The sequence below is a fragment of the Apus apus genome, chromosome 18, assembly GCF_020740795.1.
Source record: "Apus apus isolate bApuApu2 chromosome 18, bApuApu2.pri.cur, whole genome shotgun sequence".
Classification (NCBI taxonomy): domain Eukaryota; kingdom Metazoa; phylum Chordata; class Aves; order Apodiformes; family Apodidae; genus Apus; species Apus apus.
This window is the reverse complement of record NC_067299.1, coordinates 4973245-5117423: the sequence shown is the minus strand read 5'-3', so window position 1 is coordinate 5117423 and position 144179 is coordinate 4973245. Positions and strand designations below refer to the sequence as shown.

At 39.1% G+C, this 144179-nt stretch overlaps 4 protein-coding genes across 7 annotated transcripts in view; 2 read left to right on the top strand and 2 right to left on the bottom strand.

Annotated features, from left to right (window-relative positions):
- The first annotated feature begins 645 nt into the window (after nucleotides 1–645).
- On the top strand, nucleotides 646–18516 carry CA4 (carbonic anhydrase 4). Its single transcript, XM_051636054.1, has 8 exons — nucleotides 646–1127; nucleotides 11096–11149; nucleotides 11879–12049; nucleotides 14029–14186; nucleotides 14908–15000; nucleotides 15272–15335; nucleotides 15533–15696; nucleotides 16766–18516. Exons 1-8 carry the CDS (start codon nucleotides 1070–1072, stop codon nucleotides 16952–16954), a joined length of 951 nt encoding a protein of 316 aa, XP_051492014.1. The 5' UTR covers nucleotides 646–1069; the 3' UTR covers nucleotides 16955–18516.
- Nucleotides 18517–35385: 16869 nt separating this feature from the next.
- USP32 (ubiquitin specific peptidase 32) lies at nucleotides 35386–106552 on the bottom strand. 4 transcript variants are annotated; one of them, XM_051635403.1, is made up of 34 exons: nucleotides 106413–106552; nucleotides 85556–85683; nucleotides 79316–79421; nucleotides 78608–78726; nucleotides 75157–75316; nucleotides 67215–67346; nucleotides 66056–66163; nucleotides 65194–65309; nucleotides 64748–64810; nucleotides 63588–63671; nucleotides 60976–61037; nucleotides 60762–60864; nucleotides 59239–59431; nucleotides 57905–58080; nucleotides 57090–57230; nucleotides 54790–54949; nucleotides 52425–52579; nucleotides 50775–50856; nucleotides 49365–49439; nucleotides 48495–48633; nucleotides 48110–48215; nucleotides 47284–47457; nucleotides 46638–46812; nucleotides 45906–46057; nucleotides 45064–45175; nucleotides 44300–44511; nucleotides 43183–43367; nucleotides 42519–42605; nucleotides 41310–41430; nucleotides 40436–40627; nucleotides 39556–39847; nucleotides 38766–39199; nucleotides 38318–38410; nucleotides 35386–37764 (listed from the first exon to the last, which is right to left on the bottom strand). In XM_051635403.1, exons 1-34 carry the CDS (start codon nucleotides 106468–106470, stop codon nucleotides 37591–37593), a joined length of 4869 nt encoding a protein of 1622 aa, XP_051491363.1. In that variant the 5' UTR covers nucleotides 106471–106552; the 3' UTR covers nucleotides 35386–37590. The 4 variants fall into 4 exon arrangements, with proteins under 4 accessions (XP_051491363.1, XP_051491364.1, XP_051491367.1 ...); XM_051635404.1 differs by having other exon boundaries at nucleotides 54832–54949; XM_051635407.1 differs by having other exon boundaries at nucleotides 59386–59431.
- A 16042-nt stretch (nucleotides 106553–122594) lies between these two features.
- On the top strand, nucleotides 122595–128302 carry CHCT1 (CHD1 helical C-terminal domain containing 1). Its single transcript, XM_051636091.1, has 5 exons — nucleotides 122595–122645; nucleotides 123426–123548; nucleotides 124558–124733; nucleotides 125230–125329; nucleotides 128150–128302. Exons 1-5 carry the CDS (start codon nucleotides 122595–122597, stop codon nucleotides 128300–128302), a joined length of 603 nt encoding a protein of 200 aa, XP_051492051.1.
- Nucleotides 128303–133119: 4817 nt separating this feature from the next.
- The window catches only part of APPBP2 (amyloid beta precursor protein binding protein 2), a 24762-nt gene continuing 13702 nt past the window's right edge, over nucleotides 133120–144179 (bottom strand). Inside the window, exons 5-13 of the mRNA XM_051635402.1 lie at nucleotides 143317–143485; nucleotides 142515–142604; nucleotides 141951–142018; nucleotides 141760–141865; nucleotides 141286–141410; nucleotides 141017–141102; nucleotides 140417–140607; nucleotides 139832–139997; nucleotides 133120–139021 (exon numbers count right to left, since the gene is read on the bottom strand). Coding sequence (XP_051491362.1) covers nucleotides 138768–139021; nucleotides 139832–139997; nucleotides 140417–140607; nucleotides 141017–141102; nucleotides 141286–141410; nucleotides 141760–141865; nucleotides 141951–142018; nucleotides 142515–142604; nucleotides 143317–143485 — 1255 coding nt within the window. The 3' untranslated portion in view covers nucleotides 133120–138767. The remainder of the gene's footprint in view (nucleotides 139022–139831; nucleotides 139998–140416; nucleotides 140608–141016; nucleotides 141103–141285; nucleotides 141411–141759; nucleotides 141866–141950; nucleotides 142019–142514; nucleotides 142605–143316; nucleotides 143486–144179) is intronic.

The window sequence follows — 144179 nt, the reverse complement described above, 5'->3', positions numbered from 1 at the left end:
TCAGTGCAGCCAGCACTGCTGCTTCCCTCTGTCCACCCCTTCATGAAGGAGCACTGGGTCAAGGATCCTGCTTTTCTGCTTGCACCCAACCCAGCATTTGTGCTGCACTCCCTTGGACAGAGAGGTGTTTGGGGAAGGGGGAGAAGAAGTTGCACTCCCTTTTTTGTTTTCCTCAGTTGTATCAAAGTGCAGCCCCAAATGAAAAGATGAAAATGTGTCTATAATAGGGACTATGGAGCAAGAAGTATTAGTGCTGCTTTTCTGTACACACCTTTGTTTGTTGAACACAGAGCCTGAACTGCCACCGATTCAGACACATGAAACTAAAACATTCAAATAGGAACACAAAGGGGACACGAAAATAAAAATATCTGTATACATTATACTATAGTATCAGAAGTAGGAAAGTTAAGAAAAACAGTTTAAAAAAGGACAAAAAAAAAGACAAAAGAAAAAAAAAAAAGAGGTGCTCTCAGTTAATTAACTAAGTGCAAAAGCATAAATCAGAAAGGTGCTGGTGTGCCACCTAATAAACATTTCCTGTTACTGCACTCAGATGTCCCATTTTCCAGACTCACAAATCTGCTCCGATCCTGAGTAGCTGTTTGGAGGGTGGCAGGGTAGGGAGGACAGGGATCTGAGGAAGTTTGTTTCATTGAGGTTTTTTCAAACAAATCACTAACCTTAACAGGCAGTAATTGAATGTCTTTTGGTCTGTCAGGAAAAAAAAAAAAGCTACCGGTAAATAAGAATGTAGCATTTTAAGTAATAGGTTACTAAATGGGCATAGGTTGTAAAGTGTCAGTTATTCTCTACAGGCTACTTGCATAGTGCTAGAAAGCCTTACTCCTTTTGCCATTCATTTTGGAGAAATTAATAAACTCAGGCAAATCAGAAGTAGGGTAAATCTGGAGAAATTACAAAGGGGAGGAGTTCACCTTCCTGGCTATGGCTTTCAGGTCTGTCCAGGACTACTTACTCCAGTATAAAACTGGGAGCAGAAATATGATCACATACTAAGAAGTCTAATCAATTCTGGTTTCAACACTGAGCCTATTTAAAATAGATAATGGAATTGCTGTTCCTTGTTCTGTTCTCTCTGCACATTCTCAAGACAGAGGCACTAGGTAAGTCCTTGTCTGCTCTTTCTAACCCCATATACCAAGGTTACTTTATTTATTATTTGCTCTGAGTATCAGTAAAAACAGTACAGACTCTCTAATTCTGCTATATGACAAATGAAGAATGTTCTATTTATTTCTCTGCCTTTTATTATTTGTGGCAAAATATCAAGTATAGACTTTTCTCATGAATGAATGAGTAGGGTTTGTTGTTGGTTTTTTCCACCTTTCGAGATTCTGGTTGCCTTCCTGCTCCAAGAAAAATCAATGAGGTTTGACTTGATCTCTATAGTTAATTAGATTTTTTTAAAAATAAAAAAAATATTTATTTACCTGTAAACTTCTTTAAACTTCAAATAGCTTGTTTTAGTTTTCTACTCATATTGCATTGCTGTTTATGATATAAGCTGAAATCCTTATGGTTGCCTCCTGAGAGAGAAAGAACAATGTGTCTCTGCTGCTTGAGCCCAGCAGATCCATCTATTTTTGCACTCTGTACATAAGTACACTATGCACTTAGGATGACTAGATTAAACAGTGATCTATAATTAGTATTGAAAAATGCAGAAGGTCTTTTCATGCTTCTATTAGATCAGCAATGCTATAACATCGAATAAATTACCTTTCCTATGTAAATATCAGTGCACAGCCTCAAAATTAAAGATAAACACTGCAGTTCTTAACACTAATGAAGGGTCTATTGTTTGCACAAAAATAGACTAGACTGCATTAAGGGGAAAAAAAAGAGATACAATATTATCAGAGGTATCAGAGGGAGGCACTGCACCAAGAGCCTGTTAAAGGGACACAGTTTTAAAGCAGATCAAGACTTTGTTGCCAGGCTTAAAGTAACAGAGGTCTGAGGCGCTCAGAAAGTGCCTTCAGGAGCACATCCTGAGGGACATGGGGGAATTTCCTGCATTTTATTTCTTTATTCTTAATTATTTCTCCATATCCTTGACTCAGTAGCTTGCCTTTTCCAGATTCTTACCTCACAGTTTAAATACCTTCCCTATTTTAGTCCATGTTTTCTAGGTATTCTGTCTCCAGAGCTTCCCACATGCGGTACAGGTGAACAGAAACACAAAGAACCTTTGCTCTTCCAAAGTCTACAGCTCATATTTGCTTGATATTTATTACTGACTGATTAACACTTTGCTAAACTTACTGGTCCATGAAGGGATTTATTACAGCATCTTGAAAGACTATTTAAAAAACTCTAATGGGCTTTATTAGATTAGCCTTAATAATTAGTGCTTTAGCAGATGGGAATAAGATAGGGAATGCATATAATAATTTTTGTTGGTTTTTTTTCCCAGCCATGATTATTTCCTTCTTCCCTGAGCATAGAGGCTTACTAATGCACAAGAAACCTGATCTGCCCCCTTACCTTCTTTTCCAAACCTTTTCCTGAGGGGGAAGCTTCACATTATACTAAGTAAAAGTCTTAACATTTCAAGAAACCTCAACTTTTGAGAACCAGACTAAATTATTTTTTGTTATACCTGGAAGGTATCTTTTCTTCTTATCACTGTTCAGAACTAGCTTGAGTGATATTCACTTATCAGCTCATTGAACATGCCTCATACCTCCACCTGGGCAGTTTTTCTGATCTGGGCAGCCTAATAATTCACCACACTTAGATAGTCAATACAGCTGATTGCTAATCTCTCAAATTGCTTTCAGCCTTGACCTACCTTATTATCACAGCACCTAGTTTTGAATTTTTTTTCTAATAGTCTTTACAGGGCTTTCTAAAGAAGCAAGCTTCATTACCCCCATTCCACAAAAGGGAAACTGAGGCACACTGTTGCAGCCACCTGCTCAGAGATCAAACAGCACCAGGAACAGAAACCATCCCTCTTCAGTCCCTGTCCAGCACCTCCACCACTGACTCAGCTGGGTTCTCAGCATATTCCATGAATAGCTGTGCTGGTGCACTTCAGATGGCTTGCTTGATTCCTTAGGGAGATCAATAACCCTCTGCTACTGCTATTAGACAAGCATATGAGAAGCAAGATGTCTGCAATATTCCAACAGGAATATTCTGAACCTTTTGAGAGAGAGGTTATATTAATGGTAGATTCAGCCTAGTGCCAACCAGAGAACAACAGCTTTAGAGGACAGTAATATACATCCATCTACAGTCTTTGTAATGAGGTTACAGCAAGCTCTGTGTGTTACTGGAAAATAATTTTCATTAAGAGGAATGGAATGAACCCCAGCAAGTTTTAACCTTTTTCTTTATCACAGACCAGGACTCAGCCATGTGAAGGCATTCCCCCACAGTCCATGCTCTAGTGCTCCAAAAGATTGATGCATGATAGAACATGATTCCTCTAATTGTCTATATTTCTACTTACATACTTTTAACTTTCACAAACATAACATTTACATAACCATGCTGGCACTGACGTTGTCAGCACTAACTCTCAGTCTGATATTTCCTCAGTCTATTCAAATACACCTGATATCTCTATTAGCATAAAAAGAGATGCTTTAACTTCTTCCTGCTCCACCTCTTAACGTTATAGACTGCACACATACTTGTATTTCAAACCTGCTACTGTTTCAGCACAGATGATAAAGCTAGAAAATTCTATGCTGCCTGAAGCCTGCTTGAGCAGTTTATGTAGCTATACAGAGAGGGGAGAGCACAGGGCACTATCAGTGGGCATCTTTTGCTCACAGTGCACACTCAGCAACCTGATGAATTTGAGCTCTAGTTTCTTCTTGCACACAGTGATTCTGACAATGATGGTATACATTGATACATAAGGATGATGGCAGGATGACTCAGATAAGCTTTTAAATCTATTTTGGCAGCTGGAACGATTACAAAGAAGAAAGAGAAGGAAGCCCTAAGCAATGTATCCTGAAAAAAGACCATAACTTGAGATCAAATGTCTCTTTGTACTGCGATAGTTGAGGTAACTACTTTGAGATAGTGTCAGTGATAGCTTGTCAGTTATATTTAATCATGTGCTGAATTAGGTTGGGTGGAGAGAGGGAAATTCAGGTATGCCATATTTCCTAAGATACCTATGGATAATTGCCTAAAGCAGCTACGGCTTATTGCTTTTTCTATGTATTCTAGGTCTTCTATTGCAGTTATTACTCTTCTTTCTTAGACAAATGAAAATGCAACTTTTCATCCCCCAGTGTATGACTGATAGGCTGTGAGGGTCTCAAACAGAAAGATTTTTTCCTAGGCTGATACGTTCAAGGGCATCACAGCTCCGAGTTCAGAAATCCTCATTCACTAGTTTGCAGCCTGTTTCTGGTGAGCTGCAAAGAGTGGGCAATTTTCCATGTATATAGTGGACCCAATCACATTATTGATGCTTCATTTAAGGATCAGCCTGGCCCGCTGAGTACACTACGTTGTCATCAATTTGTATTAACTCACTGTTTAGCTGACCTCATGCAGAACTGCAGTGTACTGCATCACCTTGTCCTTCTCCAGCATTCAAGCCAGGGTGCTTTTCTGCTGCTCAGCTCAGGGGGAAGGACAGGAGCGTGGTAGAGGGCCATGCATAAGAGCTATACATAGGTGACAAGTGACATTACTTCAGCTTTAGAATTACTCTCCTTTCTCCTTTAGCAAAAGGTATCAGCATAAGAATTGGCATATTCCTTATATGCTGTAAGTTGTGCACTGCAACACTTCAGAAAACTGGAGCCATGGCTTCTCCTAGCCCTTATATTTAGATTTTGAAGACTGGAAGCAGAAAGGTGGTTTCAGATACAGGTGCTGCTGTGAAGCACCTTGCTCTCAGCTGTCCAAATAACCAGCACAATCCTTCAGGTCTTCAAGCCGTGCTGCAAGGTCCAGTTTCTCAGCTGAGCTTCTGTCTCCATGCAAATAGGCTTTTTTTCCCCTCTGTCGGGCATTGTAGGAGATGCAGAATGTATCTAATGGCCTGTTATTTAGATTTTTAGTCACATTTCTAGCCATAGGATCAGTCATCTTAAGCCCAGCACAAAAGACTACAAAAGAACAGTATAGCCACAAAGTAATTTGTTTGAATTACATTTTAACAATACTCAAAAGAGGATTTCTGAATTTTATTTTACACTGCCTCTGTGGTAAACAAAGCAAAGCAAAATAGCCCACAGAAGCAAATCACCTTAGCCCTGGATACTAATTTTTTTGTTAAAGGGCAACTTCCTTCTTTGATACAGCAAGTTTATAAGGACACATATATATGACAGAGGCTACAGCAGTATCACAGGTCACAACTAAAAACATTTTCCTCACTCTCTGCCACAAAGGAAGTAGTTTGCAAGTGTTTATAGGGCATATCTAGAATTCTCCAATCTCTTCAGATTTTTCCTTTAGTTTATATGTATTACAAAGACCTCATTGAGCATGTGGTTTATATAGACATGTGCTAGCTACAAACATTGTGCTCAAATCAGGTGTGGTTACTTGTAATGCTTCACTACTACAATAAAGTTTATTTTCAAGATTAACTCCCCATAATATCTTGGAATATACATACATATAAATGTATATCATTATAAAAAATTAAAATGCATAGATAATAGTGAACAGAAGAGACATGAATGACCACAAACATTTGTTTTTACATGGTTAGAGATACACATATTAACAAGTAAACATTTGGAACTGATTTTGCCTGTCAAAGTAGTTGATAAGGACTTTTCTGAGGATGTGTAATACTTAAGAATGTATAAACAGACTTACGTATATCTGCTCAGTTTGTGTTCAGCAATCTCATTAATTAGAAAGACAGACTCAGGTTCCACTTGCTTTGGAGTTGCTTTGTCTTTTGTACTAAAAATAATAAGTTTCACAAAGCAAACTAAAAATAGCATGAGCCCAACATAAACCAAAACTAAAAATACACCACATGCAAAACTTTTGCTTTTGCCATTTTCACAGAAAAGGGCAGCCTTCACTGTGTTGCAAACTGCGGGTTACAATAGATTTTAGGGAAGGATTTGAAACTGCTGGACAATAAGAGCAGGAAAGGGAACAGTGACATCCAGGGCAGCCTGGGCTTTCTGAAAAGCAGCAGTGCTGTGGGAGCACTATCAGCTGTGTGTGTCTCAGAAAACAAGGATTTGTCAGCCAGGACATGGCTGAAAGAGGGTGAGGAGATCTAAAGGGACAAACAAAGGAGTCAGTCAGTGAAAGAGGGAGAGGAGATTCTAACTGAAAAGCAACAGAGGATATTCTGTCTCAGTACTTCAGGCTGTTTGATAGTGGCATGGAGGTAATTCACACTTCACAAAATTAAATATAGTCAATAAAAATAGCTAACTCTCAACATATAAAACTAATAGATTTCCAACCACTTTACCCAGCAGGACAAAACCTGTTTTAGTAACCCTTTTGTGCAGATGGACAAACTGACAGGGCAATTTCCAGCTAGCCTGAGCACCACCTGTCTCAGGGCACTGAGTCAGAGGAGACAGAGGCTTCTGAGCAGCTGCCCAGCAGGTCCAAGTAGGGCAGTAACCAAGGAACAAGTAGAACAAAGTAGATTTAGGAACTTTTATGGAATTCAGGCAATCTGACCATGTTCCAAAGAGCTTAAGGGTCTTTTCCTAGATCACACAATACCACATTGGCAAACCGTGAACACCCTGGCTTCCAGCCAGAAGCACTGTCCTCTGTCCAGCTGCACAAGTGAACAGAAGAGGGAGTTCTCAACTGAAGGAATTTTTTGCCTCAAGTTTCCAAGCTAGGCTTGATAGCTAAAACAATTGAAAACATTTACAATAAAATGAAAACAATACATAATTGTATTGTTTTCCAGCTATTCTGGTGCCAAGAAACAGCTTTGCTCAGGAAACCAGTTGTAAATTTGACAAGGAAGAAACAGAGATAAGTAGGACTGCTTACTTGCCAAGAGAGACTCCCTAAAGTTAACTGTCTTGAACTTTGTGAAGGAAGAGGAGGCCTTCAGCCCAGTTCAGTTGTATTCTAAATTAAAACCCAGTAAAGTCAGGGTGACACCTATGATATGGAGCATTGCCTCTTAAATCAAGCATTCATAATACAAGAGCCAGATACAGTTAATTATACAGGAATTCTAAATCTAGGAGTACCTGTACACTGGATGTGCATGTATACTGAATTATATCAGTTCTGATGGTGTTAACAACAAATGCTAATTAGGCAAACAGATTTTGGGAATCCTGGCTGGTGTCTAACACTATCCTGAGCAAGTGTGGACGCTCATGTGTAAGCTCATGGCTTAACTCACATGTACCAGCAAGGTATGGGAGTAAGCTACAAAACCCTCCAGGGCAGCTCATTGCACAGCAAAGGTTTCAACACCTCAACTACAAAAACAAATAAACCCACCTCCCAGACACCTGCATTTTCCTGGACAATAAACTGAGCTGAGGTTCGATGGAAAGAGTAATCAGGTGAGAGGGCTGCAGGACAGGGTCTGGTACGTACTGAGTCCCTGTAAGAAAGGGGGTTCAGAGAAAGAGAGACTAAAGGTTTTGAAGTGGAAATGATGGAAAGGGCACATTGTCAAGAGATTGGACAAAGGATGGATGAAGCAGGAACAGGAATTAGAGATTATGAAGGAACTATTTGAATGCTGTAAACACCGGGGAGGGAGAAGAATTGTTTAGGGTGGTTCAGTGATATTTCTAGGAGTGATGGGACACAGATAAGCAAGTGGAAAATGTAAGCTATTAAACAGGAAACATTTCCTGACGGTGAAGGCTAATAGACTGTGCAAAAGTCTCCTAAGGGAAGTGGCAGGAGCTGCTCAGACAATTAAAACTAGGCTACACGACATACCTTAGGGCACAATCATGCCAGAGACCACAGACAACTGACTGGATGTGACAAGTATCTTTCCTTCTCACTTCAGAAATAAAACCATAAAGCCAAGGGGAAAAAAGGACCATTGTAAATGCAAAGTCCTTTTATGCAGGGATTAATCACATCTGACTCAAATAAAATCCAAATGCAAATTTTGTGACGCAGGATATGGCAGTTTGGTTCCTCCTGAGCAGTATCTACACAAAAGATTCTATTCTCTAATGTTACATTAAAACCAAGTAAAAAAAACCCTTATTCACAATAAACATTAATTCATTGTTTGCTCAGACATTCTGCAATATTTAATTAACTAGGTGTAAGATTTAAGAGCTTTAAAGACCTTTTTCTTTGGAATTGCTGAATCTATATCCTGTTGTACTTCACAGATGCCATCCAACTTTCTAAGCCAAAACTGTGATAAATACTTGATATAAAAACACTAATTCTTTGTTAGTTTGAAGACATTAGGAATTCTGCAGAAAGCTTGCAAAAATTAAACACTAATTATTCAGTGTTCATTGCATTAAAACAAAAAAAGGGAAGAATACTGGGTGCTGGGTGTAAAGTGGCAGTAGCCACCTCAGGGATAGATTTTTTTTCATGCATTTTTTCACTTTTTTTCACTTTTCCTGTGCTCATGCATGAATCTACTAAGATGTGACTGAAACACACAAGCTTATTTGAGACAACCTGACAAACACCTGTCCGCTGGTAAAAAGTCAGTGGTTGCTTTGAGTAGGGCTGGACTCAGACTCAGCAGTGAAAGGCTCCATAGCCCACTCCCGTTTCACTCCTCTGACACAGAGATGCTGTATCAGCACCACTGACAATATGATTTGATTATATTTACCTTCCCTCAGTGTTTCCTGTGGGTGTCCCTGATTTTCCTGGTTTTACCGTCACGGTCTAAAAGGTCCACAGCCTTGCACCCAATGAACAATGAACCTGCTGCACTGACTCCTAATTGTGAATCATATTGACCATAAAATTTGATTTGCATTACAGTAATGCTTTGATGTCTAAGTTATGATCACATTCCCATTGTGCAAGGCACTATACAAACGCAGAACAGGAGAACTTGTTCCAAGAATTTACTGTAAACAGAACCTAATACCTCACTGACCTTGATTTCTCAGCTGACAACTTTCCTCTCTGGTTTAACTCATGCCCCAAAGAGTTTGAGACCAAATCTTTGCAGGCAACTATCCTTTCAAGCTACATAGATACTCCCATCTTTAAACATAATAGGTTATTCCTATTATGTAGCATTTTTTCTCCTGAAGGCTCTTGCACATAGAACTTGCAAAGATTGCTCCCAGTCACAGGGTGCTGGTGCAGCAGTTAAAGCAAATCCTGACCACTGGACTACAGCAGCTGCCAAAATATGCTTGCAGTCATTCATCCATGCAAACATTAACACATCTGAAACATAACCAAGCATTGTGAAATTGGCTTACCTGGTATTTGCGATGCATTTATTGATTGAAGTATTGATCAAGGCACTTGGTGACATTCTGTGCTTGGAACTTCTGGTTCTGTTTCCCAGTGGAGAGGAGAAATTGCTCAGCGCTGCTGGAGGGCTGGTGCCTTGTGTACACAGGCCTGAAAAAATGCAACAATCAGTTTTAGAAATGGCAGGTCCTAAAGCCAAGGTTTTTATATGTTTAGAAGTGTGTAAAAATATAAAACCTTCTTTAAACCAATTTTTGATAATAACAAATCAGATGTACAAACTCCTACAGCTCTTGCCGCACAAATGTAGCCATATTGTTTATTTTTCATCTCACTATTACTAAGCATTTGCTAAACTAGAAAGGGAGTCAACATTATTTATAGTTTTCAGCAGAAATTTAACTTCTGAGAGAGATTAACACTGTAATTTTTACAAGATTATATTAATTGCTGCAAGCTCACCCAAATCTCCTCTGTTACAGCTAGCCACATTTTATACCAAGGTTCTATTTATAACTTCTAAATACTTAATAGTTGGATGGTATGGCTAGGTTACTGATACGAAGATAAAGGTGTTAAAAGCAATTATGAACCGTTCAGCAGATGTGTTATAAAAGGGTAAAAATTATGGTAATTAGCAATCTAATGACAGGATTCCTCCATAATAATTCCTTAAAAATAGGTTAGCCATTTATTAAGATGTCTATAATTTATTGTTTGCCTAATCATAGGGAAACAGAAACTATTAATCATTATCATAAGAGGCTTTAATTGTTATTGATTAAATACCCAATGAGTTAACTCCTGTTAAAGGTATAAACTGCCATTGAAGCATGCTGCAATAAACAAAACAGTCCTTACTTCTCTGACTAGATCAACACACACTTAAAGTAAAAAAGAATAAAAAAAATAAATTCCTCTGAATGTCATATTTCTTCTGGCAATGAAAAAGTAAGATTAAGGTGTTTTACTGAAAAATTCTGCAACCATCTGTGTGGGATCACAACTGGGTTAGAATTAGGATTCTTCATGTCTTTGGAAATGAGATCCTTCATTTCTAAAAATTCCTTACTGCACCAAGTATTCTTTTAAACAGTTCCTGGAAAACGGTGAGATAAGTTATCTTGCATAAGTGAATTTTCAAGTATATGAAAAGATGTAAAGTACAGAACTGATAAAAGGAAATTTGTTTTAGCACTACGTATATTCAGATGTGGAACTTCTGTCTCAAGAAGTTGCTGAAGCTAAGGTTTCCAAACCAAATTATTTAGAACTGCAGCCCATCCAGAGTGCTAGTATTTCCTGCTAGCACAGTTTTTTGGAGGGAACATTAACAGGTGCAAACTGTTCATTAAAGACCAGGAGGAGATCTAGAGAGACAGAGTTGCCTACTGCAGGATTTTTATGCTCTCTTTGGAATGATTTGATATTAGAACCCAGCTAGACTTGCTGGATGGTGTGCTCCATACTGCCAAGAAATATTTAGCAACTTCTTTACAGTTGAAGCACTGACTTCTTACCAGCAACTATTATTTAAGAAATTAAAACATCTTTAATAAAATTGGGCAAACAAAACCAGTAAGTTGTCAAAACTGTGTGCCCAGTTATGACAATCTGAGGATCTCAAGTTGTGAATCCATTTCCCAGCTGCTTTTTGGGGGGAACAATTTGTAAATCATCTGATTTTTTTGGATTTTTTTTTCAGTTGGAGGCCACTGGTGCTATCAGTCACAGAAGTATGAACATCCACACTGTGAAGGTACTGCTAAACAGTTTATTTTTCCAGTCACATTAGTGTTTGGACTGATCTGTTTTGCAAATGAAGTCTAGATAGAAATAGTGCAAAAATTCCCACAGCTTAGCATTTAATGGAGCACAGTCATGTTATATGTAAGTGCTAACCAGGATACCTAAAGATTTTGAATATATCAGGATCTGTGTAAACTATGCATTTTGTTTCAACCAAGGATAATGATGCAAGTATCTTTTAAGTGTGCTCCAGAGGTAATCAGCCCAGCAAGCTGGATACAGGAAGCTATTTAAATTCTTGAGGACAGTTATAAAAAATTCTAATGTTCTACCTATAACCCTAACTTTTATTTCACCAGCAACATCCACCCCAGCTGCCAGTACACCGCTGTGTACTTCCCAGCCCTCCCTGGAACTGACTGTGCTGGGAACAGCATTTCACTCCCCCCATTTGTTGTAGTTTCCAAGTTTCTACAGTTTAGCCAATATTTTAGTCATTTACATAGGTATATTTTCCAATTAATCTTAACAGAACATTGTTGACACATGTTCATATTTTTAAAAATACAAAAACTGAGATGCTAAGGAAGTTCTTGTATTAAATTTCAACATCCAAAGACCCTTTCTTCAAAGATGTCTCCATTTTCCCAAGCAAGAATATATTGACTGGTGGGTGGTTTGGCTTTATCAAGGACTTGCAGACAACAGAAAAAAAAATATTTTCTTAATCCTAAAATAGATCCTCGACACTGGTATCTAACAGAAGCCTCTTGCCAAGGAAACAAACAGTCACCTATCAATATTGTCACCAAAAATGCCATTTACGACAAGAGCCTTAAGCCACTGAGTTTTGAAGGGTACGATGTGAAGGGGTCTTCAAAATGGAACATAGAAAATAATGGACATACAGGCAAGTACTGTCAAATTATTACTCTTGTCATGGAGCTTGTGCCTTCACTTGGAACCATCCATTCACTTCTTCCATGGCCTGGGCAAGGTATTAGATATCACTACTCATACTTAAAAGCACGGAAACAAATATAAGATAGCACCCTTATTTTTCAGAAGTCAAACATTCAGAACACCTTCTGAGCCAAGACTTTCTGGGAACTTTGAGGGAATTATATAGTTTTTGCATTCTGGAGACTGTCCTTGAGTATCTCAGCAGAGATTGGTTCTGTGCATGTGCCAAATCAGAGCTCAAGAGCTCTAGGGAACCTCTGAGTCAAACAACAGGACTGGGAGGTGGGTGAGCACAGGGGCTTGGGGCAGCAGTTTTGGCAGAGGTACCTAATTTCTTCTGAATGCTCCTACTCCCTTCACTTCTGGGCTTGCCCTTTCTGATCCTTGCCTCTGCACAAAGAAGAATTCTGCTGAAGAACTATAATCCGGGAAATTATTTTAACTTTAAAAATAAATATATGTTGCTCTTTTAAAAAAAATATATAGCTGTTCTTAAAATCTTAGAGGGATTATTTTAACTGCCAAATACCTAAAACGGCAAGTTGCACGAGACAAATATTTTCCTAAGTTAAAATGGAAAGGTAGGAAGGCAGACAGTTGGGTAGATTTTCACAGCCAGAGATTATAGTTCACAGCATCAGCATTGGGACAGATGACAAGAAAAAGATGCTTTGACTTTTCACTAGTATATGGGTTAGTGACTCTCCCATTACAGGATGATATTCAAGAATCTCCACATTGCAGTCACTGTTCATAGAAATATCTTTTACACAAAAAGTAATATTCCTAAGGATTGGTCAGAACTCTCATCTTTCCCAGCCACACAAAAGGATTAGTTTTTTGATCTGGGTATTTAAAATGTCTTCCTTCTGAGGGCAACCAACTCCTGTGCTACAATGTCTGGAACAATTGAATTGTTATTGCTTAAATTACAGCTGCAATTTGAAGCTCTATGTGAGATTAGACTACCATTATGTTTGATGATGTGCAGATAGCAAAGGTCAGTATCTCAAAGGTCCACAATCTAGATAAATGAAACCAACAAAGATATGCTGCTCATCCATTTACAGAGAAAAAAGCAAAGTAAGTGACTCATGCAAGCTTCCAGAATCCAGAACAGAAACGAAATCTCTGGGGCTTCAATCCAGGTCAAAACAATCTTTCATATGAAAAGAGAAATATTGTGCTTAATGTAGAGGTCTTAATAAGTAAACTTTATAAATATATCCTAAATGTCCCAAGCACAGGCAGTGATGGTGATTTATAGCTAGAAAAATACCTCCCATGAAAATTTTGGTTTGCTGTTAACAACAGATCAAGCATCCTGTTAAATAGATAAAACTACTAGAATGCTTGGGTTTAAGTTGCAACACTACTCTAAATTAAAACAGAGTATCTTTAAATCCTGCCTAAAAAAATGTTACAGGGCAGACAATAGGAGATAAAAATTATGCTTAAGAAAACAGTGAACAAGTTTACTTTTAAGAATACTTTCCCTTTACAAAGATAATCAAGTATAATAAAATATATGTTATTTATTATTATTTGTTCAGCTGAAGTAATGGGTGGCTCAGCTCTCCAGCAAATGAGGCTCTACACAAGTCTTTCAAGTTCTCAGAGCAATTCCTAGGCAGAACTGGGAAGAGAATTCCAAGTTTTGTGCCACAGAGGGATGCCCAAATACTGTTGCATATCACTGCAAAGTGAGCTACAGCATTTCTCCCTTTCACCTCAAATTAATCTCAGCTAGTATCTTGTGGGAGTTCAGCTTCTGCAGAGTTGAACTTCTGGACCCGTTGGTACGAAAAACCAAGCCAGAACTTTTAAGATAATGTGAACCTCAAGCACACACATCTCTCTACTCTCACGTACTATTAATGTATGATCTGATTTTTTTTTTTTAAACAACTTATTTGTTTTTCCTAGTTAAAGTTACATTGAGCACATTCCCTAAAATTGGAGGTGGAGGTCTGGGAAGAAAATACAAGGCAATAGAATTTCACTTGCACTGGGGAACCGAAGGTGTGTCGCAGTACCTTCCCGGGTCAGAGCACAGCATAGATGGAGAAAAACAAGCCATGGAGGTGGGTGAGACTACTTGTGGATCATGGCTTTTACTTAAGAACTCTGGCTTTTTAATGTATTGTTGCACAAAAACTATTGGCTTGCTCTCATATGAAACCCTGACAGTAGAAAAAAAAAGAAGCAAGGACACTTTGCTCACTAACTGGAACATGCAGGAAAACACACTAGTTTTGCATTGCAAAGGCACAGGACAGATAATAAATCTGGAGTTATCTAGACTTTTGGCAAGAGAAACATTTCAAAGCCTACACAGTCTGATTACACTCTCACGCTACTTATTCGTATTATGTATTCATTTCTGCGCCTGCAACCATTAATCAACCTATGCAACCAGAAAAAAAAATACTCTCTTCAAGGCAAGACAAATCATCAGTGCTGAAACACACAGAGCCATGAAGGGAAACCCCTTCCCTTACAAACCATGACGTAAAAATCTGCCTGCCCTACCACACAGACTGAAAATGGAGGGCTGCAGCAGTCAACAGAGTGCTTCACGTTCCGGGGAGATGTTTGAAATGATACTTGGTTTTGATTAATAAGTTTTCAAATTGTAGCCATGTATTGCATAGTTCCTGCCCCAGGTCAAGGGCCTCCTGCTGTCTGTCCCCACCCTGAGAGCCCCACTGCAGAGTCAGTGCAGAGCAGCTGCCAGGCTGCACTTACTGCAACAAACTGTCCAGGAAAATGAACAAATAATTGGCCTTGACTATTGTGTTACAGCTTCACATCGTGCACATAAGAGAAGATGTTTCAGATGTAACAGAAGCAAAGAAAAATGCAGATGGTGTAGCTGTGTTAGCATTCTTTATAAAGGTAGGTAGCCAAATTTTTAATTGTCCATCTCAAATCTACCCACAATTTGGCTGAGTGATTGACTCTGTTAATGTTACAGCAGTCTAAGACCTAAGTCTCCCTATCCCCTGCAGGCTATTCAGCTCCTCCATTTAGTTCCTTTATCTTTTTCTATATTCTTCTTGGTGTTTTCTTTTAGCCTTGGGAGCCTTTTTTGGTTTGTTCACAATTAATTAAAAAAACCTAGTTGTTGAGAAGTGCATTATTTGGAATAAAAATATTTCCATTTCAGGTTAAAGAAGAAAATAAAAATTTTGCAACTCTAATAAATGAATTAGAGAATATTAAATACAAAGGTAAGACATTTGTATTGGTCAATCCTTAACATGTATTTATTTTGGACACATAGACTATCAAGCAGTTCATGGTCCAATCCTGTTCTAATTGTAGTAGGGATTGATACTTGAAATTCAAAGTAAAAGGATAAAAATGAGTTTTTCAAGCACTCAGAGCCACACTTGTAACAAGTGATATTTCCATGTGGTTTTTCTAGGGCAAACAGCACAGATGGAGGCTTTGCCACTGAGTTCTCTGCTCCCACCTGAGGAAGAGCTGGGGAGGTACTATCGGTATGAGGGCTCCCTCACCACTCCTGACTGCCATGAGGGTGTTATCTGGACAGTATTTGAGAGGCCAATTGAACTCAGCATTGTTCAGGTGAGTCGCAGAGGGATACCCTGGAAGGTCTGCTTACAGTTATTTTGTCCCTCTGCCTGCTCACTCCCACAGTTTAACACAGATTTGTCAGCTTCTCCACTGCTGTGTTCCTATGACACACACACACGCTCTTGGCATTAGCCTAAACATAGTCCCTGGTGCCAGTTTTTCAACCCTATTAAATCACCTCTCAGAAAAAGGCAGGAAAGGGGAAGGAAGGGGAAATGACGATGTGAAAAGAAAGCCAAAAGATCCCACAGGTAAACACCTAGCTCAGCACTTCGTCAGCAGCACTTCCACTGCTGTCATCTGCTCACCCCCAAATTTCACTGCTTTTCTCCTGTTATCATGTCACAACACCAGAAGAAATTCCTTCAAAACAAAAACTTTTGAGTTCACCAGCATTACCTTTAAACAACCCATTTTTGTCCTGTAGAGAGGAACAGGACGCTGAATAATGACTGCCTCAAAAATACAGCTTGTTCAACTGACAGAGTACCTTATTTAAAAATTGAGATGTTCTGGAATGGTCTCTCAGCAATATTACCAGCCAGCACAGCCTGGCCCAGAGCCAGCGTCTGCATTTTAATTCTCTACCTGCAGTTTACTCATCACCACTTCAGTCACAGGGAAATGCTCAGCCACACACAAGTGCACAGCACAGTGCACGAGGGTGGGGGGCATCTGCTTGCTCTGGGTCAGCTTCTTGCAGAGGCAAGTTCAAAACTTGGAGCAAAGAAATAAATCCTAGTCCTCTTACTTTGTGTCACACTGACATGATGGACAAAGACAGGACTGTGTGCGTCAAGAGGACTGGTGTAACCAGGTCCTTCAGCTGGACAAAGCATTTTGGCTCATGCAGAAAGGAAGTCCTCATGATTTCCAAGGCACAAGAAATCATCTGTTGGTGACCTCTGGCAGAAGCCTCCATCACATTATTTCCTGCAAGGCTTAATTCATCCATACAGTTCAAAACAATGCCACAGATGCAGGCACTCCACACATATAATGTGATTTCCAAGGTCCCATAGAAAAAGGATTTAACAATTTTTTTCTTTGATGTCTACAGATTTCTCAGTTTTCAACAGTCCACTTTGAAGGGAAGAACTCAACCTCCATGGCTGAAAATTTCCGGCCTGCTCAGTTTCTGAATGAACGAAAGGTGTACTGGTCCAGTGCCAGCATCCTCCTGCCTCCTGCTAAAGTTTTAATGTTGGTCCTGATGCTTACGTACATCCTGAGTTCTCTTTTCCAGTGAATGCTTCTCACCTCATTCAAGGCTCTGGGCCTTTCGAAGGTTTTGTGTTGTTGCTGTTGTTGGCTCTTTGTATCAAGTAGTCTCTCTAACTACCAACTCACGAATCATATCTCAATAGAGAATTTAACCTTGTCCTCCTCCAAATACTAACCAAGGACTTCTGTTGCTGCTCTTATATAAAATGAAACCCATTGCACTAAATCACAAGAATTCAAAGGAACTGTAAGATAAAGCTATGAAGATTCAGATTTTTAAAAAAAACAAAAAGCAACACTTAAAACATTAGGATGGATTATCTGCAAGCCTGTAGTTTTAACACTGGAAGGACAATCTAGAAGCTATACAGAGGACAATCAAGATCAATCTGTTCTTAAGTGCCTATAAAGGGTTTTGTTTGGAGCATGTTTACATTCAACAGTGCAAATCAGGAAGACAGTAACCGGTGAAGTAGTTCTTATCATCCCAACATTGTCCTACATGAAGGTACAGCACAGAGCAAAGAAAAAATGCTCACACACAACTGAGTAACATCTGGGTCATCCTATCTAGTTGAGGATATGTGACAAATTTCATCTCTACTAACACAATTTTCCCTTCTTCTTCCTTCAGAATATCTAAAGTTAAATTTTAGATAAGGATACTGGATTTGTTTCATCTCATCTACTGATTCTGGATTTCAGGTTTCTCTATTAAGCTATTTATTCATCCTAGTATGGAATCCTACTCTGGGATGCCCATGGCTGATATGATGTGCTAGAACAAAAAAGGGAAGCTCAACCACATGTACCAGTTGCACATCTGTGGAAATTCCCTCTCTTTGGAGGGCTGCATTTGAAGCATGAGACTTTGATGATCCTTTACAGTTTTCATTTACCTAATAAAATGGGACAGCTCAAGAAATGGCTCTTTCCAGTATCACATTTTAGAAGTTTTAAAATGTCACTTTGAACATTTCCTTTTTTTGGTGTGTATAACATATCTGCAATATTCACATAGGGTTAAGATTCATAGTTTTTCCAAGAAGATGGTGATTTAAACCGTTTTCTTCAGATCTCACCCAATTATTTATCAAAAAGCTCAATATATTGGGAAATGGGATTTCCTTATTCCAGTTCTCCCTCTGAAGACAGACACAATAGTTTTCTTCAGCTATTGCCATATAATATGTTACAGCTTCTTTTAGAATTGTAGACTTTGGCCACGCCAAAATAGCATTTCATATTAGTAGACTTGTATTTTTTTCTTTAGGGCAATGTTTGCAGAGATGACTTTATGCTACAGCTATAAGGCCATTTTCAGGAAAATAATGGCAGTGGGACTAACCACAGCTCTCCAAAGGAGAAAAAGCAGGGTGAAAAGTTATTTTCATATTTAACAATCAATAATATAAGCTTAAAAACAAACAAAACCACAAAAAACCCAAAAAAACCCCAACACATAAGAAGGCTAATTCACCTTTTTAAGTTTAGAGGAATGATTAAGACTTGAACTGTATTTTTAGATAACTGAAAACCTTTTGAGAAGGAAACATAAATGAAAGATTAAAGTTGAACAGAGACCTATATTTTCATTGCCTTGAGTTTTTATTACTTTCGTCCTTGCTGAAGGGGAATCCAGACAACACTCATTCAGAAAAGGAATGTGACTTTTCTCCCCCTATTTTCTTCATAATGTTTAGGGTTGGGTTTGCTTTTTTTTTTTTTTTTTTTTGGGGTGGGGGGACAACAAGGGGGGGTGTGTGTGTGGAAGGGAGGGAGTTGCAGTACATTGGGATGTTTCTGATGTCAATAGCCCTCTGGAGGTTTTACTTCACTCACATGGGTCATCAGGGTATTATCTGCACACAGCAAAATTGCTTTGAGTACAGCATCTTGCTCAGCAGAGCTGGTGCACACACCCAGCTAGAGGACAGGCAGATTTCTTACCATGAAGGAAAGGGTTCCATGGATTTACCCAATATTCTGTACTAGTTAGTTAACCAGAATAAACAGTTGCCTGCTGACCCATATGTTAGCTGTGTCCATTATATCCCTCAACATTTCACAAGTTGAGAATGCATCCAGAAATCAGTAGGAAATATGCTTTGTTTTCAGGTTGGTTTAAAAGATGTAATAAATTGAAGTAGTCTGCAAGGCTGGTGTTTCAAGATTCACATGCAACATAGTAAACAGCACAACCACATACAAAAGTCCTGTAGGCCTGAGAGCTCCAGTTAACTCTGTGAATACTCCTCAGGGTGTCTCCACTGACCACAATGCCTTTTGCATTAAAATAGCCCCCTGCATCTGCTGGGAGTATGAGTACGAACCCACCATCCCTCTCCATTCACATCATTTACTAAATTCATAGGCAGGTCTCTTAAGGGTGATTGGAACAAACCACCAAGGATCTGGGTCTGCTGTCATTTATTGCTAGTGATTCACAGGGGCAAATTTTCACTAGGTTGTGCCTCAGTTTAACTTGTGGATAGAGAGGAGCACTCACATGAGTTACAATGAGGGAGGATCTTATTTATTGTGAAATGTATTAAAACATACCTAAGAGGAAGAAACAAAAAATCTGCAAAAAAAAAAAAAAAAGGTTGGTCCTTTGTGCAGCCTCTTCTGCACAAACCTCACAAGAAAAAAAATTGAATAGACAAGTATGACCATTTTTACTGAGCAAACCTCAATTGTATGCCTCTGAGGAAAAAGGAAATGTTACAATCTGCATCTCTGTCAGTGATCTAGTTCAGTTTGTTCTTTGTTAGCTGGTACCTCTTTGCAACCAGACATATTTTGTGCTGGCGCAGGATGTGGCAATTAAAGGATTAGTATTAACTCAGTAAATAAATACAAATTGTCTGTGAAAACTATTCAATGAAAAAAACAGCAAAAGACAGGAAGGCTTGAAGTGGGACATTTGGTTTTCTTTTGTGAGGACAGTTATGGAAAAGTAATTTGCTGTTCCACAGGTAGCTTCAGGAACTGATTTTCAAGAATTTTGTCTATAGTACATTTGGTAGGAAACTTCTTACATTGCAAAGACACTACGAAACAGCAGTAACTCCTGATGAACAAGTAGCCAAATTGTGACAATACAGGAAAGGGTGGGGGAAGGAACACAGGTATTTAGAAAGCCACAGAAAGAAGAGCATTTTCCCACACACAGAAAAGTTAACACAGAACTTCGTTAATACATTTCACATATGCTAGAGCCAGAGTTGAAGACCACTTAGCATCTCTGACTGAAAACTGGAGTACAACAGAAAATGAAACAACGTTGGAAACTAGAATTCACTAGAGGTGTAGGTTCTAGGTTTAAAACAAGAAGACCAGCAGGGCCTTTGCCAGTCTGAATCAACTCAGACATAGACTAACATTTGGGTTGTAGAAAACCAGACATATCAACTGATCCCAAAACATTCTGGGAGATTATCAAAGTCTGGATGTAGCTTTGCTTGTGAAAACTCTGGAAGCTGCTAGCACTTTGTTTTCGGGTTCGCCTGTAATGGCTGTCATGGTAGAGGCCACTCACCTTAAGGCTGAATAGCAACCAAAGACTCACCAGACTTCAGAAGGTCCTTTCTAAAGTTATACATTGTGGGATTACATTGTGTTGCATAATGTATCCAAAAAGCAGTCCTTCTCCAATTTTGGACCAGACCTCAATTTAAGGGCAAGTCTTCTGAGGTCGGAGAGGTGAAGGAGCAGATCTGCTGTATGAGCTCAGGCCCAGCTTCACTCCTATCGCAATCATCTGACAGTCAGCAGGGCATGGGGGGTGACAGGAGGGGCAGGCACAAAAAACAATCCCAAATACAATATGTTTTCAGCAAAACACTTTCTCAGGAAGCAGAAAGAGACAAGGAAACATAGCCATTACTCACAAGAAATATATTTACATTATCCACAAAGAATTTCAAGAAACTTGCCAGCTCCATTGTATGGCCAGCTCCTCCTGCTGACAAACATGAGCTCAAAATACACTTCTCTACCTTACAGAAATAATTTTCAACATTTTTCCGTGACTGCTTCAAGAAAAGAACGTAGCTTTTTGCTTTTTCCTTTCCTCCCTTGTGCATCCAGAAGTGGATTTCCCAGGGAAGACAGCATTTGCTGGCACAGCCAGCAGCCTTCCTGTTAAAGAGTTGTCATGTAGCAAATCCACATAAAATAACCTTCCATCCATCTGGAGTCAAAAAAGGACAGAGAAGCCTACCTACCCTCCCAGTCTGATTTTGAAATGTAATAAATGTCTTAGTACTGGGTGTAACGTCAACAACCTCTGATTTCAGACATGGGGAGGCCGTTGCCAACTGCTGCACATGGTACAGGACATAACACTCCACAACAAAAACTATTACACTTGGAGATGAGAGGCTCTTTTCAATAGTGTTAAAAGCAGATGTGGTCATTTTCTTTCAAAAAGCTCTACAAATGATTTAGAGAGATTTCAATGACCGAGAAAAAGTGTCATGGTAACTCTTGTGAAGGCAGAAGCAACTTCTGAAAACATTTAAAGATAGGAGAAAATTATGTATTTTTTAAAGTAAATGCAGGCTTTACAAGTAAATTAATGTGGAAAAGCCACTAAAACTCTAGCTGAGATGCACTGAAAGAAGCACATGAAGAAACCAAGACTGGCAGCCTCCAGCCATGGTGCCCAGCCTGACAGGCTGCTCCCCACAGACAGGGGAGGATGTGGCTGATAATCCTGTGGGATTCTTTCACAAGAAGCCCCTAAACTCCACCTCACTCATACAACGCGTCTCTTTCTTGCTGCACACAGAAACCTGACAATAGCGTCTGTTTAAAACACAAGGAGATGCAGCCACAAGGAAGAAGCCGAGGCACCCGGGATGCCCATAGCCCAGGGCGGCGCTCAGCCTGGCAAGACTTTCTGCACCTTGTTTTTCTCACTGTGGGAAAAAAAAGAGGAAAAGGGGGAGAGAAGAGACAAAAGAGAAAAAGACCCTCTCGGCACGGCAAGGGCAGGGGTTGGGCACCCACAGCCGCCATTTCCCGCCAGGCTGAGCGGAGCCCACGGAGGCCCGAGGCCGCCCGGCTGGGAGAACAGGCTCCCGCTGCCTTCCCCGCTGCATCCCACCCCTGCAGCCCGGGCTGGCGGAGCGCTGGAGACACGGCAGCCACCACTGCACCTCTAGGAAAAACACCCTGCGGCCACCGATGCCGAGACCGGCGCCCATCGCAAGTCTCAAAGGGTTTGGGAGCAGAGCGGGAGCCGCGGAGCTGGGTCAGCAGGGCCGCAGGGACCTCCTCAGCCAGGCCCGGTAAAGCCGGGGCAGTTTGTCACCTTTGATGCCCTCCAAAATCTTTCCAAACACAGACACAACTCATTCAAGCCAACTGCCGAGACCGGGAGCATGTCATTTTCATTATGAAGTTTAAACATATTTCCTAAAAATAACCCCCGGTTTGGGGCTTTTTGTATCAGAAATAAATCCATATACACCCATAAAACTTGATTATAATTAGTCACACAAGTAAAATTATGAGTGTCATTAACTACAGCAATTAATTGAAATGCCTTTGGGATGTTATTTCTCTTCTTGCAGTTAAATAAAATTTGCATTAAAAATTAAAATATAAAAAGTATAAATATTGTAATCAATTTGGGTGATTTTACTTTTTTTTAACCTATTAATAACATCTAAAATTATTTAGACATCTAATACACAAACATGCTTCTGGCTTTAAAAAATCCAAACAACTAACAATATTTAATAACAATGGGATTTGTTTTCTCATAATTCATCTTGCCCTGGCTATACTTCCTATGCCCTTTCTTTCTGTCATACGAAGAGAACCTTTAAAAAATATATTAGTTTCCATTGACTGAAATTACCTTCATAATGCCAACACCCATTCACTTCCCACAGTACTAATACTGTTTGTTGTTCCCAGCACGTAGGAAAAGATCTTGATGGATTAGTTTCCAGATGTGTGGTTATGAAGAATTTATGAGAGAGAAAGAAAGGCAGAAGTTTTACATTTTGCTGATTGTGCTGATATTGAGATAAAGCCCTAAATAAATCATAGTTATTTTCTATCAAGAATGCTGTATCTTTGAACACCGAGAATCATTTGAGTTTTTTGTACACGAAACTCTCAGCTATACACAAAATGCTTTCCTACATGCAGTAAAACATAATGTTTTATGTCCTGGAACCCAACAGTGCTGAATTTACAAATAATCCCAGGAGAAAAAAAGTAAGCTCCCTAAGGTAAAGGAAAGCAGGAGAAAGACACAAACACCAAGGTGCTGAAATTTTTCTCAACCCCTTTAGCTGAAATTCACTGCAACAGATATCTGCTCAGCTTTCTGTGCAGCACTTCAATCCAAACACACCAGTACAGGGAGGATTCACCATTGATTTCTATGATCTCAGAGGATTTCAGTGCTCCAAATCATTGATGCAGCTGAAACATTTTAGGAACTGGTTGTTGGGACAGACCCAGTCCAAGGATTGTCCCTGCACACAGAGCTCAGATGAAATCTACAGAGCAGGTTGTAAGTAGAAAAAATTGCCAAAGCTCCATTAATTTCAATGGTCTTACAACAGTGTCTCTTCTCCAGCACTGCAGAGAGGACCCCAGTGTCACTCATGTGAAAAACCTGAACTGGGTTTCTATTGTCCTGACTGTTAAGATTGCAGAGCCAGAGCATAAACGGGAAGCTTGGATTTATGATCCCACAGATATGAATAAACATGGTATGGAACACGATTGATTGATTTTAAAAACAAACAGCTTGTAAAGCTCATAAAACAGAAACATTCAGATTACATGGAAATGCATTTTAAAAGTCAGTGCAATTTCTACTGCAACCATAGGAATGTTTTGAGACTGTGACAGAGAAGAGTTTGCAGGACATCAGGCAATGCACAGCTTTGATTTACAGATACCTCACATGAAGCTTATTAAAAGAATAATCACATGGCTGTTTCTGAGCAAGTACCAGCTGCCTCAGTAATAGGTTCAGCCTCAAGAAAGATATGTCAGTTTGGTGAAAGAAACCTGGTGCCTTGTTTTGGTATCAGGAGGCAACCCACACAGGGAGTTTATAAAAGGGCTGCCCAACAGAAGCCTCTCTGACAGTTAAAGTTCATTTACAAATGAAAAAGAGCACACATAGTAAGTCAACCAAGATGGAATTAACTCTTCCAGTAGCTCATTTCTCCCCTAAGACATGTATGACTAAGTCTTAACTTCTCCAGAAGACACAGCTGCCTGGAACTTTCCACTTTCTAGCTAATCAGACTAAATAGAGGCTTAAAAAAAAAAAAAAAAAAAAAAAGTCTGAGATAAGGGTAACAAAGCCCCAGCACATGAGAAAGTAAAAGCTTACTTTACAAAAGTTATTTTGCAATAGTTGCCCCCAGCAGAGCCTATAGAATCAGCAGTGTAACTCGCTTCTGCACTTAGAACATCAGGAAGACCAGCACAACAATAAAATCTGCTGGTCGCATGGGCAGTGGTAATAAAAAGTTCAGTATCAGTGCCTGCTTCCCTGTAACTTACTGCCAAGTTCCTGTCAAGAAAGCTTAAATGGAATGATTAACACATCCTGCACCCTCATTATAGAGCATTCAATTATCCCAGGATATTCCATGGCAAACAGATTATTTTCTATACAACACTGTACCAACCTCTCTGCACTGCAGCTCTGTAAAAGCCTGGCCAGTCTGCTTTTCTGTACCTGATTCTGGGGTTTTGTTTGTTTTTCTTGTCTTCAGACTCACTTGGAAGGGAATTTAAGTAAAGGCAGTGCTAGAATACAAATGTATTATTTTTTTGGTAAACTCATCTGTAACAATTTCCATTAGGAATTATTTTAAGTCAGTATTAAAGTTTCACTGGGGCAGGAGGCAGGCAAATCACTCACAGCTAGTGAGGATTATTATTGAGATGGGAGTTAGAACTTTACACCATTAGCAGTAACAGGTGCTGGGCTCCCAAAGGTGGGTTCCTAACACCTCTATCAGCAATTAGCAGAAAACCAAGGAATTAAGGCAGCTTGGTAAATTACACCAAATGGCTCTGCTTTCCCCAGACCTCTTTTCTGGAAAGCTTCTCTCTGCTGTTCATGTTTCCAGAGTCAGGCATCAAAACCACTGTAATCCAAATCAATCTGGAACCCTAGTTGTTAAAGCTAGATGTTTTTTATAAAGAAAAGTGATTTATGGTGTGAATCTGTAACCCAGGCAAGCCCATCTATGTAAAGGCCAAAGGTCCAAAGCTGATAGACTGAAGTGCACAGCCAGGGAATAACCTGCCACATGAGGGTTTCTGCAGGAGGTAACTGCAAAGACCAGACAAAAATACTGATATTATGAAATAAAAATGAAATTAGGGCCCTAACAAAAAGTCTCATATAGGGTACAGCACAGCACCCAGAAGTTTACACAGCCACATGCTCACAAATGGTACGAAGTCCTGCAAAGCAGAGAGCAGCGCTTCAGTCACCCTGCTAGAAATGGCATTGGGTGCTGTGACAAGTTAAAGGATCAAATACCTTTCTCAGACTGACCTTATAACATTTATGAGAGTGCTGTGGCTTTGAGGAAAAATCACAAGTTAATAAAAAAAGTTAAACTGTGAGAAGAGATAGCACCAACCATTTCAAGAATCCCAGCAGAAATAAAGGCTGTGGGAACACAAGAAAACTGGCTCGCTCTTCATCTCTTCACCCTGAGCCAGGGTGTACAGCTGTGGACGTGGAAAAACTACAAACAGTACAAGTGACCTGCCCATAAGCACACTCAGTTTTTGGTATTCCAATATTTGGGGGATCTAAGTAGCAAAATTACTGGAAAATACTTGGTACAGCTTGCACGGAATTGTCACCATAGGTCAGCTAGGGTGGGTATACATTAAAAGTAATTGTGGTAAAGGCAACTGCAACAAGGTTGAAGGCCTCTGTAAATTGTGCAGGTTGTTCTCTAGCTGACAGACCAGAGCAGCCAACCAAAATAAATCTGGCCTCTCTCTGCAAGTGTTCTTCCTCAAATACCTTCCTTTGGAGTAATCTTTTTATTTTAAGCAAAATACATAAACAAAAACAAAAAATGTCAGTGTTACACTGTTGTATACATGAATCCAAAATACCTATTATAATCATCACCAAAATAAATTATTGTACCTGTTTGAAATGGTGGGAAACTTCAGTTTTCCTTTCATTCAGATGGAGAACATTTATAGTAACACATTCCTCTGGCAAACTTTACATTTCCATGGATTCAGATAAAATCGATCACATACTTTTTTCATTCCAAGGCTACGTACATTAAATTTAGTGCTGTGGGGAACAGAAAAAAGTCTGATGAGACTCTTAAAATGATCATTTTTATGCAAGAGAAATGAACAATGCCATTTCAAATGGCTCTTGCAAGAACCCCTTAAAACAACAGCTTTTCACAGGCAAAATAGCAGGTATTTGTCCAAATAATCTGTTTTCAGTAGCCTCTTTCTGTAGACCAGTCACTGTGCAGCATTTTTCCATTAAGCAGTTTACAGCTGAGTTATAGGACAGAGAACTCAGCTAAGAAAACACTCCCTTGTCCCCCTTTTTCCTCCCCCCCTTTTTTTTTTTAGCCACAGAGCAAAGAAAAGGAAGTTTTGTTTAACAGCCTGGAGTGATCTGAAAAATCAGAGCTCAGGTTGCGGACATGTCAGCTTTTCCATCGCCGATCCTGTTTCTTTCAGCTATTCTGCATTTATTTTTAAAAGGTCATTAAGCAAGATAGAAAAGGTGAAGTGCAACGTTACAGATTTATAACCTGCCTGAGCACTCCTTAGACAAAGGGTCAATGCTGCCTTGAACACTAAAGTAGGCGTCTGCTTTCTACCCTGAAACATCAAAGCCCAGCAGACAAAGGAAGCAAGACCAAACCCAGCTAAGAGTGAAATATACTAGGAGGGGATATTCACATCTGTGCTCAAGCCCCTACCTTCCTTTAATCAACTCTTAATATTATTTATTTGAACTCTACCCTTCTTCACACTTGTCTTCTGCTCTACTAGCCTGCCTGCCACTCACATGAAAGAGAAGGCAACTTTAAAATACAGCTAGCATTTTTGTCCCAGTTAAATACATTAAATGACTGTCCAAACTTCTTAGCCCTGCAGATTTTGTGCTAAAAATTAATAATTCTTCAGGTCACTCTTAATTCTTACTACTTTAAACTGCTGCTAGTTTGCCTGATGTCTGATTTAGCAGTCAAATCACTGGATTATGTTAAATGCAAAATTAAATGGCTTCTTTAATTAAGTCAGTATTTGAAAATATCATATACACTGAAGGCAATCATATTCTAGCTTATATTTTACTCATAATCATCTAAAGAAATATAATTAGAGGGAAAGGTAAGAAGTTTAAACACCCAGTGTAACATTTTTGTTCCAGTCTCATGGTCAAACTGGTCCCTCTGATATGCTGCCAACACTTTATCAAAAAGCTTCCACTAAAATTCTCTTTGTTACAAGTTAAATACTGGGACTGCCTATGCTCAAAGAGACTGTGGGCCCAAAGATTTATTCCCTTGCGTGTGTCTTTTAAACAGGAACATTTTTATAATCAAAACTGAAGATAAAAAGGCAAGGCCACATGGCCAGCAAACATCCACAATTCACTTAACTCTTGAGCAAGGCCATAAACATGAGCCTGTGCTAAGGGTCACTATGCATCATTTGGGTCTTCCTGTGTGGAATCCTTTCCTGCCCCTTGAAGAAGCAGGATGATGTGAGTGGTTTTGATTGAAAGGTCTCCAAAGGGTTTTTGTTCCATATCAAAAGGAAAACATCATCTAACAAAAAGTAATCAAACTTTCTGTTCTGTTTGCTGGTGGATCACAAAAGAAAACCTCTAGCATCTAGATCAGCATTGAGTTGTGATTTAAACTGCTGTATGAATATCTGAGCTTAAAACTTCAGCCAATTCTACCCTTTTGATTCTGGAAATCAGCTCAAATCCTAGGAGAGTTCATGCTAGAAGGGCCCTCAGAGGTCTCTGGTCCTGTGTCCTGCTCAGAGGAGGGTTGGTGTGCAGTCCAACCAGGCAGAGAGGGTTTTATCCACCTGGTTTTGGGAAACCTCCAGGGACAGAAATTCACAGCTGCTGTGCCAGCCCATCTCACTGCCACACTGTCCTCATGGGGAACAAGTTCTCATTGTATCAGTTCAGAACTGCTCTCACTTAAATTTACATCTGCCATCTCCATCCTCCTGTCTTGCACCACCAAAGAGGCTGGTGGCATCTTCACAATTACCTCCTTGTCCTTCTTGACCTGGAAGGGGCTGGGGGAAGCACTCTCTGTACCCTAGATGTGGCCTGACAAGTGCTGAGCAGGGGGGATAATCACTTCCCTCAATCTATTGGCTCAACTCCTGCTAACAATGCTCTGGGTGCTCTTAACTTTCCTTCCTGGCAGGACACTCCACTGGCTCCTGCCGAGCTCGCTGTCCTCATCTGTAGTTTACTCTGAGGCTGCATCGCATCAGCGTATGTTCAACCCATCCCCATTGCTGAGCTCTTCCTCCCCCACCTTGGACAAGCCTTCACACTAATCCTGTGTACTTTGTTCTCCCCACTGGATGCTCCCATGTAGCACTGGCACCGCGTGCGGGACACCGGGAACAATTCTCAGAATGTCAATGGAAGGGTTGGGAGGAGGGATCTGTCTAACAATGTAAGAGCCAGGTCTCTGTAATTACATTGTTCCTTGCATTGTCTAATTACTCTAAACATTGTAATACAAACATCATTTGTGAGTCTTTCTTAATTTGTCACTGGGGGTGTTGGATCCTGTTTCTGGCTCTGAAGCAGCAGCTTTCCTTTGTTGTTACCCAGTTCTTAACTAACAGGCACTCTTCAGTTTTCCTGCAGTTTCTCATTGGGAGGCTAAGGTTTATTTATAATAAATACCTATATTTTCTCCATCAAAACGCTGTATTAAGTGAAGGGACAAACTTCAACCTTCAAACCATCTCAGCCGTTACATGCTAAACATAAAGAAGGTTTAGATGAATACTGTGCTTTCATATCATATCTCAGCAAACTTTAAATAAGATTACCTGGGTACCCAGAGCTACTAAAATCTCTGGCTGAACTTTTCATAGACTGAGTTAATCCTGTTTCCTCAAACTATTTCTTTGAGTCCAAAAATAGCCAGCACATAATCCACCACCTTTCCAATTTGTTTGTCAGTTTAGTTAGTTTCTTCTGCCTTAGTTTGACCAAAGAACCCTCAAACAGATGGTGGAAAGATAGTGTCAGTTGCCAGATAATTTGAGGAAATCAAAAGCTACAGAAGAATCAGTAAGAAGATACATATTTGACTGAAAGATCTGACAGTCTAGATAAGATGACCTCGCTGTCACAGAATACTGACAAATTAAAGTAAAAAGGAGGTATTTCAGAATAGAAAATAACTTAAACAAAAATAATTAAGTGTTATTTTGTTAAAACCAACTGCATCTGCAAGTATTAGGGCATGCCCAAACTCAGTGAAAAAACAGTGATTTGAATAGAAGGCAGGACTGGATCAAAACTCTAACTTCCTTCCAACCTGATATATTTTAGGAATCTACAGTTCTATGCAGAATGAAACAACAAACTATTATTTGATTTCTATTAAGTCTGTGTTACACTCTGTGCAAAGGCAGATGTTACAAAATCCCTTCTGTTTGAATAAAAAGGGAAATGTACCTGGTTCTTCCTTGAGAGAACATGAAATCTGCCTTGGTAAGGCCCCCAGGAGCTCCCTGTGCTTCCCACTTTTTGGAAAAAGGAGAAGCACGTTATCTTAGCATGTTAAAACAGATTACTAAAAAAACACTGAGAGCAGTTTGGAAATACTATTTCCAAAATCCAGAAAGCACAGTCATACACAAGAGCTGTATGAGCTAACTGATTTGTACTTTACACCCAATAAAAATCTAATGCTAAGAAAAACTTCAGTGGCATTTAAGATAAATCATATTGCTTCACTGAGTACAAGGAGTCCTGTATTTTCAGAGCTCAGACAAACACTTTAACAAAGGCTGTGAAGCATCTGCTGGTATATTTATTTATTTTTGCAGGAGATAGAACTACATGAACTCTGATAAACAAAAGCAGCATGCGACCCACCTAGGGACATCTGTTTGCTCTGCAGTCCTGGTTTTTAAATCATGTGCAAAGTTAGAAGGCGAGGATCAGTAAGTCAGGTAACAGGGGCAGGAGATGCAGCTGCCTTGGCTCTGCTTTTACACATTTACATTGACCAGAGACACCAATGGCTGAAACCAGCCAGGAATGGCTTTGATGGGAGCCTACATGGTGGTAATGAGGCTGGAAATAGGCAGTAGGATAGCAGCTTCACCTCTGTCCAAATGAAGTATTAAGAGATCTGTCTGCAAGGATTCTAAATAAAAATGAAAGTTATTTTACCTCATTCCATTTTCTATGCTAACAATTATCAGAGGGCCTGCTGGACGGGCATAACAAATTGATGTTATTTTTGTACTTACTTATCCTTCTTTAGTCTTAAAATGAGTATCCATGCATTCTTTTGTTGTTTCTATGCTTCTTACAGGTTTGAATGAACACAGGAAGGCAGCTTGGGTTGGTTTTAGCCCCGATGCCTGTTTTGGGGGCATCCCCACCACACAAGAAATAAATGCTCCCAGCATAAAGCACAACAGTTAACTGTAATTTAGCAAATTAGTGGATATTTTCCTTGTGATTTTCAGTCTTGAAGTAACTTTTAAGACATCTAAATAAAAGACTAAACTTGATTTTCCAGTATCTTTCAACTGTGCCTTTAGATGAGCAATTAATTGAGTATACAACACGTTCTAGAGATATCCTGATGTCCTGCTCAGTTGCTTACCCAGAAAAAATGACTAAAATTGCAACAAGCAGGAAAAATTAAAGTCTGTTTCAATGATAAACATTATTTAATCCCCAAGTAACAAGCAACCTGAGTTTGTCTATATGAAAAAAATAGCCAGGATGTAACCCCTCTGTTTCAGATTTTGTGAGCAACCACCAATGAGAGCAGCATTTCTAGAATCTACACATTCTGTAGCATCTCAGAAAATTTAGATTTACATTAATTCCAGGAGCATCCTTAGTATAATTTCTAGTTTGTGGCTGGTTTTGCTAAAGGGACCTTATAAAACGTTGCTTTTAATTTTCACAAACAGGAAATCTTTTACACGTGAACAAGGAAGTTGGAGGCTTGTCCCAAACAAAAGGCACAATCTTCCAAGCTTCTGTCAGGTTTTTATTTTCCTGAATCGATAAATCAGCAAGCATGGATGACTGCATTTTACTAACTTCTTGCTTCAGATTACTGGACCTAAGGGAAAAACTGTAACAAAAGCTGCAATTAATTCATTCTCTGATTCTCTGAGCCTTGGGCCAGCCCATGAGCTTTCTCAGGAGACTTTAATGGCCTCGATCTACAGATAATGGATAAAACTATGATTTAAAGAAAAGCAGTGAGTGGCACCATCTCTGTGCTGACCACAGGGAGTGCAGGGAACAGGAGGATACACTCCAGCCATAGCCAGCAACTCCAGAACAGATGCAAACAAAAGGATGACGAAGAAAAATACTTTTGGAGTTGGGCTTTTAAGATTTAAGGGGAATTGACAGTGGTCAACTTCTGGTAGCAAGGCAGTTGCAGGAGCTGGTGCATCTGTGCTTCCCCTCATGCTGGGGGAAATAAAGAGCATTTTGCATCAGAATGCAATTTCCCTGCTGTGCCTTTCCCCCTCCCTCCAAGGAGAAAGACCAAAACCCATGTTTGATGGACTCAAAGTTTAAAGGAAGGCTACCTAACTACCTTCAAGTGTAGGCCAGGTATTTTTAGCACTTCAGACACACATACAGGAACGTGGGAGAAATGCAGCACTGCTCATCTCACTCATCCAGCACTGCTCATCTCACAATTGCTCCTATCTGACAAAATGGCTCTGCTAATTTCAGAGAATCCTCATCTGAGACTTGTACAGTTTTGATCTGGGAAGTAAAAGGCATTCAACAGCAGAAAATGGCTGCAGTTTGTTTACAGGGATATGATCCCTTCATCTATTTAATGGCCCTTGGTAGTTCTGAATCAATAGAAGCTTTACTACTGTAAACAGGAAGTATGAACATCTTTGGTAATTAGAATTTTTAATTTTTTTCAGTTGCACTTTCAGTACCTAAAATTGTTAAAAGAAGAAATTAATGATAGGAACAACTACAGGTCATACTCCTTGATTTAAATTAAAATTTTAATCTTGAAAACGCACAAATTACTCAACACTGTGGAGTTCTCATGCTTGGGAAGAACAACCACTGTGAGTGTCTTGAAAATTTATTACTAGGCAGTAAAGATGACTGCACTGAGCAAGAGTCATCATTTAATGATGCACAAATGCTCCAATGGCAGCTGATTATTATAGCAAGAGATTGCTTCATTTCCAGAGCCACTAGCTTCTCTGGCATCATCCTTAGTGATAGTGGTGCGTGCTAATCCCTGGTTAAATATCCATTTAGTATCTTCAAGGGCCATAAAATAGGAACAATAGTTCATTTCCAGCTAAACATCACCACACTGTTTTTGGAAACATTCAAAAAACAAACAACCCTAAGTGATATGTGGCTCCTGATAGACCAGCTTACTGTGGACTTTGGTTCAGTTGCCAACTCAACCAGATTTACTTCCTTTTTGGAAAAAAGCATGATACTAATTGCAGTAAGTCTCTCATAGTCAGTGTCTGCTCAGAGGAAATGTCTCAACACTATATACAATCAAGAAGAAAATACGTGAGCAAACACTCATAGATGTGGAAGTGGCAGCAGGAACAGATCAGTACACTGAGACTGTACATCAAGTACCTCAGGTTCTTGTTCCAAAGGCACTGCTTCTGAGACCAAAACCTTCATGTACATGAAGAATCATTTCACTTACTGTTGAAACTGATTGTTTCCTAAGAATAGGTGTCATTAACAGCAGTACTGAACAAGGAATTCAGCTGAGAAAACATGAAACTTACCTTTTGTAAACAATAGAAGAGTTTCAGATGGAAATACAATTCAGGTGCAACTAGTCTTCTTACCAGGGCCACTGGTGTACACTGTTTCCTTTCTTGTCAGAAATTCCATGAACCAACAACTGGATTCACTTTCTGAAGTTTTGTTTTACTTCAAAGTTGCAATCCATTTGCATCTGCCCATATCCAAGCAACAGCACCATCAATTTTAATCTCTTACTTCTGTATGTTTCTCTCAGAATTTTAACTCTTCAGTGACATCTTTCACTTGGTCATCTTAGAAATCTTTCACCTTTGACTTTCCATTTTGATAGCATAAAGTCTTGCATTAACTACAACCAAGCAGTAGGATACATATAAAATGCCCTGGCACACATCAGTATCAACAAACGCGCATCCTCTAGAAGAAACGTAATATTCAACTTTGAGTAAAAGGCCCAAATATTTTCTCAAGTATTATCTTTCTTCCTTTCCAAATCTCAGTTTTAATGTGTGGCACATGCAGGGAGTGCTTCCTCTGGCAGCAACATACCAAATGTGCCACATCCCCAGCAGAATTTACCTTGCTAAACTTGGTTTCTATCCTGTGCAAAATTTTCCCAAGGACTTTTTTTGGTTAGCATTTACCTCACACTTCATGAATCCAAATAACTGCATCTTCCTAAAAAGCCATTCTTAGTCTCTGTTTTCATAACATTCCATCTTATTTCTGCAGGTAGTACCAGAAAGTGGGATTCAGGATGGCTTCAGGTTTTTCTCCCTGCTTAATGAAATGCCTTGGAAAAGAAAGGAATCTAGTGGTACATTTGACATGACTTGTAAAAAAACCAATAAAATGTAACTGAACACATCACCCTCTGGATTGACCACAGCCACAGTACAGGAACATAATACGTGAACCCAGGCATACTTTCAGCACTTAGAATGGAGCTGATGACCTCTTTTTTTCCAGCCCAAGTTAAGTGGTGATTTTACAGACTTAACAGGTTGCAAAACAACATGAGAGGAAATGATGACTGCCCGTGCTACAGCGCGTGACTCTTCCTTTAGCTACAGGAAAGAATTTCCTTTGCTGGCAACTGTGGCAGTTTCATTCTCCAGCTCTGCACACTGCTATCTGGAGATGACCAAGCAGCTGCACTAAAGCAGCAGACACATTATTCCTTGGCCTGTTGTTACAAGCTATATTTTTTTTTGTTAACTTGCATCTTTTTCTTTTGCTTCTGTGTCTTTTGTATGAATCCTACGTTGAGGGTGTGGATTTTATCTCACAAAACCCTGATATTCTGCTTGACCTAAAATGCCTATTGATCAATTATACAAGGACAATTACATGCTTACAAGCAGAACTATTGAAGTGTCATTTACTTCAGATTTTATTCTAATATGAAAAATTTTAACTTCAGAAACTTCTACCCTGGTGAAGCAAACCCCTGTGCTAATAAGGACTATGCAGAAGATGCCCACTGCAGATCCACTTTGTTGCATTTTCTGATTTTAACAGGTTAAAAGTAAGGTGTTTTTTTTTCATGAGAGCACATTATGAAATGTGAATTTGGGTTCCTGGGGCAGAGTGAAAGAGGGAGGCAGCACTGTAGCTGAATGGCTGCCAGCACCCCTGCACAGCCCCAGCTCCAGCTAAAAGCATAAATTCACACACCACCAAAACACTGTCTCATAACTTCCTACCAACCCTCCCATGATGGAAACCACTCCATGATTTTCTTATAATCCCATTCTTTCTGGAACATTTTGAAGCAAAACCTTTTTTAATCTACTTTTCTGCTAAGCTCAAAAGGACCCTCATTTACCACAGCATGAGAACATGGAATAAAATTATTACAGCTCAAATTTTAATTGTCCAAGTACACACTAAAAAATTAAGCAATTCAATATTTCAAAAGACTTTTTTTTTCTTACGTTAATAACCTGCAGAAGGATTCTCAAGGGCAGGTAAGCAGAAATCCCATGTGCAGCCACTGCGCTTCTAAGTCATCACTGATCTCACTTCAGATCTATCAAAATTATACCACAGAAAAATGTGAGAAATGCTGAATTAATGTGGTTCAGTGCACTAGTTCTTCAGACTTACTTGTAAGAAGGAAAGGTCTCACTCTCACGTATACAGGCACACACTTTAAATAAGGTAAAATGGACTAATTCTAAAAAAAAGAACAGAACGTCCAAAAAAGAAAAACTAAAATAACTAAAAAATAAAACTTAAGTGAGCTGAAATATTTTGGTACTTCAGTCTAAGTGCTCTGCTGGACAAGCTGCAAGGAATTGCCGTCTGATTTCTCACACATTCCAATCTTACGGGTTGACAAATCCATTTAAGCTTAATGAAAACAGTACAGAAACTTAAAGCAGGAAAATAGCTATTAAAAATTATCTGACAAGAAATGACACTTGATCTGCATCCACAGTATTTAATTTGTTTGAATAATATAGTTACAGATAAACAGGTTCACTCCATATACAATTACCGATACCTTTTTTAATACAGCTCATATTCCAGTACATCAACACTATTTTATTTACAAGGTATTTATGTACATTAACATCTTTCTAAAGTCAGTGCATTGTCAATAAGTTTTATACAATAATTTACAATGTGAATGTAGTTAATAGTTAACTTAATAAATTTACTACTAATTCATGAATTTATTTAATTTAAAAAAATTAATTACAACCAACGTAACAAACACAGAAGATCAAATAACATTAGTAGATTGTGCTACCTGCTTAAATAAAACATTTTAAAGTAAATCAGTTGAAAATCTTTCACTTTTCATGGAGTTTGCGTAGGGAGGGAGGAGTAGACAAATGGGAATTGAAAATGCTTCTAACCTAGAAATTCACAAGCCATGTTTGCTTTTCTTCAGTCTCAATGTTTAGACCAATTTAAAGATAAAAGACCATATAGGATAGGAAGCAACACTTCACAAGTAAGACAATACTTATTTTGGAACCAAGCTGCTGTCCTCAAGAGGCACGACCTCCAACAAAGGCAGGGAGGGTTTTGCCTGAGTAAAGACAGCAAGATCAGCTGATGCATTTTCTTAAATGGATCAGATGTTATTGGAAATTATAAAGTTACTAGTATGTTTGGCATTAAAATTAATCCAAACAGTTATTTCGGAGATCAAGGGTCTAAGTATCAATTTTGTTAGTGAAGATACAAAATCTAAAGAATTTGGAAGGTGACATATGACAAAATTAGCAAGTGCCTTAGACTCAGCTGAAGAACGAAAGGCCAAAAGAATGAAACTTTTACCTTCATTCAGATATGCAAACAATTTAACACTGAAAATGTTTATAAAGAAATGCCTGCTCAAAAAATAACAATCTTCTTTTCCAGTCTCTGCTAAGACTCAGTCATGCTCTCCTTCATGCAATAAGCCCACTGACTTGAAAGACATGTTGCAAGGGCAAGGAAAGCAATTCTGGTTTAATTGCAAGTGTACATATAACCTCTTGCAAAAAAGATAATTTTAAAAGGCAACCAAATTTTGAAATAAAGAAACTCCATTAAATCATGAAACCAACAAAAAAACCCCAATCCATCCATGAATGCTATAACAGCTACCTGACAGCACAGCTTCCTATTTGTTTGAAATACACAGTGGATAATTCACAGCCACTCACTCCAGAGTCCTTACAACAACAAAAACAAAGTATGCTTTTGAATTTAATCATACGAAATTTTAAAAGTGCAAATTTAAAAGCAACATCAGTCATGAAACATAAGCTCAAGCACCTTTCCTTCCAAAAGCTGGGAACATTTTGTGCAATGTGCACAGTTTAAGACACCATGCGTGTAATCACAACTACTCTCTTCAACCTGAAGTTTCTTCTTGAGGCATCTCAAAAGTTTGAGACCACGCTCTCCAGGCAGAAAAGCCATTCCTGAAACACGTTGATCCGCACAGCCAACACGTGGAGAAAACACAATTATAATAAACCATTCAAGTGTAGAAAATAATCTCTTCTCAAATTATGATTTGGTTGTGCTCCCAACATACAGAAAGAAAGCAACTGACACACACTAGTGGTGGCAAAACTGGAAACGTCTTTTACTTGATCTTCATTCTTTAAATTTGTGCACTTTTCATTCTCTTGCTTTCCCTGTTTTGCCAATAAAATGCAATAAAACTGCAGGAAAAAGGAGGTAGCAATATCATGTTGTCTGAAGACAACACTACAATTTTTTTTTTCCCCCATTATCTTAAACCTAAAGAGAGCCTTAGGGGTTTGTTGGAACAGTTGGTAAACTCAACACAACTTTTTTAGCTCTTATTTGGACTACTGAATTTAGCTCTTATTTGGTCCTGGTTGGCTTTTCTTAAACCATTTTGTTTAAAGGCCAATGGCAGTCTCAGCCTGATGTCTAACATCAGAAACGTTTAGAGCATGTAGTGAGATAACAGAACAAAACAATACTATCTTTATATTAACTGCTATTTAATTAGGGTTTTCTTTTTGTGCTTTCAGATCACAGGGTACAATAACTACACTTAGGTTATCTGTTTCAGTAACATTTTTGCCAAATGTAAGTTTCAGGATGTTACCCCTCATTCTCAAACCAGTCCCCAGGAGATCACCTGCTTACTGTAAAACACAGTACTTCTTATAATCTGACTCAAAATCTTCATCCATGCTGCTCGTGTCTGCCATCTTTTTGCCATCTATCTTTGGCAGAAATTGTGCATAGTCCACCCCCTGCTGCTCGTAGAAAAGAATGTAGGCAGAGTCAGTGTCGATTTCATCGGGATGCAATTCCTGCAAAATTCCAAAATGGAACAATTGTGTAAGAATTGTGTTCCTGTTCACTGAACTTCAAATACACAGTCACCCTAGAAACAGTACTTTAAACTGGCTGTTTACAACAAGCATCACACTTTCTGTCTCTCTTATTACAGCTATCAGGCTCCATTGCTTACTTGAAAATATGACAGATTTTATAGTCATGAACACAAATACCTAGAGATGTCAGAACTTGATTATTCAGTAATGGAATACAAAACTGCTAGCATCATGAAAAAAATATTCCTAGACTTCTATTTTTAGTAAGTTTTCCATCCTTGTACAATATAAGCATCTTTCTTTAACCACGGTAGCACAGATGTTAACTTGAAAAAGCCCTCATGTACAATTTCAATTAACAATTTTAGTATTTATCCAATGCAATTTTGAGATATTCATAATTTCAAGTAACAGTCTTATGTGGGGGGAGAAGACAGGTCATTCTCCACACAGTTCTCACCAAACGTCAATTTCTTTGGCACTAGGTAACCACAAGGAAAATTAATTACTACAAAAATAGATTATTTACCTTACAGCTACTGTCATTGTAGCAGTACCACTTGTTGTTCGGGTTTTTGGCGTAAGTGACATAATGACCCCCTCCCATAATTCCTGAATGGCACTGAGGAAAATGAAAAAGGAAATAAATTCTGGATCAAAAGATCAGAACTCAGAATTCACAGAATAGATGGTTCACAAATTGATGAGCTTTAAGTGAGTGACAATGGCTTGTGACAATCTCTGCATCTGGAGCTGACTAAGCCTACATACTCAGGCAGAAAAAGCATCATGCACAGACAGATACACCTTTCAGTTGTACTCAGTTTATGGCAAATTTATTTTCCTGCCCGTTATTCTACATTGTTAACCTTCTCAACATAACCTTACTTTTTGTAATGAAAATAACAGAGGAACTGCATTTCATCAAAACAATGCCACGTAAACTTAATTTACTTGTATAAAAAAAGTCAACTTACCGAAATTGCATATAGATTGTAAATAGGGTTAACACATACTTCTTCTCTTTGGTCATCTGTAATATCATCCTCACTGTGGTTATCAATCTGGCCGTTGATACTGCCATTACTATATGCATTCTGCTCACAGATGTATCCGTTGGCTAAGGTCGTCTCGTTGTCCTGAGCACTATACAGTTCACTCTGGCTACCACCCAAAATCTGCCCTCGAGTGAGAGTATCACCTTGATCAGAAGTAAATCTCTGTTCCTGGTCAGTACCATTCTCTTTACTCGCATCCAAATTTTCTTTGCTACTTGACAGTTTGTTTTTACCCAGCTGTGGTAGTCGCAGACGCCCTTTACCCCTTCCTAAAGTCCTTGGGCTATTATTTGGGCTACTGTTTTTGCTTGAAGGACAGCTGGCTCCACTCTTCCTCCCCAAAGATGGAGATGCTAAAACAGAAAACAAGTGGACTAGTAAGATAAGTAAACATACAGTCTAGATTTTATCTTTGTGCACTCACATACCATACACCTACAAACTGCAATTTTACTCTTTTATGCAGGAGCATATTCCTCACTCAATACAGCCACCTACACAAGCTGACAGTGCCAGTATCTGTTGTCACTGACTAACAATTTTCTTTTTTATGGCAAAGCTTCACCAACCATTCCAGGACAACAGAAATAAGCATTGTAGTCCAGTAAGTGAAGTGCTTTGGCTAAAGAGACATGAAAATTTTGTTCCTAATGTAAATTATTTCCCCCAATATCAGCACTGACTGCAATTTTTCCTCATTATTACCTACCTTTGATATTATTCAAGACAGTATTGTTGAGGGAGGATGGACTTCTGTTCAGTGTTTCTCCTTCTCCTGGTGTGTATGTGTTCTGCAGATCTGTTTTCCTAGACTCCCCTTGGGGAGTCCGTGGCTCAGGAAGGCTGTCAACCTGGAGTGATAGCTGCTTTCTTTGAAAATGACAGGGATCCCTTTGTACCAAAAAGGCACTTGGGTCAAAGTTTTCTCTGGGAAATTTAACAATTTTCTGAGACTTTATCCATCTGCCATTTACAAATTGAAATCTTTTCAGGTGAATGATCTAAAGAGAAACACGTCAGAGAAAGTTAAAAGAAGACAATGACATCACAGTGAATAATTTAATTGTTTAAAAATACCTTTTCCTGCAACATGAACAATTTGTCTTATGCTAATTTTAAACAGTAATAATGCTGTAATGTGACAATTTGCATTTTGGGATCAAGCTGGTAAAATGTGGAACTAATATTTTCATGGGGAAATGATGGAAAAGGTCGCTTCCATTCAGTGGTCAGCACTGTGTGTTTTGAATGACCTGCTGAATTTAAGAAGTGACAAATGCAAGTGATTGTACAACGAGACAAAAGATCATGTTACCAGAAAAACTGCCTAAGTGTGAATTCTGTGTCAGAACAGATGACACTGAATGCAAAACACCACCACTAAAGAGATGATACAAAAGGATTTGAGGCTTCTTTTATTTGCCTGCACTACAGAAATGCATGAAGCAAATCAAGTCAATGCCCCTCCTGAGACTGTGAGCAAAAGCAAATAAACTCATTCAGAACAAGGAGACATACCTAGCAATTGAAATTAGTGAGCAATGTACTTGGGTTTTGTTGCTGTAGAGGAAAATTACACAAATTCATACCAAAATAGGGGGAAGTCTCCAAAGATCCAGTTTTTTGGTGGCCAAACAGTGTGTCTTGCATTTGGAACAGTAGTACATCTCATCCTCCCCCAGCTCTTCCTCACTGGTGAAGGCTCTAAGACAACTATCCAGATTGATGGGCTCTGCTTGAGCTCGTCGGCTTTGTTCAACACTTTCATGTTCTTCTACAATCTAAAGTGAGATAAAACTGTATTTGACTTGGAAACCTATACAAATCGCTCAGAGAAAGGCTCTAGTCACAGTATTATACAAATAATTTCACATAATTATTCAGGATTAAAGATAAAATCTAGATAAACTAAGTTTTACCAGAAATTAAATTTCAGTTATGAAGAGGCTTACATAGAAATAATGCACTGTCCTTATTCCTGAGTTCTCCTTACAAAATTATCCATAAAGCACATGTTTACAGATTCAACTCAAGTCTGAACAGCTATTCTAGATTAAATCAGCTATATATAGGCTTACTTTTAAATATGCTTTGTTGACTCAATGAGGAAATAGTTTTACTCACACGCATAACTTTTCATAGTACTGGTGTGCTTAGGAAATGTATCAGATTAACGTATTTTGTAACATATTGTGGAGGCTAGATCAAAAGAAACTCAAAACAGACACAAAATGCACTGTTGTGGTTACTTAAAAGCTTCCCTTCCACATCATGGTGACATAAGAGGTCTCACATTAAGACATCGATTTATCCAGAAGGTACTATTCAATGATTACTGCCTTCAGTTTAACAGAAAACAGACAAAAGTGGCACCAGTTGCAAAAAACCCCACCAAAACCTGGTGAAACAGGTTGTGTTTCAGAGCTATTAACAAAGAGCAAGGGATTTGCACTGAAATTTTACCCGTTCCTGCGAGGTCTGGTAGCGCAGGTGCAGCGCGGTGGGATCCCAGTCCACAGCAATGTACGCGTTCCCAACACAAGCTCTGTCTTCTGAGCACTCAATTTTACAGCCCCGGCAAAATCTAAATCCAAATGTTAGAGGTGATAAGTAAACTGCCCAATAACCAAGCTTCACATTCAGAAAAAACATCACAAAAAACTTATTTCCTGTGAGAGTGACAGAGCACTGGAACAGGCTGCCCAGAGAGGTTGTGGAGTCTCCTTCTCTGGAGACATTCAGAACCCGCCTGGACACGTTCCTGTGTGATGTGCTCTGGGTGACCCTGCTCTGGCAGGGGGGTTGGACTGGATGATTTTTCAAGGTCCCTTCCAACCCCCACCATTCTATGATTCCTTCACACTCCAGTTCTGCTCCCTATTTTGTAACACATGCACTCCCAAAGATTCAGGCCTCATCTTCAGTGTAAAAGAGATATAATTTTATAGAACAATGATCAGTGTCAGTTTGCTATTTTACTAAAAACTTCAATAGAAGCAGCTTTAATTGAAGCAGCTGGGTGAGATCAACTATCTACCTGTGTATAATGCTGACCAAGTCTACCTACAACACCAGAAAGCTACAATGGTTTGTTTCTCCACAAGTACTTTACAACATGATGGCTACTATACTTTATCTAGAGACTTTTTTCTAAAATGAGTATTTGGTCTGAATACCTTCCAGCAAGAGTCTGAAACTTTCCTTAGCATGTCTTTGTTTCGGGAAAACCCCAAGCATGCTTCTAGGGTCATTTTCTTACTGTCTATTTGAGTCTTTGCTCTTCAAATGGCACATGGGCTAGCCAGGGTAAATGATTCACATCTAAAATTTGGGTTTGTTTCAAACTCCCACAAATCATCCAAATATCTACATATGTGCTGCATATATACACACATGCACACAGGATACTGTAAAGGGTTAAGAGGTTTTTGATACTGTCATGTCTGTTTCCTAATTTAATGTTTTTGTGTCAGCAGAGCTTGCAGCTCTGCAAGTCATAAAAGCTATTCTACAGTGAAAGTCTGCCACCTGAGGGTTTTTGGTTAAATTAGATGCCAGGTTCTTATTGTTTGATGTTACCTCTGAAGTCTGAAATGCACCAAGAACACATTACCATAAATTACATTTCTGCTGGAGTGATTCCATTCCTTAAATCTAAAAAGGATAATTTACCTGTACCATGGACACCAAGCACAAGAATTCCCATCCTTCTGAACTACCCGTAGGGTGAATGGATACTGATATCCCATGCTATCATCACTGAAACAAAAGAGAACAACATGAAACATGAGCACTCATTCAGACTTCACTATGTTTGCTATGTTTACTCAAAAAAAACTTCAAAAAAAAAATCCCCCTCAAAATTACAATTTTGATTAGATTAAGCTATTAAACAAGATCTATCTTTACATCATCTAAATTTGTCAGATATGAGTTATTAATCCCTGGATGAAAACAAATTAACCCATTTGTGTAAAGCCAATCCCTAAATGCAGCTAGAAGATATACCACATTTAGGTGTATTAAAAAGGATTAAGTGTTATTTTTATTTAGTCATTATTAAATTGCAGGACTCTCAAATGATTTCTTCCAAAAGTAATTGACTAAATGAAATCTGCAGGCAGAGAGCATTTGGGGTAAAAGCACACACAATTGTTCCTAACATTGCTGACATTTGAAGCTTAATTTTACATGAAAAGGCATATGTTCATCCAACAGAGGCATGATGAGAAGTCACAACTGATAAAGATGAAGAATGATTGTATTTTTCAATCTTCTCAGCAAGTCTGTGCCACTGTATTATCTAATTAAAGCCCAAGACAGATGTCAAACTCACCAGTCCTGAGCATGGTTACTGGCTTCCTGAGGGGGAAGAGGGCTGGCAAGCCTGGAAACCTGGATCCACACTGCATCATACAGGTCTTTTTTCCGTGTGTGAACTGTGCAAGGAACAATGAGTGGCATTCCAAAGAGACTGGGACGATTCTTCTGAGATGAAAGAAAATATAATTCTGTCCGCATCTGCATATGTGAAATAAAAGAATGACTCAGGTGTGAACACACATCAAATCATGTTACCATAATTACTGGGGTGCTGACCTTGTTACTTATTTCAGGCTTTGGCATATAAAATAGACCATCCATTCTATCAAAAGTATTCAATTTCAGACTTCTTTTCCAACATTAAATACTGTAAATTTTGATCACTGACTTGAAATTGCCTGAAAACTTTTTGCATTTTATGATACTATGGCTATGTTAGTAGTCCACATTTTCTTTTGAGAATCCAGCTCAATAGTTAGCTGCCACTCATTGAGAGAATAAAGCAAAAAAGCCTCATACAAACATGCAGGAAGGAAGGAAGTTTAATGGCCTCCTGGCCCACGTCTCAAAACACTGACAGACTCTAAGGTCTGGACACAGCACACACAGAACATGTGGTTATTTCAGGTGTTCAGTCACCCAGCTTTGATATTTAAGAGTTTAACTTAACTACAGAAGCTTTTACAAAGAGTAGCTCACACTAACAGAACGACCCAGGAATGTACTATGTATCTTCACTCTGTTTCTGTGTAAGAAATAAGGCTTTTCCACATAACGGGAAAGAAAAGCATTTCTACTAGCTCTTTAATTACAGTTTTTTTCTGCTCAAAGATCTGGAACATTTAATCAGGGTGTTAGTGAATGCCCAGCTATGCATCTCAGCATTAAAGAACTGGGAAGCATGCCCACACTAAGGAAAGAAAAATACACCAGCATTAGACACGACAATTTAAATTTACAAGAGCTGTGTTCCTGTAGAACTTGGCACTCCCTTATGAGGGAAATGTAACCATGCCCCCTCTTCTTCAGGAATAAGGATAAATTTATCACACGACATTCAAAAATCCTCTCTGACTTTCTCTCTAAGTGTCTTATGTGAACAATTAGTAACAACTGCAAAACCTACTAACCATTTTTCTGTGGACTGCAATTATATACCCTGTGCAGGGGCTGTCGGAAAGCAAGGGCACGTGACCGTTGGGAGTGCAGTTGGCAAGGTTACGTTCTGTTCCACATGGCACTACAGTATTTGGCATCCCATTTGGAATTAGGGTTGGTTTAGGAAGGTTCCCATTCATCATTATGTTGGGTGTTCCATTAGCTGATGGCCCAGTTGAGACACCTGTAGAGAGACAAAGATGTTCTCAATTATCTCCAGTAACCACAACTGATCACAAGATTTTTATCCTTTTCATTCTGTTCAATAAATTTAATGAAATATCTCCTGCTCTTCTTAAGACCAACATCTTACCTTTTATTTCCCTCAACTTTGCAAAATCAGACCATGCAAGAGCAAAGAGTAACAGAGGTGTTTACAACCGATATATGAAGCCACAAAAACTAAAACTAAAACCAAACACCATGATTCCAATTTTTTCTGTGTTCTGCTTTAGAGCCAATCCAAAAGTAATAAAATATTTTGCTGGTTTCTTGCCTCTTTAGTCATCTTCAGACTGCTATTCTACACATGATCTTAAAAAGGATTATGGGCCATGTCAATAGATACTGAGACAGCTCACAGCTTCCTTGTGGATCAGAACTTGAACTTACTGTCTTTTCTTTAATCCTCACTGTTTACTTGTTACTAAGATGTACCATTTTCTCCTGAATTTCTCCAGGATCTAAGCACTGTGCATTTAAAACTATCAAGAAAATAAATGTGTTTTTCTTTTACCTGTCTGCACAGGACTTGATACTGATGTAGGAGATCCTGGAATTGGTATTTCAAATGCACACAAAAACCCACTGACTGATAACCGGACCTTCTGGTTGTCTTGAGGAAAGTTCTTAAGTAAAAAAGAGAGAATTAGTCAGACAAATACTTCTATCTATGACTCAAACTTGTTCTGTTCTCTTGAAAACAGTTTATCTATCAGCTCATCTCTCCCCTCCCATATGCTCTCTTATAACTTTCTAGAGGGTAAAAAAGGGAGCCAACAAGCTCCCCTTTGCAGAGCTCTGTGGCCAGACCAAACAGATTCATTAAATAGTTCTCTGAACAAACAACACCAGTTTCAAGCCGTTTTAATCCTATTCAATGACAGCAAAAAAAAATTGTACATCTATACACACATATATACACCCTGTACAGAACTAAGTTAGGCATCACTTATGCTTCCAACCTTCTGATAGTTTTTAAAACTCATCAGTGCACTCTGCCTTGAGATTTATTACCTCAAGATAATTTTATCCTTTCTTTTCCCTAAAAATATCATTAGTAATCAATTCAATTAAACTTCAAGCTTCTACATCACTATTAATTTTGTTTACAAGTGGTTTATTTTCATTTAGTTTACTTTGATTTAAAATCTATTAAAAGCAAGCCAAGTTATGGTTTAAGAATGAAAGAAAAGTTCATCTAGAGGTATAACTAAGCTGACTTTGTAATCACACATGTAGTTAAATTATTACACAGTTCCTGTAAGCAAAGCTTAATGTCAAAAAGAATGAAGTATGATGTATACAAACAGCAAACACAAAGTATGTTGCAGTAATGATTATTTTTTTTCTTCTTACCTTTATATTGGAGCTATGCACTTCTGCAAGTAGAATCTGTTCTGGTTTTAGCCCACAGAGTTCACTCAACTGTTTTTTCAAACCTGTATACTTTTCATCCATGTTCAATCTCAGACCATATCGAACAGGTGTAGTACCATCTAATTTAATTACTTTAAAAGGGAAAAGAAACACTCTGGTCAGCAAACCAGGAAAGTTTTAATGAGAATAATACATTATAGCTACTCACTTATTATAAAGCATTTATTTCCCCATTTTAAGACATGATTATTTTTTTCTTTTCATCTTTTCTTTTGCCTCTTTCCCAACAATTCATCAGCATTTCACATGTTAGGAAGGTTGTGGAAGCCCCTGCCCTGGAGGTGTTTAAGGCCATGTTGGATGAGGCTTGTGCAGTCTGGTCTAGTGGGAGGTGTCCCTACTCATAGCAGGGAGGTTGGAACCTGATGATCTTTAAGGTCCCTTCCAACCTTAAACATTCTATGATTCTATGTTTCTGCATTAAGTCCTTTAGTCAAGACTGAAAATGGGTCGCCCATGCTCCATTTTTAAAGGTTTTATTTTAGTTTAACTGTATTCCAGTTTAAATTATTGTACTCATATTAAAATGGTTATATTATTTTTAATCATAAGTGCTAACATGAAATTTGGACATTTTGCAGCTGTTCTACAGATACAATTTTTATTTTAGCAAGGACAAGCTTATATAGGGAGTTAAACACTACTGCTCACCTGTAATTTCTAGGTGCATGTAGCTATCCATTGGCAAAGGCAAGGATAAAAAATTAAAAGGGTCAAATCTAACACTTATATGTCCACAAGTTTTACATTTTACTTGTGACTTCAGCTGCCCATGAAATAAATCTACAACAATGGATCTGTTTCTTCTCAGATGGTTTTCCCAGGCCTAAAACAAAGTACAAAAACACAATACCAAGTTAGAAAGTGAAGACTACTTGCTTGAACTGCAGGAAGAAAGATACACTGGAAAACCTCCCAAGATTCATTGGCCTATTAAAGTAGAATTATTTCCATCTAAGTTACCAATTTCTATTAAATAGGAAGTATTTGGTATCATTTAAATTATTCTGAAACAATCCTCAAGTATCTTGAAAAACTTTGGTGCGTGCTATTTGAGGAGTCATTCAAAATGATTGTGAAGTATCATCTTTACAACTTTATTATAATACTTAGAATTAATTTTCACTTCACAGGTGAAACTGACTCCTTAAATCAGAGACCTAAAGTTGCAAAGGACAACACAGTCCTGAAAGAGTATTGCCACAGACAGATTCATGAACAACTTAGCAGCTTAGCACTGTTGAAAAAAACATCCCAGCAAACAAATAAACCCCAAACCAAAAACTTTAATCCATACCTCTGCTGCTACTTCCCAGTCTGGTCGACCATCACTGTCTTTCAATTCAACATATGGCTTATCATGAACTCTGTTCAAATCCTCATGAAGACCATCCAGAAGAAAAGCCAGCAGCTCCTGTGAGTCTTGCTGTTGAAAGCCATTAAACCTTGGAGCATATTTTGCTATTGTCCACTATAAAAAAAGCCATAAGGTTATTTAACATCATGTAACAGAAGTCGTAACAATAAATCAAAATTTTCTAGACAAGACAAGCTGTCAAGGAGCATATATTAAATTGCTAAGAGTTGAATGTAAGCCCCTCAGCTTTCAGAATAGAAGAGCATTTACAGGCAAATTCATAATCTTTATTCCCAACAAGAGCCATAACAGCCACATCTTATACCACAACCTCTGATTCGTATCAGGTAACTCCTCTGACCTTTCAGCCACTGAACCATGATTATATTCCACAGAAAGCTGCTCAAGCCCAGAGCAACATGACAGATGCACCCTGGCCTCCTCCAGATGCACATCCTGCCTCTGCACAGCCCCTTCCTGAACACCTTCCCCACAGTCCTTACAGGAAGAAAGCAAATTCTGTCACCAGTTCAGAGTGACATACATGATGATGGACTGTCCAGGATGTGGTCATTGGCTTCACAGCCAACTTCTAACATGTCAAATGTATGTCCAGGTTTCCCTCCCGTTGTCTATGAGAGATACTGATTTGAGTCCCAGAACCACTACGATACAGGTAACATCAGGAAAAAATGCATTAAAAGATTCCTGCTATTCAAAGAGATGATTGCTTTCTGCCTTGAAATAACACACATCAGAGGCTCACCCGCAGCTTTAACGGTGCTATGTTCTTCTGAGTTCCACTCCACAGCTCCTGAACCAAATCCCCATAGCACTTGGCCATGTGTCCTTTCATTCCTATTGGATTTGTCCTAGAAATCATAAGGTAATGAATACCACACTATTTTAAACAAAGTTCAAACATGAGGATAAACAAGGAAGTGCAAAGCCTTCTTGCTGAGCTGTTTGAACTCTCTCAGAAACTAGAGGTTATATTCCATGCATCTAACCTAGTATCTGCTGCACAGCTGATGGCTGACAACCCTGAACTTCAAAGGATTTACTCATGCTGTCAACTTCTGAAAGCTGAAACTCATTTTAAAGAAATGTTACAGCATCTAAAATGCCAGTGGTCTCAAATAGAAAATTACCTGTTAAGTTCATAAAGATGTCTTCCTGAGATGAAATACCGTGTTAGAGGTTGTGTATTACTGACACACTGGATACTGGAGTTCATGAAGCATGTGTTACCCAGATTGCTTAATCCAGTAGCACCCTTTTCAGTAGGAACTGAGAAAAAGAAATCATAATTATACCAGTTGTACACATGTGAAAAATTCAGAATAGCATATCAGTAAGGTTAAGAATGTGACCTTTTCACAGTAACCAATTCAATTCAACCCACTCTCAATTACGAGATTACAGCCAGCACAGATGCAACAGAGGACCAGCCTGTTCCAAATAGCTGCTCTGTTTACTCTACTTAACAGATATTAAGGTTTTTTGTTGGATCTGAATCACCACTGACATCAGTAAAATCCATACAAACTACTTTCAGGTGAATAATTACAGCCCAGGAAGGTTGTTGCTGCCCCCTTCCTGGAAGTGTTGAAGGGCAGGCTGGATGGGGCTCTGGGCAACCTGATCTAGTGGAAGGTGTCCCTGCCCATGCAGGGGGGTTAGATCTGGATGATCTTAAAGGTCTTTCCAACCCAAACCATTCTATGATGCTATTTAAATCTCTGGATTAATTTGTTGAAATAATAACTATTCCTTATCTTAAAAAAAAAAAATAATCCAAAATATAAACACAAAACTGAGAACTTGCTATGTACCATTTGCTGCTGCTGCATCTGAACATCTACAAATTTATTTTTCTAAGTTAATAAAACAGAAAGAACAAGCAAAGCAGGCATAAAAGACCTCTTCTAATGTTAAGAGCACTTATATTGTTTCGACATAATATAGCCCCTTGGATTTTTCTTCTCATCATAATTCAATTACTGTGCTGAAGCACTTACCTTTGTGTCTGTCTATTTTACTGCTGTTTGCTATAAAAGACATCTCTTCTGGCCAGCTCATGTCTTTGTTTCGAACTAGAAAGAGATATGGGAGGAGGATTTTTAAAAAGTGTATTACTTACTCCAGAGAGCTTACATAGCTGAAGAGTTTTAATTAACATTTTCCAATATCTGAGATTAGAAATTTGCTTATTTTTAGTTATTATTTTTGTTCGATTTCAATGTTTCCAGTCATTATTGGAAATCATTCCAATACTGGCATCACTCCAACCATGCCAGTAAGATCTTCAGAAAGGAGCCTTGATATTTCTTTCCTGTTGGATAACAATTTTTTTCAGCACTTATTTTAATACTTAATAAGGATCCCCCAGATTTCAACAAATCTGTTCACTTCATGAGTGATCACTCATTTTATTTTTTTTTTCTATGAACCAAGTGTATTTCAAAGGGGGAAAAATTACGTGTTGTTGAAGATAAAGTGAGCTCCATTTCACCTGAGACAGCAAGGTGCTGCCCCTTTCTCTACATATAAATTCCCATTTCTTCTCCTGTGTCTGGTGATTAAGGCAGACACACAATGAACTGCATCAGCCACTCTGCCAATTTCAAATTGATTAAGTATGAGCTGAGCCAAGAGTAAGAAGGACAAGTCCACCTAGCACAGCAATCTGAGCTGTAATATCAAGCTACACTGAGTGAAACTCATACAGAAACAACACAAGACCCAGATTTCTATCTATCCATGGTGATGTAAGGACAACAGATTAAGTATGCACACTTCTCTCGTTAAAAAAGAAGCCAAAAAGGTCAAAACTAGTTGAAAACTCAGCTGATTTGTGCACTCTGATACCTTCAAACAAGGTATTTGTGACTGATAGGACTGCTTAGTGTAGCAGTGCATTGCAGAAGGATGAGATACAAGGACAAGCTGAAAACAGAAAGGCTGAGGTTGTGATGCCTTTTCACTATGATGAGTGCCAGTCAACTTCAAATGTGTCAGGTTCTTTCCAGTAATTAAAATCTTGGAAATGAATCTGACATGGACTGAAACATGCAGTTTTCTTCACCTGTTGCTCTGTAAGAATGTGTTCATGCAAATAACATAACCTGAACTCTTGTAAAACTAGTGTAAGTAAAGTCAGATCACAAAAAGACCTCAGATGTGCCCCACTGCTTTTGTTACATCTCTGGTATTTTAGTTATCGCTGTTGGGGCAGTGGATTATTTGAAGCTTTAGTATTTCTTTCAATACATACTTATATACAGACATCTATTCACACAATCTTTCTTCTTAAAACATTTAAAAAAAAAAAATTGGGCAATTATAGAAATGGGCTCTACACACACATATATATACTCATATAAAAATTTGTTTCTAGTCTGTAAACTAATTATAGTCCCTTTTTATACCTTCTATTACCAAATGCTGCTCATCTTGGATTTTAAGATACTCCAGTCTGTGATCTTCATCATCCAGCAAAGTAAGATAGTTCTGCAGGAGAAAAAATACTTCATATAGTTATTACTTCTAGATTTAAAATTCCCTGAGGATATTTTAAATTAAATTAAAACAGTACTAACAATTTCTTCACAAAAATTAGCATGCCAGTTTCCTACCTATGTTAATTAAGTACAGTAGTTCACTGATCTCCAGAAGAATTTGTTCCATTTTTATTCAATCGACCTAGACAGGCTGGAGACTTGGGCAGGGAAAAACCTGATGAAGTTCACAAGGGCAAGTATAGAGTTTTGCATTTGGGGAAGAAAAATGCCATGTACCAGTACAGGTTGGGGGCTGACCTGCTGGAGAGCAGTGTAGGAGAAAGGGACCTGGGTGGGAGTTCTAGTAGACAGGAGGATGACCATGAGCCAGCAGTATGCCCTTGTGGCTAAGAAGACCAATGGCATCCTGGTGTGCATTAGAAAGGGTGTGGTTAGTAGATCAAGAGAGGTTCTCCTCCCCCTCTATTCTGCATTGGTGAGGCCGCATCTGGAGTATTGTGTCCAGTTCTGGGCCCCTCAGTTCAAGAAGGACAGGCAACTGCTGGAAAGAGTCCAGCGCAGAGCCACAAAGATTATTAAGGGAGTGGAACATCTCCCTTATGAGGAAAGGCTGAGGGAGCTGGGTCTCTTTAGTTTGGAGAAAAGGAGACTGAGGGGTGACCTCATCAATGTTTACAAATACGTAAAGGGTGAGTGTCAAGAAGATGGAGTTAAGCTTTTTTCAGTGATGACCAGTGATAGGACAAGGAGTAATGGATACAAATTGGAGCATAGGAGGTTTAAGGTGAGTATCAGAAAAAAGTTTTTACTGTGAGAGTGACAGAGCACTGGAACAGGCTGCCCAGAGAGGTTGTGGAGTCTCCTTTGCTGGAGACATTCAAAACCTGCCTGGACGCCTTCCTGTGTGATGTGCTCTGGGTGACCCTGCTCTGGCAGGGGGGTTGGGCTGGATGATCTTTCGAGGTCCCTTCCAACCCCTAGGATTCTAGAATTTTTTCATTTTATGTGGTGTTTCTTTAGAATGAGAGAATTACATGCACTTAATGATTTGGAGGAATACATTCCGCTTGCTCATTGTGATTTGTTTACATACACATTTGAAAAAGATGCTGGATGCCTCCTGGCTTCTGTGCCAACACAGGCCTACAGCACCATGTGTGTCAATGAAAGAATATAGTTTTATTTCCATTTAAAACAGTTTCTACAATACTTTGTATCGAGCCTTTTAATAGGTCAGTCAATCACCAATTTTAAAATAAATCACAGGGTAATTAGATGTTTATCAGTCAGACTAGTAGGATAACAAAAGATAAGTCTTCTGGGTCATTAATACTACAGTATAAATTGCACTGCTTGGAGTGCAAAAAAACTCTAGAAACAAAGGGAAAGAGTTTTCCAACCAGGCAGTTAAACTTCAAAGGGAACTGAGGTCCACTATACTTGATCTTTTATTCTTGTGCATGTGGATTCAATAGTTTCTAGAACTGCATAAGGTACACAATATCTAATAGCTGTTGAAAGGCAGGGAGAGAGAGAGAGGAGAGAGACTGACATTACCTCACTGTTGTACAGCCAGAGGCGCATATCCTCTTCTTTTATACGCAGCCTCTGGGAGAGATACTCATGAATCTCTTTAATTGTTTGCATCCGACTGAAGCAGCCAGTGTAGGCCAGCACTCTTTTTAAAGGAGCATTTGGTGAAGGTACATTCCCTGGATTCATAATCACAAGAAAAGGTCCAAAGATCATGCATAAAACACAGGCCAACTGAAATCAGATCGATAACAACTTGCACACTATACACACTGTAAGTAGTTTTTGTGAAAAAGAAGAGCACAGTTCTACTCCTTTGGTTTAGGGATAAAGTAATGAGTTAGACTGAAAGCTTGTTCTTACTAACCCTTTGGGACAACAAATTTGTATCACAAAGCAGATAAATTTACATCCCTTCTTACCAAAAAACCTATTACAAAACTGCTCCCCTCAGATTCTCATAGGAAATAAATATTTTAAAAGAAGTTTTAAAAGACTGGACTACTCTTTTTCTTCTTCAAGACAGAGTATGAGACAATGGTAATTTTCAAAATAAAGGATTTCAGAATTCCATTTTCCTTTTGTGAGAATACTGTAAGTAAAAAATAAGGTAAAAAAAATCAGTCTGATTATTCTTGGAAGTAGCATGACTTTGATTCAGCTCTTATATGGAGATGAATATTGATCTGTGAGGGTGAAATCAGTCCGGCAGTTTCAGAATAAAAGTATTCTTGAGAACTAAATTCCTCAAAACTTATTCTGTGAACATGTCTATGATTTTCACCTGAATTTCTCAACAATCTCATGCTTCCAACACAAATTAATTCCATCAGTTGAGATTGTTGCTCTTTTCTATAATATGAGCTCATCCTTAAATAAAACATTTGCACAAGAGATTAGATGAACTTTACATGCTTTAATTTTTAAGCTTCTTTCATTTAAACTTAGGAAGTTTCTGTAACATATTCATGGCAAGCTTTTATTTTAGAGCCAAATCCTACTGGGCAGCTGCCTTACTTAAGTAACCAGAGAAGGGACATTGTTCTACTTTCACTGTCAAAAGTTTAATATAAAATAAGTAGTACCAAATGAAAAGATGCAATATTACATGCAACTTAACAAGAGAGTAAAACAATATTGGTGGTCATCTTGTAAGTCAGCAAAGCATCAGTTTTGCTTCACTACACCAAGCAAAGTATTTTTTGCATTTTCTGAGATTAGGAATCAGAGGATTAGTTGTAAGATTACAGCAAGAAAGCATATTTAAACACTCAAAAAGATTAATAACTGATTGGACAAATAAATTAGTGCAGAGCAAAATCATTTCAAATCAAGATCAAATTTGGCACATCAAAAGATTCTCTTTATTTGAATTTGGGTATTTTTGGATGTCCAAACAAAGCATTTTTCTGTTTTATAGGTCAAGTTAGGAAAAATGAATTTGGGTAGCAGGCAGTTTCTGTAGCGGAACTTGATCAAGCAGGCAGCCACATGAAGTTTGAGATTCTGTCAAAGCAGTGACAAACTGAGCATCTGCATGAGATTTTTAAACAAAGGCTAACACTAGTAAGGCTAAAGGATTTTGCTTTCAGTGGTCAGGCAAGTCCATTTCTGGCCATATTTTGCTGTGGATGCATATGTAGGCCTGTGTGTATCCAAACACGTGCGTGTGAACATCAGCTATTTCTTCAAACCTTGTGGAGGGCAGGTACACAGCCATGGGTACAGCCTGGCAACTGAAAACAAATCCTGAAACCCTCTTCAGCTGAGATGTGAAGATGCCATCTAAAAATTATTGTCCATTACTTGTACAATCTTTTGGTGAGCATTACCACCATAATTATGGCAGCTATAGCTTAGTTGGATGTTTACACTTTCTACTGATTTGTCTTTCTGAACTGTATTAAATAGTCTTCATTAATTCAAACACTTTCTTAAGAGTATTATATAATTTGAGGCATTAAAGCCTCTCTGTCCAAGTAACTGAGAATCAGCTGGCTGAACAATGATTTAATTTATTATACCTCTGTACTCTCAGATACACACCCACCCCCAAGGCACAGATGCATTATCCTATGGCTACAAAATTACCTACCAACAGGATTAATCAGATCTATCCTTCTTAGCCATTTAGTTGACGCAGTGCTCATTTCTCACTTTCAACTTGCCAGTCTATTTGCAGTAACTATGTCACTTAACCCACTTCACTGCAAATGCCTCTTCCTTCAAGAGAAGATGGGAGGAAAGCCTTGAAATCTTTACCAAATGCTGATTGTGCCTTGCAGTTGATTAGCTGGTGCAGAAGCACAGTGGCAGCAAGATTCTACAGCTGCAGGTCTCGCTTTCTTAGAAACTGCACACTGGTGTTCTTGCTGCATTCTTAAGTTACCTCTAGGTAAATGCTGAGGAAACATTCTCAGGCTCATCATACCCATATTCACCCAGATGTTGGACTGCTGCGTGCGGGTGGCCGGCTGCTGCCTCAGGAAGAGCAAGTAGCGAGGAAATAACTCTAGCTCAGGCACATTTGTTTTGCTGTTTTTGATCACCTAGCAAAGACATTTAAAACACATTTTAGAGAGTGCTGTTCCAAATGTGTAGGAAAATCCCAACAGGAATAGGAAATAATGATTAAAGCAGATGGTTAAAAAAAAACCAAACAACAAACCAACAAACTATGTTTTACTAGTAGGTGAGAAATCCTCCAAACTTCTCATGAGATCCTAGGCAAATATCCACAGGAATAACAATTTACTGATTTCTAAGCACTTTTTGAAGCTTATTAGTTGCAGATTGTCAAAAGCAAACAGCTTATTTAGCAGAGCCTATTTAGCTTCATGTACAACATCATGGAAAGAACATTTTTATAATTCCTGATAAGGATGCCATTTTCTGGAGAGACTAGCACAGAGCCACAAAGATGATTAGTGGAGTAGAACATCTCCTTTAGGAGGCAGGGCTGAGGGAGCTGGGTCTCCTTGGCTTGGAGAAGACTGAGGGGCAACTTCATTAATGTTTACAAGTACGTAAAGGGCTGGTGTCAGGAGGACAGAGCCCAGGTCTTCTCAGTGATGTCCAGTGATCGGACATGGGGCAATGGGTGCAAGCTGGAGCACAGCAGGTTCCACATAAACATGAGGAAAACCTTTTTCACTGTGAGGGTGACAGAGCACTGGAACAGGTTGCCCAGAGAGGCTGTGGAATCTTCTTCTCTGGAGACATTCCAAATGAGCCTGGACACGTTCCTGTGTGATGTGCTCTGCATGATCCTGCTCTGGCAGGGGGGTTGGACTGGGTGATATTTGGAGGTCCCTTCCAACCCCCACCATTCTGTGATGCTGTGATTCTGTAATAGTCCCTCCTGGGGGTGGGAGACTGGGACTGTAGGTGCCTGTATACATGGTTGCAATCAAATGGCTATCAAGAACTGAAGTGTTCTGATAACTGAAGTGTCAAAATATCCCTCAGTTATGGATTGAAAAGCCACCATTTGTACATATATTTTTTTGCAGATAGGATACCCAAACTAAAATTCTCTCATTCTGAATAGAAATCCCTTTCCTAATGACCCTATAGCAAAAATCTCAAGCACAATAGTTTCTGTAGAAAGAGATGTGGCCTTTTCTGGATCATGAAAGGTGTTTGTTTCCATGGAGAACGTGTGGGAGGAGGGTAACAGAAGCCAGTGATTTTTCACTGTAAAGTAATTGCCAGTACTAGGCTAACAGACCAAATCCTCAAAAACCATACAGCTAATTCTCTCCCATTTGTGACACTGAATATGTGTAACAACAACCACCTAATCTCTATTACTACTATCAAAAAATCCCATCACTTCCTTTTATTTAAAGTGCAGCTCCTGTAAGACCAGACACAGAATAAAAAAAAAACACCACACTACATGGACTAAATATATTCAACAGAAATAGAAGAAAGTTTCAAATGAACAGACAACATTACTTCAATTTTTCTTGCTTCTAACATCAGTCTACTTTTTTATAAATTCAGTATTAACAATTCAAGGCTGGCCAGCTTTAGTTCCAAATTATTATGACCTATTAATCATATTGCAATACTACACACAGAGAAACAGATAGCTCAATAAATTGTGAGTAAATTACATTATTCAACAATGTCTATTGGTATGTAATTACTGCATCTCTTTCAGAAATACTGTTGCCATTTTAACTGCAACAACAACAACAAAATCTCATTCTGATAACACACCTTCCACCCACTTCACAAAATTTTAAGAGAGGAGAAATGCATTTTCAAGACTTCAGGTGTCCCAGTTTTAATTTTATTGGTTTTGCAGACTTGTTGAAAATTCATCTTAGCTTTTCAAGTTGAGTGTTTTGATGCCAAGTCTTTAAACCCCAAGTTTACCTTTGTCTGCTTTAGCAATCATGATCAGTTGACCAGCACTTTTCCCCTGTTGCAGCATCTCCAAAGGTTTGTGCTGCAAACCTCCAGATAAATATCTACAACTTTCTATCCATGTCTATTTCTGAGACTGCTTTTTCCCAGCTTGCTCTTCAAGACTTTTTATTTAGACTACTTATTTTGGATGAAGTGAGAGATGAACACAAAAGATTACCTTGTGCATCTGGCAGAAACTCGAACACTTTAGGTTGCTTATATTATTTTGGTAGTTATGGCAAATAAACAGTGTCTATAATCACAACTTACCGGCCTGGGCAAGGACAGATTTGCTCCATACCAATGGTAAAGTGCTCTCCAAACTGGTTCTGGTACCATTACATAGTCCTTTCCTTCAATCAGTTGTGGAGATCGCTTCAATCGTCCCCCCTCCATTGTTAATGATGCAGCCTTCAAACAAAAAGGGGTTTTGTCAAATCTCAAAAACTAGCACATAGCTACAACGATTTTAGTTCAAGAACACAGAACACTGTTCAATTATTAAAAAACATTTTAAGTAGCAAGTAGCAACAGCTCTTCGCACTGCAAGCTGGTATTTAAACGTAACAATAAGTAGGGGTCAAGTTTCATTTCATTCTCTAAAAGGCCGCCCAGCGTAAAATTCATGTTTCTCTCTTTTGTCACCTGTTCCAACAACCTCGACACTGCACAGAGGAATCCAACCTGAACTCATCACTGACAGTGCTGCTCTGAATGTTACGTTTTGTTTGTATTTTGTTTTAATGCAACAGCAATAAACTCTTATATTTAGATTGAACGCACTGAAGCATTTAATTGTTAAAATATTTTACATTTAATGCTGAAAGTTGTGTTTTCATAAATGCCTTTTTCATCTGTAAGTTTTGTTTAAGAATATTTTGAATGTTGCTCTTCTTACAAAACACTCAATAGTAGTCTCAGAAGCAGAACACAATTTTTTCCTCTTAAAATATGAGCAAGAAACCCAAACTTTGTTATATGACAAAGCACTGTTAATTTTGAACTCCGCCACTAGCTGAAAAAAACAACACAAAAAGCTGTGATAAAAGTAGGCAAAAAGATACTTTCTCTATAGATGCATTTACCTTCACTGGTTCTTGTGTTACTAGGGGTTGGTTATCAATAGCTCCTGGTTTCTGAGGATTAAGTTGTAGCAAAGTATTCCCATTGCTTCCAAGGAAACACTGGTTATTATTGTCTGATGTATTATGCTGCCTAGCAAAACCTACATCAGTCCCTGGTGTGCCAGGGTAAAGAGAATCTGTAACAGAATACAAGAAAAAAAGAGTAAGTCTCTCTATTTCAGTTCATGAGTCCATGCCATAAATACAGCAGCTAAACTGTTGTATCCTTTCTGGGTTTTTGTCTTTAAAAAAGCTGTTGAAGTTTCTGTCCTTCATACCCCAGTAAAACATGCAACTCTTCCAAACTACAGAGTGACAAATATAGTAGAACTCCAAGAAAAGGTAAGAAGTGGATACATGCAATCTAAATACCAAAGCAGATAATTCCACAAATACTGGTTTGAAAACAGCCTAACTAGGTTTGTGTCAGAAAATTTGTTTGACATCTGCTTGTTACCCGGAAGTCTGAATATCAAACTCTTGAAAATCCTACCTTAAAAAAAATGAATAAATATGCAATAATGCCTTATTTTTTCCTCTTGAATCAGCACGTTTTTATTCTTATAGAACATCCTTTTGTCATGCAGAACACTAAATTTAAATTCCATGTTAGAAAGAATCTTTAATCTAAAACTTGTCTCCCTTCCTGTCCTTCCTCTATTCTCCAGTCCCCACCCCAAAAATGATTACAGGAATTTATCTATTTAAATTGAAGTTACAGTTTTAATATACAGACTTTAAAATACCAGATGCAACATTCACCTGGCTTATAATGGAACAGACAATCTCAAATTCTCACAAGAACTGGCTGAAAATCATCACTAAAATATCTTCTTTCACAAAGATGGCTCCTGGAATCTGCACGAACTCACCTAAATCACATGCCATGTAGAAGTCTAAGTTACTTGTTCCTAATTTATTTTTTTTTCTACTTCTTTCCTCTTTGTAATAACTGAGGTCATCTCATTGCAAGACATAGTACAACTAGGTGTGAGATAGAAACAATTGATGTGAAGGGAAGGAGAAATCCACCCAAAGAATAAATGATAGGACAAAAAATCTTCATGGAAACAATGCTGGAAATATAAAAGATGAACTGCTGTTTAAGAAAGACTGCTTCTTGTCTATCCACCACAGACTCAAAAAATCCTAGTTATTCACCAACATCCACACGTTGGCCACTTTTGCAATCTAAACTGTGTTATCTTTTTGCCTGGAGGAATCCATGCAGCACCTAGTTTTCTCAAAACCTGCTCTACAATTAAACCTCCAAGGAAATAAGATGTTATGCTTACTGCTGCTAGTAGTCTCTGAGGCTTCTGATGCAGTAGAAATATTATCTGAAAACTTTTCTTCTGTTGCACTGAAGTCATTAAGACCTCCCATTTTGTCTTCTCCCTGTTCTGAAGTATTGGCTGCAGCAGCTATGAGTGAATTCTTACCTCCACTCAAGACAGATGAAGGCTCTATCACAACAGGGTTTGCATCCTAAAGTTGGTAGGCAAGTAGAAAAGTTAATTTTAAGCCAACATTGAAGACATTTACCATCAGCCAAAACAATCACCAACATTCACAGTTGTGTGACTATTTCTGGGTATCACAATGAACTTTAGAGAAAAAACCCCAAAACTTTCTAGATTCTATTGATGAAAAATCTGTAGAAGCAATCAGACAAAATTGTTAAACCAAATTAATAAACTGCACAATATAAAAATTGTAAAATAAGAGAATTATTTTCTCTGGATACATGGTTCATGGCCTTTTTGTTTTATATTGCCTCATAATTATCACATGACTAAACACAGTATCGTGACCGTTAAAAAAACTGTGCAGAAAAGCTAAAAGTATAAAAATAAGACAAAAATGTAAGCTGGAATTACAGTAATTATTTGCAGGGCTTCAGAGAAATGTTGAATGTTCTCTTTGGTCAGGAGGCAAACTGAGTGACTAATGGCTTTGTGCTGTTCTGCAAAGGATGAGGTATGAAATCATGTGCACATTTGAGTACTAGTACTATGACAAGGATCAAATTACCCAGTATTACAGGCCTGTAAGTGTCCAATTCATTGTGCACAAAGAATAATTGTAATTACGTAATTAGTTAATGCATACACTGCAGTTTTTTGAATATTTTTAGTTATTAGTATTTATAAAACAACTCAAATATTTCTGATTACTTATCACTATATAAAACTTTTGATAAATGGCTTCACTTATGTAACCTGCAAAGAACACTTCTCTCCACCTCAATTAAATGTTACTAAATTTAATTTTATTAAATATGCTTTCTTTTGTCAAATTCACAGTGATGCTTTAACTTGAATCTTTTAGTTGAAGAGTATTAAAGAGCACTCTAATTATAAGGTTTTAGTAGGCCTCCTTTGATCACCATCAGGTACTAGACTACTTTTCATCATTGCCTATAAATCAAATTATACCAATTTCCTCCTTTATTTATCCGGAAAACGCACAGTGTCTTTTTGTGGCTCAGGCAAAGTCAAAACCAAAACAGGCAGGTTTATTATCAAATAGATCGAAAGAGGATTATTGTAAGAGTATGTTTTTATTAAAAAAAATTTTGGACACACAGCAATGATGAAACAAAGTACAGAAGGAGGTGACAGTTCAATGAGATGAGAGTGAAAAGCTCACCATGTGACAATGATTCAGCAAAATTATTTTCCACTAAGAGACAAGTGATGCTTAATTTCAAGCATTATTTCTTATAAGGAGCCATTTGCTCCACACTCTTTTTTCATCAACACCTTCACAAATAAAAAGAAATCAGTGATTCAATATGGATTATTATTATACTTACATATTTGACATATTCTTTCCACTGGTGCCACCATGGCATTGCAATAAGAAACCAATTGTGTCCTGGCTGAAGGCCATACCTGCTCTCTCTTTCTAACCAGCCTCTGCACATAAAGAATGAAGTAGTAGTTGAAACAGGGAAATTACAGTCCTTCTTTTGAAGTTATCAAAAGGTGATTTTGAAACCCATTTAAGATTCTGAGAAAAACACTCACCTAATAATCTGTCCTTCCTCTTCTGGAGTGGCAGGTCGCAGCCCCAAAACTATATGACACACCTGTAAAAATAAAGTAATTCTTATTAACAACTAGACCACTATGAAACAAGCACTGGATAAAAGAAATAAATTAACTCTAATGGAACTTTTCCAAAAAATCTAAATTATGTAGCAAGATCACCTACAACTGAACAAATCACTAAAAAAGGAGTGGTTTTGAGCTACGAGATTTAGTATCTGTTCCCTCTCTTTAGACAAAAACACCAAGAATGTCAAATGCCCCAAGACAAATTAAGGTGAACAGAAAATGAATCTCCACTCTTCATATCTGAAGCACAAGCTATGAAAGATCACAGTAACTGATATAAATTAGATATGTAAAAACTTAAGGTGTCTGTATGTACTGGTGAGAGGGAACGAGGAACTGGGACAATGTGAACTCTAGAAGAGCATAAGATAAAGGTTACAAGAGATAAACCAGAAAGGGTAAAAATGGGAAGAAGTGATAATAAGTGGTAATATAAGAAATGGAAAGGAAAATGAACACATGGAGATTTGAGGGAGAAGCTTAAAGCAGTCCAACCAACCAGTCACCACCAAAAATGCTCTCAAAATTGTAGAATATTCTCTGAATGTCTGATGACTGCTCAGTTTGGGTGGTGTTTACTCAGAGTACAAGTCAGCAGTCCCAGGGGGTTAAAATTTTACTCCTCTCTTCCTAGTAAAGCCATCTTGGCCTGGGCTGCAGGGAGCCATGAGTGGAGGGGAACAGACTCTGCAGGAGCCTTTGTTTCCCACTGCAGGGAGGAGATCAGCTGTTTCTTCTCCCAGACTGTTTTCAAATTGGTTGCTCCTCATAACATGATTTATATTTTTTTCCCTTATGTCTCTTTGGAGGCTATCAATTTGCATCTCAGCTGGAGATTTCTAATGACTGATGAGATACCTTATTTAAATATATATTACAGTGTGAGAGATCATTTCACATTCTCAATTAAACAAAGGCCATTAGCTGCTGGGAAGCAACAGATTTTCCAGCACACACAACACAGTTGGCTCTGCTGTTCCTTTTTCAAACTCATGTAAGGCTATGCCAGCCTGTGATCCTTCATAAAAACTAACCTCACTGCAAACAAACCAATTTGTTGACAAGCTTTCCAAGACTACTTTTCTTTCCTGTCTGTACATGAGACACTCAAGCTCACGACAGTCCAAATGAGAGCTCAGACAAATCAATGGCAGACTGTCCTGAGTGAGCCTGCAGCATGAGATGAAGGTGCCTCATATCACAAAGTTATCAAAGGAAATAACAATAAAAATCTAAAACTAAAATGTAGCAAGTCTGCCAGGAAAATACAGAATGCTGTAAACGAGACATCCTCCAATGAACAATGTGTAACAACTGTGATGTATAATCATCAATACAAATGTATTAAACGTTCATTCATTATACATCAAGATTGCATAGATATTTTTTAACCAATATTGTGATGCTAGACAGCCCAAAAATAAAGACAGCCTTTCTTGAGAAGGTTGCAATGTAAGTGAAACCTGATACAATTACAGACAAAAAGAATTTGCAGAACTTTGATTTTATTCTTTTCTGCTGTCGTGTAGCTGATGGCTTCAGAATACTCCCAGTTGCCCCAAACTTCTTGGAAAGGTATTACTTCAAAATACAACTTATGATGTACTCTAGGGTCATAAACAGGAGAGTCAGCAGTATGCTGTTCAGGTAGCTTCTCACAACAATTCTTTAAAAAAAAACCCAAACTACACAGCTTCTTTCTGATGGAATATTTTTCTGCTACAACCTGACCCTGTAACTGAGGAAGCTGCACTTTAGATGAGAATGGAGCCCACTGGTTCTTCCTGGCAGAACTGACACTGGAGGTGAATATTAAATTAGGACAAATCTTCAAGGCTTCATCAGGATTACTGTTATTTAAACTCAAAATATCAACCTCTAGGGAAAACAGGTACAGGACAAACTGCAGTGAACAAAAATACTCTAAGGGGGTTAATTTTCTGCACCAAGTGAGCCAGCAGTAAGATGTGATTGTTTGAAGTATTTCCTAAAACCCAGTTCAAGCTCAATTAAAAACAAATTCTGTACATCTAATCCTCAGCTTCTGCAACACAGTCGTGATATATTACAGCTTTCAAGGGCTGCTTCATTAAGAAAGCAACGAAAGGTTCCTTAGACAGCCTTAACAGAAAATGTAAAGGAAAAGTGGTTGTACAGAGTTGGCAGTATCTTTTCCCATTTCCTGTGTCACTTTCTTGGCAAAGATTTGCAAGAATACAGACTTTTTCTAATGGAAAATGTAACTGCTGATACACTTGATATTTCTTTCCACTTTATAAACAGTACACTACACTCACTGTAATAAATTATGCTTTAGGTATCTTCATGCACTGAAAAGAACAATAATCTAATAGAGAATCATTCCATCAAGGTAACGCACAGGTGCAAGAACACAACGCTTACTGCAACAGACAAAACTGTAAACACAGGGGCACAAATGCTGGTGCTGCACTCCATGGCCATACAAAAGGCTCATCAGTTAATTACCATAACTTTCAAGTCTAAATTTCCTGTAAACATACCTGAAAGAGTAGATTTAAAAATTCGTTGGCGAGTGCACTCTTCACACTCCATATCTGGTAATCCTCCAGAGTGAGGTGTCCAAGCTTAGTTAAAGGGAAGAGAAGAAAAAGGGAAGGAAAAGCCATTAAACCATTAGCCAGTTCCTATTTAAACACTCATTTAAATTCCTTGTGCAAAGGAGACTGCTATACACTTGCTTATGAACTACCCTTTTTAAAAAAGCAAACAATCAAAACCTCAAAGGACCTTCAGCTCACTGAAGCCATATTTTCTACTGCTTTGGTAATGAAAGAATTATAATAAAATATTTGCCCACCACTTTGTTGGAGTACAAGCAGGCAAAACAACTATTCAAACAAGTAACTAAACATTTCTAGGCATTTTTTATACTTTTTCTTGAATTAGTTTCAAGACACTCTTCCTAATTAGTGAAACAAAGGATGAAATAATGGAAACAACTTCCCGTATATTGTTTGCAGATGATAGTGCTCATCTCAAAAAGCAGGAACACAATTAAAGATTTACACCCAAGCTCACTAGAAAGCACAATGTAAACTACTAAGTTTTTTTGCTGCTTGCCATGACAGATGCCTCCACAGTTTTACAGGCACTTAAGAGCTAGTGAAATAATATTATGGCATATAGCTCACTGGTTGTATATATTATTGCAAACAAAGTAGTTTGATAATGATAACACATAAGTTACTACTGAACTAATACAACTCTGTTCCAGAATGGAAGGATGTGTCTTTACAAAGCAGAAAATAGAGGATACATTAATCCACTACCCTTTTTTTCATACAATCATTTTTAATATGAAAAAAACAGCTTATGCAGAAAAAAAATCAAGCATCAGATTTAAAACTGGTATTGATTATGCATAGCAAAGCCTTGCAAACAGTATATACATCTAATTAATTTCATCTGGTTATGTATTTTTGGTTCAGTTTCATCTATAAAAATGGCTTATACAATTAAAATATGTTATTTCTCTCATAGAGCAATGTGGAAAATTTTAATAGAAATGGACATTTCTTGAAATATTCTTTTCTTGACACATCTATGCTTAAGGTTTTACTAAATTTCTTAAGAATTTCTTTAGAATGAACTGAAGATACTAGGGTATAAAAATGACAAGGAAAGAACAGCAAATTCCTACCTTTGTTGTATCATGTATATTCAAAATATCTTCTACAATTTCAGACAAATCCATGTCCAATTCCTTAACAACAACAAAACAAAAAATGAGAAAACAGAGTTAAATTCTCACAGCACTCTGGTGGAGCTGCATGCATTCAGAATAAAAATATCACTAAGAAATACTGCTGATTCCCATCTGAGTGCTTCCAGACAGTTGAACTTTTGTACCTAAGGTTTATTTATATGAAATAGCATATATTGTACTTAAATGAGTCTGCTTGGGTAAGTGGCAGATCAAAGTCATGCAAGGTAAGTTACATCCAGTTGTCAATACTCGGCTAAGGTGGTTCAAGTAGGCCTGTATTTCACTGAAACCATGTTCAAACAACACTCACATTCCTACTTTTGAAGGATGACTTTAAGAAACAGAAGTACATTAATTACAAATCCAAATATAAAACTCACAGGTAATTTATCAGTACGGTTGTCTTTCCAGACCTCTAAAAGTGCAACCACCATCTCCTTAAGCTCAATGCGAGACAAGACACCATCCCGGTCAATGTCAAAAACCTTGAAGCAAACTGAGAAAAAAAGAAATTATTTTTCTGTTAGAACTACTCAACAATTTTTCTTTTTTCTTGTTTTTTTTCCCCTTGCAGAATCACAAGAACATGATTTAGTGCTGACAGCTTTGATCAGGCAGGATGCATGTGTGGTAGTGAGGAAAGGGAGCAGCTGTGTTTAATAAATTGAAATCCAGATTCCTGCAATTCTGTGCTGTGTTTTCTGATGTGACATAGCAGGGAACATATGTGCATCCAAAAATTTCCAGTGAATGATAGCTATTACGTTGCAGCAATATGGCTGTGGAAAAGTATGGAACAAAGGTATTTCAAAGCACAAGTACCTTGCAAGGAACCAGCTGAAACTGGACAGTAAGTAAGCCAGAATATGCTATTTACCACAAAATAATCCAACAGGAAATCTGTCTTATAATTGAACTTTCTGTGTTGAGATACATCACAATGCAGAACACTGCAAAATAATTTTTGGAATATATATTTTTCCTCCAAAGAGGTTGATAATTTATATGAAGCTATGGATAACTTATAAAATACACAGAAATAGGTTTAAACATCCTTTATCGATGGAAGCCTTGACAGTTAAAACTTCTTTAAGCTTTTAACCTCTAAAGTCTGTCATCTTTCACAGATGCAGACCTGTTCAGTGGAAAAAAAATAATTCTAAAAAGGTGGAAACAACTAAACTTCATCGCTCAAACTGAAAGACTTATCTGAAATTGGTAGTTATCATTTTGCATACTTACACTTCTGTCTTTCTGCCAAGGGTCCCCTGCAACATGCTGAGAGACCACAGGAAATTTCTTTAAAATCTATGTGATTGTCTCTGTTTTCATCAAAAGCATTAAACAAACCTGCAAACCACAAAAGGATCTCCTGTTACAGCATCTGGCTGAAACACCTGACCATCATACTGAGCATTCACATGAAGGGTTAATGCTTAACATTTTCAAGGAGATGTACAAACACTTATAATTAATTCTTGCCAAGTGTAATAAAGTTAATTAAGCACTACTAAGACCATTTCAAAGGTGAATTAATTCACTCATGCATGGCTAGGCAAAGCCAGTGGTGGGGAGGGAATCAAGAATTCTGAACAGTAGCCTCATTCTCACGCCTTCCTTGTAATGACTGATTTATCTAAAGCAGTGTGGTCAGAACAAGCATTTTCACAAAAGCTGAGGGACCAAAACAGTAAAGGTACTCAGATGCCAAATGCTTTGTCTTCTCCAAAGCTCCTGATAGAAACTCCTATCAAAATCACTGCATAGCACTGCAAATTTGGCCCTGAGTCACGAATTTTAATTACTGGCCTTCAAATTATTTAAGAACTCTATTCATTCAGCACATAAAACTTTTATTTTTAACCCTTTTTTCAGTATCAATGATTCAGTTGCGCTATTCACAGTAGACACATAAAAAGAGCAGAAAGCATTCAAGTTTCCCCATAGCAGCTGTGTAAATTTCTATCACTAAATAGATAAAATGCACAACTTGTCAGTTTAAAAATGGTCTTCTATTTTATCTCATCCAGGGACAGTATATGACAGTGTATTTTGTCATAACAGAATCCTAAGGGTCTCAATGAAAACAACTAAGCAGCTACAGGGCAAATTATCATATATAAAGTTTGATGTATTTCCTGACAACTAATGAAAATGCAACACAAAGAAGCATCACTTCATTCATCATTCCAGATCTCCCAAAAATGAGAAAACATGCCTGAGAAATCTCTAAATTTCAAACATTTATAACTCACTGGAATGAACTTCTGTAATTTAAGCTTAAAATACATTTTAAAATAGGTCCACTTGTAAAGTCATACAATCTGTATGCTGGTAGACCATCAGGTACTGGAGAGCACAGCAACACCACTTGCTCACACGTTTGATCACAGTTCCATACCTTCACTCAAAGATGGATGAATAGGAGGGGAAACTAAGGGGGCAAATGTTTCTAGATCAAAACGTCCAGTTCTTGATTGAGCTTTTAGCAGCCAGTATCGTTTTTCGAGATCAATGATGTCTGATTCTTCCACTGTATAACAAACAAAAAGAAAGTAATTTTTTGGTAATATCTAGATCCTGTTAGAACTCAACACCAAATAAAAATACAGCATTATTTTGTCACAAAGAGAAATAATGTTTTTGGTTTTTTTTGTCTACAGAGTCATCTTACTAATTCATCACTTAGTTCCACTTCAATAACACATCACAAGTGTTTAGAAATACAGAAATGAACTTGCCCACTAAGGGCTTCAGCAGTCTTAATTTTCACATACTTCTTCTCACTGAAACAAACAGACAGATTGCACGTGCAATATCTTATTTTCCAAAGGCATCCAGTATTTAAATCCTCTAAAAGAATGTGAAATAGCATTTAAAAAAAATAAAATCCCAGAACTTTTATGGGGAAAAAAAAAATCAGTACTTGGTTGTTCTTGAAAAATTCTTATTTGAGATTTTTAGCCTTCTAAGGCTAAATTTCAGTGTGATATTTCAACCCTGTGTCTCAGCATCAATTTTTTCCAAATATAGTTTGTTTCACTTTATAATACATACTACTGATGCACTTAGAAACCCAGTAAACTTTGGGGAGTGATTATACAAAACCAGAAGACACTTTATATGGAGGAACTTTCAAGCTAATTTAAAAAAGGGGAAAAAACCCAAAGCCAACAAAGAATAAAACAAGGTCCTAGGCAAAGGTGAATAAAAATAGCCAGAGGAAGGACTTATGTCTTCTTTCCAGACGTTATATATTATATTACGTTTTATCCTTGAAATTAAATAGATAAGTATAAATATATTAAATTTCTGCTCAACAGTATTTTTAACCTTTTTACATATGCAAGTGTGTCACAACACTGCTTTAGGTCAGTGCAAATTAATTGGTTCTCAAATAGCTATGTAATGACAAAGCTGTCTATATTAAGAACCACTACGTGTGATCCCATTCCCAGATGGTTCTGAGTCTTTAAATCCATGCCAGCTTTCTAATAGGTTTAACTTGAGCTATTTGGCCTGGTTTAGTCTACAGAAACAATAATAATCCTGTAAGGCTCAAAGAACAGAGGAGATCCAAAAAAAGTTATATGTCAAATTGAAATTTTATTGATTTCTTATCCTACTTCTGTCGTTAGGAGTAGTACTTTAATAAGAATAGTAATTTAGGCAACACACAACAAGCATGAACTAATTGTATAGGCACATCATATAATGCATCAAAATCTACACAAAACCTTAATCCTCAGGAGCAGAAAGTTTGGAAAAAATTTAACAAAAGATTAACATCTGAAGTAGAGTTGGAGTACTGGAAGAGGTTTCCATCTTCCTGTAAATTCTAACTAGAAAAGTAACACCACTGTAAACATGTCCTCCTTTCCCTCTGACAGTACAATCACCAGACAGACCACAGACTGCATACAGAACATCCACAGCAAAGCTGCAGCTCTGGGGTCTTGCTAAGCACACCTAACTCCAGGCTGTGCAGAGGAAGTTTTCCCTCCCCCTTAAGCCCAGGCACCTGCTGCAGGATCCTCACTGGCATCACTATCAGTGACTGTGCATTTACATTGTAGGCAAGATAACTAATCCAGAAGAAAAACTGACTTATTTCCCTCTTCCACTCCCCCTCCTTCCTAGATGGATCCGTTCCCTTACCTGTCATACCATCTCCTGGCCCTTAGCTGTGTTGTGATCATAGAATCATTTGGGTTGGAAAGGACTTTTAAAGGTCAGCTAGTCCAAAACCCCCTAAAATGAGCAGGAGCACCTTCAACTAGATGAGGTTCCCAAAGCCCTGTCCAGCCTGACTTGGAGTATTTCCCAGAATGGGGCATCTACCACCTCTCTGGGCAACCCGTGCCAGTGTTTCATTACCTTCAGAATACAGAATTCCTTCTTTTCATCTAGCCTGGATCTACCTTCTTTTAGGTTTAAAACCATCATATCTCGTTCTTTTGCTACAGGCCCTTCTAAAAAGTCTGTCCCCAACATAAAAGGAAGCAATAAGCTAAACAAACAAAGGAGTGCCATTCTACTAGAAAGCAAGAAAAAGAAACAGTTATCTAGTGGAAGATCAGCATATAGAAATGCTAGAGGTGCTCAGGACTGCCTCAGATGTAAGAAACCTCATGATCCTAAGCAGAACAGTCAAGTGATGCAGAACTGTATCCGGTGTGTTCCAAGAAACACAGGGAAGTCTTGATGAGTTAACAACACACCTGCCCCACAACAGTCAGCATGTCAAGAGATGGGAGAAAATCCACCAAATAAAGTACACTTTCCCTCAATCTTGTTGCCTCTACAGGTATCAGGGAGCTACAGTGCCGTTAAGAAAGAAGTCACAAGATATGACATTAGGACTAGAGTACCTAAATCCTGTAGGAAATACAAGAAAAAGCACATAATGGAGTGTCAAGAACAGAAATAAACAAAACGTAAAATAACTATTGAAACGTAAAAGCCACTTCATTGAGACTGAACCCTAAGTACATGAAGATAATCATGGTACTATTACACGACCTAAACAACTGCACATAAAGAGCAAGTTTGTCCTGTCATTTAGAAGAATGGCACGTACACATTATGCTTCTCATTAGCAAATACAGAAGCATTATGCTATCTCTCTTGAGCATAAGCATGTAAACCACTGTTTCCTTTTAATCTGCCTTTGTGACTAAGAATAACAACAAACGTGCCAGTTGCGCTTCATTCCTGAAATGATGCAACACTAAAAATATGCAAAACACGTAAGGAAGCTGACATTGTCTTTACTGAAGAGTAACTGCAGAAACCTGCTTGCACTGGCAGATGCATTACTTACCTTCCGTAACTAAGAACCAAAAGATGTGTTTTCTGGGAAAATAAAACATTCTCAAACATCTGTAGCAGAAGCTAGTTGTAAGCCATTTTTTAAAGTGCACTTCCGGATAGTTTCTGAAGTGCTAACTTTATGGCTTTATTATCAAAAAGCATCTTATCTGCATTTCTGTCAAGCAGCAGTTGAAATTACACAGTCATTTAGAAGACAAAGAATTTGCAAATAATAATCTTAAAAGAATAGCTGGTATTACCATAAGGGCTACTTTGATATTATATTCAGGATAGGTCAATCCAGTGTATTGACTTGGGCAGAAGGGACAAACATTTTAGAAGGCAAAGGTGACAAAGTTGTAAATAAAATTATTTGTACTGATTGGACTTGAGTTGAATACAAGTAAAAACGTGACAAAAGATTTTTCCATTCGTAGTAATAATGAATTGTAACCCACTGCAATAGTTTCACTTACTAAAAATACAGAAAGTTTTATTGGATTACATCACATGTGAAAGTTTAACTCAGCAGCCGAAAAGCCAGCTGTTACATAATTTGATTTCTCCAGAGCCATTTTTTGCACATAATCTTGTAAATCAGTCTCAGCATAAGTAGCACACTACCTATTTCCTCCATAAATATAAATCCAAAGAAATATTTTGCAATTTATGATCTATACATCTAATCATATTTGCTACTGAAGTTTAAATTAAGCATGATAAAAGCAAGTGGCACTTATTAGCCAAACATACTAATGTGTATGAAGAAAATGCCACATTCTGAAGAGGATTTGTATAGTTTTTACCTTCTTAAAGTACAAAATATTTTTCCAATTCCCTTTTCAAATCACGTTAGGAAGTGTGAACTGGGCTTTCATTGAGTAGTTAAAATTTAAACAGTTTATTATTATTTTAGAAAATATATATTGTATATACACAATATAGTCCAAAACATCAGAGAAGACTGGCTTTCAGGACCAAGTATGCATTTTTGTCAATTAAATACATGATACAATTATTTGAGGTCACATGGAGACATTATGAACCTGTGAAATTTTACCATACACTACAAGTTCTCTACCATATGCTATTTTATGTCTCACTTGTCCATTAAAAATACAAAAAACTTTCAGATCCGTAAAATTATTAACAGTGTTTCTTTTTCTGTTCTCTAAGAATTAGCTAGGTATAATCAGAAGAATGGTAACATCAAGTACACCTCAAGCTACAGTCTTCATATTGTACAGGAAGAATAGGGAAACATTTTCAGCAAAAATATGCATCTGAGAAACCATGAATCTACTAAAAAATACTTAATTTAAAACCAGCTGCCACACTGTGATAGACAGTCAGGCTGCACGACAGGGATAAACACTAAAAAAGCACCCTTCATTTTAATGCCACTTCCATGAAATATATGCCCTTCTTAAATATTACAGAGGATGCAAGCCATGAACAATCTCCTGTACTAGACAAAAATTTAAAACTTAGTTTTCATTTCAAGCACTATTTCTTAAAATTCATTATGTGACCAGAATTAACTATTTCAATACATTTTAAAATTTACCCACCTATTGGTACAATCCTCTCTGGTTCACAGCAGCAGAAGCATACCATATTCCCAACATTTTACCTGAAACTTGGTTTGTTTTACTGTTTACCATTATATCCTCCAGGCAAAACCCAGTTGCAGAGAGAGCTCTTCATCGCATAAAGGCTGAGTCAGAACCAGAGACTGAAGGATTGAGCACCCAACAGTATTTCTGACCAAACACCCTTGTTTGATGCTTTTCAATTAACACACAGAAGACTCTGGGACACAGGAAGGTGCTTTGCAAGCCATAAAATAGCCTGGGAACTAAGAGGATAACAAAGTGGCAAGATGCAGATTAAGTGACACTGCGGCTTTTTCTTACTGGCCTAGGCTGCTGTAATACTGTCATCTCCTTTTTTTTTTTTCCTAATTGAAAAATGGACACACAGAGCAGTGAATATTGTAACTTGAACCAAGATCCTTGTGTGTGTCAGACACAACTATCTAGCAGAATACAGATAAGGAGTGCCTTAAGATGGGAGCTCATACACAAGAGTTATTAAGAATACAGTCCCTCTCAAAGCACAAGTGTTCACACACTTGGAAGAAAATAGCACAAGATGAAATATGCTCTTAAAGGCACCTTTAATAAACGCCAAGTCTTCAGAATTGTCTTCTAGTGGCCTTCCATCCATCATTAAGAGGTGGTGTTTCAAGAGAGGGTACCAAAACTGAAGTGGCAAACTACAGAGCATGTATTTAACATCCAGACAGCCTTTTAATGTGATCAGAGTTCATTTTACTCAAGAGCTCGTTTTCCCTTTACAGATTCCCAGCTTCATCTTACCATAAAGCCCTACAGGTTTATAAACACATCTCTGACAGAAGAGGTTACTTCCACAGCATTCAGTTTCAATTTTATACTGTTTCAAAAACTCGCTCTTCCATTTCACCCATGCTGTCTGGCTATTCAGGGTTTATCTCATTTATTACATTAAATTAGTGATAACTGTATGTTCTAAAATATAATTATTACACTGATTACACACTGTCTTCCTGCATCTCAGTACATAAGAGCTGCCAGAAAAAGCAGGAACATTTTGATTATTTTTCCTGATGACAGAAGAGTCTCTTCAAAGGAGAATCAGGATGCTACTTAATAGGAACTCGGTGACACAAGAACTGGGTAACAGAGAAGCACAAATTACATGGCCTATCATTTGAAACCACTAACCCCTCTGATAAATTTTCCCCATGGGAAGGGATTGAAAACCTGAATATATAAGCCCATCATCATGTGACACTGAGATATATCAAAATGACAATCATAAAAAAGGCAGCCACCTTTGCAGCAGAATAAATATTTACAGCCAAACGAAGGAAGCCAGTGAGGTCTCACCTGGAGTCAGCATGACAGCAAGATAGTGGTGGTGGGAGAGGAGACTCGGCCATGTGTCTCATCTCCCCACTTGTCTGTCTGCTGCACTAAGACACAGAAAGCTGTACTCCACAGGTAGGATGGAGGAAGTTCCACTGATGCTCACAGGAGTGCAAACCAGCCAGGGAAGGCAACAAAATTACATCCTCTAGTGGCCAAGAATTGTTGTATTATTGAATTACTGGATTTGGACTTAAGAGTACCAGAGAAGATTAGGAGTTTAAGTCATAGTTATTAAGGATGTAAAATGATGTAGGGGAACATTCCCCTACAAAAAATATTAGTGGTAGTAGTAGTCCTGACAGGATTTAGCTTTGATTTACATGGTCCATTAGAGTGCAATTCAATATGATGCTTTGGGTTTTTTTAAACAAAAGGTATAAAATCATACTATGAAACTGACTGAGAAAATCCAAACTACTGCTAGTTCATCATTGCTCAGATATCCCTGAAACTGGTTTTTGGGAACAAAGGTGTAAGAGAAACTTCAGTTATTTTGATAGCTTTCAAATGAAATCATTCATATTTATGATTTAAATTAGATGGAAAAAAAATATTAAAAGCAGTGTGTGCAACTTCCTGGAACTTTTAAAATTTCTTTTTTAATTATGTGTTGAGACAAATAATTAAAGTCATCTGCATACCAAAGTAAATGTTATTTACAAATGAAAAAATAGAATTCCTTTGTTTCCCTGCTAGCTTGGCTCATTAAGCAAATTTAAATGGAGTCACTGATGCTTTGCAATAAAATGTTCGCTGTCTGTTAATGTTAATAACTGGCACTATTTTCATCCCTGCCATTTTTCATGTCCCTGACGTATTATTCAGGATGTTTAATGGGAAGCATGCTGTGAGGGGAGGCTTGGTAGGAGGGCCTGAAGCTTGAGCCAGGAGAGGGCGTGCTGCGACCCAGTCCCACAGCCAGGTGCGAAATCCCTAATTGCACAGCAAGTTTCACAAATTAGTTCTCATTTTACAGTAGAAGAAATTTTAAACCCCTTCACTCTCTCACTGTATTGTGCTAAACATCATTTCAGTTACTTGTTCATCCAAAAGACAAGCACTATTTTAGGTCAAAGTACTAAAAACAAGCCCTGGTTTAGAGAAAAGGAACTGTCAGAACAGGTTACTGCTGTGCACATTCAGCTGTTTTAAGAATACTTCTGTAACAAATTTCTTATTATTTAGATTGACCTGATTAAGCTGCAATTACTCAACTTAAACAAAACAGCAAGGCCCCAAGTATTTACACTTACTGCAATTACTTCCAAGTGCTCAAGAATAAAATCTACAAGAGTATATAAAACAACCAGATTGCTCAAATCACTGACATCTCAACAGCAAACACTCTTCTCCTAGTCGTACCAAAGTCCTTTACATGCTTTATTGCAACCTATGCTTACATTATAGTTGCACATGAATTTATTAGCCTTTTGTTTTTACATTTAATTTAAAAACCAGCTGCTCCTTATATATTACCATAGAGATAAGGAAGCATTTGTTCTTTGGAGATTATTCCTAAATGCAAATCCTTTGGAGGCTTCTCTTTAGTTCCTTTAGTTCTCTGACTATATCACATACCAGCAATATTACATATTTTACTGCAGAAAGTGAATTCAAAGGTAATTCTGAAATGAGCATTACTTTCAGAACTGTCTCAATAATTTTACAATCCACTATATATGAAAGACCAAATATAAAACCAGTATTCACATCAAGTCACTTCAGATAAATATATTTGTCAAAGATAAAGTATTTTCCTCCTTATTTTTTCACTTCCTTGGTAGCAAAATTCTACTGTAAGAAGTGGTGTACTCAGTATTTTTATCTCTTAAAAATAATGACCCGCTGTGTCCTTGTACATAACAATGTTTTACATGTCACAGCACAAAAAGCAGAGAAGAAATCAGCACAGAGAAGAAACTTATCTCACTGAACAAAACTGCATGTATCTCAGAAGAGTGAGATTTAATTAAAACTACGACAAGGCAACAGTTTGTCTGTGAACTCTGTAACAGTTTTAAAAAATGTGTGTGATAACAAGCACCCTTTACTTACAGTGTGTGACTCCAGCCAGGGTCTGATAGAAGGTAGGGGTATCACTGTCATCAGTCAGTGTCACGTACACCCCTCCAGAGAGCAGCCAACGGGAAAACGTGAAAGCATCTTTGTTGTGCAAGAGCCAAACCCTGAACTTCTCATAGTTTACCTTTTCACCCTGTAAGGAAAATAAGAAAATGTGAGCTGTTTTCCTCTGCTTTCTCCTCTGCCAGTAAACAGGAACCATCCAGCTGTAGGGAGAAGAACTCAACAAACACCTATAAAAATAAGTATTAAAATATTTTAATTTTTTTCTACGGAGCATTGCCTGTTTTTCCATTTCATTCTGAAATACAGCACGGGGAGGGAAATTAGACTCCTTTGCTCTCCCTGCATTTCAGCCGCCTACTCAATGTGGCCTTTGGAAAGTCATTTACTCTGAACTTCAGGTTGAAGAGTCTGGGAGAAAATGGTTACTTACAGATCAAAATAAGAGGTTCTTTTCATGAATTTAAATTTATTATGATAGATATAAGCCCTTATGTGCCAAATAGCAGGTGCTATAAAATCATAAACATTCTGTTGTATCTTCACAAGTACATAAACACTTAACACAGAAAAAAATAGATTTGTAAATAACTAATAGTATGACTAATCATTAGTGATTTTTTGCCTCTACTGACCAAAACCCACTTTGGACCACAAATGTAAACATGACATTCACAGTATCTCCCAGCTCAGTCTCTTTTGCTGGATGTCTCATGGTACTGACTGGTCAGGAATATATAAAAACTACAGATTCACAAAGGTTAAATGCTGAAGAGGCTGTTTAAGTCATTTAGATGAATAGTTTCCAAGATGTGGCCATGAAACCATAGGAGTCAGCAGACTAATTTCTACAGGACCTACCTACCTAACTAAAATAAAAGCAACCCTATTATGAGTAGACAAACTCATTATATGGAGAACCTAATCTCCATAGGAAATCAACAGGGGTCTGTAAAGTGAAAGGGGTTTCAAGTCATTGACTACTTAAACTTCCCTAATATCACAGATCATTACATTTCACTGAATTACACCTCTACAGATTTCAACGATTTGCATTTGGCCATGGACCATGTGCAACTGCCAACTGCAGAAACTGAAAACGCACTGCTTCCTTTGCCAGGTTGCTCAAATGGTTAATCACCATCACTGCTAAAACATTTGCTTCATACTCCAATTGTAATAGATTATTTCAGGTCCAAGATGCTCGTTCTTTTTATGTCTCCTCTTCCTAGACTAGTGTGTTACATTTTTTTCAACAAACACATGCAGAAATACCCCAATATTTAACAGCTACTATCATAGACTTCCACAAGGTTATAATTCAATGAAGTCAAGACGTTACATTGCTGTTTCATCACCAGTTTAATCTGTATATATCCACACTACTGACTGACAGCATGGTCCTAACCCTCCTCTTGCCAACCCTGTTTCTGATCCTTCATCCCTTCTCTTTTGTCACCACAATCACATTAGTGCAGTCATGTGGCAAACAGATCTAGCTGAAAAATAACCTACAGGATTAGGAGCTGCAGAAAAAGGGATTACTTCTCAGCAAGATCAGTTTCCCAATCCAGTTCATCAAGGCATCATATAAATGCTTGAGCCAGCACAAAGGTAGAAGAATGAATGAAAGTCAGGAAAAGGGTAACTCAACAACATGGACTTTGCAGGATTTAATCCATTATGGAACCACTTGACCACCTGCTTAAGCAAAAAAACTCTACTGGCATAATAACAGAGAAGAAAAAAGCAACCCACAAGTTTTTATTTTTCCTTCTCTAGTGGTTTGGACCAGAGACAAAATCATTTTCCTACCACCACTTCCACTCTACTTTCCCTCTACTTTTTGCACTGCTTTCTGTAAAGGTAGCAAGAGCTGTGTCATGTTTCACTAAGACTTGGCACTGCTGCTGTTATTTAGAGGAAAGACAAAGAAGAGAGACAGGAAAAGTTTGGACAGGGGGAAAAAAAGCGTTTGAAGCAAGTACTGTTTACAGCTGAGCCATGACGGAACTTGAGCAACTAGAGCAATACAGGTATCATTGAATTTGTTTCCTGTATTTCAGAAACAAGAGTGAAGAAAGCTCAGATATATTTTAAAGCCTGTATTTCTAGATGAGTACATCCAGTAATTCTGAAGAACAGAAGTACCTATAAGCATGATCCCTGAAAGCACAAACTCACCCACCATATGGCAGGAAGGCAGGCCCACAGCAGGAACATAAAACTTTCCCACTCTCCAGCAATGACTCGGTATGATTAACAGGCCAGTAAATCCTGCTGAGTGGGTTATTACACTATTTTCATTTTAAAAGAAAAATCAATATACAGCATTTTCTTGAACAGAAAAACGGTTTGAAGGCAGATTGATACTCCTTTTTCTGCAAGTCTTCAGAAAGTATTTCTGGATTTCTTAGACAGTGTGCAATTAACTTTTAGGGTATTAATTCATCAGACCATATTGATAGGCAATTACAAGTAGGAAATACTGAAGTGTGTCAGCTCCAGAAACTGGACTGCAGTATCCATATGATTTACAATTCTAGCCAAGAATGAAGAATGTAACCATTGCCTACAAAGCCAACATGATACCCCACCAGATTAAATGAGTCTGCCTCAGGCAATGCCCACCAGCAAAGTAATCTTCAATACAGTGCAACAAAATTCAAGGTAATTAAGTCATCTGATATCTACAAATTAAACTTCTAGTCAGTTTTCCAGTGGAATGTATAATGATAACTAGATTTTGCCAGTTGTAGTCTCTGATAACAAATGAAGCAACCAAAGCACAAAACCCTGACAATTCCTCAGGATCACTAGTGGCAAAGCAGTTATCTGTGAATATTTATAAGTAACCACAGCCCATTTTAGATGAGAACTTCCACAAGCATCATAAAAGTTCCATCTCTGCAACAACCTAAAGAATAAATAGATGTTGCAGCTCTTGACTGGCACAGTGAGACAGAAGTAGTACTATAAAACTATTATTTTTAAACAACCACTGTTGGCAGGCATTTTTAAATTCAGGATGCACATTTTCTTTCCCCTCTCAGATCTGCATTACAGATTTTTCCCCAATTGTAATAAAATGTCCATACTAATGAATAAATTTCCACTACCAATATTAGTATTTACATTTACTTGATAACACAATTACCCTTGGGAAATGTTATTGTTCAAACTAGCACAGTATGTAAAGAAGCATAGAGAATGCCTAAATTTTTCTGCCAAGCTGCTATCCACATCAATACTAACTACATGTAATGTTGCAACATAAAAAGCTATGAGCTTTTACCCAATTTAAACAAGGTCAATTTGTTGCCATACATGCATGACCATGTATATATCAGAGAAAAACAAACTACCCAATGAAATGTTCAGATATTTGTAAATGCAATAGAATAAAACCTGTATGAAGTACCTCAGAGAAACATTTCTTGAGTGACTCTGGGACTTTCCCATCAACCACATAGAGCATCTTCTCCATCTCTTCACGGACAACATAACTCCCAGATTCGTTAGAAAAGAGACTGAAAATGTCTGAGGAAGTAAAGATATGTTTAAGTAATTGTGGTAGATACATTTTTCAGAGATTAAGTTTATAAATGGCTGAGAATGCCAAAGGCTATGAAACAACTAAAGGACTGAAAACTAAGCTGATTCAATTTCAACATAGCTCATCAAGGTTTAGGTCAAGAAATTTCTCCCTTTTGTTTTACCACTGTCCATTAATCAGAAGGAAAATAAATACTAGCAGGTCAGATTAACAATGAAGACAAAACAACAGAAGTCAGTAGGGAGATGCTTTCATTTGTTTTGAAAAATACCAATGCTGTCCTCCTTTCTCTTCCCACATACAGTGATCAACAGTCTTTCTGTAGGATCCTAACATTTACATTAATTATGATTAATCAAACATTTCATATTGGTGAGTATAGAAAACAAAAATGCACCGAATTTCAAAATATACAGCTAAAAACGTCTACAACATACTGGTTCTATTGGCAAATGTATGCCCTGGTTACAAAAATAGGGACTTAATACATCCCAACTTCTGTTTGCATTACAAGTGTATTTAACACTCACTATCCAACACCCTGTTGTTACTGTTATAATTTATATGACTTACATTTTGCTTTCTCTTCCTCTTTGCCTCTTGTAAGTAGAACTAATCCAACTATCAAGTTATTGAAGTGCAGCCCTTTGGATATTCCTCCAAATGAACAGTAGATAACCTACAAGAATAAAACAGAGAAGTTAAGAATAAGAGGGAGAACAGAGATGTCAGAACTAGAAGCAACAACTTACACTGAGGCTCCTTATGTGGCTTTTAGGCTTGTCACCTCACATTCAGCTAAACACACCTCTAATATTAATTCTGTGACACTTTTGTAGCTCTGCTGGTACCTATAAATTGGCCTCTCCAGGGTCTTTAATTTAGTGAAACACAGGTACTTGTCATGAACAGCAGTGCAAAAAAAAGACTCCAATGAAAACAGCTTCTTGCCTGCTCACTGATGCTACTTCTCCAGACTCTTTTATCAAGGTAATGAAGATGAAATCTCCTCCAGATTAAGCTTTGATAGTCTCAAAGCCATCAAGAGGTTGTTGAAGCATCAACTGTTTCACTGTTCCAGTCACAGGAGATGCACTTTCAGTAACACATCAAAACCCATTGCTTCAAAAAGACGTGACACACAAAAAATTCCTTCCATCAACTGTACCTTAACTATCTTAACACCACAATCATTGCTAGAATTACTGTTCCAGTTTAGTGCCCCACTCTAACAACAGTATTTAAATCTTCCTTCCAATAGAAAGCACTAGAAATCAAGAATTCTATTCCAAAGTTACTCAAGAGATCCACAGAGCAGCCAGCAGGGACAGTGTGCAGTCAACAGAAGGGCTGAAGCATTTACCTTTCACATGAAAAGTCTGTACACTGCAGTTTAACTTACCCAACAACATCTTACCAGTGATTCAACACTGACATATGAGATATGAAGGAAGTCAGGCATTTTAGGACAATCAGCAGCTATTTTTAGGAAACAGGACTTACCAACTCAATTATATAGCAATCTATTACTTCACCTTGCCTCCAATGCTACAGAGCAAAAATGGAAATAGGTGTGCTGCACTGCTCTTCAAACACAGACTCCTCCTGTAACCCCAAATCTACTCCTACAAGCATTAGGTATTAGAATTTAAAGCAGTCAGAACGTACACATTACTCTTATATAGAATAATTATTTCAGTGTCTATGCCTTTTAATTTGATTTTGTTATAGGTATCACACTGAGCATCTAACCATAAAGTATTAAGTCTAGCTGATGGGGAACTGTTACTGGAAAAGACTAGAACAAAGTGATTTGTCACTGATCATGGTTTGGATAGCAGACTTATCTGCTGAACTTCTTTTTTAAATACAACTTTTCTGATTGAAAGATAAAGGAACAAAGATCAGCTTCTATTAAGAAAAGTGTTGTGCACATTTTTAATAGTATTTTATTTGCTTTCATCTGAATTATGTTCTAAAGAAACAATATTCTAACCAGGATTTACACATACAATTATGTTCTGCTTCTTCATTTTTCTTCAGTAAAACCTGGAGTATATTTTTAATATAAGAATTTAGCTAAATAGCAATAGCAAACTTCAGAGGTCAGCAGAGCTTCAGAATTACTGTAGACAGGCTCACTATTTTGTGCATTACTCACAAAGAATGAATCATTATTAAGCCATGAGAGGAAACCCACAGATCTTAAGTGCAACACATGTATCCCTTCCTCCTGCCTTTGGTTTGTTTTTAAACATATGAACTCCAACCAGATACAATTCTAAATAGCTACAGTAACATGAACATTTGATCTCCTAAGCTCTGTTTTTTTTTTCCCTTTGAAACTACAAATTGCATAATTAATTTTAGCCTTTCCTGCAAGCCTCCCAAGGAGGCCAGGACACCTTGGGGCCCACAGAAAAAAACCCCACCAATCTACAGACTGAAGACACTTTTAAATATTTTTTAAACTCCCACCATAACCATCAGGAAACATTTACACTCACACTTGATTAGAAAACAACAGTGAGACGTGGTGTGTGCAATTGGAGTGACACTTGTCTTCTAGACTGTCAGCAGTTCTGGCAAAAACACATGTCACTAGCAATATCTTAAGTGGGTGACATCCTGTGAATCTACTCAACAAGTTTTAAACACATCTAAACAATCTACTTTTAAACCCTCGTAAAATGAATTCATTACAGGAGTCCACGAATTCCCACATTAATTAGGACTTCAGTTTTGAAGTATAAGTGTCATTACAGCACAAAATCTACCACTGTATGAGGACCTACCACAAGGAGCAGAATTAGGATCATAAACCTACTGGATGGAACCAGTGAACACTCTAGGATGATAAATTTATCCTCAAAAAAACACAGGATAATTCTAAACCAGATTAAAAAAATAAAATAAAAACTACATCTAATTATGATTTTGCCTCTTTCCAGACACACACTGTCCACAGGGAGTTATTTTTTAAGTACTTTCCATCTTCTGCCTCTCTCAACACTGCATTTTCATCATAGGTTTAAACCAGCGCTTGCCTTTCCCTTGATGCCTCTGGCTCATTCCTACCCACACTCCACTTCCAAACTCTTGTGCCAAAACAAGCATTCATGCAGCAGTTCTGTGAACAAAATCAGGGAACAAAGTTGAGTTTGAATTAACTTTCTCTTTTTTCTCACCAGGGTTCACTAATCCAGTTCAAAGTGGGTCACCTCAGGGTGAGAATAAACAGCCAGGATTAACCTGCCTGTGAAACTGGTACAAAATAGCCACATAAATGACATGTCAAATATTCTATATGGTACCATAACCACAGAGAACATCCTGTGTAACCAAGTGCAGTCTGTTATCAGTTGTGCCCTTCAAAGGAGTCAGGCAAGACAACATTACAGTGAAGTGGAATAAGGAGAAAACCAGTTCTCAACAAGCTGCACAACACAAGTGCCATGGCTCCCAAAATACTACAAAAAAAAAAGTGCCACCATCTCTACTGACACAGGTCTATGCCAGGAAATTGTTTACCAAAGACCTAAAAACCATCAACACTTATTACTCCAACTGTAAACTAAGAAATCAGTAAAGTACTTAAAGAATTTGTGCCTTCTGCACTGACAAAGAAAAATGTAAAAACAATTATTGCTAAAAGATTTCTTTACCTTAAAACAAATCACTAACACTGGAAACAGACATCAGAGAAACTAAAATCTTCCCATGTTATTACAAAAAAAAAGCTTTTGAGGTCATCTGCTGACCACTAATTCTTATTAATAAAAGCAAATTTAGCTTCCTTAGTAGTTTAATCACTTACAATAATGTTTCATAATAAATGACTTGTAAATCACAAAGTGACAATAAACTGACACTTCTCAGAGACACTTCTGAGTAAAGATACAATCAAACTATCTGACAGCAGTTAGAGAAAACCTCTCTAAATAGGTGCAATAAGATCACTGTGAGGCTTTGTGCCAGTAGTTTTTCCTATTAAAAAAAAGGGGAGAAGAAAGTAGCTGAAAATTCCCAAAGAATATATTATATGCCTACTAGCTGCTCCATCTGCAGTGGCTGGCATGTGTTTCCTTTCAGTCCCTCAAGGATAATGGTGTGGAGCTCAAAAATGAGCTTCAGAAACATCTAATGACAAAGCTCAGACAGATCTGTGTTTCCTCAGCTACCTCAGCCTAAATGAGTTGGGATTCTACAAAAGGAGCACAAGTTTAAGTGGAACAAGAAAGCAGTTATTGGAACCAAAAGGCCTCTTCTTATCTCTTCTTTCCTTCCAGTAAGAGCAGTCACAACACTGCAGCCAGAATTCTCAAGCAAAGGGAAGGGTGGAAGAGGAGGGTTGAATACCAGAATCATTTGAATGAGTCACTGCTCTTACTATCTCAGGTGTGGTTTCCACCTTAAGGAAAAATTAAGCCAGGACTGGGAGTGACCAAACAAAACCAGCCATGGGCCTGTCAAGAGCACTGGATAGATCTGGCTATACCACATAGTACTGTGGTCACAAAAAGAAGAAAATGACACACCTAGGAAAGACTGGCTACAACAGACTTACTGCTCCAACTGCCCTTTATGCTTTGTGTACAACATGTGGAAAACCTCCCACTGTTGCCTTTCCAGCAACTGGGCACAGACTTAGCAGAGTTAATTTGCAGAACGTATCCTAAACGACCTCTAAAGAGTTATCAGGCAAGAAAGTAGTAAAAAATCCTGTATTTTTTTTCACCTATCACAGTTACTACCACCAGACTCCCTGAAGACGCTTTGCTCGATATAGTCCTGTGTGTTACCTTCAGTAAATCCTCTCCTTGTCCTCTCATCAAGCTATCACTTTTCATTGATATGCACCTTTGACTATTAAAAGATGACTGAAGGCAAGTAATGTAACTGAGGCTGATAATACAGCAGGGTCTAATTCTACAGAAAACATCAGGTAGAACTCACAGTTTCATGCCACTCTAAGATGCAGCACTTCCCAAATACATTAAATACCCCCGGGGTGCTCAGATCATCCTCTTTTATTACTAAAGTTCAATCCATTTACAAATGTTTGAATGGCTAGATTATTAAAATTGAATTTGTGCTTTATGTGGACACAATGATTGTATAAGCTTCATGGGCAATGTCATGGCAGAGATCTGAATTCCACATTTTTTACTTGTAATCATTCTGATTTCACAAGATGCCTTCAAGGCTACACTGCCTATGTAAGCAATTTGCCTTTATATTACATTTGAATCAAGAATTTTTAAAAATATGCAGTTAGCTCTGATGAACACTATAGTTTAAGTCTTAATATAACCATTTTTTAAATCAAAATAAACCCACGAAAAAGCACAAAACAGAATTCTTACACATCACAATAACAGGATTTCCAAAACAAAAAAATGCATATATTAATTTAAAAAATGAGAAATCACTGGTTTTCTTTCCCAAATTTTAATAAAATATTGTATTTTCTTTACATTTTATTCTCCATCATTCAAATTTAACCTTTCTGTGCTTTTTAAGACTTTTTAAGAACAGCTATTTTGTAAATTTTCTCAAATACAGCTGTCTCCTCTCTTCAACCATCTGCAATTTCTAACTTAATCCTTAACACTGGCATAAAAGGAATAAAAAAAAGTACAAGTTAACTCTTAATGTAAAATTCTCAGCACTCTGTATTGTTTCAAACGATTCACATATAGTGTAGGACACATTTTTTGTTTAATCTTATGGGCTACTAACAGCCAAAGCATCCAGACAACATACAGAGAAATTAATACTGAGAACATGCTTTAAGTTGTGGGCAAGTCATACACTTTCTTTTAATTTGGCACTGATAACTACATTGCACTTTTCCCTGTTAAGTGCTGAATACCCACACAAAAGTCAAACTGTTAACTATCAGACCAAAGCAAGTATTATCATCCTCTTTGTCAACACTTAGGAAAAACAGAAACAGAAACAAGAATGTAGAAAAGATTAAGCTTAGGAAAAAAAAAAGAAAAAAGAAAAACTCTGCCAGAGTGTTAAACCTTTTGCAATGCACACTTCACTACTCACATTATCTAAATAAAACTGGAAGACTTCTACGCTGCCTGGGAAGGTCAGTTACACTGCAGATACCAGAAATAGAAGCTGTGATTAGAAATGACATGGTGTAAGTTATAATCTGAAGGTTCCAGCTAATCTTTTTCTTCCCTACCAACAATATTTTAATTTCTCTCCCAAGTCAGGGACAACACCATGAAAGAAAATAATTTTTTCAACATGCACATGTGCAGGACTCTATTACTATTTTTTACATATATATATGTGTGTGTATATATATATACACACAGAATATTTATATCCATGCAGTGCATTTTTATTCTGGCTATTTTTCAGTTAATTTAAAAAGTTATTTTTAAGAACTTGTAAAGTTAATCGGCACTTTAGGCAACAAAGTAAAGGCCTATGGAACAACAGCAAGTGTATCTCTAGAGTAAAAAAACACCTGTTACAACAGCTACACACAGTGTTAAAACTTCCCAACATTTTACTTCCCCAGATCTACACCAGGTTTATTTCCAAGTTATTTACCACCTATTAGCTGGGTTCAAATCAGTAGCTCAGTCAAACACACATCAGTGACAACCCATGATCCAAGCTGGGAACAGGCCTCAGATACAGAACGTACATTGTGATATTGTATGAAAAACAAATAAATTAAATTACCTTGTGTATCTGTTTAGGTGTGTTTGTGTGTGCACACCTATAGGTGTACAGTATCAACCACATGTGCCTTCCCAGAAAAACAGCAAGTTCATAGATTACCTCAGCAACTTTTGGAGGGACTCCATCACCCAGAACTTCCCTGATGAAGCACTGTTGAGTCATGTAATAGGAGAGTCCACAAGTTCTCTTGAAAGCATCTTTCAGTCGCTTTAGCTCTATGTCTGTAACTGTTAAGTGAAAAGAGAGGAGAAAAGAAAATACTTGGTCAATAAAGATGTCATAGAAATGCAATAGTTAAGGACTCTTAAAATCCTATACACCTCACATCTACCTTTACAATAAAAAGACAGGAAGAAATTAAATGTATGATTTCCCCTAAATAGCGGGAAAATGTAACTACTAGAAAATAAGATCTAATAATCTAATCTTTCCCAAAAACTGTGCAAAGCAGGCCTAAAGTCAACATCAATGATTATAACAGTTCACTGCCTGAGTTTTCTGACTACAGTAGTGTACTATAATTTGTTCTAAATTAAGCACCATTACAGTCACACAACAGGAAAACAAGCAAACTTTATGATCAATTTTACATTGCACGTAGGCCAGATAAATTATCTGTAAGCAATAGCCATTAACAGCAGCTGCAGCAGCAAGCTTCAAACAGTTTCACCTGGCTATCAGTCTCCTCTTCTTTAAAAAAAAAAAAAAAAATTACAACTTACATGCTCATAATACAGTAAAGCATTAATTTAACAGGAATACTACAGTTAAACTTTGGACTAGATGGAATTCTTCACCTAAGATTTTGTTGCACAGTCAGAATCTGATTGCCAGCTAAAACCTGTTCAAACTTGCTCCCAATTTGTAACCATGAGAAGTTTTACAACATCCCATTTATATTTGCACATGAGCTTCCTGAAAAGCAGTCCCTGCTTTCAGATTTTACAAGCATAAAGCAACTTTCTAACAAAAGTGTTGAAGAAGCAAAGTATCTCACTGAACAAGCCAAATCCATTGTCAAAAATGAAGTTGCAGAGAATAACACCCACTGACCTGGGTCACATGGAAGTTACCCTGTAGTACAGAAAGCCATCTACAAGCCAAAAGAGCTGATGCTGTAGGTGGTAGCTAATTCACTGTATTTATAGTAAGGCACTTTCCTTCCCCTGATATAACAAGCCAGACAGAAACAACACTAACATGGCCAAAAGCTTGTCAAGCTTTTTGTCAGACAACACAAAACAGAACACTTGAGAGCTTAATCCAGCACTCCCTTTAAAGCTTCTACATTTCAATTAATTCATTCATCAAAATGACTCCTTAAAAGTAAATCACACTGAAACATTCCTCCCTAATTTTAATCCTAGTCAACACTGAAACAGATTAGTGACTTCACTTAACAGTTGTGTATAAAACTACAAATTGGGTCATGTTTCTTTTAAAATTTTATTTCATATTCTGGGTAGTTTTGACCAGAAAATAAAATTCAAAGGATCTAAGCAATAAACCTAAAGTGTGATCCACAGAGCACAGGTGTTGCCAATTAATGTGGATTTGGCAGAAGACATACTCAAGTTATCATCGTCACATAGCTAGTTTTAATAAAACAAGCACACTTAAATTATATGGCAGAAGAATGTAGGTATAATACCATTACATGGCTTGTATGGCATTTAAAATTCACCATTTCATATCAACATCTGTTCACATAGTAATTTTCTTTCTTTGTATCCTTACATGTGATGCTTTAATGAATGCTCAAACACTGTTAGGCATGCCAGATTGTCCTTAGCTAACTGGAAACAGACTTCTGATACAGTATTTACAACCTGAAGCAATATTCTCCACACTCCCCAGCTCTTCTGAATTACAGAAACAGGAAGCAAAATAAAGATCCTGCAAAGAAACTGACCCTCACACCACAGCTTTTTCTCCAGACATGTGCAAGAAATTAACAGACATGCTTCACATCAGAGGGATGCTTCACCCTCCTCTCCTCCACACCTCTTATGCACAATGGAACTACAGCAAATTTTCAGCCAGCAGGAACAACTCCCCATCCCATGTTTAATGGGTAAAAGCTTGAGATTGCTAAAGGAACATCAAAAGGGAAAGCTACTGGTTTCAATATTTTTGGCAAGGTAAAGCAAACATCCTAGATCCTAGACAAAATCTGGCAATTGTTCTTTGAGGAAAATATTTTAATTTCTTGTATTATTTTTTTATCTGCATGAATACACACACACACACTTTTAATAAAAACAGACTCTGCATTCTGCTTTTTTCTCCCTATTATTATTATTTTTTTTAATCCTCACCAGTTAATCCAATCTGGCTTGTGGTCATTTAGCAAAAAAGTTGATACACAGAGTGTTAACTAACCAGATGCTTACAGCTTTACACATACTGTGATGGACTTTCAAGTAACCTAATTATGTTTTACTGCAAAAACAATGCTGATATACACACAATATATACAACTACTTAATACAGCATTGTGCCATTACCTATGTTTACAGGTTTCATTTTCTGGCTGTATAGAAAATTAAAATAATTTTAATTTTAAAATTATCAGAGAATTGCCTTTTTTTCCAGTGTTCATTTCTAACTACTGATTTTGTGTCTCTTGCTTCCAGTTGTTGCAGTTTCTCCCCATCTTGGCAGCAGGGTGGGGAGGAGGGAAGGAGGCTCAGTGCTGATTCCCTGGCAGGGCAGTTTCACAGACCCTTCCTTACCTTCCAGCTCCTGTCACTGCTGAGCTCACTTAAATGCAAAAGCATTTCTCAAGGGGAACACAAGCATGAACTCACTGAGATTTGCCCTATTTTCTTGCTAGGATTAATTAAAAGAAATACAACAGTCCATAACCATGTAAAACTTCCAATTGCTGTTTTAATAGAAAATTTTATTCATCCAATATATGTGAACTGACTATATGCAATAGGTTAGAATATAGTTATTTATAGTCATAAATTAATTTAATAATAAAATTTACCAGCCATTCCTTTGTGAGATTCACCTGTACTGACAGAAATTAAGACAATTTACAATCTGTTAACTCCAGACCATATTAGTACTCCAGAGATATTTTATGTATCGCTTTACTTCCCTCCCTAAGTGCCTGAAACAAGTTACACGTTTCCAGAACTGACAGACATGCAACCCCCTCTCTGGTGACAGAACTGCACAGAGCGGTATTTCTTGTGCTAAATTGACGTAACAAAGAGCAGTGAATTAATTTAACCTTGGCAGAGTTGCTGTTCTGCAGTTTCTCAGGACAGAGAAGCAAAGAGGTCTCACTGTATCACAAGTGAAGACAACCACAGCAATGAAACTGTGGCCAACACTATCTTGAAGATACACAGTCCACCCCACAGTGCTGCACACAGCAGTTCCTGGTACTTCCTTGAGCACCTATGACTGCCAAGGGCATATTTCAGGCAGTGTTCAGGAAAAGGAAAATCCCATACACACGTATCTACCACGAAACACAGAAGTGACTGGGGTCCTACTGAAGGATGAGCTAGTGAGGAGACTGGGAAAAAAACTAGCCAATACTGCTAACACCTTCAAGAACAACTGTCAGTGTATCATTTAATAGCAGGTAAGTTGATCCTGCTAGTCCATGTTACACTTCAAAAGCAGGTTATCAGTGCTACAGACCACATAATATTATTGTTTGCACGCACAAGCTACAAAACGGGTCGTGGAATTACAGGAAAGGTAATTACTTCTATTCCTTTCCCAGGACACATTAAAATGACAGATGCTGGCCATTTAAAATCATCTGGAAAGCTTTGTAAAAATAAGCTCATTATACATTTAGATCCAGGCACATGAAAGAACTACTGAAATGAGCAGAGTATAAATCAAAGATATTATCGATGTTTCCTATGAGCCTGGAAGACAAATAAAATATTTGAATACAAAATCCCAAGACCAAAGTACCTATTACTCAAGATAGAGATAGAACATGATGGCATGCTGCAAGGAAATAAAACTAAGTCTTAAATTATGAAAGTAACATTTCCAGAAGCAATAGATCTATTACTGTGATATTCAAAATTAGAACACTTACACATACCCACAAGATAGCTTTTTTCTCTCAGTTCCACATGTCCTATGCAGCAAGCATCACAGACCATGGAGGTATTTTTAAACCCACCTTTAGATATAAATCTAGTTAACAACCCTGTTTCCTACATAGAGTTAAGTTCCTTCATTAAGTTCACTTCTTGCAAAGGCACAGAATTACCAGACATTTTCAGGACACAATTGCCTACAAATACCTAAGAAAAGACCATTCACAAACTGCTTTCACTAGACAGACAGGCACTACACTACTACTGTGGCTGCATTCATAACCTGACAGTGAAAAACACAACATGTAAGGCTTACTAAAATAAGTTTATGGTAACTAACACAGAAAAAAACATCTCCACATTATTCCTACCAATAACAGGTGGCACAATCTCAACATTATGGCAGAGAAAGCAATGCAATTGGAGCTGAACACCTAATCTTTATACTGCAAGACTAGAGAAGCTAACTTTTTATTGTGAGGTTCTAACTGAAAATAATAAACCAATTTTCATTAATGAAATACTGTATTCTGATTTTTCAAATTACATTTGTCTACTTCCACTGAAACAAGTGATCTTTTCCACAAAAGGAAAGCACACTATGTCATTCTGTCTAGGCAATTTTCACTAGTACAAACCTCCTCTATGTTACCTTGGCCGGATGGGTTCCAATAAAGTTAAAGACAGTTTAACAGCAGATTAGTGCTGCTTCCAACTCTCCAGGGAATATTCAAGCTCCAGTTTGTTTAATAAAGTTTAAATGAAACCATGCAACCTCAGCTAAAAATGTCACCACAACTTACAGTAATTGTACCAAGCCTCCAGCTCATTCAGCTGTCAATGATATTTTTAGTTTAATAGTGTTACTTAAACTTAATGCTGTTTATATGGATTTACAACTCTGCTATTTTTTTAAGCTCACAGGTAATGATTTGTATAGTGTCTTTCAAAACAATCCCATGCTGGAAACCAGTCTCTTTCCACTGCTTTCACTCCATGTATTTATCATCAAGTCATCCTGGAGTTTTTAGAATAAAACTGTATTTGAAGCTCAAGCTATGCAAGCCTAGATGCCCAACCCCAGACTTCAAGTTTACTTTGCCACCCATACAAAACTGACCTGACTTTCAAAGGGGATCCCCATTAATTGGGAGCTGCAGGGAAATTGTCTCAGAAAAATGCTACATTTATGTAGAAGCCTAATGTTAGATATCCACATTCTGAACATGAGATATAAAGTTCCATTTGAAAAAGGAAGGCAGAAAACCGATGAAAATACTCTCCTGCACCTCATTCTACTTAAATCTCACAGGGGTGTGTAAAAACAAGTTTAATTTATCTGAAGTACTTACTGTCAAATCCTGTAACACACGTGCTCAGTCAGCTACTCTCAAATTTAAAGTCTGTTTTGTATAAAAATTGTAGTCCAAACAGGATATATAAAACAATAATGTATGTATCACAATTTCTTTTCAGGCAGCAGATACTGTTCTTTTTGCTTATCCATTCCGTAATGTTGAACTACATCTATAGATGTACCTTGAGGTGGAAGAAATCAACCCTTACAGCAGAGCTTTGGCAAGTTTTACAGGCACATTCTCTCTATTTCAGTTAAGACATTTCATTTAAGAGATTAATTTCATTAATCTCTAATTCATTTAAATTACATTTTCTCTCCACATCCTGCAGCACTAATCCCATCCTCACCTATTTGTCTTTATCTTGGAAAGTTTTAAAATGCATTTGTGAGTGTGGTTCAGCGTACAGCACAACCTCTGTCACTCCAAGACAAAGGTCACACCAAAAAGCACACGACAACTTTACACAACAAAAACCTGTACAAAACTCAGCAAGCTGGGAAGCAAATACCTATCTCAGCAAAAGCTACTTTGCTGTTACAAGACTGCTAGTGAAATTTATAGAGAGTCATCGTAAAAATATGACTACACAACTAAATACATCTAATATTGATAACTGTGCTTGTTCAATTCCTGTCTTGGAAAAAGAGATGGAAGAAAATGTAATGTGTGTAACAATCAAAGCCAGCTCTTCACTAACAGAAGTACCTACACTGCATAATCTACCATACCTCCTTAGAGACTAAGAAGCCTAAGTTTGTACAAATTACCTCAATAGTTTTATTCAAATAATTTAAGTAGTTAAAATCTGCCTTTTTCTTTTCTTTTTTTTTTTTTTTTCCTTAAAGATTCAACACAAGGAACACGACTGAGGTCACGAATGTAAGAAGTGCCACGCACCAGTGTCTGCCTGGCATCAGCAACTAACTTCCACCTAAAGCAAGAACTAACAGAATAACTTATCTTCCCATCTTCCAGCATATGGCTGCTCTCCAGCGCCCTTGCAGAGTTTAAAGATTTACAGATGCACTGAAGAGAAGCAACACCAAAATTTACGAGCACGCACTGCTGCTTAAGATGCAACAGCTCACGTATGAATGTTAAGCAATATAAGAAACAAATATTCATTTTGAAGGGAGCATGTCTAAAGGTTAAAAGAAGTGGTTAGTCAGGCTTAATGGATTTATCACAGCTTACATAACATAATTACTATATACCTTGCCTATGACATGTGCAATGAGAGTGAGCACAGTAAATGCATTTTAAATTCCCATTGAATATTTATCAGGAAAGTCAGGCAAGCCAAAAAAAAAACAACCTTCCTTTACAACACTTTTTCCCCTACCCTTCAAAATCCAAGTACAATTTTGCGAAATGCAGTGGTGATACAGGAGATACAAAATGCAGCTTTCAGAAGCATACAGTCACCTGCTGCAGTGAAGGGTAAGTACAAAAGCACGGCATTTGAACTCTTAATACTGCCAGAGACATTCAGGCAAGAGACACTTAACCTCTCCTTGTCTTAGCTGTCTCAGCACTAAAATGAATCTAAATTGTAGTCTATACCAGACAAATGTTTGAGAAATTAACTAAGATACTCTGTAAAAAAAGTACTATAAGCTACTAATATGGAGCTTGCTTTAATCAGCGGAAAGGACAGAATCCTAATAGTTTAACTGAGGGTAGACAGAGTTAATCTGCTATGGCTACTATGAATTAACAGCCAATTAGCATCATCTGCAACAAACTGGACACAGAAACAATGCACAGATCTGTTTTCTTTCCCCTCATCTGATTAAAGTGACTGCTGGAAAAAAAGCAGTGATTTGGTAACCAGAATCACAGAAGTAACACACAAATCATCACTTCCATTAGTATAAGCAGCAGTAACAGTACAAAATAAAGCAGGAAGAAAAACCAGAGAGGATAAAAAATTCAGTTAAGGTGAAAGGTCAAGAAACTTTGAGCTCATCTGACTAGAGGATCTTACAACATATCTAGCAGAGTTGGTACTTTTTCTCACAATTTTAAGCATCAGAATGCCCACAATACTCTACGAATACACACACAAAAAATCTGAATTTCCAACGTCATTACTGGATGAAAAAAAGCTTGCTATGTCAGTGCCTCAAAAAAAACAACAACAAAAAGCCCTGCAGATGTCAAGTATACAGACCAAGCAATAATTTGCAACCATCAGCATAACACTGCATTTATCCTTTACTAAAAATAACGAAACCTGAATTTTAATATAACAGACAACTTGATCATCCTTCAGAAAACAAGCAACATTCACCTACCTCCAGCTCTTCCTGACTTCCAGCTCAGGTTTTAATAATTTTAATATTTTGATTTTTAAGTGATAATTTTACAGGTTTAATATCAAACTCACAGGGTATATAATTCTCTAACCAGACAATTATCTTTCCTGTAATCACTTGCTCAATATTTCCCCCAGGAATCTTCATCCTAGTTATACATGGAAATTTTATTACTTTTTTCATTAGTCTTTATTGTGACTTAATGGCTGTGGTTATGAAGTTGTCAAGAACCAAAGCCATTACTAAAAAGCTTCAAAGAGGTAAAAAAATGTTCAAGTGAACACAAAGCAGGTTTGGGAACCACCCCAAATAGGTAAAGCAAACGTCAAAATACAATTGAGATAAATGAGCCAGCTATGACTAAAAAAATACAATCTCTGCACCCCCTCATCCTTGCTAGAAAGGAATCCACTTGAGAATATTTTGAGGGAAAACAGAAAAAAAATCCTGCCTCCCCTAATGAAAAAAACACCAAACAAATCCACTTTTAAGGAATCTTTCATAACCAGAGTATCAAAAATGGCAGATTCAAATTACACATTGCATCTCACTAAAGGCTTAACAACTTAGCACATTTACCAGTAATAGGAATTTAAGGATAAGATCAACACACTTTCAGTATTTAAAAAAGAATAAATCAAAGTATTCAACCCAATTGTTTTGGGTTGTTTTTTTTCTCTTACCTATTCTTTGCTTTTTGGTTGTAGTGGCTCATCCTGGTAATAAAGCTTTTCTTGGTTCTATTAGACCCAGCCACCAAAGGTTTAACATCTCATGTGCAGAGGGCAGAAGATTTAGTTATTACAATGGGATTTGCCAATTTTCTGTAACATGAATACTTAGCATTTATGTGACGCTTTTAATCTTCAAAGGGCTTACTTCTCACCGTTACCATCCTCAAAAAGAATGCCATTAAGTATTATTAGCCTGTTTTATCCATCTGTAAAGTATCTCCATCAGGGCACACACTGTCACATTGCTATTTGGATTACGTTTGCTTCAAGCAAAGCTAATCAGTACAGGTTCTGCGACAACCCTCCCCATAAGACCAGTGTGGATCGGAATTGCTACATAATAGCCCCAGCAGAGAAATAATCCTTCCACCATCTGAGCACTTAAATCTTACTGCCTATATTTGATATCCTCTGGAATTAAAGGAGCCTACTTCTATATGCTTAGCAGTCCAACCCTGTAGGCCACAGGAGAAACCTGAAAGAATCTGAAAATTCAGAAACCTTCACAGACCATTAGATTATCTTTCACCATTTGTACGACCGCAAATTTAAGTGTAATAAACTGCAGTATTAGGGACAAAAGTAATCACTGTTATCAACTAAAGAACTGGCAAACTCATTCTCAGTGACTGAAAAAAGCCATTTCTACCCCTGACTAATTGCAGGTTGCCACCTTTCCAAGCCACAGGCCCCTGTCAGAGCACTTGTTGTTTCTTCCAAGATGAGGGGCAGTCCCTTTCTAGATGCTCTGAGTAAATTATTGCTGACCCTGGAGAAGAGAAAACACACTCCGCTAAGCTGGCCAGCACAGCCAGGCATGGAAACAGCTCAGGAAGTAAAAAGAAAGGAGGCAGAGGTACAAGTTTTAAGTGGGTTTAAACATAACTTGTCTTGCTGCAACAGCAACAAGAACCCCAAACCCCCCTCTGACAGACAGAAGCATGGACAGAAATTATTCAGGAGTAGGGGAAGCCCTAAAAGCAAGCAGCCCTGTCTGGGACACCCACCTTCATCCAGGCAGAGTTGTCATTCATTGCCCAGTTTCTAACCTCTTTGCTCCTCATTTTTCTTTCCTTTTCCACTACTATTTTCTTCTGATGGCTCCTGATAGTTCACATAGTTTGTACCGCATTTCCTAGGAGGATGGTTTTAGCTCTCAATGTTTTCAGTGTTTGGAACAGACATTTAGCCCAATTTAGACTAGAAATAAAACTGTTTTTCTGATCTGTCCCTTCATCAATTTTCCTGGAAAATAACACTGAAGGTTTGTATTGTCATAGGTGAGCAGAACAGCTTCTATCACAATTCAGAAAAGCTGCTTCCACTTTATTACCACCATGGTAACCACGTAGACATTTATACTTGTTAAGATACACAAAATTACCACGTATAACTCATTTCCAAGAAATAAACAGCCAATTAAAATGAAAGGCAAAGGCACAACCCAAGAATCTACATGAAAACACCACACAAGGAACTTGATACAAAATAAAATGTAAGATAACAAGTATTTAATATCCTCTCTTCCAACACTGTCAGAGATACTAAATGCAGCTCTACTATGAATTGTTCTTGATTTTTAAAAATTTTAAACATCAAGAACTGAATAAGAGATGCTTTTTAACAGACAACAGCAAACCATTAGCATCACTGTTTCCAAATGACTAGTTTTGAGTCTGTGCTCTGTTAAAAAAATTCATCTCCAAAAAGATTTATCACTAAATTTACACTATCCTATACATTAGAATGAAATGGTGTATTTAAATACACCAAGTAACAGCTGGAAAGGAATCCATCTTCCAGTAATTTTACTGCCACTGACCAGATTGATGTGATGACTCACATTTCAGAATTTCATATAAACACACTGTCCATTGTTCCACAGAAAAGAATTATAGAAACAGAAATGGTATTAGAATGACTTAACACCAAAGAACTAGAATGTCCTGAACAGCGTTAGCATTTGGAATCTCTCCCTGAATTCCTGGAGACTCACAAGATATTCCCAAGGACATCACCCTCTCTATTAAAGGCAGTACATTTACATTAAAAATTATGAACATTTTATATTAAGAGATCTTCGTAAAATATTTTATAATCTGCGTCTATTCTTTTAATACTCTTGCTTCTGCAGGTAATTAGCCAGTGTTCTATATTAGAATTAGTGTATATTATGGTTCCTTTCTCCTTCAGCCTATCTACATTGCAATCTACTCAGTATTTAAAGAACAAGATTCTTTTACACAAGACATTTACACAACTCTTATTTAAACAAGGTGATTAGAAGACAAGACTAAATTGCAGGTAACACAAAAAAAAGGGGAAATTTGTTAGTGACAAAAAGATTTATTACAGTTCTTCAGGAAAACAAAAGTCATGTGGTTAGTGGCAAGATTTTACTGTATGACATTGTTAGGGAAAACGTGGTAAAAATCTCCTTTATAAACAGTAGGAAATTTCCAGTGCAGAATAAGATTTTTTTTTTTCTGGATAACACCTAACAATTAGAAACACGGATTGAAAGGAAGAGCTTCTTCAGCCAAAATAGATTAATGATGCCATATTCAAGTTTATTTTTAGAAGAAATTTAATCTGCAAAACTGAAGTTCTCATAATTACTATCCAAATACTTTCAGTTCTTTTTCTCTACATTCACAGATTTATTAAATCTTGCACTTCCTCTTCTGCTTAGGTTTCTGAGTTTCTTCCACATTTTTTTCATTCAAGGTTCCAAAATTTTAAAAGAATAATTTTCCAAACTAATGCAGTAAAACGGATCATTTAAAATAATTGTCAAAAAATCCAGATAAATCAGTCTTATGATCATTTGTAGAATTCCACTGAGATAGTAGCATTAACCTGTCGAAACATTTCAGTTCATGACTTGCTGCCAAAGCAGTCTGCCACAGGACAAAACCTGAGCATCTCCATTATTATTATATATTAAGATAAGGAATATCAATTCAAAACACAAAAGAAACATAGGCATACATTCTATATTAAATACTTAACATGAAATTAAATTGGATGTGTGGATGACAACTGAAATATCAGCTAAAAAAAGATAGACATGGTGTGAATAAAAACCACAGCTTGTGAGGAATTCAAAAGGGCTTGTCATAGGTTTTATTTTTAAAGAACAAAGAAAACATTTCTATGCAGAATGCAATTATCTCTTAATTTGGTGTGGTGACATCACCTCTCATAACTTCTGGGTCCAATTCAGACTGTAAAGTAGGCAAAACAGCTTCAAACTATTTTGACATTAAAAAAAAAAAAAGTTATAAAAGGCACTGCAAAGTACAGCTTCATCTTCCAGTTGATGGTCAGAAGCATGTACAGCACTCTAATGGCTGTCCCACTCCAGACCAGCTCCACTCTGCCCTTCTCTGCAGCTCATGACATGCACCTGCAGAGAACTTGACCAGAAGAGAAGTTAAATCTCTGTTTAAGGTACAGAATGTCTCACTGTTAAAAGCCACTCTAAAAGTTAAAACTGAAGTGTATGGCAACATGTAAAGGCAGATGATACTTCTGCCCATCTTCCCAGTTTGTCCCAAGTCACCCATTCCAAGTAAGGGGTTGTCCTGTTAGTCCCAGAAACTCTGGATGGTTTGCAGTACATTCCACACTGACCTAGGCAGATGATGAATACCATTCCAGAAGCGAGATGGTTCTTTTGCCCCAAATTCACCACACGGTGAGCACAATGAGCTATTAACCTCATCAGCACATTTCCATGTGACAGAAGCTTGTTCTGTGTTGCAATAGGCTAAAAGGAGAAGGGAGAGGATTTAAATGCCCTAGAGATCACAGCATGCCACTTGACATGCCAAGTCACCCCACCTATGATAGCTTATCACTTTAGTAGATGTAACAATTCAGGCAAGTAATCATTTCTGTGCTTCCACCCCTGGTTGTTAAAAATTACCTTGATTACCATTCAAACCTTTCTCCGGCATATCCTAGTCTGCCTCAAAACCAAATAAAGGCCTTGTTACAAGTGTTAACATCTGGGGTTTTAAAAATTTTTTTAATTTTTATTAAAATATTATTTAGCCAAGAAACACACATCTCTCTTTCCTAGAACTCCACTACATGTCATTATAGTAATTATAATTGTCATTATAATGAAAGACTTCATGGTCTACACCATGATTGATTATAGCATACATCATTTTTAAACAGATTTGGTGAACCTCTACAAAAATTACACACAGACACATTTTGTTTCAAACCAATATCTGAATCCAGCTTACACCCATTTAGAATGAGAAATTCATAAGTGCTTTTACACCAGTTTAATTAAACTCCAGTTAAAAGAGATGCCCTCTTTCCAAATGTGTTCCCACCTCTAAGGACTACACCAACCCTGCTCAATTGTAAACACAAGCTCATAAAAAACCCTAAACCATTTCTCAGAGGTGTTAAAATTCATTACGTAAAAAAGAAATGCAAAATGTTATTATTACACAGCTAAGCTGAAAACACTACAGCTATACAGACACAGTCATCACTAACAAAGATGTCCCTGAAGAAATCACAAAAGAGGATGTGCATTAAGATTTTGCTGTTCTTTAGGCAAGCAGAGTATTTTTATTCCAGTAAGTGCTAGCAATAATATAGTATTCAAAGTTTTGTGAATTAGACCCTTTCAAACTCTTAGGCAGAATCTACCTTAATGGATTCTTCTTCTACATTCATTTTTGCCCAAAGGCTTCATTGTCTCATTATGTAAATGACCTTTTCATATGAAAATTAAATGTTAAAGATGCTTTTTGTAGTTCTTCAATACTGTAAATATCACATGGACATTCACAGCAATTCAGATTAAGTATAATTTAAAGAATAAGGGACTGCTTCAAGCAATGTAACAAATTAAGAAATAACTTGGTTTTAAAATACTTCAAAATTGAAAGTCTCCTTTAGAATTAACGCCCAGAATTTTCTTTCCTATACAGAAACTCAAGCTAGGAAATCATCTGTTTTATTATGAACAACACACATGCAGAACTTGCAGACCTTCAGGACAGTTTCCATCTCCTTGAAGAACCCAGCTAGCATCAAACACCCAACTGTAGCTCACCTCAAGAAAGGCTGGGCAGTTCATATCAAACCCTGTGCACTCCTGAGTAGCCTCCACTGAACACCAAGTCCCACATTATTCAAAATAATTCTGCAAGTTCCCACTAATAGTTCAGTACTTCTAGCTACCTAAGATGCAGTGACAAAGTGGACAGCAAACATGACACTCATTGCAGAGTGAAAGACTTGGCAGTCAAGCACAGGCCAAAAAACTGTCATGATTCTTCTACTCAAGAAGAAACAACTTCACTTCATAGGTGTCCTTAAGGACCTCACTCTGTAAGGTTCCACAGTCCCACACATCTCCTGGTGCACTCCCAGTCCCTCAGTCAGCAGCAGTGAAACATCCCCAGGCAGAACACAGCACCTACCTGGCCCAGTAACTCTCAAGTGAATGCACAGCTCCTGGCTGAGCAAATCTTTACAATTAACAGACTACTGGTAAATAACCCAGAAGGCCTTAAAGAACCCAACTGGGCTTTACAACAGTCCTTGAAATAATTTTGTCAGTGGACCCTCCTCCATTCCTTTTCTGTATGCTCACTGTAATTTGAATTTATTTTTGGACCAAAAAAGAGCAGGATTATTTTTTAAATAATTAGTAATAAATGTCATTATAAGAGCTCAAGATACAGCTCATTGGACCTCCCTGGAACCCCTCATACACCAAACTAGAACAAATGTATGAACTCACAATCTAACCAAATACACTCAGTTTTCCAAAGATATTGTCATTTTTTAAATGACAGATATTCATAACACATTTTCTTCAAATACAGAAAAATCATCAGACCTATCACAAAGCAGTAGTTGTACAATCATCCTAATTTATAGAATTAGATAGACATATCATACCTCACCTAATCATGTAACTTGCTAATGCTATGTTCTTTTATTCCCACTAAGCTTGTCATCCCTTCACAAGCCCATTTTCAAATGTGATTTCACTTGAGTACTAAGGAACTGAATGCCTTACTTATTTTATAAAATTAGACAGCAGGCTGGCTTCACTTTGAGCAGAAGAAAGGGGGTGAGGGTTGTTTTACTAATTTCTTCCACAGTGCCAGCAGCCAGAAAGCCTGATACTGTTACAGGTCAAGTGCAACAGGACTAAAGTAGCCCCTCTTTGTTGTTGTTTTTTTTTCCCCCTTTCACATTTCATTAGAGATGCTTCACATAATTTTGAAAAGCTTCCCAGCTTCTATTTTTGTCTTATTTTACTTTCTCTGTATGACACTGCCAAGTAGATTTAGGACCCTGATGTCATATTTTATAAAAACAAGACTTTACAAAATTCAGGATGAACAGAAATATTTCACATAATCTATCAGGTTGGAAAGTATTTCAGGAGGTCACCTGGTTCAACTTTGTGCTTGAAAGTGGGTCAACACTGAACTCAGACCAGATTGCAGAAGGCTTTGTCCAGGCAGGTCTTGAAAACCTCAAAGGATGAAAGTTCAACAACTTTAAAAACTAGAAATTGATTAGAAAGAGGTGACCATGAACACAACTTTCACTGATTAAAATACAAGGAATAAAGCAGAACAAGAAAAGAGTTACATGAGCTATGAGATATATAGGCATATAATTTACAAAGCAAAATGCTTTGAGTACTCAATTTTAGTCTACAACAATATAAGAAAATATACATGGAATACAATAGCTTGATAGTGTACTTGCAGCGTGTATCAAGATGTGTAACACTCAAAAAGAGGATTTGTTCAGCTTATCTTTTAACTTGGAGTCACCATGGGTTCAGTGATATTATCTATTTACACTCATTTGGCAGCTTTCCTGATTGCTTTCATTTGAATCTCTAGTTACATGCTGACAGAACAAAAATGTATCTAATATTAAGAGACTGCAACTATTTAGAGACACAATTCACCTGTCAAAATGAGAAACCAGAGGACTTCCAACATTTACCGAGTCATATTTCCAGGTTTTGAGGGCTTTTTGCTTTCAGATGTTCAACTGTTCCTTGTTTATGAAATGCCCACATTCTTAATTCCTTTTCTAAGAGACTTAAACCACTGTGTGCACATCCAACACTTGCACACTTACTCACCAACTTACTGTCATGTCTGGTACAGCTGGATTCTGTAATCTCCTAAGAATTACTAAAAACCTGCTAAAAGATACATTATCAGCTCCCTCAGAACCACAGCACTCACAGAAGCCTCAGCACAAGGCAACACTTTCCTGTAAGTTTTAAGCTTCAATTGGTATTTCATAAAGAACTTCTAAAGACCACAAAAGGCACCTCAGGAAAGGAAACTTACTGGTAGTTGACTCAAGTTTGCTATACAAATGTTCCTCATTTCCAATAGGAAATAACTTGGGCAGTTTTAAGTAAGAAGAGGTTGAAAACCACCGAGTACACTTCTCTAAACTTGGAACCTGAAGTAAAAGAATAAAAAGCGGTCACTGCAACTTAGCAGATGAAGAATTTCAGAGAAAGAAACTCTTCTAAAATGAGCCTCTTCATCAGTTCATGGAAGCTTAAGTAGAATTCCCCAAGTCACTTGTGCATTGTAGTGTATGTTCAGCAGAGACTACCGAGGTATCCTCCCAAAACAAGCATCAGAACTGAATGCCAAAGTTGTGAAATAATTACTGCTCTGTGAATTTGAGCAGCTACTTGCAGCTCCACAGATTTATAAACAGGAAGTGTGAAGCTATGGATTCATACCTGCTTTAATCATATGACAGAGCCCTAAAGCCATCAAATACTGGCTGACATCACAAGTCTCGCTGTATAATCTAGACTGTCTCAACAGTGGATCCTATTCATTCTGATGGGAAAAAAAAAAAAAAGAGAAAAAAGAAGGCTGAGAGAGGTCCAGGCATTTTCAACAGATGCATCTGAAAACTCAAAGCTCCTTAAACAGGACACAGCTTTACACCCCTAGAAAAGGACGCACCCTGAAGAACGTTCCCCTACCTACAGTGTTCAAGAACTGTTTTCCTACAAATGTGTCTGGGATTTAAAAAGTTAATTTCATAGTCTGGAGTAAATATAAAGCAGTCTTCTACGGGCTTGAGAGGAGACTCCATGGATTTTGTCACCAGGTTGAGATCAAGACAACCTCAAACAGACTATTATATATTTGCACAAGTTTTCCATCATTCTTTTGTCAGATTTATTACACCTGCACGCTTGAGGATGTTCATGATCAGACACCAAATCTATATGCCTTGATTTAGATAAAACAAATGTAGCTATTTTTCAAATTCAATCAAGACACAAAAAGTCATTAGCAAAATTTATCCTCTGCCCATCATATACATTAGTCATTACTGGAAAGCATAGTAACTGACCTTTTTGTGAATTAAAGCAGGTTTTCATTGCTTTGACATTTTTGTTGTTCTCCAATTGGTAGCATCTTGGAGATGCACTAGCTGGAAAGAAAACCATCTTCAGAAACTACTATTTCATGACCTCTCCAGAGACAAATCCTGTGATAACTGATACACCTGCAAGTTTTGCCTAGATATTAGCTGGTGTTTTCATTGCTTGTACATTTTTTAAAGGTGGTGCTTTTTTTTTTGTTTTAATTTTCCTGTTTTCCTCAGAGATCACTGTGCACAGAACAAACCACAATGACACAGACCTATCAGCAGCCCCTCATTTCTCCACGCTGACCACACTGACGTTTTAGCAGTTCCCCCTTCTTCCATCCCAGCATACATGCAACAAAAATTCTACCTTGCTTTAAGCAGAAAGAAACCTCCACCTTCCTCTCTGGCAGAAATTTGACAAATCCATGATTATTCACTGACATTTCTTTTGTTTAAGTGGTTACCTGATAGAATACTTAGCACATAAACTGAAAATGGCACAGGTTAGAATGACCTGCTCTAAGTGGAATTCACAAACTTTGACTATAGATTCTATAGCCTCTTATTTTCAAATACCTGCATAAATTCACGCTCAGTCTGTGATTATATTCTTAGAGTTACTTAAGCCAAATAATTTAACAGTCACTGCAAAATACAGTCCGTTGGGATGTGAATTGGCCACGAGAACCATGTAGCTCTCTCTTTCCTGGGGAATCCTTATTCAAATATTCTATGCACAACACAGGATAGTGCAGGAGCTGCTGTGCTGGGGCTAATATAGTAGTAATAGAAAGTTATTTTACACTCTTTTATTGCCTCAAAGATAGTCCTTCAAGGAACTGGGTGTCACGGCTGCCAGCAGAACAAGTAGAAGATAAGGCAGACTTTAGAGCACTGCCTCCTTGGCACAAGGCAAGGCCTAAGACTGGGCAGTTCTCAGAAGGAGGCAGCAGTCAGACAGCCTGCTGAACAGAACAGCAGGAGTTAGAAATCAGAGGCACATGTTGGAAAAGGCACCAAACCAAAGAGAGGTATTGCCTGAGCAAGGGAAGCCTGCCTGGTTCACAGCACTGCCCTAGGAAGAAAAATACTGTTGGAGCTTAGGGCTAACAAAAAAAAACAAAAAACAAAACAAAACAAAAAAAAAGGCAACAAACTCAAGAGGCACATTACCAGTTTATGCCATCACAATCATAATTTGATGAAATAACCAACACTTGTATGCCCAGTTTGGAATGAATCACTTGTTTTATAATGACCTGCCCATAAATTTCACCTCCTTACGAAGACAACCTCAGAGGGAGCTCTCACCACAAGTTCAGAACCCATACCTTTTCCACAGCATCAGGCAAAGCAGTGCCTCTAGCTACTATAAATAAGATAACCATAATTTGGCACTATTCATAACAAGAGAAGAGCCATGTAAAATTGCATGTCTTGCTTTTCATTCCCAAACTACACAACCAGACACACATTCGATATTACAGGGCATAAGAGGAAAAGGGAGACAAACAAGACACAATGTGACCTGTACTGGTGGACACAAGACAACCTCATTGTGCCCATCCACATGGCCACACCACCCACAGCACAGTCAGCTGCCTGTGCCAATGAGCCTAAAAAAAAAATTGCAGTACTACCTAATGCTGAAGGTTGAAAAAGGCCATTAACACTAGACTGCTCTCACACTTTCATCTCCTTGAACTGAAGTTACATTTTAGCTACAGTTATTTATATTGTAAGCGTTTAACCACAAAAACTCTCCTCACCTTCACAACCTTTGGTTACTCCCAAAATGAAATTGCAATAAATAAAATTGCAGACATTCACAACTTAAAAGTCAGCCTCGTTTTCTGAAGCTTACAGAACCAGCAGCACTCACTGCTTTTTTTCCAGACACTCTGAAAAACTGAAATGAAAACTTATGTCACAAAAATAGGATCACAAATTCTGAATGATTACTACTTAAGTCTAGTTAACTGATTACACATGAAGAACTCACAGCTGAAGAATTTGTACCATATCAACTAAAATAAAACTTTCTCGTCATTTAATGACCCAGACACAATGTTAGAGAAGGTGGACCTAATTAGACATAAATATATTTTGCTTTCTCTTTCTAATGTTTATGTTTATCCATTATCCCTGTTCGCACCCACAGAAATGCCACAAGTACCAGCATGGTTCTGTGCAAGAAAAAATAGCCTAACAAATAATGTTTTGATAACTAGCCTGTTTTACTCTTACAATGGTTCACTGGCTAAGCAAACAACATAGTTATTTAGCAAAACACCAATTTATATTAGAGAGCCTAAAACAACCTTTCTGTTCTCCTACAGAACAACAGTATTAAATGCCTCATACCGATACAATAACAACAAAGAAAAATATTACATTCACTGTGCAAGAAATAACTTTAAATAACTTAGAAAAAATGAATCTCATTTTTATGTCAACTTCTAATGATGAAACATCCAGATCAACTTCCTAGATTTTGAAGAAGTACATGAGTTTAAATCTAATGTTAAAATTTAAAAAATTTAGGTTTTCTTATTTATGAACTTTGGAATATGAATCTTGACCAAATGAATGTATTTTCCACTGAAGAGCTCATTTCAAACGCTTCCTGTTATATTTACCTTCACACTTCTACCAAGCTATGTTTATGACTCCAGCTCCCTAAAAGATACATACACCAATGCTTTTAAAGACTTCCTCTATGCTTTCACTAGAAGTGAAATTCTTCAAGCCTGTTACGATTAAAACCTGTAACAAAAGTGAGTTTGAATCACATATTTATTTCTTCTCCTTGACAGTATGTTGCTTCATCTCCCATCTGACACAGCATCCTTCAGCAGGTCCAGCATTAAAAAATAGTTTTAAAATATTAAATAAAAATCCCATTTCAATTCATTTCTCCTTCAATCAATACTCAATGTTTCCTCACAGTTTTCTCTTACCGATCACCACAAGCTGCTCAGAGGCAGGCAGAAATAAAAGGGGCAGCCATGAATTGGTTTGAGATATGCATCTTATCAATGCTTTAAACATCAAACAGGTGAACTGGCTTGAACTATTTGTACTACATCACATGAATCCACAATTATAAAAAGCTATCTTTCCTGCAAGCGATTTACTATTTAAAATTACTGTCCCTCTTTGTCCTTGGACTTAGATATCAGGTCTAGAGCAAGGTAGCTGACAGGGTGTAGCTTGCCTGTCGCCTTGGAGCCCTGCAGCTGCAAGTATTCAGCATTCAGCTTGTTTATGTTTTCCTTTCACTGGTTCCTCTTTAAATTCTCCAGGAGGAATCTAAAAACGAACTAAACCAGCAGCATATATATATATATTAAAAGCACGGAAGCTACATCCATCTTTCAGCCTAGATGCGTGCTCCCTATCACGGGCAGCAGCAAGTAAACATGAGGAGCCGGTGGGTATGAGCTGACAGGCAGCGCGGGGCGAGGAGCGGCACGACAGGTCCTGTCACATCGGGATGGCAGCGTTTCCCAACGCCGTTTTCCGGGGTAGCCAAGAGAGCCGGCAAGCGACAGGCAAAGGGAAGGCCGAGGGCTGGGAGGCAGCGGGAGGGTCGGGCGGCACCAGAGCCCGCCGGGTGCTGCCGCCCCCCGCCCTGCCCGCCCTGCCGAGCGGCGGGACAGCCCCGCCGAGGGCCACCGGCCGCTGCTGCCGTGCTGGGAGCGGCGAGGAGGGGAGATGCTCCCCGCGGCTGCTGCCCAGGGCCCATAATTGAGAGAGGGGAGAGAAATAAATAAATAACTCGGGGCGGCTGGAGGGGGGGGGGAGGGTGGGGGTGAAAGGAAGGGGGCGGGGAAGGAGCCTGAGGTAGAGGAACGGCGAAAGTGCCTCCGCGCCGGGGTCTGTCATGGTGGTGCGAGGAGCCACCAGACACCGCCTCGCCTCGCCGCCCGTTGACAGGGGCCGCGCGGGGCCCCCCCCTCCCGCCGCAACCCCCCACCCCGCCCCGCAGGCCCCGCCGAGCCGACACCCCCACACACACACTCCGCCCTCACCCCTTCGCAGGGCTTCGTCGTAGCTGAGGAACCCGATGCGGGACTCCTTGGCGCCCATGGTGCCCCCTGGCTCAGTCCATGGCCTCCCCCGCCGGCCGGCTGGGCCCCGCGGAGCCCGGGCTGCGCCGCTGGCGGCTGGGGCGCGCAGGGCGGGGGGGGGCGGGGCGGGCCGGCCCGGCCGGGGGGAGGAGGCGCCCGCGCGCCCTCCCCGCCGCCGCCTCCATGGCGGGTCACGTGAGGAGCCCGCGCGCCCGCCCGCCGCCTCACGTGACGGGCCGGGCCGGGCCGGGCTGTTCTGCTCCGGCCCCGCCTCCCTCGGCGCCTCCTGACGGCCCCTCCCGCCGCGGTCACGTGACCAGCCCGCGCGGCCCGCCCAAGGCGCCGGCGCGCGCCGCTCGCCTGTTCCCTCAGCGGCTGCGGCGGCGGGAGCGGGAGCGGGGCCCTGCAACACCCCGCCCGCCCCGGCAAACCGGGCCCTGCACACCCTGCCCGCCCCGGCAAACCGGGCCCTGCACACCCTGCCCGCCCCGGCAAACCGGGGCCCTGCCCTGGAGACAGCGAGGCTCGAAACAGGCCCGGCCGGGGTTATCCAACGGGGTCGGGGTCTCGGGTACCCGCCTACGCGCCCTGCCGTGCCACGCAGAGAAGGGCCTGTGAGGAAAAGCTCTCCCCCCTCCTCCCCACACGCTTCGAAATTTGTCACTTGCGAAGGTGGCAAGAGTTGCCGTAGGTGGACGCGGTGCACCGAGGGAGAAGCGCCAAGGCTCCGGTGCAACGGGGATCTGGGCCCAACTGCCTCTCACCCCCAAGGCAGCCCCCTGCCTCTGCACCGTGTGCCTCGGCCCCTCAGCCGCCCGCCTACCTCCCCGGGACCGGTGTTCTCCTTGCAGAGCCCGCTAAGGAGACGTACTGCAAGCACCGGGTGACAGGAGGAAGTTCCTGTTCCATGAAAATGTCCTTTGAGTGCCTGCAACAGGAACATGGACTGAATTGTAAAAGGATCAAAAATACCTCTGTCCTTTGCTGTTCTTCAGCATGTTTGCTTAAGTATTCAGCCCAGTGCTTGTACAGAATGGGAGGATTTCCTAAACGGCTTTGTTACAACATTAAGCCTGGTAACATACCCAGGGTCACTCCTGAGCAGAAAATACAGAGTTTGAAAGAAAACATTGATTTCCAGGGGCAGCTTGTTCCAAGGATTGTTCCTGCACAGAAACAAGGCCTGTGAAGACACCAGTTGCAAGTCATTCCCTACGTTACAGTTACTGTACAGAATAACCTTACCACATCAGAGCTGGAGAAAGGTCAAGCTGAAGTTACTTTCTCACTGATGTAAGTTCACGCTTAAGTATTTTTATAGCAAACATTCCAAACAAATTTCATATCTGAAACACAAAGCCAGGAATGTTGCTTACAGAGAAGCTAGCTTGAAGGCCAAATTTCTCCTCATGTAACACTACAAAAGTGCCAAGACACTACAAATGAATTAAGCTACTTACACTTTTTTTTCTGCCATAATCTGAATTGCTTATTATCTTAGATTTGTGAAAAAGAATATAATTAGTACACTCAAGCATAAAATCTGCCATAAAGAATCTTTTCCCTCTCTGGAATATAGACTATGGGGGTGAGGGTGGAACTTAAGTGCTTTTTAAAAACATAAATAAAATTGTTGGGAACATATTTCACCTGCCAACCACTTGTTACATACTTATATTTTAAAGAGGATATAAATTCTGTTATATTCTCTTAATCCTATGCTACATTTACATGTCTCTTCTCAATATAGTCTCTCACTCAAGCAGCTTTCAATTTAGATACAATATAAACTCTTGAAAATATTTTAATTCAACAAAGATAGCAACATGTAAATCAAAAGTGTAACCCAGCAATAGCAGAAACAGCTGGAGAAGTTAGTTTATCTTGTGATTAAATTAAGTATTCCAACGCCTAAGGATGGCATTCATTGTGCCATACTCTGCAGTGGATCACTTTCTTAAAGTATTAACTCACAGCTGAGGAGACAGGTTTTAATTCCTGACTTCCCTGTGGGTATTCCACTGTGACCTTATGTCTAGCAATTCTTTTTCATGTTTTGGTTGTTCGTCTGGATAAGATAGATAGATACATACATACATACAAAGAGAGTCCTGTTTTGCTTGGAACAAGCTGCACTGGGATACATCCAGACCTAAAATGGCACAACCATTAAAAAAAGCTATTAGGGCAGGAAGCAGCTACAATGGTGGTGTAAGACACCACGTCATTTTCTTCCAGTTTTCACAATTTCTCCATTACTATTTATCCTTGCCTCACCTCCCTTAAGTCTCTTACTTTAAATAATTTATATTATTAACCAAAGCCTCAGGTAAGAAGGCACACCACAGAACTGCCATCACCCTCCCAGGCCTGCTTTATCTAGATACGCAGAGGTGAAGAAACCTGCTGAGACAACATTTACCACCTAATACTATTAGAACCACCACAGTTTATAACTGTTATCCTGCATCTACTCAATTCCATGTTGCAACATGGATGAATTACTGGCATCCCTTTCTGTATATTTACAGAAACCCATTTACCTGTTTTCAGCTTTTAAAACAACTCAACTAATTATAAGCTCTTTTAGCTGCCCCTCTCAAGTACATAATTCTACCAATTCTTAGCAGACTCCTCCTATGCTAGTTTCAAATCATTTTCTCAAGTCAGGATAACCAGACTTTTATTTCATTTTCAGCTGAGGCCTCACCAGCCCTTTGCAAAACCAGCCCGATTTTGTCTGTTCTGTCTTGACAAAACCTAGACTTGTAGCATACACAAGCCCTGTTCTCAGGCAGCCGAGCTTATTAGACAGTATTGGATTTTTCATGACAACTGGCTTGCTTGCCCAATCATTAAAAAAATGAATGTCTAAAAATTATAATTACAAGTCAGCTCCTGCCACCATCCCACCTTAAGGTGTAGTCACAAAGAGCTGACTTGGCTTTTGATGCAAATGAGGAAGCGGAAACCTCTAGTGAGGAGTTCCTTCCTCTAGAAGAAAGAAAATGAATTGGAATGATGGTTAATATTGATGGTTAACAATTAATATTCTAAAAAATGCTCTTCCCAAAAAATGGTTAAAAATATGTATTACATTAAAGCTTGCTTCTTTTCACAGTTAGCTAAGTTTTTAGACTTCTACTGCATTTTTGTATGACATTTAAAAAAATTCAAACTAAAGTGACATCTCTTTTGTGTTCCAGAGATACAAATGCCATCTAACAAGCAGTAGAATTTTGCTTGAAGAACACTTTAAAATAATTTGCTTGATCCATTGTATGTACCATGGCTTGCACCAAATTTAATAACAAAGATATTCTAGATTGGAAAATCAGACTGGAGGCTTAGGATGGCAGTGTCTTTGTTCAGATTAAATTAAGCATGTTCTCAAAGGCATTGAAGCAGGCACCTAGAGATAAGACTTTGTATGCTAACCATGGATCAGATCTGGCAGTAAGTTTTTAATGAAGCCTTATTGGGGACCATAAAATTATAGATGTTGCTACTATTTAAGATAAATCACATAAAGATACAGTGAATTTAGACATGCATTAGAGTGAATCTAGCTCTTCTCTTCTGGTGGAAGAGTGCTCTATATGCAAATCTATGTAACTGGCCACATGTCCTGATTGCTGTGATTTGTTTAATGAGTCACTAATCACAAATTAATTCATAAGCAATTAGCAAATATCTTTAAGTGTCTTTGTATTGTGAGGTATATGTAGAAAGCCAGACTTTTACTGCTGCAGAGAAGCTGCAGGAGGCTTGCAGCAACCTTGCCTTCTCGGCAGAGCAGCTGTCAGTCACCAGGAGGTTGCTTGGCAGCCCACAAGGCTACCAGGGATGGGCAGAAAAAAAAAGTCACACAGGGCATCTGCTGAGGAGAAGGTGTTTTGAGTTGCATTGAAAAGGCCTGAACTCAAAAGAGATAAGCCAAGTAATTGTGAAACTGCTGCAGTGAATCAAAAGCAGTTGTGGGAAGAGCAGTGCAAGTCCCTAGGATTTCCCGATTTAAAAGTCACTAAAAACAGGAACAAAAAATACCATTTTCTAGGCCCTGCTTTATTATTTGCCTCTAAATCTCTGCCTCTATTTCCCCAATATCTCTCTCCCCCATTCCGGAATATATATATATATATATTTTTTTTTTTTTTTTTAAGGAACAGTTGATTTTTGGAAACTACTTCAAAATATATAAATATATAATGCTATTCTATATAAACACTGCACTCTATTCTCCAGAATAGCTGCAATCCTGGTCTTGAGGATGATATAAAAAAGTCAAAAAACATTAGTTTACTGTCTAGCATTTGTATCTCATACGAGCTTAGGAAGTAGGGCTAAAAGGATTTTCAGCACGAAGATGAAAAAGCATCCAGAGACCAAAAACAAAAGCTGAAACTGCCAGGAGTGTTGTAGAGACTGATGGCCCAACAGATAGAAAGTACAAATAGCATGAAGGGTACAAGGAATTGATACATTAACAGGAAAATCCACGTCAGAGGCCAAGGTCAAATAGGGCAAAAGCATCTCAAATCTCCCTAGGCAGGGAGGGGAAGTCCACCCCAGGCATTTCAAGTTAAAAAAACCCTGAAAAAAACCCAGGTTTTATCAAGAAAAAAACACCCATAAACCTGAACAAAATCACAGTCCTGCACAAGAAAAGTGTAGAAAACTCAATTTCTCATATGGTCACAAAGCAGAAACATAAGAATTTGTAATTGTGTTAAATGGATTCTGATCAGACAAGTCCTACTCACTGCACTAGAATTTATTCTTTCAAGACATTTATGTGCTTTTGAAATGTAGATCCCAAACTTCCAGCACAGACACAGCTAAAAGATCTTCACCCCTCGGTCTGGAAGGAAAGTTGGTAAAGGACTATGGGAGCAAATGATCATCTGGAATTTGCATTTATTGCCACCAATGAGGACTGAGACACACTGTACCAGGCATTCTACAAACACAAGCCAGCTTTTACCCCTTGCTGTTTCCCAGACAGTCCCAAACAGAGAGCAACAGAGCACATCTCAAATATGTGAGAAGAGCAGGAGGTGTGAGAGATAGAGGTGCAGTAAGAGTTTTTCACTGCAGACCTGCAGTGTTCGTAGCTAAATGTTTTCATATCTTTCTAAATATAATGAATTGAGGAATGAGAAAAACACCTCAAACCATTTTCTACCAGTCTAATTCTGATGTTATCAGAGGGAGAGGGGAAAAATACAAAGGCTTCCTCAGAGAACAACAGAACTACATATGCAAATTGCAACTTTTATCACATCCCACATTTTCTAGGAAACAAGTGGTTTAGAATAGTACTCAGAGGGTGACATTTGCTACAGATTTATACGAACCAGGCAAAAAAAAAAAGAACAGATTCTTACCATGACCCTTCTATGTACATTGTTACCATTTAAGCTGTACTTCTACACTATTATCAGTATGAACTTTGTAGTTTGAACTTTGAACATTGCAAGGAGAAAAGACCATGGCTTTATGGTCAAAGATGAATTTTAAAAAAGAAAAAAAAAAAAGAGGGTTTCTGCAAACCCAGTAATCATCCCTCCTGTTGAAGGGACACCTTAATGAATGCAGTGCTCACCAGGGCTGCAGTGTAGTGTAGCCAGGGGACTCTCCAAGTATGATTTGGATTTTCAAGCAGTTGCCCTTCCCCACCCACCCTGATGCCTCTGCCATACCCGTGGGCTGGCAACTGTTCCCTGCAACTTCCTGGCAGCAGCAGACACCTCATGCCTTCCTCTTCCCTGATGGGCTGATACATATAAGCAGGATGGGGAGACAGGAGAGAACAGTGTGTCTCTCTGCCCCAAAGGGCTGTGACAATACAGCATGGAGGTGACAACTACTGCTACAAAGGCTACAGTGACAGGAGACCTACAATGCACTCCCTCCCACATGTGGCAAGCAGCATACCTGTGTATCAGGTTGTAGCAGATACAGGAAGAGGAGTTTGGAGAGCAGTTCCCAGTCCTCTACAGGAAGACAGCAAGGGAAGTGGAAGAATCCCACAGGCCGTATCTGGGCTGTGGACTACTTCTGTTTAGTTTTGCCACCCCTTAATTGGAGAATTAATTAATATTTTTGCTGAGCCACTTCCCTGGGAATTTTTTTGCTCAGGGAGTTCACAACAGCTTTAAAGCCACTCAGAGCTGCTACTCACATTACTGCTCAATACATAATTTTCAGCTTATGTTATGAATAGTGTTACCTACACAACCAAAGAAGTGAGGTATGTCACCCACCTTCTTAGCTATTCTAAGATCTGTGGGTAAGTGATCCCCCACTTCTACTGCAGTTGCCTTTGAAACACACAGAAGACAACACCATAAGGTACCCTCCACTCTTGAGGTTCTCTTAAGTAAAGCTTCCTTGTGTGTGGAAGGGTGACACAATCACACTTGAGGCCCACAAAGAACAGTAAAAATCCTTTTCTTCCTGGCATACTTTGCTGACCTTCCTCCAAGCCAAAAGTAACAGTGCAACAACCAATGAAAGTCACAAAGTAAGTGTAATGCATTAGGAATTTTTATGAATATAATTTATAAACATCAATGATGACTTTCTATCAACCTGTTTGATTATGCCATATATGTGGAAAAATGTGATGGAATTAATCAGCCTGCTGAAGTGACTGCTAAAGGAACAGATGAGCTTTGGCAAGGCTGTTGCTAGCATTGGGGAAAAAAAAAAACTAACACTGTGAAAAAAATAAAAAATAAAAACTAATAAAAAAGAAGGAAAGAAGGAAAGAAGGAAAGAAGGAAAGAAGGAAAGAAGGAAAGAAGGAAAGAAGGAAAGAAGGAAAGAAGGAAAGAAGGAAAGAAGGAAAGAAGGAAAGAAGGAAAGAAGGAAAGAAGGAAAGAAGGAAAGAAGGAAAGAAGGAGGAAAAAAAAATACCAAATCCAAAAGCATGTCATTCAGAAAGTGAGACATGCTGTGATTTATCAACATAACAAGAACTGACAGGAGCATAGATCTCCCATCTCTAAGTATTACCACTGTGTAGATTAAGAGTAGTATCTGTCATCAAGAAACAATGGGAAAAGAAATATGTTTGATAAAAGCAACTCTGTACTCCCTTGTAGACAGAAAACCACTGTGACGTTGGAATGGAAATAAAGGATTTCTCTGCAGTACAATCCTCAGCAGCAAAAAAAAGTGTTGTGACAGGAGGAAGTGCAAATAATTAATAACAGAAGATCAAATGAAGGGAGTGTCTTTGCAAGAAGTGACTAATTATTACCCCATTTCAGAAGTCTCTATTGCATTGTAGCAAGAGGATGCTTGCATCACTCCCAGAGTGCTACAGCAAGCCTGGTGCACAGCAGGCAGTAGCTCACCACTGTGGCACAACAGGGCAACCTTCCCTTTCAAAGAAGCTTCTTTCTTCTGAGCTCAACATCTTTGCTGTTTGATTGTTGTATATAGAAGCAGCAATACCAAAGCATAAAACATGTAATGACTTCATGAACATTTTGCCAGAAGCTGATACAAAGAAAACTGCATTTCAAAACAGCAGGACAGAGAAGGAAAACAAAACCCATGAAGCCAGCACCATCATGTCATTTGGTACATCCTTGCACTGCCCTGAATTCTGTTTCAGATCTTGGAAGAGAAAGCCAAAGCATCTTATTTGCTAATTACAGTTTCACACAATTCAAGCACTGAACAAAGGACATCCCCAAATAGAGAAACCTGCCAGCAATCATGACCTTGCCAACAGACTGATGTCTCAGTTCAGTGCTTTCAAAACAGAGACAGTAAAAGAAGTCTGGACAACTACACACACAGATGTGTCTGCACACATCACCACTGATGGGGATCCAAAAGTTACACCTCCCTATTTGAGTTAAGGACACTCCAGACACCCTATAGACAGGGCTTTAAAAAAGCCATTAAAATAGCAGACCTCTATTTTATGCTCTGAAACAGCTAATGAGAGTCATTTAGAATTGAATTTTTAAGTTCTTTACCAAGTGGCATTGCCTAAGATAGCATCATGCCTACAATCTGTCCAGAGTCAATGAAGAGCTGCTGATCAAGCCAACAAAACAACAACAAGGGTCCAGTGGGTTGCCATCTGCTCAAACCACTGCATCACACCTCATTCCCCCAAATACAGCAGTAACCACAACAGGATGCAGATGACCAGATTGTTGAGCTGTCATTTCAGCTGAACACGCAGTGGCTGATGATGTGTTACATCAGCTCTCAAAACCAAACATGACATATCACTGCTGGACAACTGGGTCCTCCAATGTTATGCCTTGCCATTTTTGTGGATTGACTGTGCCCATCCAGCCAGGTACAGAATTAGGAGTTAATCAGAATTTTGCCTACTGTATTAAGTATTTGCATGTTTTTATTATAGAAAACATACTGTTAAATGATCCATAAAAGCCTTTGGCACTCACTCTCTCCTTGGTTAGAAGCCCAGCAACTCTTAGAAGAGCTTCTGGCCTAGAAGCTCCTTTCAGCTACTATAATAAAAATCAGGCTTGGAATATGGAGTAGGTTCTTGAGCATATTCTTAGCAATAGAAGATGAGTTCAGAGTAGCTGGAGGTTGCCAAATTGTTGCAGCTCAAAAAAGAAAATTGGTACATTCAAAGAAGGCAGCAATTTGAAGTTGTTATAGAGCACTTGGACACCACAATTATGGGGAAGAGTTTCTCCTCTCATTTCTCCTTCTCTTATCGCTTCCCAACTGTTTCTTCCACTTTCAGGTAGTTTCAATTTATCCTTCCATTTTTACCCACAGTTAACTAACAGCCTTCTAGTTGAGATTCTGCTGGTTTTAGTGATGAGGTACCATCCCTGCAAGGTGGGGCATGCGTGACCTTCAAACTTTCCATGAAGCCAATCAGAAAATGCCTTTAAACAGTGTTTCCTATCTCCTCAGAAAGCATGTATCAATTTTTAGCATATATCACTTTCTAATACCCAAACCATGCAAACATTAGCCAGCCCACACCACCAACAAAAAATCCCTCCTCTCCCAGCCCATACCCTGCTATTGTCTAAGTAACAGTTCCTCCATTTCACTAAAGCCAGTCTAGGGAGCTCTTTTTGCTTGCTCCTCCTGCAGGAATATTACAACAGAATAGGAATGATGGTAGCTGTTAATTTTATGTCACAGCTAGAAAACTGAAGGTCTTCAGTTCACACTTTCTCCTCAGTCTTTTAATTACAAAATTATACTTCAAGATTTGACACAACTCTCACCTCCCTATTTTCAAGCTACTAGCAAGCAAAATCAGACAAAACCCTATTTTTTTGCTAATCTACATAGTCTGAACAATGCTTTAATTTTTGGCAGGTGAAATATTGCTAATTACTAGCATATTCTACCAGTATTGCAATTTTAGAGACAGCTATATCAAGCTAAACCAAATTATAGGTCAGAATGTGCCAATCTTTTCATCATTACCATTAATTCCCTTTGTGGTTTATACCCCCTCACCCCAACATTTGTCTTACCAGGTTCTTTGAGCCTCTGGCTAGCACTGCTCAGCTGCTCCATAATTATTTATCACACTGGATCCAGCAATGAGACATTCACAGCACGCTCTTCTCACATTTGGTATAAACATTAGGTACAATAGCAGATGATAGCAAATTTAGATTTTAAGGCAAGAGACACTGGAATTTGGGCAGAATCAGATGACTAACAATTATTGCCCCCCCCCCCAAAAAAAAAAAAAAAAAGGGGGGGGGAGTAAAATGGGATTCTTGAGAAGAACATAATGCCTTTCTCTTCTGGATAAGCACTAATCTTAGGCCCTTAAATACTCCCACTTCCAGATATGGTGTTTAGTAACCCGTTCTAGTTTCATATTAAATTTCAATTAAAACAATAGGAATGTTTCCTAAATAAATTAGATCATTACTCCTTGTGATCCTCTTCCAGATCTGACACTTTTTTGCCATCAGACCTACAAAAACTCAGCAGCACTTTGAACAGCAGGATACGAGATCCTTGTCTGGCATCCCAAGTCATTTGGCCCCACCGTTCCCTGTAGCCACCCATGGTTTCTTTCCCTGCCATTAGATTCCACCTTCTCAAGGCTGAGATACCTGCCCTGCACCTTCACAGCACCTAGCATGATGGGACTTCATCATCTAAAGCCCTGGCTGTGAATTATACAAGCAATACATCACCAAAACCACTTTTTTCCCCTCTGCAGAATGATGTTATATAACTTATGCCTGCCATAAACAGCATAAAATGCACCTCTCTGCATTCCAGCATCTTGTGGAAGATCATAAAAGCACTTAATATATTATTTAAGCCAGTTAAGCTAGATAGCACAACTGCAGTAATTAGCAACAATTCTCCAAATCCCCATATGCCAGACAAAGGATCATGTTTAGCATTTTCAGGCTGGTAGGAGGGAATCAGAACATTGCAGAAATTAAATGGCACACACTGCTTGTTTTCTTCCTTCTGCCTATGTCAGCAGAGCTGATGCTTCATTACAGCTACCCCACCAGACTACCAGTACCAGAGACCGAAACCCATCATGTAAAGAAGACTAGTTGTCTTTGGTTTTAGCATAACAGGGTGTTCAGTGTTTTAAGAAAGGGAAATTAAGCCACTTCTCTTGATAGCTACATTCTGTAAGCTGGAAAGGAATTTCCTTGCCTTTTTTTTTTTTTTAACAAAACAGAAAACCAAAAATATACCCCAAACCCAAATTCCTCTGGAAAATCCATTACCTAAAGTATGAAGTGGAAATTTAAAAATACTCCAAGCAATAGCCACCCTCCTTGGATACAGGGTCAGGCACAGGGCAGCATCATGCACAGCACAGGTATGGGACTGGGGAGAGGCAGGAAACCCATGGTGAGATGTTCGTGGAAAGGACATCTGTGACAACAGGGGGCAGAGACACAAGTGCTACCAGCAAGATTGAACTTCATTACCCCTTGCCACCCTGGCACACATCAGGTGCCCAGAGGCCTCGTCGTGCTGTGTGCCAGCAGGCAGCCAGCCCAGTGGCACTGGTTGTGCTGGGAACTGTAGCCAGCCTGACTCTCCTGTGGAAAGAACAAGATCACTGGAGAAAGAGATCAAAATCTTGTCAAGGAGTAGGGAAAGAAGATTTGAGAGCCTCTGCCGTAAAGGGAGGCTTGATATTGAGGGTGCCATGAGTCATAGGGGGGAGACCTGGTGCAGACAGTCTCCTGGCTCTGAGCCCCAATTGCTCTGACCAGCTGTTGTTTTCCATCCCCTTAGTATGTGCAGATACCACATGGAAAAAGATTTCCCCTATCAAGTTGTTCAGAGAAAAGACTGGAAACAAAAAACAGGAGAGGAGAACCCCTTCTGGTGGCCTGACATTTTATTTATTTATTGCAAAGAGAGGAAAACCCCTTTTTACTCCTCTACAGTTTTTATTATTTTATGCCTTTATTATTTTATTCTTTTCCATCACAAAGGGAGGAAAAATCTCATAGGAGAGCAGCTGTTTGCTGAGGAGGGCTTGTAGCATGCAGGGCAGAGCTGTGAACCTGGAGCACCGGGTGTGCACAGGAGGAGATGTACAATCTCCTTGCTTCATCTCACCAGCACAGAGCTGTGTGCAAGGGAGCTGGCACTTTGCTCTCTGAAACACCAGAGAGCAAAGTTTCTTTATATCTAGCTGAAAAAAAGCATCAAGTCTGTACAGCCCCCTGAAGGGATCTTGGCCTTGATGGGCATTTCTTTACCAGGTTGTCTCCCTCCTTCTCTGCCTCAGTCTCTTTTCTTCCATTTAGAGACCAGGAGAGCTCTTTCCCTGGCTTCTGGAGCAACTGGGCTTTCCACCTGGATTTTTTTTTTTTTGCCTCCCTAACTCTACCTGGTGGCTCCTATTTGGCTTATACATTTAATGCCTCTCTGCACACCTGGCTAATCCCATGCAAACCCCTGACACATTCCCCAGACTTGACCTTTTGGCACAACACATACCAGACTCATAATTTTCCAGGCTTTGTCTATTTATTACTACGATGGTGGGCAAATTTTGTTAGGGAGGGAAGTGAATAAGGCAGATATCACCTGCTACAGTTTGTATTCCACGATCCAAAAGAAGATGGAAAATATTACAGTTATTTTGTTAATACAAGATACCCAACTTATTATAGATTTGATTTTATATGCAGCAGCAAAGGGATGGGATTATTAATCTCATTAACAATGCCTACTTCAATTTGCATAAAGAACTGGAAGCTTACAAAGCACAATAAGGAGAAAAGCTCTTAAGTATCCTGTTTCTCACAGGCTGCAAGTTGCAAAGTATGAAGGAAGCTGATAATGCTCTTTCAGTTCCTGGGGACTTCAAGCAGTTTAAAAGATATCTGACATTAGTAAACACCATTAGTAAGCTCACTAACAGCTGGCTGAAAATCTAAAGACAAACATCTACAAAATCGTTGAAGCATAAAATAATGTAGGAACCTCAGAAAATACATGTATTGACAAGCAGGTGTCCAAGCACATAAGCTAGTAGCTTTGGGCACTGTGGAAGGTTTGACTAGAGGTGTCTGCCAGTATGGGAATACTTGGAACACACCTGGTCAGACATTGCAAGAATTGGGTAGGAGAGATAAAGATGTATTTATGGCTTCTACACACCACTGGTCACAAACCGTGTTTGGGTTCTTTACCACATTAATTCAAACAAGTGATTAAAATGAGCAAATCTCAGCACTTACAAAAAAGGGACTCTCACGGTGTATTAAGTTGCCTCTAATAATGCTACATAGAAACACAAACCAGGCTCGAATTCTCTTTCAGATATCTTCCCCTACAACAATATTCATTAACTTGACCTGTATTTATTGGCATCCAAACTGCAAGGGAGAAGACAGGTCTCTAGTTGGCTGTTTAAGTTTTCATCATCCTTAAGCACCAGGAAAGGAATTTCCAGATCCAATTAGCAAAGCCTCTGCCTTTACAGTCTGAGCAGTTGCCCTGAGTATCATTAATCACTCCATCAAATGAAGCATTCACCACCTTCCTGGTAGGAACAAGTTACTGAAAAACATTCCTCATGACAATTCCTATTTAGCATTACACTGCAATACATTTGACAATGATGTTTGGTTTTTATGTTTAACTGAACCACTTTACATTCTACTTAAACCAGCTGCATGTACAAATACCTGCATATGTATCTGCATTTATCAGCTCTCCTTTCCTGTGACCTACCAGTAAATATGTATTGCATCAGATGCCTGTGCATATTATATGCAACCTGACTCATCACATCACATTGTATTCATGCTAAATCTGCCTGAAACAGCAAATAACAAAGAGCAGGATAAACAGAGCATCTTCTCAACTGTTTCCTTTTTGGCTACGTGCCTACTCTTGCACTGAAAAGCTGCTGTACTAGAAAAGTTGGTTAATGTTTGCACTTGCACAGCTCCTGGAAGACTAAGACACTCAAATAGCAGAAATTAATATACACAAAATAGCTGTCATGGGAAAAGGCAAAGTTTTCCCCAAGGTGCACTGTTACAGTACAGTGTGTTTGACTAGCATTTCAGCTCCCTTTCCTTTTCGGGGAAAAATATGAGATGCATAATCTGTTTGTACTCCTGACTTTCCCCCACCCAATTAGAACATTGTTTCAAAGGATTCCTGCCCTTAGGTAGGCAATATAATCTGATAGCTTTACATAGATGTGGTCTGGGTTATACCATCTTTCAAAATGACAGGCTTCAAAGTAGAAAGTAATGTCTTCCAGACGGGTAGGGGGACAGGATACCAATGGAGGACTCAAAGGCACATCTCATGCCTGATCTCGCAGGAGTAGACTCATCCACAAGACCTTATATGATGAACAAAATTAACTGAAATCTGACTCAGTGCTACCAAAACAGCTCAAGAGACAAGGGAGGTTTATAGTCCCAGTGGTCAGAGCACAGCTTTGAATGTTATTGTACAGCTCAACAGTGAAAAAATGCATTTTGCAGCCTCAGCTGTCTCATCTCCTGCTCTATCAGTGTACTGAGTAATGTCACAGAAGACTGCTAAGATCACTTTCTGCTGCAAACCAGGTTAATAAGACAACTTCTAAATACAGTGAGATCCTCAGGTGAAGGCAGACCAGGGAAGTCCATCTATACCTCCTGCTTGTATATTTATGGCTTTGGCTGAGATCTGAGTGCAGCATACACAGGAAGGTAGAAGAACAAAGACTGGCATTGTCAAGGGGACCTCAAGGCCTTCTCCATCTTCTGAAACAGTGAAGTGTACACACGATAAGCCAAGAGAGCCTCTCCATGTGGTAGTCACATGGTCTGTGGAAGCTGTAATCTCACAAGGACACAGATATGGCCATGCAAATATGGGTTATGCCTATACTAGTAACCATTGTATATCCCAGAGCTCCGAATCAGCCTTTAATCTAGCTGCTAACACGTGTGAAAGCCTGGGCTGGAGCAGCTTCATTTCTCTTCTGCTCCTGTTAGCCAGGAACATACTGCCCTTTGATAACCTGACTTGAGAGGTAGGGACATAAGCTGACAACATCTAGGTTTAAACCTTTGGAAGTGAAAAGGAGAGGAGGTGCCTGCAACACTGGGGACAGATGTCATGATCCCAGGCAGCAAAGATGGCAAGAGGATGGTTGGTATCAGGTGTTAGCAAACCAGCTGCATTTTCAACATCCTCTTCAACCAAACCACCTCTAACATAGTCCTCAAAACAACCAGGCTGAAGCAGCATAGGTGCTATCACCACTGCTTCACTCTGCATCTCTTACCTTGTATTAATATGTAACATACAGTAAAATACCAGTATAGGCTAAACAAGTTGTAACATACCTCAGATGGTCATAGCAAACCTAACTGCCAAGCATTAGCAGATAATTGTCTTTGCATCTGCTCAGCACCAGCCTGTGCAAGGCTCCTGCGTCAGAGCTGACATCGAAATTTCAGACGTGGGGGAGGAAGAAAGCAGACACAGGAGAGAAAATGCCACAGACATCTTAAGGGGAGGGCTTGTCTTAATGGATTTTTCCCATTATTGAATTCAATTATGGGTAAAAGGCAAACTTCCCTAAGAGAGCTTGAACGTAAGAACCTGTCTCTCTTTCAAGACCCATCAGTAGGTTCTTTCCCAAGGCTACTACCTGCACCAGACGGGTGCTCAGCATCACCAGCTGCACAGAGAAACTCTTGACCAGAAGTGTCCAAATTTCTGCCAAGAGCAGTAGGGTTCCCTTGGCACAGCCATGCCAGGGAGGACACAGACAGGGGCCTTTGTACAGCCCTCTAGAGACTCCCAGTGCCAGAAGCGACCTGGCACAGGAGCCTGGCTGCATCACAGCTGCAGCAATTACACTAATTGTCCAAGGGACGAAACAATTGCACTTGTCTGACTGGTCAGGGCATGACAGGAGCCCCACACATTTTTCTTTGTGAAAGCATTTTGCCTTGAAGTAAATTTCCAAAACAAAGTCCCTTTAACTCCAAGCCTTTCCAGACTTTTTCCTGGCAAGCGTGACTTATTATTTCTAAAAAGACCACCTTAAAAGAGATGCTACCCTGGAGAGTGAGATCTCACTGCAGTTGGCTTTCACCACCATCTGTGAGGGAGGTAACACAGCACACACAGCCATGAGCATGACTTGAAGAGCTGCACTTTGCACCACCTTCAGAGACCAAAATAACCTGGACTGATGCAGTTACAAGGTGCTGGACTTGCTAGAGATGAAAACCCAGCAAAAAACAAAACCCCCAAGACTCCACCAAGCTTCCACAGGTGAAAACAAAGCAAAGGACCTTTCCCTTTCATAGCCCATACAAGCCCTCAACAGCATTGAACATCCTGACTTCAACAGCAAGGGAAAAAACCCAGGGTCTTATGCCTATTTCTTTAGGATCACGAATGAATGCCAAAACTGATGGGCAGAGGTGACTGTCCCAGAGGGCCATGGTGCTGGAGGGCCCCAGCAGTCTGAGTTGGCAGAACTCAGAACTTGGTCTCCAGGCAGCCTGGCTACCCTAGAATGTTTGGGTCCAAGCACAGTTCTGTGGCAGTTTTCCCCTGAACAAGTGCGAGTGAGGTCTTGGGGAAGGAAGAGGAGGTCTGTATCCCATGGAGGAGATGAGCTTTAAGGATGAAATGGATGGAGCCATGGCAAGGGACAGCAGCAAGGATGGCACAGATGGCCAGGTGAGCACAGGCAGGGAAAGCGGCACGTTGTGAGAGCAAAGCAGAGTCCAGCTTCAGTTTCACCTCCGCAATATGGTTTGGGATCAAATTTGCAGAGAAGCAATCTTCTGAGGAAGCAGAACCTGTCAGAGAGGAAAGGACTTCTCTTCCTACACACTTCTGCATGTTTTACAAGGCAACATAAGCTTTTGTTTAAGTCAGTTACGTAAGTGTTGCTTTCCAAAAGATGAGTGGAGGAGTTATCTACACAAACGTTTACACAGGGAAAACAGCCACTGCCCTTTGCAAGAGAAAATATCCCCCTCCCCAGACCAGGGAGGTGCAAGTGCAGTGGCTGATGATTTTGTTTTGTTTTCAGTCTGGCTTTGCAGCAGGTCAGCCCTGGTACCTTTACCATAAAGCTGCAGATGGAGCAGCGTGGCCTTACAATGAGCCCATTGTAACCACACATTTCCACTTAACAAGTGACTGCCAGCCCATATTTGATTAATGCCTTTAGGAACGAGCGATCATTGTTTACCTTGTAATTTATTACAGGTAGGATATCCAAAAGGGACTTCAAGTAGGCACCTAATTCTTATGGGCTTTTAATTATAATTGAATACCTAGCTTCATTAAACACCTCTGAAAATCCAATCTGAAATGTTTTGGCAGAAAGAGAAATGCTTCTAAGCCTTAGGACACAATTTGTCATCAGCAGTTGGCTTATGTTTTTTTTAAAGAAAAGATGTAAGATTTGCAGAAATAGGAGCACTAACCTATAGCTTTGACAATCTGTAGAGCACACAGAAGGATCTGGATGGCACAGTGAAGGAGGCAGTGACGGGCAGTGAGAGCGCTCCACCGCACAAGACCCCGCTCATCAGCTGGGCAGAAGGCCTCGATGAGGACACCTTTAAAATTGTGAGAAACTGAATAGAATTTAGCAGTAGAAAAAGTCAGTGGCATCTCAAGTTCTTAGGGGAGAGGGAGCAAATGAAATCCAGGAGTTTGGCAGAGGGAGCAAAAAAAGCAAGCAGGACAAGACACTTATTTCTGTAGCTTTTTTCCATGTCTGAAAGTTTTTACCTTGTAGTTGTTTCCCAGTCATCTAGATATTGCACTTTTAGTTTTTAAAAAAACAACCAACAACCACAAAAGACTCAAAACAACAACCACAAAATGATCATACTTCACATACACTGTTCTTTTTTTTTTTTTTTTTTTTTAAACAAGTACTGCTACATTAGCATTTCACATGACACCCTGTGCTCCCAGGATATAGTGGTTTGGTTCCTTTGCATCACTTACACCACAGCCACAAAGCTTCATCTCATACCATCCTCCCCTGCCATGGGATATGACCTTCCCATTCCTTGTGCATCCTGACATAACCACACACAGCCCCAGTCACAGCCCAGTACACACACACACACACACACACACACAAGAGGGAAGGCACCCAGACACAGCATTGGCTCCTGTGTCATGTGCAAGTGTTTGCAACACATTCCAGGTTTGGCCACAGGAAGAAGCAGTGTGAGAAAAGGCAGTAAAGCATTTCCCCTCCCTGCAGAACAGTAGCTATTTTGTAGCCTGAAATTTGTACCTTTTGCCCTACAGTGTTAAAAAGGAATTCCCAGTCTCGGAAATCCCTCAATTCCCTTTCACATCATCTTTGACATGCTTCCCCTGAGGTGTCACCAACCTTGGGATGTGCTGGAGCAGCTCCTGCAGAGCACTGGGAGCACCTGACAGAGGTTCTGGTGAAGATCCATGTCAGCTCTCCCAGGTTCACACAGAGACACCAAAACACAGCACTCCTTCCATGCTTCCCCTGCTAGCTCCTTCATCAGTTTATTTAGTGAAAGGGAACATCCAAGACCTGGATTTAAAGTGCTGAACACCTAACACCAATGCTTTTTCTTTACAGAGCAAGGAGCTTTTTAGACCCTATAAGAAGTCACTCAGGAAACTCCATTTGCCCCAGTACCTCTCCAGAAAGAAAAAACTGAAGTACCTGAAGAAAAGTTTGACCACAATCGGGAGCTGCATTGATCACTTTCTCCAGCAGTACTGCAGACCCTCTGAAGTCCAGCCCTGGCAGAAGTAAGAATTTCCCCTTACCTGGCACTAGTGGTACCACACCAGTGATGTTCCCAGAAGGAATTTAGACACCTGCTTCGGCCCTGCATTTCCAGGCACTGGAAATGAGATTGGGTGTCAATGGGAAACTTGTATAGTTTGCTGTAATGCTGAAAACTCACAGATTTTACTGGTAATTTTAGCAGAGGCCATGGTGGCACTAACTCCTGCCCAGCACAAGGCTGATTTTGATGTGCTGTTCATCAACAACATCTCTTTGCAAGTAAAGGGGCTCCTGAGTTAAAGGATAATCCTTTCCATGCTTAGGAAAGAGTAATTCTTTAAAAGTTTCTAAGCTTTGGTGAGGAAAAAAAAAATGGGGGGAGAAGGGAGAAAGAGAAAAGCCGTGCAAAGGATATGTCAGTGGTTACAGTCTCTATGCCACAACTAGGGAGCAGAAGGGGCAAGAGGATGAAGTTTGTACTCACATGCACAATCCACCTGTCTGCCTTTTCCCAAGGACACTCTGGTGTTTCGTTGCCCTCTTCTCAGAGAGGAAGGCAAAGCAGCTGCAGAAGCTGTATAAGTACATCAAGAAAAATCAAATGGATAAGTTTGAGGTAAGCAAACACAAATGTTAATACTCCAGAAGGCATTCCTGCTGTGCTGACTTTAAGGGGATAACTGTAGCATGCAGCTTACACAGGTTGATCCATGTCAAGGGAGAAGTCTCCTACTGAGAAGTCTGTTTATCAAAAGGCTCTAAATCCTGCAGATATTGCCTGTCCCTCCCAGAACACAGACACTGAGCTATCACACCCATCAGAAGACTTTCTGTGTCTAGCTCTGGGAAACTGAGCTGCTGTCCCCAGCACCAAGGTTTACAATTTTGGAGCTGTTTGCAGATCCCTTATTTCCAGTCATGCTTTACAGACACAATCCGATCCATAATTTTATCTGATGATAGAAGAGTTCAACTTTGAAAAAAGCAACTAGTTCAGGTAAAGCCTGTGTTTGCCAAAGCTGATTCCTGTGCCTGAGCATCATCTATGGAAGGAAACTGTAATGAACAGTTTCCCAAAAACACCCACTCCTAGGGGCTAACCCATATAAGCACAACCATAAACATATCTCCTGAGCAAAAGCTGAGTACACTAGAAGTTCAAATATCTACAAGAAACACATAACTTAAAGTTTATTTAAAAAAAATTAATTATACAGCTGTATTCAATAAGTAAAAAATAAAGAGTCAACTGGGAAATTGCTTTGAGTAAATCAGAAAGCAGCAGCAGGCAAGAAGACCTCATTGGGTTACCAGAGCACTGCTTGCTTCATGTTAAAAAGGGAGCTGTGGTCATCTGATAGCTGGCAATGATAAGGCCATAAATAAGTTTGGGGCTGCAGGTAAACAGCTCTCTCCTTTCCAGTTAGAGAGAAAGGGGGAAGCCAGCCACCCAGTTTTTGGTTTTAGTTTATGGGGAAGCAAACCTATTTATTTATATTTTATAAGGCTCTAAAAAGATATTCTAACACTGAGGAAATCAAACCTATTGTGAAGAAAAAACCCAAAACCACATACAAATTCCTGTTGCTAGCGCGAGGTGCCCGAGATTAACTGGGAGAGATTAAAAAAAGCAACTGGCAGCCCCAGGAGACGACAGGCGCTCCTGCCCCCTGAAACTCGTGAGCCCCGTGGAGGGTGAATCCGGCTCCATTTCCAGCACAGCCCTTCTCCAAGGCTTGGCTGAACCCAGGACATGACCTTGGCTAAGGAGAAGTCAGAAGTCCCACTGCTCCTACAGGGCATCTGGCAGAGGGCAGCTCCCCATTGCCACCTGGGAACGGGCACGAGGAGAAGCAAATAACCCCCCAAACACCCTCCCATCCTCTTGCTGCCCTAAATAAAAAACACAATCAAAACACACAATTTCACATTTTCCTTCCCAATAGCGGGAGAAAAAATAAAAAAAGGGAGGGAGGGGGGAAACTAGATGGTGGGTGACAAGTATTAGTCAGGCTGTGTCGTGTGCTATGGGGACGCACCGGAGTGTGCACCAACGAGCAGACAGCAAGAGCTGCGCGGCGCTGGGGAGCAGGCAGCCTCCAAACAGGCAGAAGAAGCAACAAATTCTGCATTCCCTTATGTAAGGGTTGACAAATGCCTTTTGTTATGCAAGACAAGTGGGAGAAAAATAAGCATCTTTGGCCTTTGTGGGAAGGGAACAGCAGACGGCTCCCTGCTAAAGCATAAACAACAGGCTACGGATCCGGGGGGGACCAGCGTGTTCTGCACAACAGAAATAGATTATTTGGAAATGCCTCGTTATTTAGATGAGTGAGCATAAAAATACAGAATCTATGTGTTATTTGTAAGTGACTGAGGTTGTCAGCATGGTAATTTGATAGTTTTTCTGAGTTTTGTTAGAGGAGAGAGCATAGTGAGAAGCTGTCCACTAGCCTTGCTCACCAGTCATCTTAGAATCAGGGATCTATGTTCACTTCCCTCACATCTGAGCTTTTAAGCGTTTTCTTTTATTATTAAAAAAACCACACAGCCACATTGGAATTTAAACACTGGTCCCAACTCTCTGTTTTTAGACTTACTGAAAATACCAGCTTCTCAGATTAGTGCTAGAACAGAGCGTCATTCACCTCGGCAATCTGCTGGCTCCCATACAATGCTGAAAGCTGTAGAAATCAGTCTCAGTCTGAGAGAGTAAAGAAATAATTATTCTGGGCTGAGACTTTAAAAGTTGTTTTTTAAAAGAAAAAAAATAAAATCAAACGGCAACATGAAAACAGTTTCTCCCTGGGATTGCCTAGAATGATGCAGGGGCTGCTCTCATCAGGCTCCATGGTACCATCCCACCACCCTTAGGATGTTCAACACGGGGAACCCATCGTCACCCCGAGCCTTTCTCCCTCCCAGGGCTCAGAGTGCATAAAGCGACAGTGACATCCAGTGGCAGCGCACACCCGTCCACAGCCCTGCACCCGGGGCAGAGCACCACCCACAACCCATCCCACCACACGGCACCGTCAGCTACTGACCGTGTCCCTGTAGCGCCTGAAGAACAACAGCTCTCTCACTAGTGTGATGAGAAGGGTTCTTGCTTTAAAACGCAGATTTTTAGGTGCTTGGGTGAGCTGGGCTGCAGGTCAGTGCAGGGGCAGCACAGAAAAGGTGGCTTTGCAGAGGCCAACAGGACTGGCTGCTGGGTGGGATGGAGCCTCTGAGCTCAACTGCAAGGAACAAACACATCCTAGGGTGAGGATTTGTGCAGACAGTACAGTCATTTCTCAGCTCATTGCTGCTGCCACCTGACAGGACTATGGTTAAGCAAGAGTTATTGCTCAAGCATGAGTCAATGTGCGCTGTTTGTTCATGTATCTTCAAAAGTGTTGTGGGTTTTTTTTTTGCTTTTTTTTTTTTTTTAAAGGAATTATGCTTTCCTTCAGCAAACCCATATTTAGTTCCAGGATGCAAAGAAAAGAAACTGAAGCAGCTTTACATCAGGTGGAGTCTTAGAAGAGATACAAGAGACCTGCAGGAAGACCCAGGTAAGAGACAGTCAGCACCAACACACCTGTAAAGTGCTAGAATGACAGAGAGGTACTTGCATAGCCAGTGTCATGTCGGTACCCAGCAGGAAGAGCGTTTTCCTGCTCAAGCAGAGCCACCCACACTTGGTGTTTTTGCAAAAGGACCAGCAGGTGAAGACATGATCAGGGGTGGGGCTGGAGGAGTTGGGCAGGTTGAACTGCTGTCTCACAGAAGACACATGGAGTAGGGAAAACTGCAGCAAGAGAAGTTACTATAACATAAGGTGGCAGTAAGGCAGAAGACATCCCTTTGTTGGCCTGTGTCAGCTGCCATTAATTAGTGTCTCTCTACACAGCAATCTGGATGCTCAGAACATAGTTGTGGTTTGCCTTTGGGCCCACCCTGGCAAAGCCAGCTTGTCTTCTGGAGCAAAGAAATGCAGACCAACCTGTATCAGGCATGTTTGCTAACCAGAGTCACTGGCAGCCTGTTTACTCCAGCCAGAACTCCGGCATATGCAAACTCCAAAGGAAGAATGAGAAAGGGACATTAGGAGCAATTGCTGAGGAGATGGGCTTTGCCACAAACAGGTGCCACACTCTGCCTGTGGAAGGAGGATCTGTCCCACATAAGCCTATTTTCAAGCTGCTAAAATGCAATCACATGTCCTGTGGGAGTTCTCATGTACTCATAACCATCTTGCTTTTCATCTCTTTTTCTCCCCAGTCTCTCTGTTTACCTCTAAAAAAGTCCAATCTGGTCTGAAACAGCTCTGAGGGAGCACTTAAACACCAAATTGATAAACTGAAAGCCAAAACCCAAGAGCTAGCTAGACAGCGTGATCTGGGAGGCTGAGTAGGAGTCCCACACTAACCTGCTGGCTGTGCAGCTCCAGGCAGGCCTCCTCCGCCTGTCTGTTCCCCTCCAGGAGTAAGGAAAAATAACATCCAACCAATTCTTACATAGATAAATGCTCCAGAGACACAAAGTGCCCAAAATACTAAAAATTAGTGCAACTGAAATGTAACGAACATAGCAAGAGTTTGGGATTAGCAGTTGCTTGAGAGCCTGGGTGGTGACCCATCACAAGCAGCCCGGTGTTCCTATACATTCCTGCTGACAACGAACATGTCAGATTGAGCTATATGCAGAGTCCAGCAGTAAAGCCCCCAGAGGACAGCTTGGGCACAGCAGCATCAGCTCCTACAGCAGATGCAGCTTCTCAGAGGAGCTGAGCCTTTAATTTACTTTGTGTTTTTGTTCGGGTTTGTTTGTTGTTTTTTTTTTTTAAGGTTCCCAGATAACCTCAGAGGTCAATGGAAATACAGAAATCAATTAATACAGTGATATCACCTGAACAAAAAGCAGGGAATAAAGACAGGCTCCATGTTTCCCTGAAGTCACAAAATATGGAAATACTTGCAGTGTCACAACAACAGCTTTGACCCAAGCAAAATGAAAGTTATGCTGTTTTAAACCATGTGAGCTGATTTATTATTATCCTGGAGTTTCCTAACAGCTGTTGTGCCAGCATTGAGACTTGATTAAGGATGCGTGAGTATCAGACCTACCCTCATTACCTCCCTCTTTCTGTATAAACCCCACTAATGGAAAACCAGCATTTTTAAGAAAGCAGGCAGCTGCTCCTTTCCTTGTGGTGGCAGAACCCTCCTCTGATGAAAGCAGGATCTGCTCCCTGTTCATTTCTGCTCCAACATACACACACACAAACCCTCCCCATGGTCAGCAGCTGTACCCCACCGGGAAGGAGGGAATGGAGGAGGAAGGGAAGAGACCCATGTGCAGAAAATATTCTGGTAAAAAGAAGTTTCATAACTTTTACACATACGCTTGCCAATTTCTAACTGCTTTAGGCAAATAATGGCCAGGAGCCCTTACACACACCAGGGTTCTTGGCAGATGCAGCAGCACCAGCCATTGACGCAGACCAAGGTGGTTGTAGCCCTGTTCCACTGCTGCAGCAGGGAGAGACTCACATGACAGGTAATGCTTCAGGACAACAGTGAACAGACAAAACAGTAACAAAACAGGCTGGTTTGTACTTGAGGGTTGGCTAGATGTGCTCTATGGTGGAATCCAGATTTTAAGAAAACATCAGACACACTAATAGCTTGGTATGGGCATTTTTTAGCCTAACCAGTAGAAAACCCAAAGATCCTTCCCTCCTACATTCTAAAAATCTGATGGTTGAGTAGAGGGTTTAGTTATTGTCTTCAGATTTGAACCCAAGCAAGAAATATCCCTCCTAGATCCCTTTGGAAGGGCAGATAACACAGACCATTTTTAGAATCAAGACAGATTTCCTTTTTAAATGGCATCTTGGATCACATCCACAGACCTTGGCAGGAGACTCAAATCCCTGGTGCCGCTGCCAAGGGTGCACAGAAAACCACTCAGCGAGGCTGTGCAGGAGGATGTTGTGAGCTGTCTTCACTGGGCAACAGACTCTTGCCTTGGGTTTCACTGTGCACAAGAGCAGACACTTGTGTAATGCAGACCTGGTTCAGCAGCAGAATATGAGGAATTTTTTTAGAATAAGAGAATACTTCTTTCAGGTAATGGTTTTGAACTTTCTCCATAGCACACACTCTATAAACCAAATGTAGTAACACATACAGCTGCATCAGAAAAATACTGTATGACCTCAAAATGTCACACTTGTTTAAGGCAGAACTGAGCAAGATTAAAGCCTGCTCAAGACTTGGATTATTTTACAATTTTTCCAGTAGGAATTGAGGTGACTTAGAAGTGACAGGAAAGCTCTCAAGGAAAGCTGAGCTCTGCTAGAAGTAACTCACAGTTTCCTGACCAGATGATGTGGGCAAAGTGAAGAAATGTCACCTTCTGAGCAACCTGCTCTAAATGGACACTGAGAAAACCTTTGGTATAAACTACAGGATGCATTAACAACACTCATGCACTTTTACAGGGATCCCTTCTTCCTGCTGTTAATTTTTGGATGCTGGCAGGCAGTGGTGCTACCAAAGCAGACTTGCACAGCTTGTAGCATTCAATGCACATTTCCTAACTTGGGCTGTTTGCTTTTTTCCATTTAAATGGAGCATCAGGGAATTCACAGAAGTGTTACACAACCTTGACTTTGGCTTTTAAGGAAATTAAGACTTTCGTGCATTTTATAAAGAGCCAATGTGCAATGCAGAGTCAAAGGAGAAAAACAAAAAACAAAAATGACACAAAAACCCCCTTTCTCCTCTGCAAACCACAACCTGAAAAGATGCAAGGAGAGGCTACTATTGACAGTAAAGAAGTCCAGGACAGTAAAGCACACATTTTGTGCCACAGGAAGCAGATACTTTGTGCAGCAGGAAACAAAAGATGACAGGAATAAGCAGAACTTGTGCTGCCCACATCCCCGTGGCACTGAAGCCTCGTGGCAGCTGGGCACACCAGGACTGACACCCCCAGGACAGGAGCGGTTGCTGTCATTGATGCACCAGACCTTCTGCCAGCCAGAAAGAGATCCCTGTGCTTCAGAAAGTCCAAGGGAGTGTTTCTCTTAATGCTTAAAAAACCCCAAACCAGCCACAAACCAACCAGCCTGCCCCCAGCAGCCTCAGGCCAGTTTAAGGGGAATCGTGGTTACATTTTGCCAGCCTGAGGAAGGCACGATCCCTGCTGATGTCAAGGTTTTGGACTTTGCTCAGAGTAACCAGGGGAAGGAAGTCATTACTGGGAGGCAGCTTTTACCCAGCTTGATTTAACTCCCCAAAATGCAGCAGTACAGCCTCATACCTCTGTTTTCAAAACAAAGTTACCTTTACCTGGGCAGGAACAGTGTTTGGATTAATTCTTCCTTCACACCAGCTGAAGTGAACAGACTTTTTACTAAGTCTCTTGCTGTTGGTTTGTGCTTGGCAGTTTGGCTTCAGCACTCCCAAAACGTCACCATTTCCCTGAGGAAAAGGGAAGGAATTGAGAGAGTTGCAGGAACACACGCAGATACCCACGGACTTGCATCTTTCACCCATTTAATTTGCATCTTTCACCCATTTAAACTGGCACAGATACAACGTTTCAGGCTACACAACCACAAAGGGCACCATGACAGCCCCGAGGATTTCAACCTCACCACCTCCAGTCACCCTTGTTTTACAAAAGGTGAACCCAGCACAGAGACCGTACCTGGGTTCCTCAAGGTGCAGCACCTTTCAGTTGCACTTGGCCTCCTAACAGCTGGACCAGTGTTGGAAGGCATTTGTCCTTTGAAAACTGAAATTCTAGACCTGTGAAATAAGGAGACACCCTGAGCCCAGTACACAGCTGGAGAGCTATAGGTCAATTACAGGCAAACTGAAGACAAACTCAAATGACTAAAACATGATGGTTTTAAAAGAAAAGCTCCTAGAAATGCTGATTTCCAACCTTTCCTGTGCTCAGGCAGGCATACTAGACGTGTGTGCTGTGACTGCTCACTTGCTCCAGACATGCTGTGTTCCCACAGCTACTTTAGGGGGAAAAAAGACCAAGAAGCAGGGAAGGACCCATGCCTGACAGCTAAGGAGGGCTCCCATCCTCCTGTGGTTCACACTTCACAGACACCCAACAGGCTCAGTCTCCATCAAAGCTCACAGCCACCCTCTGTTAGTGCTTTGTCTGTAAAGGCCAGCGTGAACATCATCACTTTGTACCCACGAGAGCACCTGAGTACCTGAGCATCCCAGAAGCTGCATTTGGATCAACTCAACTTCACCATTAAGAAGTAGATCCAGGCAAACATCCACGTTCATACACGTTCTGGTAAGGCAGGGGGGCAAGGGGAAGCAAGGGGGCAGGTATTGACTAAAAGCAGAAGTTTCCACTGAATTCAATGCAGATACTTCAAAATGCGGGAACACTATATTTATTAGGTCAATATTTCATTTTAGCAATACAGTTACAGAATATCACAATGCTGGTTACAAACATAGTATGGTTTGATGGTTACAAATAATGTCGGGCACTGCAGTCTGTGAGAAGTAGAATAAGAAACTTAGTCTTGACAAGTAGGGTGGTCATCAAAGTCTAGTAATGATCAAGATACTCTCATATAAATGAACGTGGCACTACAGGTAGAGATTCTGGTTTAGAGGTGGTTTTTGTGTAAGTCGTTTGATTTATACAGTTATACAGTTCAAGCAACTTTTTTTTTTTTTTTAAATGCTATTAAATTAAAATCCCCTGTAGTTCAATAAAGTATAAAAATAGTACTGAACCTGGTAATATTCAATAAAATGTAGAGTTCATTCACATCATTAAGTAGTAAAGAAATTGTAAAGTTGTAGTTACCATGGCAACATTGCTTCCCATAAAGGAATATACATAAAAGAAAAAAGTTACACATATGGTACCTGTGACAATTATTTAGCGATCCAACACTGAACTTGTGCACCACAAACCAAGTTTCTAAATATCTCTATATATTTATATAGTATATATATTTTATTTTTTCATCTTAAAATTTAGTTTCGAGGAAAAGAAAAAAATGTGCACTTCAACAAACTCACTAAGGCCACTCATGCTATAGATACCTAGGATTGCAATGGAATATTGTTCAACAAGACCCTAGAGCACGCACCTTGATATCACTGAAGGGAAACCTGTTTCACTGCCTAAAACATTCCTGAGATTTAGGGACAAAAGCATCACCAGTGCTGCCAATTTTTTGTACGAAGTTTAGTTCATTTCTACATAGAGGAAATGTCTTCCCTGCTTCTCACAGAAAACCTCACAAGGCCAAGAAACACAAGGTACAACAGGCCAGTCGTGTCCAACATGGAAACAGCCTCAACTAAAGAGTCAGGTTTGCAACTAATATTTGGCCAGTAATTTATAAAACATAAGGAAAAAAAAAAAGGGAAATAATGACATTTAGGGAAAAGAAGGTTTCTGCCCAGGCCACAGGGGGAAGGACCCCTGTTTATTAACAGCAACATCTCCCCACGCTATTTGCTGCTATAGCCTGCAAAGTCAAACCAGATCAACACAAATCAAGTGAAGTTCAACCATGTTCTAGGCACGATGCATTTTCCTTTTTGTGCTCTACCAACACGTAGGACTATAAAAAGGAAATCAAGGTAAATGTGCATTTTTTTTGTACCATGAAAAGCAGCACAATGGCACCTTTAGCAGATTTCAGACTGCAGCATGTTGAAATAATAACTTCATTTTTAAAGTTACAAAAGAACATTGTTGTCCTAATAAGTTAGAATTCAACAACAAAACCCCTTCAAATTATTTAACAAAACCTGTGTGCAAGAAGAAAATAAAAGTCTTAGACAATAGGTATGGACACAGAGTGCACATGAAGACTAGGACACCAAGGCAGACACGTACTGGTTGTAATTAATATCATCCTATAAACGTGACCAAACAACTGTTTGGGGCCAAATAGTTACCAGCTGTTTTACTTCAAGTAGCCGAGGGATATATTTATTTCCAAATATCTTTCTGCAATTTTCCCCTTTTTTCAGCTCTTAATCTTTGTGTACTTTCCCCCTTCCATAACAAGTCATCCCAAACAGCCCACGTCCTAAGAACACCAAGGAGGAATCCTGACATCACCTTCCACACTCTTGTTACCAACTGCAGCGTTCACAGAAAACAGGACACACAAATTACTGATTCAAACAACATTATGCTGAAAATAAAATACTATGGGTTTAACTGAAACAACAGTTACAATAATTTTCCTGAAGGTGACACCTGTCCTCACGGCTTGCATCCCGTTCCTCTGCTGTGATTAAATTACTTACCTTCAAGAAAAACTCAGAAGATGCATTTCCCTGGATTTCCACTCCCAGGTCTCCCCCTTTAATGCCAGCACCAAACAGCACCTGCTCAGCCAGTGGGAGGTGCACTGTGCATCTAGCAAATGCCAATAATTAATGAACTTTATCTAGTGTTTCACAGTTGGCTACTTGAGTCATAGGGGGATGAGCCCTCCCAACATGCCAGGCTTATGTTCAGCCCCCTCCCCAGTACTTACTTTCAGGTGCACATGGAAAACCTGCCCTGGGGAAGGACAGGAGGGAATCCCCCCATTCTGCCTCTGAGGGGAGCAAGGGAGGCGCAGGGTTTGTTGGCAAGTTCTGCACTGGGAAAGCACAGAGCATGGAGAACGTTGGGGACTGCACCTCTGCTTCTCCAGCTCTGTCTGCTGCAGAAGGTGTGGAATATTGAAGTAACACTACCAGAGCTACTCCAACCACACTGGCATGGAGGAACACAATCATTTACCTTCCTCTGAGGTCGTCAGTTGGGCTCCTACTTTTCCAAAAACATCAAACAACAAACTGTAACAGCAGAGACAGTAACAGTAATTAACAACTAAAACCACAATATCTCAAATAGCCTCCAGATGCCAACACAGACATCTTCCAAGAACTCAATTTATGAGATACAGAACCAAAAGCTAGAAAAGGTTTCTGTTATTACACAGAGAAAAAAGATTACATCTGCAGCAAGGGCAGCATTAGGTGAAGGTTCCAAGCTAGGGCATGCAGAGCAGGCAACAGAGCACTTTGTGGGCAGCTGCAAAGTAGTTCTACATACTTCCTGTGCTTTAACAACTTCAGCCATCAGCCACAGCTACCTTTCTCCTGAGTTTACGTGCCTTGGTGTGACTGGAGTTGTGGAGATGCTACAAGGAGAAGTTCAACCCACGAGTCAAGTTCAGGTTTGATTCTGTCACATGGAAAGCATGCTGCTAGTCCTGCAAGGATCATTGCAACTGCTCCATTGCCAAGTCACGCTTCTTGGCCAAAGTCCTATATCAAAGAGAACTCTGGGTAACTTTTAGGACTTTTAATTCCTTCTAGACAAGCCAAAGCACCAAAAGATACAACATGCTGGTGAAGTAGCTTTAGTAAAGAAGGAACAGTACATCCAGCCAGCAAGATCTAAGAACAAAGCTACTGATTAAACAAACTGAACCAATGCATTTGGTTAGAAGACAGAAGTGTGACACCTGCCTAACCTGCCCCGTGTTGGAAGCTCTCCTGGTTGCCCCAGCTTGAAGGCAAACCATGACACACAAACCAGAGCTGAAGTGACAGCAGTGGTTCATGTGCACCACTTTGACTGGTATCAGTCAAACAATGCTCCTCATCCCAGACACAACAACTTGAGATCTTTGAGATTCATTAGTCAAAAGCTGGAAATGAAGACCCAAGACTGGAAACCCTGAACAAAGAAATGGTCTCCAAATAATCCATGTGTAAACTCATACATCCAGTTTGAAGCTCTTAACTTCTGCAGTACAGAAATTACAGCTTCTCTAGAACAACTTTAAGCACACCTTCCCTAAGTTCTGACACTAACACTACATATTTAATTTAATTTTAAACAGTTTTAATAGTACGTCCAAAAAGGATTGGTAACAACTTTGTAGTTCAGTGTCCTGCTGTATGGACATTCGGGGATAAACACATTTTGCCTTGTAGATAGCTGAATTTGTAGTACCTAAAAGCAATCATTAACAAAAATTGCTACAAATAAATAAAGATTTTAAAACCACACCATTTTAAGTTGGCTTTTCACTGAACAGACCTTGAGAATATACTGCAGTCTAAGCCTTAACACCACAGGGGCTTTTAATGCAAATACTTCTCACATCAGTAAAGATATTCCAAGTACGCAATCATTCCATCTGCATTCACTAAGTACACAACTGCATTTTCAAGTTGATATTATTCAGTCTTTCCTCCAGAAAGTTACTTGAAGGCACCAGTATATGAACTATTGGCCTGCAAAATTTCAGTTCTTAAAAGAGCCATCAAGCCCAAGAAGTCTTGTCTGAAATTTCTAGTTCTTCTCTGCACTCTTTCTTGAAGACCAACAAGCAGCTTTCCCTGTCCCAAACTCAAGAAACAAATTAAAAACCAGACCCTAAACAAACCATCCAGTCCAATTCCTGTAGGAACAGGGCTCACTGAGCCTCAGCTTGGACTGACCTTCCATGGCCAAGTTAAACCCCTGAAAATAGGGGGTGAAGGGAGAAAACCCAAAAAACTGACAGAATCCTAACAAGAGCACCGTTTGTGCTGCCATAAAACTGAGGTAACAGCAGTGAGTTGTTTCTAGTTTGCTATGTTACACAGACTTTCCAATGAGTATTACCTCAACATTAAAAAAAAATAATATATTAAAACCAAAAACACCCAAACAAAAAAAAACAAACACAAACAAAACACCACACAACCAAGCAGCCCCCGCAACAGAAGAAAAATTAAGACAAGCTAGTGAGATAGGCATTATTAAAGGATCTTTACAGCTGACTTCTGCTTTTCAAATTAATATAAAGGAATCAGTTTCTGGTTGCACTATTGTTTTAATGTAGAAATGAAGCGTCACAAAAAAGACCTGTTGTGCTTTTTGGCATTTTTCCACTGACCCCTGCAAACTGTACAATAAGTTGTGTTCTCCAGAAACATAAAATTGAACTGGATTGTAATACAAAACTATTAACTGGTATAAACAAGTTACTGCCTCAATTCTTAAGAGTAAGCCCATTCCAAAAGGAAAAGAAGATGGCTGCAGCAAAGAGTTAAAGCGCTTCTAGTTTTTGCTTGTGGCATCAACACTAACAGCTGTATAAGCTCACTAGGTACAGACATGCCATTGCAACCACTAAAGAACGTTCACTTCCTAGTTTTGTATCTATTACATGAATATCATTTTGCACTGATCATACATCTAAATGAAAGGATTCTACTGTAAAAGTGAATGCAGGGGAAGAAATATTAAATTAAAGCCACTGGTCCAAAAACTGTTTCTAGTAGGCTGGTCCACTTTTGATTTTCCTGGTCCTGTTCAGAAGATTAGCACTCTTGGTTGGTACCAAAGAACACTAAGATTGCTGGTCTACTGGATCTTCTCTCACAGATGAACACTGGTCCAGTTCAGGATCTTAGCAACAACCTACGGTCGTTACTTCCTTAACAACCTATGGTGGTTCACAAAGAGTATGTTGCTCTCCAAAGTGGTTATTTGCCACTTCACTTCATAAGGCAGCAGCCAAGGCTGGAACATTCCCCCTTTTCTTGATCTTTGCAATTTACTTTGCTACAATGCGCACAGGAGAAACCTCCTTCTCATGTCACTTCTCATAGTTCAGCATTTATTCTTTCTATGTATCAGAAGAAAGCTCTTGAAGAAACCTTCCATTCAGAACAAGAATGCAACTCTTTTGAACTCAAACAGTTTTATTTAATGTTTTCTTGCAGACTTTCTGCAAAGTAGCTTCTTTTGAAAAAGAGAAAGAAGGGGTTTTCACGAATACCAAGTTAAAAATGTGAGCCGAACTAAACATGCCATACACATGCTGATAAGGATTTAACACACATTCATCCTTATGGGCACTCTTCAGTAGACTGGACCAGTGTTTCAATGCAAATTCCAGCCCCCAGAGAACTACATGGTTTAGATTTCACAGTATGACTTTTCCCCCTGTAACCTGGGGAAAAAAAACCTTAACTGGTTAATTGACCAAGTTCTTAGCTACTCTGTCCATCAATGTTCTGAGACATCAGAAAAGACTGGACCACTTCTTCAGTGGATTGAGGGCTGGTGCTTACGTCCTCCAGAGCATCTGTGACGGAGAACTGCCGATCCCGCAACCGGTTCCAATTGGCCAAAATATTGTGGTATTCAAAAACTTTCTCATAATTGCCAATGGAATTGTACAGTTTAATGAGACCTCTGTAATCATATTCAAGTCCACTGTATCCTTCACCAAAAAGCTTCTTTCCTAAAGGAATCCAAAAGAAAAGATTCAAAGGTTATGCACACAGATGTCGCATCTTATTTTTCATGTAATTTTTACCAACGTTTCTGTTGTGGCAAAACATCATGGTTTTGTTACATTAAATCAAGCACAACAGCAAACACACAAGTTTCCTGGATGATGGTTTGAATTCTATCTACTTTCTCCTCTAAAGAGACTAAAAAACATCCTCAGAGACTCTAGAATCAGATAATTAATTACACCATAGTTTCACATGCATAAAAATCTACCAGTCATACACACAGGGCAGTTTGTGTCACAATTTCACTCTGGATTTCATTCAAACAGAGTAGTTATTTTTCAGTTTTCTACCTTAACATCCCAAGTTTTTCTGTAACACTGTATATAACTGTATGAAGCAAGATTGTTTCTCAAAATGGAGCTGCAGCATGGCCCAAAGGTGCATTTGATTTGGAATTGTAAGTTCACTGTAAATTGTAATGGGCCAAAAAAAGACTTGGTGAGCACAGTCAGGCTGACTGGCACAGTAGTTTTCCATTTCTTTCAAAATCTAACTACATTCTGCACATCAGCTGTAGCCACAGCTCCAAAACACAGCCTAAAGACTAACACCCAAGCTTGTCATTAGTCCATTTCCAGATCCTTTCAAGAGGGAATTCTGATGGAGCACTGAAAATAATACAATTCCAGAATTCAGTCCTCAGAACATTAAAAAACCCCACTATATCCAGATTGAAAACACAAACAAAATAAACATCTTGCATTTCATTAAGTTCTTTGCTAATAAAGTCACACACTGTAAGAATCACCTACCAATTGCTATGGATCTCAAATAAAGCTTTTCAGCATTTTCATATTGATTCATATCATAGTTATAAAGAGAAGCTAGATGACCCACTGACAGGGCAACTTCATAATCTTCTTGACCCAGAAGCTGCTCCTTAATCTGAATTGCCTTGATGTGCATTTCTTCTGCTTCCTGTGAGGATCAAATTCACACAGGTCAGTCAGACACCACTCACCATGCCATAAAAAGAGGAATAAAAGGAAGATTTAAGGAAACATAACTATGTAGTGCCTAGAGTCTGTAGCATTTTTATAAAAGGCTAAAAGTAAGAAAGCCAAAGCCAAATAAAGTTCTCCACATTCTTAATGAAGTGATTCAGCAAACTTTTTCTATCATCAAAATTGCTGGACCCTGTCTCTGAAGGCCTCAGGCATCTTGATGGATTATTTCTGCACAAAGCTTTGGAGAGACACATCACAAAGTACAAGTTTTCCAACAATAAATTAACAATGGAGTTAATAAATGCAGACACTGAGAATGACAATTTCTTGTGACAGACACAGATGCCTTGCACATTTTAAGTTAAGACCTTTACATCAATATCATCTTACCTTAAACTTTCTCATGGACTGATACAGTCTCCCAAGGTTGCCATAGTGTTTTGCTGTTTGTACATTAAACTCCCCAAAGGCTTTTTTAGCTAATTGGAGTGAGGAGAGATGCAAGTCGTGAGCTTCTTGAAGTAACCTCTGCTCAGTCTCCTTGTTGTGACAGTCTATTGCAATCTCCTCCAGGATAAGTGCTGAGCATAGGAGAGAAAAACATCATCACTGTGCTACAAACACAAGTTGTGAACTGGAGGTAGCAGAATGCAAGACACCTTGGGAGACATCTAACCAGGCTCTGTGTATATTACAAACCATTTTCAAACATTTATGAGCAGATATCAATCTCCCAACATATATTTATATATTTTTATATTTTGTATTTTTACTTCCCACCTCCAAGTCTTCCAACTAAGTTCTAAAGAAGTTGTTTTTTGTTTTTTAATTTTACAAGTGTGCTGACAACACTGAGGGCTACAAATATCCTGGGAGTGACCTCCATTTGGAAACAAATACTCAACTTTCAGTGCCTCTGCTAGGGAACAGAATAAACCCATCTGCATGACTGATTTTAAACTGTCCCAGTAATGCAAGTAAGGGTCCTACCTTTAACTCTCTTTGAAGATGCCAAGAGAAGATGGTCTTCTGGGAGGATGTGAGTTATAATGCCAATAGCACGTTCAGCATGGAATCTGAAAGTTCAAATGAAAAAGTCAAGATACATATATGTAAGTTAGCAGCTGATGGATCAAATGTAAGAAACACTAATGCAATGAACAGACACATTTCAATTCTAATTGGAAAGTCTGTAGCATTTAAGAACATTTTTCTCCAGTACAAAATTGGCTGCCAGTACCTGACAGGATTGTACTCACAGAGCATTGTCAAATTTTCCAGAGCTGTACTGGTGAACATAGGAGGAATAAGCCAGGTCTTCATGGGCTGTAGCTACATGTATGTTTTTACCTCCAAATACCGACTGCCGGATATCAAGAGCTGTCTGAAAGAGTTACCACAACACCATTTCATCAGTTAATACAGAAAAAAAAGCCCCCAAATAATCTCATTGTTATAAAGGGGGGAAAAAAACAATCTACTGGCTCTGAAATTCTGTAGACCTGTACCTAGAAGCTTGAGGCAGTAGATATATACAAGCCACTTAAGAGTCAGGGGAAAAAAATGAAAGCAAAACCCCACAGCTGGGGGTATTTTTTTTTTCTTTTAAAGAACAAAAATTGCAGTAATTAAACCAACTTTTAGCTCTGGGAATTAACTCTATGTCACTTTCAGTAGAAACACTGGAGAGTATCAAGATAAACAGAAGACAGACATTTAGTCCTGCTGCATACCTGATAGATTGCAACAGACTGGCATATATTGTCTACGTTGAGCAAGTAAAATCCATAATCTAGTAGCGTGTCAGAATATTTGGGGTGCTTGGCTCCAAAATGCTCCCTGGAGAAACATACTTATATTACAAATTGAGGCAAGTTAAGCATAATTTTTAAGTAGTGGGTAATTCTTATTTAAAGCCACTTACCGGGCAAGGTAGACTGCATGTTTTATCAGCTGTTCAGCCTTCTTAAATTCACGTTTTACAACACAAGCCTAAACAGGTTGAAGTGAAACATATGAGAAGGTGCACACTCGGAACTCCTCTCCTCCAGATGCCACCCCAGTTGCCAAGTACTATCTTGATTTTCAAAATATCATCATGGTTACCAAAGGACTTTTCAATTATTTAAGAAAAGGGTCATAGATAACATTAAAAGACCTACATTTTATTCTGCCATAACAGCCTAACTAAAGGACTAGTACTATACCTAGTCTAGGTTAGAGGAGCAAACCACCTTTTGGCAGATGCTCTCATATGAACTTTGTCATGATGGTCACTTGAATTGCTGTAACTCAGCTTCAGAAAGAAAGAGTAAAACCAAAATCCCCACAGGTCTGAGACTGTGGTGGACCAACCAAATACAAATACCAAGCCATAAGGGCACATGATATGGACCTGGTTACCCAAGTATTCTGGAGGTACCACCTTCCTTATCCAATCTTGGTAGCAGTTTAATTACAAAAGAAACAGGGATGATTTAAAATTCACCTTTGAAGCTTGTCGTAAAACATCCACTACTACTTTTACAGGCAGGCCAACCGTGATCTCCTTCATAGCTTCTATACACCATTTATAAGCCTGTTGAACAAAGAGTTACCAATATAATGAAGCTGGAACTTGACTATGTTGCAATATTAAGAAAAATATTGTTTGGCTTGAAAAGAATATAGATCAATTACAATATAAAAATCTTAAAAATACTCTTTCAATTGATTATGTGCACTGAATCTTGTCTTAAAGACGGAGTTAAAAAGTGCTCTTAAGGTTAATACTGAATGTGCAAGTATTTTATACTAGCCTAAGGCTTATATTATAATAATGACTTTCACAAACAAGCTTTAAGTAATCCTCACAATTCCTATTGTGTAGGACAACTTCACGGGTTGTGTACTTAAGAGCTAAAAACCCCCTCAGTCTATACAGCAGTTACACTTAAGAAGCAGTTCTTTATCAAACAGGTGCAAAGAATTGCTACCTATGTTCTACTATTTATTTTACCTATTAAAATAAGCTTTTTAGTGTATTTCCTTTACAGAGGGCCAACACATACTACCACATACACCTCACTTCTTAATGTTATTCAAAAGTACCATTAACAGTTTGTAGAGTAACTCAGGACAATAAACAGAAAAAATAAATAAATCAACAAATCAAGTCTGGTATTGCCTCACAGGTATGAAAAAACACCAGGAACTCCAGCTAGAAAGATCCTGTGCAGAATGAGTCACTCACAGAACATCCTGGCAGGTTTCATAACCAGTTTTCTGAACAAACCCAAACCCCCACTCACCTCATCGTAGTGGCTCTTGGCAAAGAGCAGTGCACACAGCTCCCCGTAGAGCGCCGCTTTGTTTGCTTGCTGACCGTGCTTTGCGAGTTTGTCCATGTAAGACTGAGCCAGTTTGAACGTTTCTTCTCCCAAGTGATATTTACAGTTCCCATTTCGAACGTGCAGCAACCTGAGGAGGATATTAAGTGATCTGAAAACTGGTGTCTGAATAAACCATTGCAACAAAGCAGGACCGTGGATCTACAACTTGGTATTACACTAACAATAGAACTGGGCAGTCATCCCAACAAAACTGCCCTGTCTGGATTCAGAAACACAGAACAACTATCTACAGAACATTGTTTCAGTGCACCCTGCTTTGTCTCTTGCATGGCAAGAATTTTTACTGTTGGAGATGATTTTACATATTGATGCAGCTTCACATATCTCAGTGCTTGAACCACTTTAGCCTGGTGGCTTTGTGTTTTATTTTTCATAAAACCCATTCTTCTCAATGCTGACAAAATTCCATTTCCAAAACCCTGTAATATATAGTATTAAAACCTTTCTACCTCCTTCCCAAAGTATGGTAAGCTGAGACAGACACTAAGTACAGACATGGTGGGTTTTTATACCTTTCTGCACTTTTTTTAAGTAGCACAGTGCTTCACAAGTGGGCATTTTTTGGGGGATGCTTGGGGAGATGAACAAGATGGTGTCTTCACAAGAGAGTCAATCACATCCATTTGACATACTCAGCACTGACTTAGCACCACAAGAAGAGACTGTGTTGACCCAGTTCACAAGAACTCTAAACAAAAACCTCTCCCCTCTCCTTGCCCCATCTCCCAACCCACTGCCTTCTCATCTAAAGGATTAACAGA

Coding starts and splice junctions, on each gene's coding strand:
- CA4 (XM_051636054.1), top strand. CDS start 1,070: ATGGAATTGCTGTTCCTTGTTCTGTTCTCTCTGCACATTCTCAAGACA. Junction 11,150..11,878: donor TGAACATCCACACTGTGAAG/GTACTGCTAAAC, acceptor ATCCTAAAATAG/ATCCTCGACACTGGTATCTA. Junction 12,050..14,028: donor AGAAAATAATGGACATACAG/GCAAGTACTGTC, acceptor TGTTTTTCCTAG/TTAAAGTTACATTGAGCACA.
- USP32 (XM_051635403.1), bottom strand. CDS start 106,470: ATGGGCGCCAAGGAGTCCCGCATCGGGTTCCTCAGCTACGACGAAGCC. Junction 75,317..78,607: donor TCAAGAAATGTTTCTCTGAG/GTACTTCATACA, acceptor TTTTCCTTACAG/GGTGAAAAGGTAAACTATGA. Junction 63,672..64,747: donor ATATACATGATACAACAAAG/GTAGGAATTTGC, acceptor CCTTTAACTAAG/CTTGGACACCTCACTCTGGA.
- CHCT1 (XM_051636091.1), top strand. CDS start 122,595: ATGGATGGAGCCATGGCAAGGGACAGCAGCAAGGATGGCACAGATGGC. Junction 123,549..124,557: donor ATGAGGACACCTTTAAAATT/GTGAGAAACTGA, acceptor TTTTCTTTACAG/AGCAAGGAGCTTTTTAGACC. Junction 124,734..125,229: donor GAAGTCCAGCCCTGGCAGAA/GTAAGAATTTCC, acceptor CCTTTTCCCAAG/GACACTCTGGTGTTTCGTTG.